Source organism: Mauremys mutica, chromosome 2, assembly GCF_020497125.1.
Source record: "Mauremys mutica isolate MM-2020 ecotype Southern chromosome 2, ASM2049712v1, whole genome shotgun sequence".
Classification (NCBI taxonomy): domain Eukaryota; kingdom Metazoa; phylum Chordata; order Testudines; family Geoemydidae; genus Mauremys; species Mauremys mutica.
The window spans coordinates 298449856-298594034 of record NC_059073.1 but is presented as its reverse complement, the minus strand read 5'-3'; the positions used below and the strand labels follow the sequence as shown (position 1 = coordinate 298594034).

Below are 144179 nucleotides of genomic sequence, written 5' to 3'. Positions count from 1 at the left end.
TCAGCCACCCTTGCGTTCACACAGAGGATAAATCCAGAGTGTGGTGCGGCTGCAGCTGGGCAGATTCCACTCACTCAGACCTCGGGGACTGGACCCCCTTGGTCAGCTACCCTCTAAGTAGAGGCAGCTCCCAAGTTTAAACACACACACACTGGACACAGACAGAGCAGTGATTCATTCACATAAACAGTTTGCAATTAACAATTTAATGACAACTAGAACAATTATACAAGCTAGCTAAACAATTGTGCAATTCTGAGCAAGTTAGGGAGGGGAAAAATAAGAGGCTAAATAAGCTAACTGTCAGATATCAAAAAGCAAATACCGCACTCCAGGCGCAGCTGACCAGCAGAACAGACACCAGAAGCATGACGAGCTGACAGGGATCGGGTCCAAACGACAACGAATCCAAACGATATGACACGAGCGCGCTTTACCGGGAGGAGACCCTGGCCGAAAGAGTGATCAGGTCCTTCAGCTAACACGCGGATGCTCCACACAAATTTTGGGGGGAAACCTAGTTTTATAGAAAGGTCTCACTCCCTCGTGTCAACATCTGATTGGCTCCCTGGTCCCTCCTCCCTTCAGGATTTGAGCTGTTGCCATCCCACGTCGGAAGGATTTGCACACGGCACACTGGAGTTGACAAGTAAACAAACTTGACCCTTAGATGACTGGGTCCAAAAAGAGCGGGAAAGTGAGTCTCTGGGCAGAATTAACCTGACCTCCAGACGACCGACCCAAACAAAAACAGGTTGCCGGGCAGAATCAGGCCTTCACACACAGAACTAGCCTGACCTTTAGATGGCCCAGCAGGAGAGAGAAAAAAAACAAAAACACAGGAGAGCATACACAGCCAGTGTTGCTGGGCAGGATTGAGTCTCTGCCCTCTCCTATACAAACAAGAACTTGGTCCAAGATGGAGGCTGCCTTGTCCTTTTAACAGGACAAGATGGCCATGGACCGACAAGTCATAACTGTGCCATAACTGTGCAACGGATTGCGACAAAGTGGAAGAGAGAAAATAAGGTAGAATATCCTCTGGGGAATTAAAGTTATATATAAATTGTCTCAGAGCTACTAAGCAAAAAGTGACAACATTCAGCTGTTAGGAGTCAGAGTATCCGTTCATACACTTGTTGGTGGCACCAGGCATGGCCCAGTGTTAACAGAGGGGTGGAAAATGACAGTGCCAATGAAGGCTCCCTGTATTAGGCCTCTGCTTGTCCTAACCGCTTCTATGTTTAGACTTTAATTAACTCCACAGGCTAGATGGAAAGAATGGAATGTGTGGCAACTAGTTATCAGTACCAGGAGGCAATTATACAGCCTGCTTGCACCTGGCTAAAGGGAGTGAAACAGAATGACCGGTCAAGAAAAGTTACTAACGAGATAATATGTCTTTTGCCAAGTATGATCTAACCTGTTTAGAGTAATTGCTACGTTATAATGTGCTTGCTGTATGGGAACTAGAAGGGAGGGAAGAAGAGGGGGGGGGAAGGGGGAGCTGGGCATTGGGGGTAATAGACATGCTTAGCTAAAATCATGTATAAAGATAGAAAGCTGCTTGTATGGTGTGTGCTTGATCTGAGACGTGTGTCTCCAAGCATCCTGCGCTTTGAGATCTCAAATAAACTTTTTTTTGCTTCTCCACCCTGGTGTGTCTAATTGGAGTGAGGCACTCCGGGCAACGAACCACTGTTGCTGTCGCCTCAGGCCTTTTGTGCCGGCAACAGTTTTGGCGTCCCTGGGTGGGCTTGAGGCTAAATTTAGCCTTGCCCGGACCCCTCCTGGAGGTCGATGGATTGCGGCGACGACCGAGGCCCAGCGCGCACCGGTGACTTCATCGGGGGCCTCGGCGGAGACGCGGTGTGGTCGACCCCGGAGGGCACTACGGTGCAACGCGCTCAGATAGTGGAGAAGCAGCTACGGGCGACGGTGGGGAACCGGTCTCGTGGATAAGGTAGGAACAGTCCAGTGCTGTTAACCTTTTGTTTGCCTGTTAAGACATGGGGACGCCCAGTGTCTTCCCATAGGTATGGGGCAGGGACAGAGTACAGGCAGGGTACGGTGTACACCCTTAGAATGCATTCTGATGAATTGGAAAGTGTTTGAAAAAGATCCATTGACTAAAAGTAAACTGAAAAGATTCTGTACAGTAAACTGGCCTCAGTACCAGCTAGAGGGCCAGGAAAGGTGGCCACCGGAGGGATCACTTAATTACAACACGATCCTTCAATTAGCTTTGTTTTGTCAGCGAATGAATAAGTGGAATGAATTTATGTATGCACAGTTGTTTATGTTGTTGAGAGATAGGTCAGATCTGTTGCAAGAGTGTAATCTGACTCCGACAGGCTCGGCAGTCACTGTTGTTAGTTCCCCGAACCCCTCCCCGGTTGTAATGGCAGAGTCGGTGTCCCCTTCGGCTCCTACACCCCCACCGTATAAAGACCAGGTGCCTCAGGTTTCAGAGATTGCTCCTTCAGTGGGACTTTATCCGTTGATTACTGAGACTGTGGTGGCTCGCCCGGGAGCGGAGGGGCGCTGGGCCACTACTATGCTAGTTTACTCACATGTGCCTTTTAACCCAGTGGACCTAGCAGCCTTTAAGGCACAGGCAGGGGAATTCTCCACGAATCCCAGCAAGTTTATTTCGGTTTTTGAGGGATGTTTTGCCAGTCACAAGCCTGACTGGGATGACTGTAATATCCTTATGAGGACCCTGTTGTCTGAAGTGGAGAGGAATCAGGTTATAGCTAAGGCAAGAGAAGAAGCACAACTAAGGCATGATCGGGATCCAGCTAATATTGCCACTCCTGCCAATATGGTCCCCCTAGCAGATCCTGGGTGGAATCCTAATGATCCTAATGGTCAGACCCGCCTCACTGTGTACAAGGAGCTGCTCTTGCTAGGACTCCGATGCTCAGCTGTTCGCCATAACAATTGGGCCAAACCTTATGAGCTCATACAGGAGCCTAAGGAAAGTCCGGTCGCTTTTCTGCAGCGCATCCGGGATACCATTCGGCAAAACACTAACGCAGACCCTGATAATGCAGCAACTGAGGCAATTATAAAAGGTATCTTTACCAGCCATGCTGCCCCTGACATTAAAAGGAAATTGCAGAAAAAGGAGGATTTGATGGTCATGTCTGTGGCACAGATTTTGGAAACTGCAAACAAGGCTTATAGCCTTAGAAAGGGAGAAAAGGAAAAAAGGCAAGTGAAGATGATGGTTGCAGCAGTACAGGCCAGTGACAAGAGGAAGTTTCAGTAAGGAGGTGGAAGGGGCCGGGGAATGAGAGGCCGTGGACGTGGGTGCCCTGGCTCACAGGAAAGGCGTTTGGGTCGCAATCAGTGTGCCATATGCCGGAAGGAGGGACACTGGAAAAATGAGTGCCCCGAGAGGGAAGATACCCCTATGATGGCAGCAGAGAATCAAGACTAGGGGTGTCAGGGGAGACGGACTATCCTGCCCCCGGAACCTCGAGTAAAAATGCGGGTGGGAAATTCTGAAATAGACTTTTTAGTAGACTCTGGAGCAGCTCGAACCGCCGTAAATCAACCCCTCCAGCTGCCCGTGGCAGATTCCCTCACTGTGGTCGGCGCTACAGGAAAAGGAATCAAATGTCCAGTGTATGCCCCAGCAGAATGTGCTTTGGGAGACAGAACTCTCTCCCACAAGCTGGTTTACCTCCCCGACTGCCCAACGCCTCTACTGGGACGGGATCTGCTTTGTCGCTTAGGTGCCACCCTGCACTTCACCCAAGATGAAATCACTCTCACCCTGCCCCCAGAGAATGCCTGGATAATGACTCTTGCAGTTGAGCCCTCAGCCATGCAAGCCCCAGAGTGGAGCCAGTGGGAGGACCAGGTTTTTCCTCTAGTATGGGCATCAGGGGTCCCAGGAAAGGCAGCACATCACACCCCCATTAAGGTTCAGCTCCTGCCAGGAAAAGGTCCGGTGCGGATCAAGCAGTATCCGATAAAGAGGGAAGCCAGAGAAGGGCTGCAGGAAACTATAAATCAGTTTCTGAAGTACGGGGTACTGCGAGAATGCCAGTCAGCCTGGAACACCCCCATCCTGCCTGTTCGAAAGCCCAATGGCACCTATCGGCTGGTCCAGGACCTGAGGGCAGTTAATGAACGGGTTAAGACTCTGCACCCCCTTGTTCCAAACCCATATACACTGTTGGCATCTATAGGAGGGCAGTACACCCACTTTTCGGTCCTAGACCTGAAAGATGCTTTCTTCACAATTCCGGTTGACACACAATCTCAGGAGATTTTCTCCTTCGAGTGGGAAGACGACCGAAGAGTTAAAAAGCAGCTTTGCTGGACTGTGTTAGCACAGGGATTTAAGAACTCCCCTACGCTTTTCGGCCAGGCTCTGGCCAAAGACCTGGAGGAGTGGAATACTCCGGACGGGATTCTCCTCCTGCAGTATGTTGACGACCTGTTAATAGGGGTGGTGGGATTAACCCCTTGCCTCCACGCCACTGTGAGCCTCCTGAACTTTGTTGGTCTCAGAGGATACCGGGTAGCTCGGAGCAAGGCTCAAATTGCCCTCTCAGAAGTACAGTACTTAGGATTTCACATAAGACAGGGGGAGAGACAGCTTTCAAATGAGAGGAAGGAAGCAATCTGTCAAATTCCTGTCCCAAGCAATCGTAAACAGCTCAGGGCTTTTCTGGGCATGGCAGGCTTTTGCAGAATATGGATCCCAGAGTTTGGACTGTGGGCTAAGCCCTTGTATGAATGTGTTAAGGGAATGGATCACGACCCCTTTCACTGGTCCTCAGAAGCTGACAAGGCATTTAAAGTGTTAAAGCAAAAGCTAATGAAAGCCCCGGCACTCGGTCTTCCAGACATCTTTAAGCCGTTTCAACTGTATGTGCATGAAAGGAAGGGAGTGGCTCTAGGGGTGCTTACTCAATTATTAGGCACTTGGAAACGTCCTGTGGCATATTTCTCTAAACAACTGGATCAAGTTGCCAAGGGGTGGCCAGCTTGCTTGCGAGCTGTCGCGGCAACTGCCCTGGTGCTTAGTGAAGCAGAGAAACTGACTTTGGGGGGGACTGTGCAGGTGTATACCCCTCATATGGTTCAAGCCCTGCTGGACACTAAGGGTGGTCTCTGGCTCACGCAGGCTCGGGTAGCTCGGTACCAGGCTAAACTCCTAGAAAATCCTGAAGTTACCCTGCAGACCTGCCCCTCCCTCAACCCAGCCACTATGTTGCCAGAAACAAAGGAGCAGGAACATGACTGTTTAGAAATCATAGATGCCCAGTACGCCAGCCGTCCAGACTTAAAAGATCAGCCACTCCCCAATGCAGAGTATGAGTGGTACACTGACGGCAGCAGCTTTGTTACAGACGGGCAAAGGAGGGCTGGCTATGCTGTTGTAACTCTCCATGAGACTGTGGAAGCGGAAAGTTTGCCTGCCGGAACGTCAGCCCAGCTGGCTGAATTGGTAGCTTTAACCCGTGCACTCGAACTGTCAAAAGGAAAAAGAGTTAACATTTTTACTGATTCCAGATATGCCTTTGGAGTGCTACATGCTCATGCAGGTCTCTGGAAGCAAAGAGGAATGCTTACAGCTCAGGGGTCCCCGGTCAAGCATGGGACACAGATTCTCCGGCTTCTGGAAGCGGTGCAGCTCCCCTCAGAGGTAGCAGTGGTGCACTGCAAGGCTCATCAACGAGAAGACCAGGACGTAGCCAAGGGCAACGCCAGGGCCGACAGGGAAGCCAAGCGGGCTGCCACCCTGGAACCATTGGAAGCTGAGGAGGCCCATGTGCATGCCCTCATCCCATCAGTGGGTGAGCTCCCAGCCCCTGAGTACTCTCGTGAAGAAAGGAATCTGGCCGACTCCCTTGGGCTCCAGGAAAAGGAGGGATGGCTCCACTCCACAGAAGGAAAAATCCTCCTACCTAAAAGCCTAATACGGCCAGTACTACAGAAACTACATCAGACCACTCACGCTGGAAGCGAGGCTCTCACCCAGCTTATGAATAAGTATTTTCTAACCTCTGGATTAAGACCCCTGGCTTCCCAGGTACAGGCTGAGTGTTTAGTCTGTCAAAAGAACAACCCTCGACCAGGAGTGTCAGTGCCACCAGCCACTCTGGAACCTACCCCAGGGCCAGGATTGGTGTGGCAAGTAGACTTCACTGAATTCCCCCAAACTCAAGGGTTCAGGTACCTCCTCGTCATGGTGGATCGATTCAGCGGATGGCCTGAAGCCTTCCCATGCCATAACAACACTGCCAGAACGGTAGCTCTCAAGTTTGTCAAGGAGATCATTCCTCGCTTTGGACTCCCCCAGTGGATGGAATCTGACAATGGAACACACTTCACATCGCAAGTCATTCAGGGGATTTCGGATGTTCTACAGATCACCTGGAAGCTCCACACTCCATGGCGACCACAGGCCAGTGGAGTAGTGGAACGTACTAATCAGACACTCAAGCGGCATCTCTCAAAGGTCTGCCAAGAGGCTTCTCTTCGGTGGCCTGATGCCTTACCCCTTGTTTTGCTCCGAGTTCGTGCTCTCCCAAAGGGCAGGTTAGGGCTTAGTCCCTTCGAGATTATGTTTGGGAGGGCATGGCCTATGAATGGTACACCGGTTCTGTTAGGGGAGTGGGAGGTAGGCTGCGGTTTCTTATCTCAGTACATGTGCTCTCTGTCTGCTGTTCTCTGTTCTCTCCACAGGTATACCAAAGATTTGCAGCCTCTCCCGCTGGATGCCCCTGTCCACTCCCTGCAGCCTGGTGACTCCGTTCTCGTTTGTACCTGGAAGGACGAGCCTCTCCAAGAGAAGTGGAAGGGACCTCACACCGTCCTGCTGATCACCCACACAGCAGCAAAGGTCGAGGGATACAAGAACTGGATCCACTACTCCCGTCTGAAAGCAGTGCCAGCTCCTAAACGGTGGACCGCCCAACCTGCGGAGAAGACTGCCAACGACAATCTGGGACTTAAGCTGTTATTCAGGCGACAGTAAGGCCTGCTGGGAATGCCCTGTGACCCCTTTGGACAGTTACAGCGCACTCCCCGTGAACACTCTGAGCGTTGGCTGTGTTTATTTTTACAGGGCCAGCCTAACCTGTGGGCTTGGACCCTTTTGTTTTTAATCTGCTTGTTATTAGTAGTAGTAATTTTGTGGGTATTTGGGGAATTGTAATTGTTAGGCCTTAGGATCACTGGCCCAGTATGGATCCAGGCCTAGGGTTTGCCACAATGTTACTCTTTGCTATGGGAACACTCCTCTCGTTAACTCCCGTTTCTCCCCAGGCACATGCGGGATGGAGGGAAATCCCTAACAAATTAGAGTCAAATACGTATGAGAACCTGAAGATTTGCTTTGCCCAAGAGTTTAATCTCTCTAACTGCTCCTCCGTAAACTTTGTACCCCCCGTGCCCCGAAGGTCCCTATGTACCCTCTCATTGACAGCCCCAGCTCCATAGAACTCAATTACGTTTTGTCCACAGTATATGAGAACACTCAGCCAAAGGTTTGTTGAGTATTCTCAAAGGAGGGAATTGTTGGTGGCACCAGGCATGGCCCAGTGTTAACAGAGGGGTGGAAAATGACAGTGCCAATGAAGGCTCCCTGTATTAGGCCTCTGCTTGTCCTAACCGCTTCTATGTTTAGACTTTAATTAACTCCACAGGCTAGATGGAAAGAATGGAATGTGTGGCAACTAGTTATCAGTACCAGGAGGCAATTATACAGCCTGCTTGCACCTGGCTAAAGGGAGTGAAACAGAATGACCGGTCAAGAAAAGTTACTAACGAGATAATATGTCTTTTGCCAAGTATGATCTAACCTGTTTAGAGTAATTGCTACGTTATAATGTGCTTGCTGTATGGGAACTAGAAGGGAGGGAAGAAGAGGGGGGGGAAGGGGGAGCTGGGCATTGGGGGTAATAGACATGCTTAGCTAAAATCATGTATAAAGATAGAAAGCTGCTTGTATGGTGTGTGCTTGATCTGAGACGTGTGTCTCCAAGCATCCTGCGCTTTGAGATCTCAAATAAACTTTTTTTTGCTTCTCCACCCTGGTGTGTCTAATTGGAGCGAGGCACTCCGGGCAACGAACCACTGTTGCTGTCGCCTCAGGCCTTTTGTGCCGGCAACACACTGATAGTCTAGAAATTTAAAAAATGTCAAAAGTTAATAACTCAAGAGGTCTGGGAATAACAGGAAGGAAAGTGGCACGAGACAATTATGCTGCTTGTAGTTTTCAAAGTTTTCACTGGTTTTGATAAATGTTGGGGTCAGAGACAGGATAATATTTGCAAATTGGGTATCAAACTGGGTATTTTATCTCAGGGCAAGACAGCAAAGTGTACATTGTATAGGAATGGGAAGATGAGACGGAGGTAGAGTAATAATTGGAATGGGCACCTGAGCTTGTTTTAGGGATCTATCCTGCCATAGGTTACACCCTTCAAAGAGGATATGGGTTCATATCCTAATGCAGGATCAGGCCTGAGCAGAAATCATGTGGCCTTAAAACCAATCTTTATTTATTGCAGTGTTAATGCTAACAATTCCATCATCTCAAGCCATTTTGTTATGTCTTTATGCATCTGGATTCCAGCACTGCCTTCAATAAGGACCTGATTGGATGGATTTGAGAGTCTTCTTTTTTTTTACTCTGAAATTTAACTGGGTTTAAGCACATTAAACTGGCTGTAGCATGATCAGAATTTACATGTCATACATGATGTGCTCTGTACATGTGATCAATAGCTATCCTGTGTTGGTATCTCTTGTCTAAAATTCTTAAACTTCTCTAGTCATGTTAATCATTGAAATCTGACACTCTTACCCATATTGTATGTGATTCAAAGCCATCCAAACTATGACATGTATTTAGAGTAAACAAATGGCACTGAACATATGTTAGCTGCTTATTGTATCAGAGTTTTCATTTACCACTCTAACAAATGAATAAAACCTACTGGATTTGCTAGGAGAATAGTTCTCTTTCCTATCATCTTCTGATGAGCCCAGTGGCAGCTTTTTTGGTATTAATAAAGACAACACAATGTTTATCTGGATAATTTGCTTGTCAAAATGAAAAGATTTTCTAATATTAATAAATATTCAAAAGTTTCTTCATTTTTAAAGATACAACAATTTGAATTGGCCTAAATATATCTATGTACCTGTCTATCTGTGCAAAGAAACTATTTTTTTTTAAATCAGGCATTTTTCTGTGGGGGGTGTGAGAGGGTTCTGTGAGGGGCAGTCTGGGTGCAGGCAGCTCAGTGAGGGATTTGGATGCACAGGGAGGTGCAAGGTGCAGGGGCAATGGGAATCTGCAGGGGGGGACCAAGTGAAAGTGATTGGAGCTCAGTGGGATGGGGGAGTCTGGGTGCAGGGGAGGTGGGGTTCATTTGAGTTTAGGCGTAGGTGGTTGGGGCTCCGTGGGAAGGGTGTCGGGGGGGTCACCGGGGTGGTACAGATGCAGGGGAGGTGGGGCTGGTCAGGGTGAGGGTTTGATGGGCCTGCTTAACTGGGGATTCCCAGCTGCTGCCAAGGGGATCCGCATGCTGGACCCCCGCTTCCCCTATCCCAGGGATCAGCAACCTTCAGCACATGGCCCACTAGGGCTGGGCCGCTTTCTTTACTTGCCAGCATGGCCAGAACATCCCTCAGCCCGCGCCACTTCCCACAGCCCCCATTGGCCTGGAGTGGAAAACAGTGGCCAGTGGGAGCTGCGATGGGCTGAACCCGTGGCAGGTAAACAAACCAGCCCAGCACTTATGTCTGGATCTCGCTGATCTTCAGGGTTTAGTTCCCATGGTTATATTCCACTTTACGTTGTTAAATACTATTATTTGACAGACTGCAGGTTAAAGACAGACTGCTAAACACATTCATGTTATTGATAATACACCTAAAAATTACTCTAGACATTTTAAGCAGAAAAAACAAGTGCAGGGTACCTTCTTGAGCTATTAGAGGTAACTGTTGTGTATGTAATGCCATCTCGCTTACACATTTCTTGCAAACACTACAGCATGGTTGGGCTCAGAAAAGTGACTATATAAAGGACCCCATTTTTACTCTACAGATCTGGCCTCTGTAGATCTAGCTACTCTTACTGTAACAGAGCTACCCAATACAACATTAGGAATGTGAGCAGGACGGTCTTCGGGCTTATGCACAACCTCCGGAATTGTTAACCGAATCCCATATTTCAGATGGTGCCAAAAATAATGCAACTTGACTTTTGATCTCAGTTTTAATTTATGAAGCTGGTAGCTAGAAAAAACACCTTAATTGTAAACTGGTGATCTGATATTACTGAAAAACAATGGCCCCCACAATGTCAATGTTAGAGTCACTTATCATAGTATGGACACACTCCAATACCTCAATTATAAATGAGCCACGGTATCCTTCACTGGGCAGATTTCTACTTGCACCCACTGAGGCCAATAGGGCTGCATGACGGTAACTGAGAGACACATTTAGCACAGAGCATTTGGCAAGGCCACCAAACAAAGCTATCAGCAATACCCTCTGTCACAGCTGTCTCAGTAATCAGAGGGAGACTCATCTGATTGTGTGGAGAAACAGCAAATCCTTCAATAGAGGGAGCTGGTATTTCTAATAAAAGATTGATCGCTACTTTAATTTCTGGCTGAATTGCTCTGACCAGCTCATTTCAAAACACACACTGTCCTCTGGCCCTGGTTACAGGGCAGGGGGCTTTCAGAAATAGAAAATGCTACTACCATTAACTTCTTGCTACTAGTCTTGTCCTCCTTGTTCTCTCATTCTTTTCTAATGAGTCATCCACTTTTTATTCCTGGAATGAAAATGCCTTAATACTTTTGTTCCAACCTTTTTCTTTTTATTTATGCCAAACATGCTCCCAGTAAGGCTGATAGGTAGAACACAAGGCAGATTTTGATCCCACCAGTGCTTCCAATATTTCCATCCGCGGATGCTGTTCATAAGATCCCAGAGATTTTTGGGGGTCCCTGAATTCCCTGCATCTCATTAGATTATTGTCCATTCCACACCTGTAACAATCTGGATCCAAGACTGTCAGAACCAAATTTACGGCACACCATTAGGGCACTCCCTTGTGTCAGGGTGGGATGTTCCAGGAATCTAAGCCTCTAGAATCACCTGCAGGTCTTCTGTCTGTACACAATCCAGCCCTCCAACTGAGAAGCATCTAAGTCCAACACCTTTCAGGGCAACACAAACTCAGACCAGCACCCAAAGTTTCTCAACAAATCTACCCTTTTTTGGACTCTGTCTTCAATTGCCTTCCTCCAATACCAGAGGAGACTTCCTGAGATTTGTGTTTTTCCTACCCACCCAACTCCTTTACAGGAGTCCCTCTTTTCTCTGTGGTTCTTCCCTTCACAGTGAACTTTCTCCCCCTTTTATGAGGACCAGGTGTCCATAAGCATCACTTACTGCCTCTTAGTTCTTTTCTTCTGGCTGAGAAGCAATTAGCTAATTATTATTTGCAGTACTGAAGAATAACCTGTGTAGCTCATAGGCTTCTGTCTTTCACCAACAGAAGCTGGTCCAATAAAAGATATTACGTCACCCATCTTGTCTCTCTATTAATTAATTATGGCACAGGTGTAATAGATATGACTAATAACTCCTTCCCATCGCATTGACTCATTAAAAAACTCCTCATCATGCCTGCCAAATCATTTCATCTTGAATCCTCCCATTCCCTACACAACCCAAATACTGGTTTGTGTGCTGGGTATTTCCATGGGGGGCTTGAGGGAGGTGGACTCTTTCTCACCGGATGATGGACTTACTCTGGAGATGCAGTAGTCTCTGTGTCCCTAGAGAGTCTCTCTCTCTCTCTGAAGACTGGAGAAGAAAATCTGTGTACAGAAGTCACTGACATGAGGAAATCACAATTTAAATAAGCCACGATAGAACAAGTGGTGATTAATTCTGTCTTGTAACTCCCCTTGCAATTTTATTATTGAGTAAAAATAATGTCAAAATATTAGTGATGTTGTTGTTTTGTTTTGTGTGGGGGGGAGGGTTGGTAACAAAGTTAATGATTTGATTCAAGTTTAAGATGTTTTTTAATCCATTTGCCAGTTACTAATTAGAACTAAACTTCTAGTAAGCTATTGCAAAGCTGGTAGCTTTAAACAAGTGAATAGTTAAATATATTTCAAAAGTCAGAATGTCTCAGGCTGGAGGAGCTGGCATTAAAGTGTCCTAAATGAATTAATACTTTTAGACTGAATTCTTAGTTGATAATTGGTTTCCTCACAATAACAAAATGTGAAGTTACAAAATTGCAGACTATCCTCCACTGTAGTTCTTCTTTCCTCAGGATTCTAGGACATTTCCCGGATTGGGGATACCTGGGGAGTTCTCAGGAAAGCACCACTCTCATTTATTTAGACTAAAAACATCTCCTTGATTAATGGCAACTTTAAAATATTTTCAACTGTCCGCTGAAGAATTAAAAGGCAGCGAGAGGTTTGTGGGTTTTCTTTAGGAGGTGGGTAAGAGTGGAGTTTTATTTAATATTAGCTGCTAATCTCCTGCTTCCTTTTTTGAAATGATGAAAATTGGATTTAGACAACTTCTGGGAGGGGATGCCATCCAGCATCACTAACTCTGGTTCTTGCTAGAACACCAGCTTTGCTTCCTGATTTATATACGTTAGTGCAGGGCTGATTCAAGCATATCCATGGCCTCCTGAGAATCACCTCAGGTTTATCCCCTCCTCCCTATGTAATATTTTTTTCCTCCTGCCTCTGGGATTATAATTAAAACTGTATGTTGGCTGAAATAAAAAGCTACTATTTTGGGTGTGGAAGTGGACTGGTGGGGAGGCTGAGAGAAGGGCAGCCGAGGGAAACGTACAAAAGCGCAGCTTTGAGCAAGCTGTGGGGTTGAAGGTGCAGAGAAACATTGTGGAGAGAAGGGAGGAAGCAGCGGGAGCACAAAGCAGCAGGCAGCTCTGAGCGGCAGGGCGGCAGTGCCAGAATTGAGAGAAGGGAACTGCCACAATAAGGCAACAGGTGCCATCAGGCGGAGAGAGCAAAAATGACAGGGGACCCAGAAGGAATCTTCTCACCTGAGCAGCAGGAGCCACTTGGGCAGAGGTTGGCTCAAATCATGAAGTTCTTGAGGTCAGCAGGTGACAGGAAGGTTGTGGGGGGCGGCGTCTGTCACAGAAAACCCCAGTGGAGGCAGGAGGTGGGCAGCGGGGGGAAGAGGGGAGGAAGTGCAAAGGAAGCCCTGGTAGTGGATCAGTCTTGTCAGAAAGGGTCTGGTAAAAGGCTCTGATTAGGCAGGAACAGTCACAGGAGGGGGTAGAAAAACTCCTCAGCCAATGGCTACCATAGTAGCATCAGGTAAGGCACCTGGGAAGCAGAAGCCACAGCCTCTTCCTAGGTAGTATTTTAATGCCTTTCTCCTTGATCCTCTTTTTTTCCTCTTAAATCTTCCTTTTCATTTATATCCCACCAGCTGTGTGCGTGTGGCTGGGCTGGTGCCCCAGTGCTGGGAAGTGGCAAAATGTAGCCAGAAGGGTTTTGAGTCTTCAAGATACAGCGAGAGGTTCAGCTCAGCTTGCTCACACTGTCCCTTTGTGTGCAGTACAGAGGGGGGAAATGAGGAGCAGGAGCAGAACACTCTTTCTCACTGCCTCCCTGTGAGGGGTCCCTCCCACCCCAGGTGCAGCCTGTCACCAGTGGGTCTGCAGCTTCTGACACATAGACTAGTACTGATCCTGCAAGAGCTAACAAAATAACCAGGTCTTCAACCTATGTTAATCTCCCTGTTGTTCCCCTACGACTCACTTGTTAATGGCATGTGTACAATTTCCTGTAGAGACCACATGAAGGTCAAGGGGAGCTTTATGAAAAAGGCTGACACGCTCTCATGCTTCTGAAAGCTGGAACTGAACTAACACATTGCTCACCTCTGCTGTCACTGAATGGAGAAACTCCCAGCCGTGTGATCCAAAGAGAACAAGGCTTCTTACTAATATGCAGCCTTCTGACATCTCTCTTCCTAGTCATTGGGTGACCAAGAATTCCCATCAGCAATTTGCTCTCTTTTTTTCAATCCTTCCCCCATAAAGCTTTTCCCAAAGATCAGTATTCACTGCATGTGGAAATGCCGGGTAGAATTTTGTCAATTGCTTTTAGCTGCAGGACTTGGTTAACCTAGATGCTTTATCATTCATAATAAAAATAATAATAATAATAATAATAATAATAGTTTGTGTTGTGCAAGTGTCTAAAGGCTCCAGTCAGGATTGAAACTGCAGTGTGCTAGGTACTGTACAAGCACATACAAAGACCGTTCCTGTCCCAAACAGCCAAGACATGGAAAGTGGGTGTGACAGACAAGAAGAGGGAAGCGGGCAGAGAGGATACATGGTTATACCATTAGTGCCCTACACAACTTCCAAATCATCTCAAGTAGCTCTGTTCCCCTGTTGAACATGTGAAAATCACTTGTACCTGACTGTCGTTCAACTAAGTCATCAATGGTTGGATACTTTTTTTTTTAAAGTTTTACAGCAGAAGTGAATTTTGAGAAAATATTTGGAAACATTTCCACTTGTATATCTTCATTTTATTATGTTTCTCATGTGTCTGTCTTTTTAGATTGGTTATTCTTTGAGCCAAAACTCTGTTTTTGGAAAGAGACTAGCATATTTTGGATGCAACCATAATCTAAATAATATAATAATAATAGTTAGGGCTGTCAATTAATCGCCGTTAACTCATGCGATTAAGTCAAAAAATTAATCATGATTAATCACACTTATAACAATAGAATATCAATTGACATTTATTAAATATTTGTGAATGTTTTTCTACATTTTCAATATTGGTTTCAATTACAACACAGACTACAAAGTGCACAGTGCTCACTTTATATTTTTATTACAAATATATGCACTGTAAACATGATAAACGAGAAATAGTATTTTTCAATTCACCTCATACAAGTACTGAAGTGCAATCTCTTTATCATGAAAGCGTAACTTAGAAATGCAGATTATTTTTTTTTTGGTTACATAACTGCACTCCAAAAGAAAACAGTGTAAAACTTTAGAGCCTACAAGTCCACTCAGTCCTAAATCTTATTCTGCCAATCGCTAAGACAAACAAGTTAGTTTACATTGATGGGAGATACTGCTGTCTGCTTCTTATTTACAATGTCACCTGAAAGTGAGAACAGGCATTCACATGGCACTTCTGTAGCTGGAACTGCAAGATATTTACATGCCAGATATGCTAAACATTCGTATGCCCCTTCATGCTTCAGCCACCATTCCAGAGGACATCCTTCCATGCTGATGATGCTCATTAAAATAATAATGTGTCAAATAAATTTGTGACTTTACTCCTTGGGGGGAGAATTGTATGTCTCCTGTTCTGTTTTATCAGCATTCTGCATATATTTCATATTATAGCCCTTTCGGATGATGACCCAGCACATGTTCATTTTAAGAACACTTTCACTGCAGATTTGACAAAACACAGAGAAGGTACAGATATGAGATTTCTAAAAATAGCTACAGCACTTGACCCAAGGTTTAAGAATCTGAAGCGCCTTCCAAAATTTGAGAGGGACGAGGTGTGGAGCACGGTTTTAGAAATCTTAAAAGAACAACACTCTGAAGCGAAAACTATAGAACCCAAACCACCAAAAAAGAAATTGCACCTTCTGCTGGTGGCAATTGATTCAGATGATGAAAATGAACATGCATCAGGTCACACTGCTTTGGATTGTTATTGAGCAGAACCCATCATCAGCATGGACGCGTGTCCTCTGGAATGGTGGTTGAACCATGAAGGGACATATGAATCTTTAGCGCATCTGACACGTAAATATATTGCAACACCAGCTACAACAGTGCCATGCGAACGCCTGTTCTCACTTTCAGGTGACATTGTAAACAAGAAGCAGGCAGCATTATTCTCTCCTGCAAATTGTAACCAACCTTGTTTGTCTGAGTGATTGGCTGACCAAGAAGTAGGACTGAGTAGACTAGTAGGCTCTAAAGTTTTACATTGATTTATTTTCGAATGCAGGTTATTTTGTACATAATTCTACATTTGTAAGTTCAACTTTCATGATAAAGAGATTGCACTACAGTAGTTGTATGAGATGAATTGAAAAAAAAATTAGTTTTTTTACATTACAAATATTTGTAATCAAAAACAAATATAAAGTGAGCACTGTACACTTTATATTCTGTGCTGTAACTGAAATTAATATATTTGAAAATGTAGTAAACATCCAAAAATATTTAAAATAAATGGTATTCTATTGTTGTTTAACAGCGCGATTAACTGTGACTAGTTTTGTTAATCATGTGATTAATGGTGATTAATTATTTAATCGCTTGACAGCCCTAATAATCATTAATTATAATAATAATAACTAGCAGTGTGTTTGACCTGCCATCAAGGCTAAGGTCCTGTACACTGTGCCTCTTCAGATGGTGAAGTTTTCAGAACTGTCCAATTTAGTCATATTATTTATATTTATCTTTTCCCATGAGGAGTTAATTTTTCGAGTCAAGGTGAACAGTACAAAATAACTTCTCTAGAAATGGGGAAAACAGGTGACAGGCCTAATTTTGAATTTATGCAGAACTGTCATTGGCTTCAAAAGGCTGAGATAACATTTCAACAAAGTGTGGAACTCCCTTTGTGACCAGAAGAAGTCCACCATACCCGGCTGTTCTCCACTAAGAAATTCCATGGAAGACCAGTTTATGTGTGTTGGGGAGGGGGTTGTGAGCAGACTGCACTCTGTTAAGAAATGTAGAACTGGGTGTACTTCCCTTGCTTTCAATGGAGCTCCAGAGGGAATTCTCCCATCTGAGAGCAGAATGCCTCATGGTGATTGTTCTGGTTTGATGGAGCTGTGCACGTCCCATAGCTGTGGACTATGGCTAACAGGCATGATCTGGCCCTAAATGAAACATAACACAACATTTTTTGTGTACCTATATTTGCTGGAAGGCATAATCAAGGCAGTTTTAGATCTCCCCAAAAATGTACAGAAATACCCAGAAGCACAAGTTGCCAACAAATGTTTTCTTTTCAGAAATGTTTTTTGGATTGTCTTGTCTTTTGCATTGCTGTGATAGTGTGTAGACTCAGACTATCCTTGCCGGACGTAGCCACATGTTATCAGAAGCAGTGTGTTTTCTTCATGTCAGACTGAGGCTATGCAAACATCCAAGAAATTGAATGATGTGGTTAATAACTACTGGCTGTTGTCAGGGGATTATACAGTGTTGTCAGGGGATTATACAGTGTTTCTTCATCTTTAGAATGTACATAATAATACAAAAAAGATGTAAAACATAAAATAAATATAACAGTACGTGCAGTTGTTTACACTACAGTGCAAATCCATGTAAATAATACTGTACATATATTACATACAGTATTTTTGAACATCCACTAGTTCATATTTGCAAAAACAAGGAGGAGTCCTTGTGGCACCTTAGAAACTAACAAAATTATTTGGGCATAAGCTTTCGTGGGCTAAAACCCACTTCATCAGATGCATGGAGTGAAAAATACAGCAGCAGGTATAAATACATGAAAGGATGGGGGTTGATTTACCAAGTGTGAGGTAAGTCTAATGAGATAAACCAATTAACAGTAAGATACCAAGGGAGGAAAAATAACTTTTGAAGTGGTGAGAGAATGGCCCATTACAGACAGTTGACAAGAAGGAGTGAGTAACAGTAGGGAGAAATTAGTTTTGGAGAAATTAAGTTTAGGTTTTGTAATGACCCAGTCACTCCCAGTCTTTATTCAGGCCTAATCTGATGGTGTCCAGTTTGCAAATTAATTCCAGTTCTGCAGCTTCACTTTGGAATTCATTTTTGAAGTGAAGCTGCAGAACTGGAATTGATTTGCAAACTGGATACCATCAGATTAGGCCTGAATCCAACGTGAACTTAATTTCCCAACCCTAACCTCAACTGAATTGTAATTATCCTCAAAACAAGCAAGAGAAACTCAAGAAAGTCATAATTAAAGTTCCATTTAAAAAAATCAAAACCTGTTAAAAGTGTGGAAATGCTCAGGTAAGGCACTCAAGCAATCTTATTTTGTCCTATAGAAGGCAACAACCACATCATTATGGTTAAGAAATTGTGGTTTGGTGTCTGTGGTCCTAAGCTGTTCCTGCAGAGGGAGAATCCTCCCATAGCCAGTTGTGGTTCCTTTTTGTTCCCTATATGCCACTAGAGTGGCATACAGGAGTTGGGATCTGAATTGGGCTTCATGTTTTCGTTGAGTACTTTATAGGTGCTATGTGTTTGTGGGATGGCTGAGTGGAGAATGAAAATATGTGACTTTCTAGGCAAAGCTGTATTTTGTTCTGGAAGAAGGAAAGTCTGTGAAATGAGACCACATGAGAGGCTCTGATTTTGTGGCAGGAAATGCTTTCTGAAGAGTTAGGGTTGAATTCTGCAGCCTTTTATTATGCAATTTCCCATTAAAGCCAAGGGGCAAATTCTGGGCTCCTTACATTTCCTCCATCCCCATCATGAAATGAACTAGCTTGGCTATGTAAGTGCAGGGAATATGACCTTTTCCCAGGAGGGCCGGTCATCAGGGCTTACATACAAGAGGCAGCACTGGTTTAACTAATTGTACAATCCCATCCAACCCCGTAGGTACATACTCAGGCAACTGCCCTGACCATGCTGTGATTTTTAGGAGCTAGCTCAAGCTCAGCTAGCATGTGTACATCTACCCGAGCTGGGAATCACAGCTCACAGCTGCTGTATAGATGTGCTCTGTATAGGTAACTAACATCATGTTAGCACATGTTCACATGACATCTCTGTGTGATGGTTTACGCAACTGACCAGACTGAATAGACAACTTGTAATAACAAAGGTTAATTACTTTCTTAAGACCCTATGCATGATTAAAAGAATCCACTGAAAAAATGTAGGAATTTCCTATGAGGTGTGTGTGGGGGGGGGGGGTGGAGGTGGGGAAATGAAAAACATAACAGTGGAAAACCTCCAAGAGGATTGGCACAAAAGCATGAAAAATGTTGCTTCAGGTCTCAAACTATGTGTGAAATAAGAAAGTGTTAAAAAAAAATAGGAACGTGAGTCTTAATAGGGAACTCTGTTTATTCCAACTAAAACCACTTTACCAAGTATTAAAAGTAAATGACATTACAGACAGATGTCTCTTCACTTCACTCTTGCATCATAAAAGAGACCCATTAAATTTTTGTTTTCATGCTCACTGATTACCGATGTGATATGCACTTCAGTTATAGTAAATAAAACACTAAGCCCATTAATGCTGCATAAAGTGATAGTGGTTTGATCCAGTTTTCTCTGAAGCAACAAAAAAACTAAATTGCCAGGTGTGTTCATATGAATAGCAGATATGAAAATGAGAATTCTACTTATCACCTGAGAGGAAGGTTCATAGGAACAGGCAAGGTGTGGGTAAGAACTGTCACAGAAGCCGTTTGTTGTAAACAAAAGTTTTACTTAAGATTGTTCAGAAATCAAAATAATGTCCCACCACCACACCCAAGAGGAAAAAAAATCTGTATCCCAGGCTCTCTGGTTATTCACTCAGTCATTCTTGTAAAATGTTCTGGGTGCTACTGCTGCTGTAATCTACAAATAACTTTCCCATTTTATATACTCAACAACAATAACCCTGCTTTTCAGAGCTTTACTCCTGCATCTACCCCTGCAGAAACCAGGAAATGGATTTCTCCTCATCCTAGAAATACTCACCAGCAACATGCCTGTAAAATGTGTGAAACCATTTATTCCCTATTGCACTTGGGGTCTGTGCCTCGTTTTTTTTGGTGCCAAGGTGTACCCCAAAGACTATTTCTAGGGGTTGGTACTCTGACCCAGAAATCCCTTCCTGGCATACCAGACGTTCAACACCTGCTCCCCTTGTAATGTACTGCTTCCTCCCATAATTACAGACAGGTACAAAACTTTGTCACCTCACTATCTACCCTCTTTTCCAGATCATTTATGAATATGATGAACTGCACTGGTTCCAGTATAGATCTTTGGGGGACCCTGCTATTTACCTCTCTCCATTGTGAAAACTGTCCATTTTTCCTAACCTTTGCTTCCTATCTTTTAACTGATCCATGAGAAGACCTTCTTTCTTATCCCAGGACCGCCTAATTGTCTTAAGACCCTTTGCTGAGGGACCTCATCAAAGGCTTTCTGAAAGTCCAAGTACACTATATCCACTGGATCAATCTTATCCACAAAGAATTCTAATAGATCGGTGAGACATGATTTCCTTTTAAAATGCTGTGTTGACTCTTCCCCAACAAATCGTGTTCATCTAGGTGTCCGATACATCTGTTCTTTACTAGAATTTCAACTAATTTGCATGGTACTGAAGTTAAGCTTACTGGTCTGTAATTCACTGGTCTACAATTTTTGAGAAGTTGTCTGCTTCAGAGATAAAATGTGCTATTTATTATGTATTTTGATGTCCTGAATTCAAATATGACAATTAAAACAACTGATTGGCTACTGTTTCTAAGATATTTAAGTTTTTACATTTTATGTCTATGTATATTGTGTAGATAGTAGAGTTTTAATCATACATTGTAAACCTAGGTCTTTTCATCTGTTTATGGTTGCTTTACATGATAATATTTCACCTGTCCTGTTTATGTAACACTTTAAAAATCAGCAAAAGGGTTATATAAATAAAATTTATTATGAAACAAAAGGCAAAAAACTATTATGTACATAGTGTTGTCCTATTCAGTGTCTACTCGGCGCTTCTTGGCTTGTCTCTTGTATTCATTAAATGGAGCATCTCTTGTCACTGTCCAGCAATAGTCTGCAAGCATTGATGGGCTCCATTTGCCCTGATAGCGTTTCTCCATTGTTGTAATGTCCTGGTGAAATCGCTCGTTGTGCTCGTCGCTCACTGCTCCGCAGTTCGGTGGAAAAAAATCTAGATGAGAGTGCAAAAAATGTATCTTTAGTGACATGTTGCAACCAAGGCTTTTGTATGCCTTGAAGAGGTTTTCCACCAACAACCTGTAGTTGTCTGCCTTGTTGTTTCCGAGAAAATGTATTGCCACTAACTGGAAGGCTTTCCATGCCGTCTTTTCCTTGCCACGCAGTGCATGGTCAAATGTATCATCTCGAAGAAGTTCACGAATCTGAGGACCAAAAAAGACACCTTCCTTTATCTTAGCTTCACTTAACCGTGGAAATTTTCCACGGAGGTACTTGAAAGCTGCTTGTGTTTTGTCAATGGCCTTGACAAAGATCTTCATCAGACCCAGCTTGATGTATAAGGGTGGTAACAAAATCTTCCTTGATTCAACAAGTGGTGGATGCTGAACACTTTTCCTCCCAGGCTCCAATGACTGTCAGAGTGGCCAATCTTTCTTGATGTAGTGGGAATCTCTTGCACGACTATCCCATTCGCAGAGAAAACAGCAGCACTTTGTGTATCCAGTCTGCAGACCAAGCAAGAGAGCAACAACCTTCAAATCGCCACAAAGCTGCCACTGATGTTGGTCATAGTTTATGCACCTCAAAAGTTGTTTCATGTTGTCATAGGTTTCCTTCATATGGACTGCATGACCAACTGGAATTGATGGCAAAACATTGCCATTATGCAGTAAAACAGCTTTAAGACTCATCTTCGATGAATCAATGAACAGTCTCCACTCATCTGGATCGTGAACGATGTTGAGGGCTGCCATCACACCATCGATGTTGTTGCAGGCTACAAGATCACCTTCCATGAAGAAGAATGGAACAAGATCCTTTTGACGGTCACGGAACATGGAAACCCTAACATCACCTGCCAGGAGATTCCACTGCTGTAGTCTGGAGCCCAACAGCTCTGCCTTACTCTTGGGTAGTTCCAACTCCCTGACAAGTTCACCTTGTGTTATGAGGTGTGGTTCAGAGGAGGAGGATGGGAGAAAATGTGGGTCCTGTGACATTGATGTTTCAGGACTAGAAGTTTCATCCTCTTCCTCTTCCTCGTCTGACTCAAGTGAGAATGATTCTGGTGCATCAGGAACCGGAAGTCCTTCTCCGTGGGGTACTGGGCATATAGCTGATGGAATGTTTGGATAATGCACAGTCCACTTTTTCTTCTTTCACACCTTTCCCAACTGGAGGCACCATGCAGAAGTAGCAATTGCTGGTATGATCTGTTGGCTCTCTCCAAATCATTGGCACTGCAAAAGGCATACATTTCCTTTTCCTGTTCAACCACTGGCGAAGATTTGTTGCACAAGTGTTGCAGCATATGTGTGGGGCCCACCTCTTGTTCCTGATCTCCAATTTTGCAGCCAAAATAAAGGTGATAGGCTTTCTTAACCATAGTGGTTATACTGCGCTTTTGTGATGCAAAAGTCACTTCACCACAAACATAGCAGAAGTTATCTGCACTCTTCACACAAGTACGAGGCATCTCTGCTCACTTTGGCTAAACAGAAAAACTAGAGCCAATCAACATGTTTAAGCATCATTTTCGTACTCAGTGACCCAGAATTGGTAAAGTTTGACTACATTTATTTCAGAAGCATTTTGGCTGTAAAGCAGTGTAATTGCCAGGATCAGCTCTGGAGCATTTAAATAAACAAATAAATAAATAAATCAGTGTTACATTAGTTGTCTGCCAGCCACCTAGTACAGAGACTGATTTAAGTGATAGGTTACATACCACAGTTAGTATGTCTGCAACGTCATATCTGAGTTCCTTCAGGACTTTTAGGTGAATACCATCTGCCCCTGTTGACTTATTAATTTATCAATTTCTTCCAAAACCTCTTCTACTGATACCGCAATGTGGGACAGTTCCTCAGATCTGTCACCTAAAAAGAACGGCTCAGGTGTGGGAATCTCCCACAAATCCTCTGCACAGAAGATCGATGCAAAGAATTCATTTAGTTTCTTTGCAATGACTTGGTCTTCCGTGAGTGCTCCTTCAACACCTCAATCATCCAGTGCCCCCACTGATTGTCTGGCAGGCCTCCTCCTTCTGGAGTACTTAAAAAAATTGATGTTAGTTTTTGTGTCTTTTGATAATTATGCTTCAAATTCCTTTTTGGCCTCCTAGTTACCCTTTCATACTTGACTTGCCAGATTGTATGTTCCGTTCTATTTTCCTCAGTAGGAGTTGACTTCCATTTTTTCAAAGATATCTTTTTGTCTCTAACTGCCTCTTTTACACTGTTGGTTAGCCCTGGTGACATGTTTTGGGTCCTCTTACTGTTTTTTTTTAATGATTATTTCAGAGTATACATGTAGTTTGAACCTCTATTATGATATTTTAAAGTTTTCATGAAGCTTGCGGGCATTTCATTCTTGTGATTGTTCCATTTAATTTCCATTTAACTAGTCTCTGTATATTTGTATAGTCCCCCTTTTTTAACTTAAATGCTACTGTGGTGGGTTTGTTTGGTATTTCTCCCTTTCCGAGGATGTTAAATTTAATTATATTATGGTGGCTATTAATTGAGCAGTTCAGCTATATCACCTTTTGGACCAGATTCTGTACTCTACTTAGGATTGAACCAAGAATTGCCTCTCCTCTTGTGGGTTCCAGGACTAGCTGCTCCAAGAAGCTGACATTAATGGTGTCTAGACATTTTATTTCTGCATCCCATCCTGAGGTGACATGTACTCAGTCAATATGGGGATAGTTGAAATCCCCCATTATTGTTATTGAGTTTTCTGCTTCTAGCCTCTCTAAACTCCCTAAGCATTTCACAACCACCATCACAGTCAGGTGCTCGATAGTATATTCCTACTGCTATACTTTTATTATTCAAGCATGACATTTCTATCCATAGAGATTCTATGGTAGTTTGATTCATTTAAGAGATTTTTAGTACCATAGAATCATAGAACTGAGAGAGACCTCAAGAGGTCTAGTCCAGTCCCCTGCACTGAAGGCAGGACTCAGTATTATCTAGACCATCTCTGACAGGTGTTTGTCTAACCATGTCAAGGTTCCCTCCCAACTCTGAACTTTAGGGTACAGATGTGGAGACCTGCATGAAAGACTCCCTAAGCTTATTTACCAGCTTAGGTTAACAGTAAGCTGCCACCACCAAGCATGTTTGGAATCTTAGGGGAGAGCAACTTGGAACTCTGCCTTTCCCCAAATATTTCCCAAGTCCCTAACTCCCCATTTCCTGGGCAGATTTGAGACTAATTCCTCCCCCTCCAAGTCCTTACACCCCTTTTTCTGGGTAGGCTTGAGAGTATACCCTCACCAATTAGTCCTGGTGAACACAGATCCAAAACCCTTGGATCTTAAAACAATGAAAAATCAATCAGGTTCTTAAAAGGAGAATTTTAATTAAAGAAAAAGGTAAAAATCATCTCTGTAAAGGATGGAAAATAACTTTACACGGTAATCAGATTCAAAGAGCCCAGAGGAACCTCTAGTCTTACGTTCAAAGTTACAGCAAAACAGGGATAAACCTCCCTCCAGCAAAGGAACATTTACAAGTTGAGAAAAAAAAGATAAAACTAACCTTGCCTGGCTGTTACTTACAAGTTTGAAATATGAGAGACTTGTGAAGAAAGGTTTGGAGAACATGGCTTGATGTCCGCTCCCTCTTAGTCCCAAGAGCGAACAATACCAAAACAAAGAGCAAAAACAAAACCTCCTCCTACCCCCCAAGATTTGAAAGTATCTTGTCCCCTTATTGGTCCTTTGGGTCAGGTGTCAGCCAGGTTACCTGAGCTTCTTAACCCTTTACAGGTAAAAGGATTTTGGTGCCTCTGGCCAGGAGGGATTTTATAGAATTGTATACAGGAGGGTTGTTATCCTTCCCTTGATAGTTATGACAAACCTGCTCTTAAAAATCCCCAATGATGGAGATTCCACCACACTCCTAGCCAATTTATTCCAGTGCTTAACCACCATGATAGTTAGGAAGTTTTTCCTAATGTCCAACCTAAACCGCTATTGCTGCAATTTAAGCCCATTGCTTCTTGTCCTAGCCTCAGAGGTTAAGCAGAACAATTTTTCTCCTTCCTCCTTGTAACAACCTTTTATGTACTTGAAAACTGTTATGTCCCCTCTCAGTCTTCTCTTTTCCAGACTAAACAAACCCAAATTTTTCAATCTTCCCTCATAGGTCATGTTTTCTAGACCTTTAGTCATTTTTGTTGCTCTTCTCTGGACTTTCTCCAATTTGTCCACATCCTTCCTGAAATGTGGTGCCCAGAACTGGACACAATACTCCAGTTGAGGCCTAATCAGTGTGGAGTAGAGCTGAATCACTTCTTGTGTCTTGCTTACAACACTCCTGCTAATACATCCCAGAATGATAGTTTTTTGGCAACAGTGTAACACTGTTGATTCATATTTAGCTTGTGGTCCACTATAACCTCCAGATCCCTTTCCATAGTACTCCTTCCTAGGACGTCATTTCCCATTTTGCATGTGTGCAACTGATTGTTCCTTCCTAAATGGAGTACTTTGCATTTGTCCTTATTGAATTTCATCCTATTTATTTCAGACCATTTCTCCACTTTGTCCAGATCATTCTGAATCCTATCCTCCAAAGCTCTTGCAACCCCTCCCAGCTTGGTATTGTCCTCAAACTTTATAAGTGTACTCTCTATGCCATTATCTAAATGATTGATGAAGATATTGATTGGAACCGGACCCAGAACTGATCCCTGCAGGACCCCACTTCTTATGCCCATCCAGCATGACTATGATAACTACTCTCTGGGAACAAAAAGAACAGGAGTAGTTGTGGCACCTTAGAGACTAACAAATTTATTTCAGCATAAGCTTTCATGGGCTACAGCTCACTTCTTCGGATGCATAGAATGGAACACATAGACAGGAGATATTTATACATACAGAGAACATGAAAAGGTGGAAGTATGCACACCAACTGAAAGAGTCCAATCAACTGAGATGAGCTATCATCAGCAGGAGAAAAAAACCTTTGAAGTGATAATTGAGATGACCCATAGAAGATGTGAGGAGAACTTAACATAGGGAAATAGATTCAATTAGTGTAATGACCCAACCATTCCCAGTCTCTGTTTAAACCTAAGTTAATTGTATCTAATTTGCATATTAATTCAAGTTCAGCAGTCTCTCTTTGGAGTCTGTTTTTGAAGGTTTTTTGTTGCAAAATTGCCACCTTCAAGTCTGTCGCTGAGTGGTTAGAGAGGTTGAAGTGTTGTTCCACTGGTTTTTGAATGTTATGATTTCTGCTGTCAGATTTGTGTCCATTTATTCTTTTGCATAGAGAACAGTTTTCCAAACAGTTGTGCATCCACCTTGTAGTAGCGCCATCTAGGTTGTATTTCCCTAGTTTGTTTATAAGGTCACGTGAGACAGTATCAAAAGCTTTACTAAAGTCAAGATATACCATGTCTACCACTTCCCCCCATCCACAAGGCTTGTTACCCTGTCAAAAAAGCTATCACAGTGGTTTGACATGATTTGTTCTTGACAAATCCATGCTGCTGGTTACTCATCACCTTATTGTCATCTAAACGTTTGCAAATTGATTGCTGCTTCATTAGCTTTTGAGGGAGTATCCCTAGGTCACTAGCTCTCTGACCCATTTATCTGTGGTCAATGAAAACCATTCCTCCAGCAAATGAGGAATCCTGCCCCTTAGCTTCAGTTCTGGGCAAATTTCTTCAAGATCTTTCTCAAAGTAAATTTTGGGGAGGGGAAAGGGCTGAGGTCCCTCCAGACTATCCCCTGGACCTCTATTCCAATGTTTTTCCTTGGGGAACCTGTCGTACCTTTGCTGGTACCTCTGTGAGGCATGAAAGAAGCATCTCAGTCTGAAGGCTGGTCTATACGCTCTCCAGTGGGCACTTAGTGGGGCACAGGGAGACTGTTTGGTTTGTGCCACATTGTCAGCCAGCAGCTTCTCCAGATTTTCTCCTAAAAGGAGGAAGCCTGCAAACTTGGCCAAGCATAGGACCTGCTTAGAGTTAGTGTCCATCTTCTAGGGTCAGAGTCATAGCTGGCAACTGGTTACATGGCTTGGGTAGAAAACCTTATTGCATCCATTGAAGCATTAGGTACAAATGCTGTTGCTAAGGAGACTTTTGTTAACGTGGAGCCAAAGTCAGGGTGATCTCTGTCCTTTAGGCCTGGAGCCCTTCCAGCCAGGAAAGGAGCTGCTCTTGCAAAGCAGGTAGCTGCCAGGGACACTCAGAGGGTGGCCTCCATCTTTCTATCCTTGGAATCCTTAGGGTAGAACTCACTTCTGAGGGAATAACCATATCTCTGGTGAGGGATGCTACAGTGTTGCCAACCTTCAGTGTCTCAGCAATAGATACCCTTTGGTTTCTGAATATTTAGAGAACCTGAAGTCACTCTTGTTAATGTGTGCCCTGACCCAGCTTGTTCCATTCATCCCTAATCACTTTCTTAAAGGAGGAGTGAAGTGGTCTTGCAGCCTCAGGGGAGGAATTTACTCTAGGGCTTACTCTCAGGAGCCTGCTCAGGCTTGATGTGAATCATGGAAACATTATTGCACACAGCTTGAAATTTCAAAGGGGGGAAAATTGCTGCATTCCCACCCTTTCTGTCTGGATTCAGAACCAGACAGCTCACCTTCCTCAGTGGAGGAGGAGAGTCAGAGGAGTCTGTCTCCTGGATTTTTTTTTGTGTGTGCCTTTTCTTTCCCTCTTTGGAACCTTTTTAGGGTGCTTTGGGAGCATAGATGCTCTGCTGCAGAAGTCTTTTGCTGCTTGCCTCCCATAGGTTCTGCAGCACTCTTGAAAGGTCTGCCTCAGAATCCTCTCCTGCTGGGACCCGTTCCTCCTGGTCAGCTTAGGAGGGAGTAGGAGCTGATTAGAAGCCCTGCTTCTTTCCCTGGGGCTCTGAGAACCCATTTTTAGACTTTGGGAAGGCTTTGTGGCCCTCCAAGTTTCCCCTCTTTGTTCTGGGACTTACCCCCTGAATAGAGTGGTCAGGGAGAATCCTCATAGGATCACAGAATATCAGGGTTGGAAGGGACCTCAGGAGATCATCTAGTCCAACCCCCTGCTCAAAGCATGCACAGCAATCCCCAGATTTTTGCCCCAGATCCCTAAATGGCCCACTCAAGGATTGAATTCACAACCCTGGGTTTAGCAGGCTCATGCTCAAACCACTGAGCAATCCCTCCCCCCCTCCTTGCTTATGGAGCCTCTCACTGGTCTATACCCAGGTTCCTGGTCCATTTTATCCCTGTTGGGGTTGTGGCTGCCTTGGTGGGTGTAATGGGGTTTGCTCACCACTCTGGCACCTCCTGCTGGAGGTCTTTTGAATTAACCCTTCATGGTAGTGCACACTCTTCGGGTGGTGCCTCGTAGCTGTCACTGCTGCTCCAGGACCCACATCTCTGAAAGGACCACAGCAACCTCTTCAGCGACACAGCCCTCCGGCCTTGCCACACATGGGGTTCCCCCCTTCTGGGGAACCTGCAGTCCTCTGTTCAGCCACTTCCCTTACTGGCAACTGCAGCAAATTGTCTGGCCACTTACTCGTGGCCCCAGCATCCTCTTTGCCCTTGTCTCAGGGCCTCAGCCTGTAAACTCCAGTAGCCAGCCAGGAGCTGTCTCTTGCTCCCCAGTCCCTGCTCGGAGCACTGCTCTGTCCAGGGTGCTGGCAATTCTCTCAGCCCTCCAGAGACAAAGTCTTTCCCCACTGGCCTCCCAGCAGAGAACTGCCCTCCTCTGCCCTGCAGCTCCCTTTTTATATGGGCCTGCTTGGCTGCTCCCTGTAGCCCTTCTCTGATTGGTTGCCTCTTTTACAGCCTTCCTTGGGCTCTATTAACCCCTTAGAGACCAGTGTGGGGCAGGCACCCCACCACAGTGGGCAGGGCCGGCTCTAGGTTTTTTGCTGCCCCAAGCAAAAAAATGTTTGGCTCCCCCCCCCCCCGAATTTTTTTTGCTTTTACATATGTTTGCATTTTGCAGTTTTGTTTTGACTGTTTAAAATTAAAAAAAAAATGAAAACAGAGACTTTATAGTTAGTGAAACAAAATCATTTCCTACTAATGTAATTTTAACATTTAATTTTAATAAAACCCTCCTGCCTGGCCCAACTCTTACCTTGCTGCAGATCTGGCCCGAGGCGGATTCAGCTCCAGTCACCACCGCTCCCAGGGCCAGCGGTTGGGGCTGCTGCTGGATCCCAGCCCCGCTCATCCTTGGTCTTCGCCTTGGCCCTGGCATGAGCTGGGCTCAGCCCGGGCTGCCGCTCTGCTCCCCTCTCCCATCCCCTGGCAGGAGGCCCGCCCGGGCATCATGTCCCTCCCGTCCTCTGCAGCCGGAGCAGGGACGCACTACCGGCTCCCGCCTGGGGGGTGGCCGCTGCCTGTGGGAGAGCGGCGGGGACAAGCCTAGGAGGAGCGGCCTCTGCAGCCGGGGAAGGGCCGCGCTACTGGCTCCTGCCCCTCTTCCGCGGTCAGCGGCCACCACTCTCAAGGCGGAGCCGGTAGCGCGGCCCTGCCCCAGCTGCAGAGGACGGGCTGCTCCTGCTCGGCTTCTTCGCGCCGCCCTCTCCTGGTCAGTGGCCACCCCCCCACACACCCTCCTAAGCGAGAGCCGGTAGCGCGGCCCTGCCCCGGCTGCAGAGGACGGGCCGCTCCTCGGCTCACAGCGGCGGGATGAGCTGGGGCCCCAGCCTTATGCCGCCCCCTATATTTTGCCGCCCTAGGCACCTGCTTGTTTAGCTGGTGCCTAGAGCTGCCCCTGTGTGGAATGCATCCCCGGGGGCTGAATTCACTGCCTCCCATGCAACATACTGGAAGGCCTGGGCCCATCCAGATGGGACACTCGAGAACCAAAGCACATGCCTCTGGAGTGAGTCACCAACAGAAGGGTTCTGCTCCTCCCAGGCACTGGGCACTCTCAGCTTTCTTGGCAGGGGCAGAGGTGCAAGACACTTGGTGTGCCATGTTGCTTTGCTGGTTTAAACGCACTGAGATTTTGCACATATTTCACACACCAAAAATTGTTCTATTTGCTGCAGCATGTTCATTACTCGGTTTCAGGGCAAGTCTGACTATAAGTCAGTGCAGCACCTGTGACGATGCGGTTCTGGTGGGACCCAACTGAGGTGCCAAATCAGGACCAATTGCTCAAACAGGGCAGTCACAGCCCTCGTCTGGGGTTTTTCCACCTCTAAGGCAAACCAAACGAGCCAGACAAAAGGGACTTCGGTCTCACCCCACTGGCTAACCACAAGTCACACAAGGAATTTCCTTAGACACTCCAGTCTCCCAGTATCACCACCAGTGCACTCGTCCTGGGGATGAATGGTTATGAAAACCAACACCCCAATAAAAGAAAAAGGTTCTCTCGATCCCAAAGGACCAAGCCCCAGACCCAGGTCAATATACACATCAGATCTTACCCACAAATCACGCTGTTGCCAATCCTTTAGAATCTAAAATCTAAAGGTTTATTTACAAAGGGAAAAAGGTAGAGATGAGAGGTAGCATTGGTTAAATGGAATCAATTACATACAGTAATGGCAAAGTTCTTAGTTCAGGCTTGCAGCAGTGATGGAATAAACTGCAGGTTCAAATCAAGTCTCTGGAACATCCCCCGCTGGGATGGGTCCTCAGTCCCTTGTGTAGAGCTTCAGTTTATAGCAAAGTCCCTCCAGAGGTAAGAAGCAGGATTGAAGACAAGATGGAGATGATGCATCAGCCTTATATAGGCTTTTCCAGGTGTAAGAACCTCTTTGTTCTTACTGTGGAAAATCACAACAAAATGGAGTCTGCAGTCACATGGACAAGTCTCTGCATACCTTGCTGAGTCACAAGGCGTGTCTGCCTTCTCTCCATGGGTCAATTGTGTAGCTGATGGTCCTTAATGGGCCATCAAGCAGGCTACCCAGAGCTAACACCAGCTTGTCTGGGATGCTTCCCCCAGAAGCACAGCACCAACTTGAAATACAGACAGCATAGAGCCAACATTTATAACTTCAACTAAAAATGATACAGACATACAGACAGCATAATTATAACCAGCAACCCATAATCTGGTCTTAGACACCTTATATGACCCCCTTTACCTAAGATTTGGTGCCACTACAGGACCTTGGTTGCAACCCATGTTCTATATGGTCCCAGTTTATATCAATAACGTCACAGCACCCCAGCTCTGACAGCACTGCTCCGCACTCCCAACACACCTGCCTTTGACCTGCAGCACCGCCTGCTGTTTCATTCTGCTCTTTACCATCCCCCCTGTACTTCACTATCCCATTTCTAAGCACCTCTTCCCCTCCACCCCCAGCATCTTCTCACCAACACATCTCATGCTGAACTGCATCACTCCCTGCCATTCCAGACTTGAGCCCCACTAACATCTCTGCCAGTCATCCTCAAGCCTCAGCTACCACACCCTCTCCTGCAGTGGTGCAAGGAGCTGTGCTCAACACCACCCAGCCTCAGGTGGCAATGCAGGCGTGGCAGCGCCAGAAATGGGCAGGGTCTGCGCTAGGGAGGGGGATGAAGAGCATGTCTGGACTGGAGCATTCTTCCTCCAATCCCAGGACCAGAGACTGAGACACAGATCAAGGACTCCACAGCCCCAAGCTTTGGTCACGGTGTATATAAGAGCAAAGATTAAAGTAACATAAAAAGACAGCCACAAACATCCCCTGGGCTCTCTGTACCCCAAGCACTCCCCAGCACCAACCAAATGTCATTGCTGACAGGACCTGCTCCCACATCCTCCCATTTCAGTGTTCGGATCAAGCTCCAAACAGCCAGGAACTTCCCCCAGAAACCAGGATTCCTAGCTCAGCCCGAGAGCAGGAGCGGCCGCTCTTGGGTCCCTCACTGCTTGGGGACTGTTATTCATGGGGCTCAGGCTGTCCTGCTCTGAGATCTGACAGGGTCCTGGGTTTCTAAACAGAGGAGCACTCAGCAAAAGAGCAAGCAAGAGCAAAAGCAAGTGAGCAAGAGGTGGGCAGGAAGGGCTTGTGCCAGCACGCCACGCTTTGGGACAACGCAAGCCATGCACAGGTCCCAGCACCACACCCCTGACAATGCCAGAGGGAAAAGCCTGAGCTAGCCCAGGATCCTCCCTGATGTGGAGGGCATCCAACGATTACACCCCAGGTCACAACAGCAAACCCCCCCTCCCTGTCCCTTGACCGCCACCCCCCAACAGAACCTCTGCCTCCTCCCTGCCCCCTGAGTGTCCCCGGGACTCCCGGCCCCTTAGCCAACCCCCCGGCCCCAGGTGCTTACCCCCAGCTCACCGCGCGCCTCGAGAAGCGGCCCTGCCCAGCGCTGCAGCCGCGTGGCTCCCGGAGGGGGCTGAGCTCTTCCCCGCTCAGAGCCCTGTGGTAAGGGGAGGAGCCGCTCGGCCCGGAGCTCGCAGCCCCGCCCCCTGACCCCGCGGCTCTGAGCGGGGCGGAGCTCAGCACACACACCCCGGAGCCACGGGGCTGCTGCGCTGTTTAGGACGCGCTGAGGCGCCGGGGGATGTCAGCGCTGGCGCGAACAAGCGGAGGAGGAGCGGCCCGTCTTCTGCAGCCAGGCGGGGCCGCTCTTCCACGGTAAGGGGCCATCCCTCTCCCCCAAGCGGAGCCGGTAGCGCGGCCCTGCCCCGGCTGCAGAGGGGGTCGCTCCTTGGCTCGCGGCGGCGGGAGGAGCTGGGGCCCCGGCATTATGCCGCCCCAGGCACCTGCTTGTTTAGCTGGTGCCTAGAGCCGCCCCTGACAGTGGGTAAGGGAACCCACCTACCTGTCCGACTCCTAGCCTCAGGACCTAACAGAGTCAAGGAGGGAGGGAAAGGCTGGAAGCAGGCAGCCTCACCCATAGAGCACTTCTTGGATTAAACCTTGTGCATTTTGACTACTCTGCCATGCATGCAAGGGGAGGTTAATCCCCCAAGCAGTTAACTGATCCAGGAAGGAGAGGAATCTTGGAGAAGGAGAAGGCTGCTCCCCACTGCCCAAAAGCTGGGCAGAAACAGCTCAAATTGCAAAGTACAGGCAGGAGCAACAGCAACTGCCCCAGTCTGGTGCAGTGGAGGCAGAGAATCTGGCAGCAAGCAGGAGCAGAGGAGGTATGGCCAGAGTGTGTGGAGCTGATCTGCCTCCACAAAGCTGCAGAGAGAGAGCAGCCTGGATGCCCAGAATTGTGGGAGACACTGGGCTGCAGAAAGTACTCCATCCAAGCCCCTTAACCACTGATTTGTACAGTGTGTGTGTTAGTAGTGAAAGGACTGTTTCTACCATTAGGGTTACTATGGCAATGAGTTCCACATCAACTGGCATTTAACTGGCAGGTGCTGGAACAGTGGCAATCATGCAACAGTTAGCTCTGCTTGAAATAAGTCTAAATGAAATGGTAGCTGTAGTGCCTGTGCCCGGTGGGAGTACTTATATGGGTGGACATGAAGTAAGTTACAGGCGTGCGAGGCTACAGGGTGAGCAGCCTGATAAATTTCTCTACTGTAAGCAAAGCCTGTCTTCAAATGGAGACTCTTCCTTTTGAAAAGCTTTTGCTCTGTCATTGTGTCCCTTTTTTCTCCAGGTGTAGGAGAATGAAGCAAGAAACTGCCAGATCTTTGTATGTGTCATTTGAACCCCCTTCTCCTTTAGGACCAGAACAATTAGTATCTGTATGATAGCAACTGGCACTAACAATGCAGCGGCATTAGTGGTTGTAACAATGTTGTAAGCACTAGTGTAGATGAATTTGGGCATTTTTATACAATGCCATGAAAACCTTCTCTGAACAGGTGGTAAAAAAAGTTCCCAATCTCAGTCTACAGTAGCAGCTTGGCACTGGTGCAGCAGCAGTTATTGTAACACGTTTACTAAAGTATGGAGTGTAGATGCACTAGGGTATTTTGTAGCTGTTTTTCAGCACCATTGCATCTATTATCCATGGCGTAAGTTCTAATGTAGATCAAGAACAGGCATTTTTGTGTCACAAGGGTAGCTATTTTCCTGGTGTAGACAAGGGCTTTGAGAGAGATAAGATGAGTGAGATAATTGCTCTTATTGAACTATTTTCTGGTGGTGAAAGGGACAAGCTTTCGAGGTTACACAGTCCTTACACAGAGATCTTCTTCCTCCTGAAGAAGAGCTCTGTCAAAGCTTGAAAGCTTGTCTCTCTCACCAAGAGAAGTTGGTCCAATAAGAGAGATTTTCTCGTCCCCCTTGTGTCTCTAACGCTATGTCTACACAGCAACTAGATACCTTTGGCTGGCCCATTCCAGCCAACTCAGGCTTGCAGGACATGGGCTTTGGGGCTGTTTCATTGCTGTGTGGATTGTGCTGAAGCCTGAGCTCTGGGACCTTCTCATCTCACAGGGTCCTAGAGCCCGAGCTCCAGCCCAAGCCCAGAAGTCTACACAGCAATGAAACATCTCCGCAACCTGAGCCCTGCAATCCTGTTTCCGCTGACATGGGCAGCTGAGGGTGTCTAGTTGCTGTGTAGACATATCCTAATATCCTGGGACCAACACGGCTACAACAACACGACATACAAGGTCATTGAGAGCATTTTCACTTCAAACCCTCCAGCAACGTCAGGTGAATAGACCTTAACGATTCTGCAGAATATTCTCATGGTTCACCGTAAGTGGTAAATTCATATCCCATTAACATTTAAACAGGCCAGCTCTTGAGTGATAGGAATTTTCCTAACTACTGGTATGACATAAGACCGAAAAGCTCTCCATTAGCCAGACATATTCACAATTATAAACACATAAGCAAAAAAGTCATTGGCACAATATATGTCAATTACAACCAAGACTAGACAGATTATTTATTGCCTGTCATGGATTGTGTCACAGAATTTCATAAACTCGCTCAGAATTTAAATTAGACTCACAAAGCTAATCCCTGGAAAAAAAAGACACACTGATTTAGCATTTAAGCTGAATTGATTTAACTCATTATTTTTTCATTTCTCTAAATTATAGCAAATCTGTTTTTAACAGGGAGAAAGTTTCTAAGGATCTGAAGGTTGCAAATGGTGAGTCCAATGAAATTCTTCCTTATCCCCATAAGGCCGTCACGAAGTAGCTTCTTTATGGAGTTATACAATCCTCTGCAGTTTTGAGATTGGTGTGAATAGGAGTTTTATAGACTGTAGAGGAGGTGAAACATTTGGGAAGGAAACGATGCTAAATGTTAAACTCAGCTACCGCTCTGGAAATTGTTTGGCTGACAACCTGGTGACAGGTAATCCAAAAGTCTGGATATCAGGGGAATGGGGAACTTCAGCACCCATTGGGATTGTCCTACACTAACACAAATAAGAATACAAGGACATTTAACTCCTTAACACCAGCGGAATTGGCATCTCCTACTGTCAGTGTGTCTAAGTATTTATACTATGCTCCTCACCATGGCTGCAGTTTGAATTCGCATGTATCCATGTAAATTTGATTCCTGACCCCAAAGAGTCAATCAAATTTGACAGCAATTTATGCTGAATTTACAGGTGAGTTGAATGGTTATTTATGTTGTGGCTGCTCTCCAAAACCTTGGCACACGTTTGCTCTCTCAGGACTTCATATATTAGCAATAACCTAGCATGCTTAGATAAGCACTAACTAGGGGGACCAGCTGTCCTAGTTTTATAGGGACAGTTCCGATTTTTGGGTCTTTTTCTTATACAGGCTCCTATTACCCCCCAACCCCTGTCCCAATTTTTCACATTTGCTGTCTGGTCATCCTAGCACTAACCTAACATACATTGTGACATACATGTTTTATGCCCCCTCCCCCTTCTTCAATGGGTTTGAGACGCCATTAGAGCCAATTCCGCTGAGTAGATGTGGGCTGGTGTTTTTTCAGGAATGCTGATGACACCCAGCATTATGGGCCAGGCAGCAAATGTGAAAAATTGGGATGGGGGTTGGGGGGTAATAGGAGCCTGTATAAGAAAAAGACCCCAAAATCGGAACTGTCCCTATAAAACTAGGACAGCCTGCAAACTGGCCAAGATACTATCTAGTGCTGCAGAGTGGCAAAGATGCTGCCTAGTGTAGCAGCTGTGGCCAGACAGAAGCGGGTGGGGCTAAAATGCCATTTTAGCCTACAGGTCCTCCGGCGTGGCTCCTCTGTCTTGTACCAGTTGTTGCCTGTTGGGTCCAGAATTTGTCAGTTGCAAAGGTGGCTTCATACCATATTTGCCTCTTCACTGCTGGCCAGTATCTCGGCCAGTTTGCAGACTGTCTGGGCCTGTCTCTCCAGCTGATCTGGACTGGAATGCAGGAGGGTATCCTTCAGTGGTGGGGTAAGACTGGGGTAAAAATGACAGCAGGCTGGTGGAGGGTGATCATGGTGGATTGGGAGAAGCTACCGAGAATATGGCTGATTATGGGACCCCCCACATGAGTGGGAGTGTTTGGCCATCATTTGTTACCAAAGCTTGCAACACAGAGATCTGGTTAGATTTATGCAGCACAGCCCACAAACCTGAACAGGCATTTGATTGTGTGGGATTTCTGTTGGAAAACTGAAGTGAAGAGTTTGTTCTGTTTTCTTGGTCACTAGCTGTTTTATGTTGTGTTTTATTGCTCTGGATTATAATTATAATGGGAGACTGATACTGGTGTGTTTTATTATGTTTACATTGAAAATAAATAAATATTGGTTGAATTGTAGAAGACGAAGTGTAGAATTGTGGACGAATTGTGGAAGATCAAGTGAACCAACCCATTTTACCTTCATCGTATTTGCCATTTTCCTGTTAAAGTTCCTCCTTCGAAATACAAGTGAAGAGGCCAGATGTGTACAGTGGGAGGTTATAGGCAGATGTATACAGGGGGGAGGGATAGCTCAGTCATTTGAGCGTTGGCCTGCTAAACCCAGGGTTGTGAGTTTAATCCTTGAGGAGGCCACTTAGGGATCTGTGGCAAAAATTGGTCCTGCTAGTGGAGGCAGGGGGCTAGACTTAATGACCTTTCAAGGTTCCTTCCAGTTCCAGGAGAGTGGTATATCTCCTATTATTATTAGGTTTTCCAGATTCATTTTTTAAGAAGTGAGGTGCAGCCACAGAGCCATGTCCTTTCTCCACATGTAAGATTAGCATCATCATTGAAAGCACACTCCAAGCATAGACCAAAATATACTAACTAGCAAGAGCTGGTTGTTCTAGCCCTAGCCACTTTTAATCCCACAATATTTTAAAGAATGACCTGATACTTGATCCCAGCTGGTCTTTTATTTCAAAATGATTTTTCCAGCAGTACAGACTTGATTGAATTTGGCTTGAATATTGCCACAGAAGAATGCACTGATGAACAACATTAAGCAACATGCCAAGAAAGGTATACGTACAATTATCTTCCTGTATAGCATATGTAATGGATGTGGCAGCTCATATGTACTCTCAGTTGACCAAAGCAAAGCCCTTTTCTAAACCTTTAACGTCCAATTGTGCATGTCTCCTCAAATGTTTTGCCCAGCTCTATTAAAACAAGATCAAAGTTATCAAATTGGAAGCAGCTTGAGTAGTGAAGCATTTTGGCCTCTACTCTACATTATCTGTGTTGATGTGATTATGAGATCCCATTAACTAACTACAGATGTTCTATAGTTCATACATTGCATGGCCTTAAAATAAACTAAGTTTGGCAATCCTCTCCGTGTAATAACTGAATGATTTTCCACATTCTTTATTATATGCTTCACCTTTACAGTAAACAGACTTAACAATTGGTTCCAGTGTAAAAACAAAACCAGACAAAGGGAGACATTTGATTCCGGTTTGGATAATGGGGAAATACTGTGAGAACAGCCAATGATTTCTCTATAACCAGAAGTGAAAAGTCACTTTCCTGCACACGTCATGGTGGTGCCAGCAGAAACTAACCAGCCCTTCCCAATGTGTCTACAGGGTTTAAATGGCCGATAGTGGGAGTAGCCTTTCCTGGTAGCTGCTGAGAAAAGCTGATTGGGGAAGAGTGACCACATGTATTTTGGCGAGGGTGAGAGCAAAGCTTAAACGTTTTATATTTTGTTTCCCGTCATAGACCCTGAAGCAGGGAAACAAAGGGGCAAAAGACATTATAATTATTTTTAATTTCTGTCTGTCACAAGTAAGCAGAGGCATCTGAAAGTGTGAAATATTCCAAGCTCCTGTAGGGTGTAAATACTAAACAAAAACCAAAAGTGGTTTTGATTTTGTCCTTGGCAAACCAAAAGGTGAGTTTGCCAGAAGCAAACCCAAAACAGGGCTGCCCGAGTCTGTCTGTCTCTCTCTTAATAAGTAGATGAGATATGTTCCTCAACTGTTGTTTAAGCATGATGGTTAACTATATTAAAGGGAAAACACTCTGATAATATAATATTATAACAGAGCTGTGTAAACCACTATGACTATACATGGATCAATCAACATTTCTAAAACTCCATTGAAAAAGCTGAAAAAAATGTTTAAATCTATCTATGGTAACTCCTACCCCCCCACACACAGTTGTTTGTTAAATAGCTGTTTACATGGTTGACATTAATCAGCTCCAAAAGGAGCCATCATGGTCATTGGGCCAATAATAATTATTTTTAAATCTTTTGGAAATAGCCTTAATGGTTTCCAAAGAACCAGTAAGTTCTGTTAGGTCAATAATACAGGTTTTAGCAATACTTTATAAACGAACAGTTTGTGATCTATTTTGTCAATATATATTTCCATGAAAGGCTTGTAATCATTAATATAAAAGCAGTTTAAAATTAACCAACACGCCCCAAAGGATTTTACCAATAGGACTAAGTAACTCTAAAGCTGTGAGACAACGAAGAAATAAATGTCTCTGCTCTGTTTTTTACTACGTGTTTTAAACCTGCAGATATCTCAGTAAGGATGCACCTCATTAATATTATTTATCTGTGGTTGTGTGTGTATTTATATAAATAGATTCGTTTGTAACATTAATGTTAATGAGAAACTTGTGCATTTACAAGTGCATAGTAATGTCCTTCCTTTGCCAGCAGCTGGCTGTGAGTCCCTTGTTCCACTACTTTTCCATTATGAATCATTGCTATGACATCAGCGTTCTGGACGGTCATCAAGCGGTGAGCAATAATAATGCAGGTTCGACCCTTCCTGGCATCGTCCAAGGCTTTCTGGACAATCTGCAGACAGATGCAGTGAAAAACTTGCTATTACTTGGAGAATCTTCCCTTTCATAGGTAACACCTTTGCCTTTATAGTTCACATAATCACCTGGGTGTTCTTCACTAGGGTTTAGGAGTCAGGACTTCCCATGCATGAAGGAGGCCTCAAACACAGGGGCCTGATATTACAACCTTTATTTGTGTGAGTAATTCCACTGAAGTCACTGAGACTACTCTCATGAACAAAGGCTAGCAGAATGAGGTCCATAAGGATCTAGTTTGGACCAACACAACTAATTTGCAGAGGTGTAATGAATTGTCTGTGATAGCGGCTACTTACCAAATGTGTGTGTTATATTTGATACTGCATGCTGTCTGTTTCCAACTACACGCCAAATTTAGAGAAACTAACCTCCTCTGTCCTCCCCGCCATATGCACTTGTCCAGGTGTTTGTCAGTTAGACATGCACAGTACTTAGATCAGTTTGGAGAAAGCAGACCAGCCAAATACATAGACATGACTAAAACTTGCATGTTCATTGATAGTACCAGCAATGCCAGACACTTCTTGTTAGCCATAAAAATCCAAAATTCAGGATCCTGACATCTGGCTCACAACTGGATGGTGGTTTGCATGGTTGCATTTTTCACTTCTACTGCAGCCCCATCCAAATGAACAGTTTATTCGTCCCTATGGAGTCTGCCCCCTCTCCTGGAGATGGTGGATGCAGTGAGAAAGCTCAGCCAGCTGAGCAGCAGAGGATAGCTTAATTACTCTCTCTTCCCTTCACAACATCTCCTGAGAGGTAGGAGGTGTTGCTGAAGCCTTTTTTCCAAGCCAGCTGCTCCTGCATGTCACCTCTTACCCTCTGAATGCAGATGGCTCAAAGGACTGGGAAGCGGACAGAGGCTTCTTCATTGTTCCATTCTGTCCTGACAGCCAGCAGTTCTACTGGCAGAGTGGATCCCTCTCGGGTTTTGTAGCAACACCTGTTCCCCCAGACAGAGCAGGAAATAGTGCAGAAAGAGACCCACTTTGCTGCTAGTGCTGCTGGCTGAACGAAAGAGGAAGGAGCTGGTGACTTGCCTTACAAGGCCTCCTCTAGTAGATTACAGTCTACTGTTTGAAGACACCTGTCTCAAACTCAACGTTGCTAATTATGAATGGGATTTTCCAAAGTGCTCAGCATTGGTCTAACTGTGAACCTATTAAAAAAGTCCCATTGACTTCATAACTGACTTTGAAGGAACTGAGGCAGGCCAATAATGAGGAGTTCTGAAAATCCCACTTTCTGTCCAGCCCCAAGTGTTGCTGACTACCATCAGCTCCCAATTTAGGAGTTGAAGGCACTCTACACCTTGCAAAAGCAGGCCGTAGACAGAGAGGGAGCTAAGGGTTGTTCTGTGGAACTTTCAAAATTGTATTGTAGATGGCGCGCCTGTGTTCTTGCAGTGAAGAATTCGAACCAGGTATTTTGTGTGTATTACAAATGGTAGAATGCATATTACTAACCTTTTCACTTTCCGTGTCAAGAGCAGATGTGGCTTCATCTAGAAGCAGAACTGCTGGCTTACGAACTAGAGCACGAGCAATTGCTATTCTTTGTTTCTGACCTCCAGAAAGTTGTGCTCCTTTGTCACCCACTTGGGTATTATACTTCTGTATAAGTAAATATTCATTGTCAAGGAAAGTTAGAAACAGTAAGTTATATTTTAATAGCAGATAATGTACTATATTAAGCATTTCCATTATGAAGCAAAAATAATAATGTAATTATTTTTAATAATATCTTATAACAATTTTAACTGTTTGAATCAAAATACATATCTACAGCTACATATATTGATAAATGCTCTGTAATGAAAATTCATTTCAGCCTTAGAAAAAGACTAATTCCCAAGTGGTGCAACCACTGATGTGTCTAGTCAAAGACACCTGTACTTAAAAATATAGATCTCAAGAGACTTTTATAATTTCAAGGCCCTAGAGACCCACACTCAGGAGATGAACCTTTAATTCTTACACATCCAAAACTTTCTTCTAAGTACATTTTCAAAAACTAGGTGGTAATGAAAAAGAAATGTTGTTTTTATTTCAATTTTCAATTGTCTTCAATTCCATGTAACTTTAAAGGAAGCCCAATTTCTTTGGGCTTTTCCAAGGTATTTCTCCATTTTGAGAACTAAGTCCATGGCAAACATGAAGGTTAAAATGTACTTGAAACATTTTACCTTTCAGATAAGACTAAAACTACAGAAAGTTTCAGCCAAAAAAAGGAAAAAGAATTGGCAAAGTTAAGAATTGAATGTCTCTTTTATAGTTGTTATATAACATCACTGTGATAGAGGAAATAAGAAAACTGGAGGTCAGATTTTGCATTTGAATTAGCTAATTACGACCGCATATGTGTTAATACCTATTGCAAGTTACATTTTTAAACACCAGCTTCCTATTTTCCTCTTTGAGAACAGTAAACACAAGAAAATAAACGAAAAAGCATATTGTTTTGCATCAATGGGAGTTGCTTAGATAGGTCATGGTGAATATTTACCCCACACTGAGAATGGAAAGACATTTTCTCTTACCTCTGGGAAATTTTCTATGAAGGTGTGAATATTTGCTGCTTTAGCTGCCTCTTCAACTTCCTCCTGACTGACAACCCTACTGTTGTCTCCATACTGGATATTTTCAGCAATGCTGCAGTCAAACAAAATAGGCTCCTGGGACACAATACCCAATTTGGACCTTAACCATTGCAAGTGCAAAGACTTAGTATCTAACCCATCTGCAAACTAGAAAGAGAAAAAGAGAAAAATCATTCCCTGCAGAATGCAATACTCCTCCTCAGGTGTACAATGTAAATGGGAAAGACGAATCTGTGAAAATCCTCTGACCTGTGTTAGAGTTGCAGTAAATGTAAAGTGGTCAATAAACCACTTCTGATCAAATAATAGATCAGATCTTTCATCCAAAATTGAACTGAACCAAAACTCTGAAAATTCAAAAGAAGCTCAGATAACCTTTTCTTCTCAGAATTTTTTTTTTGTTGCACATCTACTCTTCTAGCTTCCATAATAGATGTGGAATTGCCAATCTATAATGAGTTGTGCCCACAGAATTTCCATCTTTACTGATGATGTCAGGTACCAGAGATCTCATGAGGAAGTCTGTTCATGGTCTTCTTAGACCTAGATGGTTGAAGAGCTCCAATAAGAATCCACATCTTTGGGCATTTATTCAAACATCCTTTGACTCACCATCTCTAGGCTATTCTTCTTGGAGCTCCCATCATCATTAATAGGACTTGCATCAAAAGTCTCATCAAGTGATGAATTAGACCTCAAATTGTGTCATGTTAACATGACTAGAGGACTAGTGACAAAGGTTACATTATGGAAAGTATATTCTAATGTCCCCTCCAATATATCAAGTAAATCAATAAAGAGATGCAATCTAGTGATCTAGAGCCAGGATGTGGAATCAGAAGATCCAAAGTTCTACTCCCGGCTCTACCTTAAGCAAGTCCCAAGTCTTCTTTGCAGTACCCGGACCTGTAACAAGACTTATCCACCTCAAAGAGGTGTTGTGCGGATGATTTAATGTTTGTAAAATACTTTGAAGAACAGTTTAATAAGCTCTAAGCATTAACAGCTTCACAAATCTCTTCTTACCACTTGTCCTGCCATAGGGTCATAAAATCTCTCCAGCAGCTGAATGGATGTGCTTTTGCCACAACCACTGCTCCCCACCAAGGCTAGCGTCTGTCCTTTATTAACCTTCACACTGAGTCCTTGCAAAACATGAGCTTCTGGTCTTGTAGGGTATACAAAATGGATGTCCCTGAATTCAATGTTGCCATCAAACTGACTCTAGAAATGGTAGAAAATATAAATGTATGACAGAAGACCTGTCTATCTTGTACAGAAGCATCAAACACAACTCAGTATGGTCATTTAAATGAAGGCGTTGACAAGTCAGTTGGAAATGGTATGGCATTTTCAAACCCAGAGCATTTTTGTCAATTTATTGTTGCTTAAATATGCAGTGAAATTGGATTGGTATCTTCTGTGTACAGGACCTCCTTGCTGAGTGGTTCTTTTCTGCATCTCTCTCTCTCATTTATATCATTCCTTTTCAGCCTGGTTTGCAAGGACTATCATTACTTTAGGTAAGTAAACAACCCTAATACCTATCTTTGATGTCATCAATGCATATAATCCAGACACTATCATTGTGTGTGGAAAACATAGTTCCTGCCCCTGGGAGTTCACTCTCTAAATAGTGTAAGTTCAACACATAGTACACAGGATGAACATAGTACAAGGTGAACATCAGATCTCAGATTGGGTTAAACATTTTTACTTTGGTGGATTATTCATAGTTTTCAAGGACAACTATGTTTTCAGTGTAGGTTTGAATAGGGAACGGGTAGCTGATTGGCTCTTTTATGTAGGAAGGGAGCTCTGAGTATGAGGTAGCAAGGAAGAAGACTTGAAGACAAGAGTGAGTGAAGGAGATGTTAGGAGAGACTGTAGGAGCCTCCTCTGCTGCCTGGGGGATGAGACAGCTTCAGGACCACAATACCAGCACTGTGAGTACAATGGGCTCTTACAGCGCCTAGAGAACTGGACTTTCAAGGTCTAAATACTTTGGGCCAAATCTTAGCTTCACTGAAGTCAGAGGCAGCTGCTTCACTGGCATCAGGATTTGGCCCAGAGTGGTTTCACTTTCAATTAACGTCTTTCTCCGCAAGAAGATATTTCCCCGGAAGCATCAGCAGTCTGGGCACGTGGAGCTGATTCAGGAAAGTAGTCAAGCACATGTGTGACTTAAAGTTGTGCACATGAGTTACTGGCATGCTTACAGTATGTGCCTGAGTCCTTTTCTGAACTGAGGCCACTATCCAAAAGCTAGAATTCTAAAGCAATTTCAAGTTTCTGAATGGCTGGTTCTGCTTGTAAAAACATTTATGGAAAGCACAGAAAGACAATATGAAAGGTGTTCAGTTTACAAATACAAAGATGAGTTTCTAACTGTCAACGCTGGACTTTGAGAGACAAGCTGGGTTCTTTCCATCTCTCGTATAATCACCAGCAATAAAAGGTTCTGCAGGCCAAGTTACATCCTCATTAATACTTGCACAAACCGTTTGACTTGAATGAGGTTACTCAAATGTTGTATGCAGTGTTGTTATAGCTGTTCTGGTCCTAGGATATTAGAGAGTCAACATGGGTGAGTTAATATCTTTTATTGGACCAACTTCTGCTGGTGAGAGAGACAAGCTTTCGAGCTTATATAGAACTGAAGAAGAGCTCTGTGTAAGCTTGACAGCTTGTCTCTCTCACCAACAGAATTTGGTCCAATGAAAGATATCACCCACCTTGACTCTCTGTTACACAGATGTAACTGACTGGAACTTAGCAAACAAGTCTGCTGATGATGCACAAGAAGGAACAGAATCTAACTCACTCTCCCCCACAACTGCCTAGTTTACAGAAGTAAAAAGCAGTGAAAACATACTTGTGTTGCTAAAGAAAGCAGTTATAACTCTGGGCTTGTCTTCTCTACCAGGAAGATTGATACTGCTGCAATTAATTCAGCAGGTGTTGATAGCAGAGTGCTCTCTGATCGACTCTGGTACTCCACCGGAACGAGAAGAGTAAGGTAAGTCGATGGGAGAGCATCTCCTGTCAACACAGCACAGTGAAGACACGGCGGTAAATCAACCTAAGCTACATAGAACCCAGTTACAATATTCACGTAGCTGGAGTAGAGTAACTTAGGTCGACTTACCCTGGTAGTGTAGAAAAAGCCTCACAATACACCCAAGGGACAGAACCGGTGAATGAAATGTCATTCTTCCAGTCATTTTTCAAAACAGAACTGCACTTAAAAGTATTCTGTTAATTTCTCAAGCAAAAAGGTATTAAATGGTACTGGGCAAATATAAAATTATTTAGTTATTGCTGTTAAATTTTACCCTACTTGTCTGGTCCTGTCTTCTGTGACATTGCAAAAGGCAATTGAACAAGATTAATACAATTAAGGACAATACAGTACCACCAGGTTTGTTAGTTTCGAGGACTTTCTGAATGGCCTTACCAGTTTTGTACCCTCTTCACTATAGCTGTCAATTAATGGTTTCCGATCCAAAAGCTGAAAGATTCGTTGGGCAGAAACTTTAGCTTTGCCGAAATTTGGTGCCAAAGAAGTGGAGAGGCCAACATTTAAAACACCATAGAGAACTGAAAAAAAGGCTCTGAAAACCAAACAGAAAACATCTTTCAGTTCATCTAAAGAGAGACTTTTTATTATTGTTCAGACATTACAAATATTGTTTTCCTTATTTAAAACAAACAGACATAACACTATCTATAAATCTGATAATTGTGACATTTTTAGAACTTTGTCTTAGTAAAATTACACACACAGGATTAGAAACAGATGTTTACAGCTATCAATATTTTTATGGGTGACTAATGGTATGTAATTTCTCCACACAGAAGCATTTCACAAAGCCCGTTGTCTGCAATGAACTATCAGCAGTAAAAGTTTCTCCATAGTAAATAAACTGAGCCAGGCTCTATACATGCCAACACACCTATTTCAAGCTTCCTCTCCCAGAAATAACCCTTCTGCCTGAATTGAACTCCTCATCAGGTTCTAAACTGTTGGACCTCTTGCACTATTGCCTCAGTAACTAGACTATGCACAATAACCATGTGTTGAAATCACTGCCTTTGGACTGATGTGTACTCACATAAATACATTTTCAAAGTTTGTATAACAATTAGCAATGAGCCATCCCCCGAATCTGAAGATTGCTGCCTCAAGAAAGTAGATTGCACTTAGAGCTATTCCATAGGTAAGTCCATATAGGGGGGCTTTTGTTAGAGAGTCCCTGATAAAAGAAAAGATTTATGTTAAAGGAAAAAATTGTCATGAAATGCAAAGAGCAGAGACTGGCTGGGAGAAGGTCAGACCTTTGGATTAGGGGAGGCAAACCCTATACGTCACTCACTCAAATACATAATAATAATTAATAAAGCTGCATGCTAGGACCTCCATGAAGGTGCCGCTGGAGAGAACTTATGGCAAATGAGATCCCTTCATCCCAACTAGCTTCTTTGTTTTAACACTTGAATGCTGGTTTCCAGAATAAAATGTTTATGGATGGCCAAAGCAATCTGACACAAAGCAAATTGATAATTTTGATAAGTCTCTTATAATCTTTGAATGCTTGGATTTTTGGACAATTTGTATAAATGTAGTGGTCACCAGGGAAAAGTCAATGTCTACAACACAGCATAACTGAAGCATTGCAGATATTGCCTGCTCTGAGTACAAGAGGGGAAAAAGTAGCAACTCAGACCCCACTGTACAGTGGTGACTTTTAAATGGTGACCAATGTTGTTGTGTGGGATGGTAAAACTAAATCACTCTAATTATGTGCAGACCTTGCTGTGACAGACTCTGGTACTAGTTCTGACAAAACGATTTTTCAACAGAAAATGCAATTTCTGCTCATTTCAAATTTTCCATTGGGAAAAAAGTAACAAAATATTTTATTCTGGGTTGGTTTGATCTGAATATTTCTGCTTTGCGCCCATAGCTATGGGACTCCGATAATGCATTATGCCACTCAGTCAGAGGGGAGACCACACTGCATCATGGGAGATGTAGTCCAACCAGGGAGCCAGTCCCGTAAGAGAGGCAATGTTCCAAAACAGGGATATGCAGTTTGATGTTGAACTAGATAAAAACAAAAACTTTCAGATCAGTTAAACAAAAGAAAAATTAAATATTACAATTATTTGAGAATATAAACATATTTTGTTTGCAGAAAAATGCAAAAATGGAATGATTTGCCATTTCTACATTGAAATTTTTCAAAAACTTTTCTTTCTGTGAAAAAAAATTGATATATTTTCACATTTTATCCTACTTCAGAGCAAAACAGAGGTTGAAATATTAGAATTTCCCACAGGATAAAAGTTCAGATTTTCACTCATCTCTAGTGCTCATACATTTTTTAAATGTTTTCCAAAATAGTTTCTCTGTAATTCATAATATTGTGATACAATGACCTGCCAGGACTTGAGATAAGTGCTAAATCTAAGAATCCTATTTCTCCAATTAAATATAGATTTTTTTCCCTCATACTGATGGTTTACAGAATATTGAGCCATAAAACTGTCATTGGCAGCGGACTGTCATTTTTCAATCCCTGCTTTTACTTAAAACATATTTAAGGGAAAAGAAACAAAATGGATTGTAGATCATTTCATTTAAATAAAATGGAGACTAGGAAAATGTCGGACATTTTGGATATTAGAAATTAGCCCCTGCAGTGGTTAGCTTGTCGAGTGTGACTGAAAAGGCCAAAGGGGAAAAAGAAATGCACCTTATTTCAAGACCTGCAAGTCCTTACTTGTAGTACAAGTCATAATACACGGTGACGTTATGTAGTATAAAGTCTTTGCCACTTGACCTATGAAACTCATTCTGCTGCAATATTTGTGAAGCAAGTAAACATCCCATATTCATGTTAAAACAAACTTTATACCAGGTCATTACATTCTCTCTCTCACACAAATATTACATCACTCACAATAGCGTCTAAGAAGATATTTTAAAGAAACTGAGTACATACATTTTACTCTGCCAAAATCTTTTCAAATCATTCATGTGTTTAACATTTTAGTCTTCAAATGAATGTAATATGACTAAATCCTGAGTTGTTTTAAATTAAGAAAATATGTATTCATTGCTTTTAAAAAACAGAATTGTTTGAGAGCAAATCCTACCTGTATGGACCATTCAAACTTGCATTATATTTCTCATAGAATGCATCTTCACTAGTTAATGAAGCCACAGTTCTTATATTTTCAACTGCTTCCACTGAAGTCTAAATGGGGAGACAAGATGGATATGAAATATTCTCTTATGTTTGAGTCTACTCCTACCGCTACGTAGTTAGCACATCTCTAGCACTTTTCATCTTTCGCTCTCCAAGTGTTTTTCTTTTTAAAAAAAAATGCGATTAAGTATCATTCTCAGGGAAACCGGGGCACAACCATTAAATTATTTGCCTAAGGTCACACCGTGGTCTTTCTGCTAAGCTAACATGGCTGCTATGTGATTCCTAAGTACTCCTCCCCCATCTGTACATTTTGTTGTACAGCAGCATTAGCTGGCACTATAGAAGGCATTAAAAGGTAAGAAGTTGCTCCTTGCTCTGAGTACCCATATCCCAGGCAGCAGCTCACTGGAGGGCTGCATGCTACCTTGGTTATGCAGCCTGAGCGGCACATGGAACTGGGTGAGCCCCACACTCCTACTACCCACCCCCAATGGGGACTCCTGTTCCTGCTTCTGCCAGGCTTCCCCAGCCATGTGCCAGGCCCACCCAGTCCACCCCTTCTCCAAACCAGGCCCTTCCCCCACACGCTTTGACCAGCACTGCCACAGGGGCGACGTGTATCTTAACTTCTCATTTTCTGGATTTCAGATATTTAAATTTGCATGTGCCAGCTTCCTCCTTTCCCCAGGGGTGCTCAACCCCCCTGCTCATCTCCAGGTCCCGCTCCCATCCCACCCCTTCCCCCAAAGTCCCACCTGCGTCCTGCCTCTTCCCACCCCACTTCCTCCCGCCCAGTTCCTCCCACTCCCCCGAGTGCACCTCATCCCCCTGCTTCCCCTTTCTCCCCAGCACCTCCTGCACACTGCGGAACAGCAGATTGTGGTGGGCAGGAAGCACTGGGAGGGAGGGGGAAGGAGTTGATCTGTGGGGCCACCAGTGGGTGGGAGGCGCTGTGGGAGAAGGGAGGGAGCTGGCTGCCAGTGGGTGCTAAGCATCCACCAATTTTTTTCCACCGACAGAGTCAGCACCTATGCCCCCATCCCTTGCTCTAGACCCAAAGCAGCTCCCTTCTTCCCATATACTCTTACACTGCAATCACCCCTTGTAATTAATTTTCTTTTCAAATACAGTTTGAGAGTCTTCTTTATTATTGGCTGTGCTCTGAGTCCATTTGTCCAAATTAAAACAAAAGTTTACATTTCATTTTCAGATTTCTGCTCAGGGTGTGCGTAGAACTTCAAAGCTGCTAGAATCTGTGAACTTAATTTTTTTTCCCTGGAGGCTCTGGGGAACCTCATACTCAAATGACCCCATCTTTGGATCACTCACCCTACCCTACACTTTCATGACACATAGCAAATTTCAAGACAATCTGTGTAAACACACAGATTTTAGCATACTTAGTAGTCATCCTTTAAACAGGAAGGGCTTCCCCACCTTAGCCAGAGCAGAGCTGGTGCTCAGTTATAATGCTGTATACAATTGGAAGGCCAATGGAGCAGAGGTGCTCCACACATCCATCAGCATCAAAATAGTCTCAGAGAGCTGTGAAGTGGCCCATTCATCTCAATGGGATGTTCTCAGCTGAAAGTGAACACCCAGCCTGAATTCAGCCAGAATCTAGCTCTGAGGAGGGTGACCAGATAGCAAGTGTGAAAAATCAGGACGGGGTGGGGAGTAATAGGTACCTGTATAAGACAAAGCCCCGAATATCAGGACAGTCCCTATAAAATTGAGACACCTGGTCACCTAGCTCTGAGACATATGAACTGCTCCATTCATGCCAGTGGGTTTTCCCATTCCCCCTCCCCAGGACTGTAGAGTTTCTGACATGCCCATTCTCAGCTCCTCACCCCTCTCTCAGCAGTGCGTTCTTGGGCCATGCTCTGAGCATGCCTGTTCTAAGCTTCCCACTCAGAGGACCCGCACTTCCCTGATCCAAGCTCACATGGGGAGAGGCAGAGAGAGGGGGCCAGACTCCCTTAGAGGGACAAAGCATCCCAGATTCCAGTTCATGTGAGGAGGTAGGGAGAGGGGCTTAGATGTCCCCAGAAAGCAATGCCTACTGCAGACCCTGGCTCACATAAGAGGGGACATGGAAGGCAGATAGATCCCCGCGGCTGGGCAAGGCAGCTTCAGAGCCTGGCAAACAGAGGGGGGTCAGGTGCAGGGCTCAGACACCCCCAGAGAGGCAAGCGCTCCCCCCCCAAAAAAATTCCACCTCACATGCAGGGGTGGGGAGAGGAGCTAAGACTCCCCTAGAGAGCTAGGGGGTCCCCCAGATTCAAGCACACACACAAAAGGGACAGAAGGGGAGAACGTGGAGCTGCCCCTATTCCCCCCAGACCCTCTGCAACAAACCCCCATGTCTGCTTCCCAGTATCCATTCCCCAAACCCAACTCCTCTACCACCCGTCCGCATTTATCTCCCTCCCCATAATCCCCCCTCTCCTCCGTGCAGCCCCAAACCCCTCTCACCCCATTCCTCTAACTCCTCCATCCCATAAAATGCTCCTCTTTTGCCAGCAAGCATTTGCACGCCTATTTTTTTAAAACAAAAATACTTTGATGACATTACACCCCCCTCCAAAATAAAAGCCTGATAGTAACAGATTTTAGCAACATGCCAGCCATGCTTTCCCAGGTTTTCAGCAAAGGGGACCATGAACTGTCAGTAGCTGGGGGAGTTCAGGAACATACACTTACTGTACATCTCTTCAGTCTATCCAGCCGCTTTGACCATATTCTACCTGCAAATCCTTTGGGGTTCGCTTTACATACGTGCTCAATGTAACTTGTGGAGTGCTTGACCTTTACTCAAGAGTCTAAGTGGATGGCCAAACTCTTTTGCTAATAATGTTCTGAATTTTGCTTCCCCCAAGTGGCTAGTGGATGCCATGTATTCTCTGGGGGTAACCCTCAAGTGAGTGAGACCCTTGTGCCAGGATCAGACCCATGGTCTGATATCTAGATGTGGGCAAAAAAACATTACTAGAACGAACCTTTAGTAAAGCGGATTATTTGGTGGGAAATGGCATCTCATGAACCCGTTGGTCAAATAACCCCAAATTTGGATCACTACACATATCTTACACCCCCATAAGGTTCACCAATTTATAGTGGTGCACCTGAGGAGATGGCAGGGCAGGGTTAATGACCCAAACTTGACATCTGTTGAGCCAGACATTCTGGAGATACAAGCCCTAAAACAGCCATTTAAAAAAAAAAGTTTCTAGGTGGTGGGTGTTTTTAAAAAAATAACAAAAACAAAAACTTAGAGCTAGAACTGTAGAGCTAGAGTTCATAGGTAGATACTAAGGACTGGAAGATGAATCACAAACCACTGGATGGCTGTGAACTCACCCTTCAATTAACACTGCTAAAGATAAGTCAGGGGTCTCAAACTCAAATGACCCTGAGGGCCGCATGAGGACTAGTGCATTGGCCCGAGGGCCGCATCACTGACACGCCCCCTTGCTGCCCCTGGCCCCACCCCCAATCCACCCCTTCCATGAGGCCCCGCCCCTGCCCTGTCTCTTCTCCACCTCCTCCCCTAAGTGCGCGGCTCCCCGCTCCTCCCCCCTCCCTCCTGGAAAGTGCTAAGCGCCACCAACAGCTGTTTGGCGGCTTGGTGGCGGGAAGCGCCTGGAGGTAGGCAGAAAAAAAAATGAAGAGTAATATAGTAGTATAGTATTAAAATATAGTATGCCATTAAAAGTCAATTTATTAACTTTTTTATTAACTTCTTTAGCTGTAATGTGAAACGTCAGTGCTAATTTTGACAGTCATTTCATTTTTGGCCACTTAGCTGGCAGCGTTTTGCATCAACCAGAGCATCAATATTAGGTTTGATATCCTGAGACGAAACCAATCTCAGTGTTGCTTGCAAATGTTCATCAGTGAGCCTTGACCTTAACACAGATTTGTTAATCTTCATGGAAGAGAAAAACTGTTCACATATATATGTACTTCCAAACATTGCCATTATCCTTGCAGAAGCAGAGAATAACATGGGAAATCTTTCTTGTGAAAGAAACCTGTAGAATTCTGGAATTCCAACATCTGTATACTTCTGCTTCAAAATCGTGTCACACTGAAGCTCCACTAACTCCATCTGCATTTCCTCTGCAACATTGTCAATTTCAACAGCAAATGGTGTGGAAAAAAGTTGAAAATGTGGTTCAAGTGCCTTGAAATCTTTAAACCGCACATCAAACTGTTTGTGTAAGTTAGAAATGATCTCTGCATATTCTTTTAAGGATTTGGGTTCAACTTTTCCTAAGGAATTCAGAGTTGAGAAATGGGCCAAATTGCCAGCAGTCAGCTGTTTCCCCCATAAAGTAAGCTTGACTTTGAATGACTTAATACTGTCATACATCTGTGTTATCACCTGTTTTCTACCCTGAAGTTTCAAGTTCAGTGCATTCAGGTGATCAGTTACATCTGTTAGAAAAGCAAGGTTGCAGATAAAAGTGGAATCAGCAAGCTGTGGAACCTCCTTGTTTTTCATTTTCATGAAGGAATCAATCTCCTCTTTAAGTGCAAACAAACGCTTCAAAACATTTCCACGACTCAGCCATCTAACTTGAGTGTGATACAGAAGTTCCCCATATTCACTGTCCATACCTGCTAGAAAAGAAGTGAACTGTCTGTGATTCAGCCCTCGTGCACGTATAAAATTAACAGTTTTAACAACTACATCCATAACTTCTTTCATTTGTAGACTTTTACTACACAGGGCTTCTTGGTGCAAAATACAATGTATACTGGTGAAGCTAATTCCTGGTATATTGAGGCTGTTCAGTTTGGTCTTCAATAATCCAACCACACCAATGTTTTCAGAGCACATTGATGGCGCACCGTCTGTAGCCAAAGATACGAGTTTGTTCCATGGCAGCGCAGCTTTTTCAATGCACTCTTCCAATCCTTGAAATATGTCACGTCCCGTTGTGGTACCCTTCAGTGGCATTAAGTCTAGCAATTCTTCAGTTATATTCAAATTGCAGTCCACACCTCTAATGAACACTGCACACTGTGCGGTATCTGATACAGCTGTACTCTCTTCAAGAGCAATTGAAAATACTTCAAAGTCTTTTGCCATTTGAATCAATTGTTTTTGCACATTATCAGCTAAATCCGTTATCCTGCAGGCAACTGTATTTGCAGACAAGCTTATGCCTTCAAAAACTTTCTTCCTATCAGGACATAAAATTTCACTGGCCTTCATAAGACATTCTTTTATGAATAAGCCTTCTGTAAAAGGTCGCGATGATTTAGCTATCATTTCGCTTATCACAAAACTTGCTCTTACTGAATCTTCGCTAGACTTGTTAATCCCTAAAAATAAATTTCTTTGCTTGGCAAATGCTGCTTTAAGTTGCTGAACTTTTTCCTCTCGGATTTTTCCGGTGAATGCATCATATTTTTCACGGTGCATCGTGTCATAGTGCCGACGCACGTTATACTCCTTGGGAACAGCAATCGTTTGCTGACAAATAAGGCATTGAATTTTATCTTTTACCTCTGTGAAAAAATATAAATTCTCCCATTTGTCTTGGAAAACTCTCTTTTCTTCCATGAGTGTTCTTTTTTTTGACAAAGTCATTGCCAAGCAGTTTTAATAAATATATACACTCAGTAATGCACCTCACTCAAAGGACAAAACACGCACTTAGATTTACTGCCTAAGGCTCTGGGAGGGAGTTTGGGTGGGGGAGGGGGTCTGGAGTACAGGCCCTGGGCTGGAGTTTGGGTGGGGGAGGGGGTCTGGAGTGCAGGCTCTGTGCTCAGTGCAGGCTCCAGGCTGCGGCAGGGGGTGGAGGTGCAGGCTTTGGGATGGAGTTTGGGGATAGGAGGGGGTGCATGGGTGAGGGCTGTGGGGCTGAGGGTGAGGGGTTTGAGGCATTGGAGAGGCTCGGGGCATTGGAGAGTCTCAGGACTAGGGCAGAAGGGCAGGGGAAGGGCAGCCTGCCCTGGCCCTAGTGCAGGGGGGCGCTAGGACCCTGCGGCAGCAGGTGATGCCAGAAGCCGGCATAGCGGAGGAGTGGAGTCAGCATGAGCTCCCGGGCAGGCTCCCGGGCGGTGAGGGGGCAGCAAGTGGGGGCCGGGAGACACTGGGGGGAGGCGCGTGGGGGCGGCAGGTGGGGCCAGGGGAGAGACCCGGCCCCAAACATTGGAGAGCAGCGCGCGGGGAGCTTAGGCACAGAAAATAACTCGGGGAGGGGGGCGGGGGTGAGGGGAGTTTGGCGGCAACAGGAAGTAACTGGGGGAGCTCCGCGGGCCGCAGAGAAGAGCTCCGAGGGCCGCATGTTTGAGACCCCTGAGATAAGTTAATTACACACACACACACACTCAAGTCAAAAGGAATTTTGAACTGAGTGGCTGGAGATTGCTACAATGTGAGAGTCATAGGAGGTGATTTCATTTTGGGAGAAATGCAATCAAAGCGTTTGGGTGGAAAATTGGATGTGTAAAGTTTCTGGGAAATAGGGTTGCCAAACCTCCAGGATTGTCCTGGAGTCTCCAGGAATTGAAGTATCAGAGGAGTAGCCATGTTAGTCTGTATCCACAAACCCACCAGATTCCTCGTTGTTTCTCAGGAATTAAAGATTAATCTTTAAAGATTGTGTCATGTGATGAAACCTCCAGCAATAGGTTCAACCAAAATTGGCAACCCTGCTGGGAAGGGGGATTGGGGTAAATAGGAATAGGTGGTAGGGGAGATAAGAGGTTCAGGTGATGGAGGCACATGACCCCCCAGCTCTGCCAGTGCACCCCAGCCCTACACCGCAACCCGCTGTGCCCTCTTCTGCCAATAAACAAACCATCCTGCACCTCAACCTTCCTGCACCCCAACCCCCAGCTTGGTCTTTGCACCCTAACCCCTCATGCACCCCAACTTTTCTGCAGCCCCAGCCCTTCCAGTGTACCCCAACCTTCCTATACCCCAGTTCTACCAATACACCTGACCTAGTGCACGTCCCAGCTCTGTTAATGCACCCCAACACTACAGGAAAGCTACTGGATGCACATTCATGGGGAAATTGGAGGGTTCGTGGCTGACCAGAAACCATTACAAGCTCTGACACCTCACTGTTCTTGGAGATGGGGTACATCTATTGGAAAGGGGTCAGAGGATTTTTCTCTCAAACATAAAATTGTCAGTGTTTTGGAACACAAACCCTAACTGGGATTTCTCCCACCAGCCTGATACAAACTCCACCCTCTAGCCATTCTGAAACACGACCAGGAACACTATGCCTCTGGAACACAGCTGTCCTTCACCCCAGGCACTGCATGTGAATCAGATCAGAGGAGGGAGGAAGTGACAGCAATAGAAAAGTTGGGGGAATGCAGTGAATGGGTCAGAGGTATGGCGGGGGAGGTTTGCTGAAGCAGGGCCGTTGAGGCACAGCTGATGAATGTGTGTGTCAGGGGGTGCAGCATGCTCAGTATGCTAATTGTGGAACACTATATGTACAACTGCCTATATGGCCACAACCTTCTAATACCACCAGAGCTTTTCCTGTTTAAAAAAAAAAAAACCTTAGAAATTCCATGGCAAAGAACGCTGTTAAATGCAGAGTTAAGGTTGCTTGGGGGTATCGTACCCCTGCAAAATGCAGTGTGGAACAAAATTCAAACTACTGAAAACCAGGAGATGCACAAGTCAGGTTGTGCATCCAAGCTTACCTCTGCCCTCTTTCCGCAGTGCCCAGTTAACACACATACCTTTGCTCTGCCAACCCCGCAGCTGCTGACATGCACAAGGTCTTCACCTTGTTTTACAGCCCATTCTCTGTCACCCACGGGATTCCAGCTAACAATATTACAGGACAAGAAAGAAAGAAAAAAAAATCAAAGGCTGCCCACCCCACGTTCCATCTGTTCCATAGAGCTGGCAGTAGCGAATGGGAATTATTTACATATACTCCAGTTGCAGTCAGGATTCTACATTATACCTACATTAAATAGTGGAAACAGTAGCTGGGCCTGCTTGGTAAGTGTCTTGGTGATGTGAGGATGTGTGGATGTGAGAGAGCAAAGCAGAGCTTAGGAAACCAGGTCAGATTACAAAGGATGAATATAGGCAAACAACACAGGAATGCAGGGACAAGGTTAGAAAGGTAAAGGCACAAAATGAGCTCAAACTAGCTATGGGAATAAAGGGAAACAAGAAGACTTTTTATCAATACATTAGAAGCAAGAGGAAGCCCAAGGACAGGGTAGGCCCACTGCTCAGTGAGGAGGGAGAAACAGTAACAGGAAACTTGGAAATGGCAGAGATGTTTAATGACTTCTTTGTTTCGGTCTTCACTGAGAAGTCTGAAGGAATGCCTAACATAGTGAATGCTTATGGGAAGGGGGTAGATTTAGAAGATAAAATAAAAAAAGAACAAGTTAAAAATCACTTAGAAAAGCTAGATGCCTGCAAGTCACCAGGGCCTGATGAAATGCATCCTAGAATACTCAATGAGCTAATAGAGGAGGTATCTGAGCCTCTAGCTATTATCTTTAGAAAATCATGGGAGACGGGAGAGATTCCAGAAGACAGGAAAAGGGCAAATATAGTGCCCATCTATAAAAAGGGAAATAAAAACAACCCAGGAAACTACAGACCAGTTAGTTTAACTTCTGTGCCAGGGAAGATAATGGAGCAAGTAATTAAGGAAATCATCTGCAAACCCTTGGAAGGTGGTAAGGTGATAGGGAATAGCCAGCATGGATTTGTAAAGAACAAATCTTGTCAAACCAATCTGATTGCTTTCTTTGATAGGATAACGAGTCTTGTGGATAAGGGAGAAGTGGTGGATGTGGTATACCTAGACTTTAGTAAGGCATTTGATACGGTCTCGCATGATAGTCTTATTGATAAACTAAGCAAATACAATTTAGATGGGGCTACTATAAGGTGGGTGCATAACTGGCTATATACCGTACTCAGAGAGTAGTTATTAATGGTTCCAATCCTGCTGGAAAAGTATAATGAGTGGGGTTCCGCAGGGGTCTGTTTTGAGACGGGCTCTGTTCAATATCTTCATCAACGACTTAGATATTGGCATAGAAAGTACGCTTATTAAGTTTGCAGATGATACCAAATTGGGAGGGATTGCAACTGCTTTGGAGGACAGGGTCAGAATTCAAAATGATCTGGACAAATTGGAGAAATGGTCTGAGGTAAACAGGATGAAGTTTAATAAAGACAAATGTAAAGTGCTCCACTGAGGAAGGAACAATCAGTTTCACACACACAGAATGAGAAGAGACTGTCTAGGAAGGAGTACGGCAGAAAGGGATCTAGAGGTTATAGTGGACCACAAGCTAAATATGAGTAAACAGTGTGATGATGTTGCAAAAAAAAGCAAACGTGATTCTGGGATGCATTAACAGGTGTGTTGTGAGCAAGACACGAGAAGTCATTCTTCCGCTCTACTCTGCGCTGGTAAGGCCTCAACTAGAGTATTGTGTCCAGTTCTGGGCACCGCATTTCAAGAAAGATGTGGAGAAATTGGAGAGGGTCCAGAGAAGAGCAACAAGAATGATTAAAGGTCTTGAGAACATGACCTATGAAGGAAGGCTGAAAGAATTGGGTTTGTTTAGTTTGGAAAAGAGAAGACTGAGAGGGGACTTGATAACGGTTTTCAGGTATCTAAAAGGGTGTCATCAGGAGGAGGGAGAAAACTTGTTCACTTTACCCTCTAATGATAGAACAAGAAGCAATGGGCTTAAACTGCAGCAAGGGAGATTTAGGTTGGACATTAGGAACAAGTTCCTAACTGTCAGGGTGGTTAAACACTGGAATAAATTGCCTATGGAGGTTGTGGAATCTCCATCTCTGGAGATATTTAAGAGTAGGTTAGATAAATGTCTATCAGGGATGGTCTAGACAGTATTTTGTCCTCCCATGAGGGCACGGGACTGGACTCGATGACCTCTCGAGGTCCTTCCAGTCCTAGAGTCAATGAATCTATTAATCTATGTACCTCCAGGATCCTGTGTGCATCAGAACAGTGCAGAATTGCGTACCTTATATCATTAGCAGGGCACAGGGTATTTTCAGTAGCGAGCTGCCATATGAGCAATCTAAGCATTTATTATCTATGCACACTCCAGGCAAAGTGAGTGTGCTCAGTAGCAAATGAAACTGTACTGAAGAGCGGAGTATGTAGTTAGCTCTGCTTGGTAGGTATGTTAGCGAGATCTCTGGATGACTTGGAGATGTGTGACAGAGCTGTGACTGAGATATGAGGAGATCTATGTGTGTGTGTGTGGAAAGGCAGGAGGTGCAGGTGTGCAGGATGAAGTACGTCTGAGTTCTATGTGGAATTGTGTAGGTTATGTCAGTAACAGGGCACGGGGCTTTAATTACAAAGGATATTGCCAGCTGTGAGGTGGAATTTGAAAGGATTCTAATGCTTTCAGGATGGCTAAAGGAAAGTGTAGGTTGAGATGGTATCGTGTATGTAACAGTAGCCCTACCCTTAAGCTGGAAGGTGCGAGTCCAAGCTTGCATAGATGTACCCACTGTGCATAGCCAGGGTGGCACGAGCAGTGGCTTGAGCTAGCCCCATGAGTACAAACCCACCCAGACCCCCTGGGCACATACTACTTGAGGCTCGCCCAAGCCACCATCCTGGCTACACTGCTCTTTTTAGTGCACTAGCTCAAGCAGAGCTAGCATGGGTATGTCTATGAGACCTGGCAATCACCTCCCAGCTCAGATGTACCATCAGGGCATGGGAGCTATAAAAGGCTATAAAGTGGGTCTCACATTGTACGTCTGATATTCTTTCTGGGGAGTTGGTAAGTGTACACCACAATCTGGAACCTTCTGAATTTTTAAAGTGACAAGGGCCACTTAGAGTACGTGCACAGTGAGGCATAGCTGAAAGAGGCTAGAGGGAAGCTAGCATGGTCAACCTTCCCCTACCCCTTTTTGTCCTTTCATATTGTTAGCTGGAATCCTGTGGGTGACATTGAATGGACTGGAGAAGAAAGTGAAGAGCTTGAACATTTCAGCAACTGTGGGGTTGGCAGAGTAAAGGTATGTGTGTTAACAGGGAGCATTGGGGAATTATTGAAAGCATTGGGGAATTCCTGATGTTCAGAAGTTTGAGTTTTGCTCAACTCAAGGTTCACCAAGGGGACGACCTGCCACCAAGCAACCTTAACTTTGTGTTAACATAATTGTTTTGCCATTGAATTTCAAGGCAATATGAGTAACTGTGTGGATTTTAAAGCAATAAGAAAAGTCATCCTCAACCTTAACTAGAGTGGAGCTAGCATCCCACTATAATAGAATGTCTCTCTTTATCACTGTTTTATTTAATATATAATTTCTGTAGACACTCATCACTGACAATGACGTCCTTAAAACGATATAATATTATACCCATTTAATTTATATTGGAGATCTTACTCTTCCGGCCTCTTCAAAAGCTTTTTGATCTTTTGACGCACGACCAGCCACAGAGCTCAGTCGAATAGCACTTGCAGCAATAATGAAAGGAATGCAGGCCAGGATAAGCAAAGTTAATTGCCAATCATATACAAAAGCAATAATGATGGCGGACAGAAGGGTAGAGGCAGTCTTAGTGAACAAGCCAAGTCGGCTTCCAGTAGCCTATTAAAAGCAAAAGAGTCCAAAGTTAGAGTTAATTCTTGACACACTAAATAGAGATCAAATGTATGAAATCATTGTTCACTCAGGATCAAATATTCAGAGGGAGAACAATCATAAATGTTGTGCATTTAAAATGGACAATTATATATGCAAAAACCCCTAACTGTGGGTGAGGTTCAGGAAGCCTGATGAAAATGTGGCCACATGGGCTCAATTCAACAAAAAATATCAGGGTCCTCCTGTGCCACAACAAGGCACAGAAATCATGAGGAGCCAACAGCCTCTAATTTGGGGCATTGCAGTTATTGGGTGCCCAGCTGGGGGCCAAACTGGAAAATCGAGGGGGAAAGTTGATTTGATTAGATCTGAAATAATTTTTTGGGTGTGGGGTGGGGGGGGTCAAATAAAAAATAATAATTTCAAATTGACCAAAACATTTTGGTTGACTAAAAACTCCCCCCGTTCCTCCCCACACAATTTTTTTTGTATTGGTTTGGCCATTTTGCAGTGTTTTTCTCTTCTTTTGTATTTGGTCAAATTTGAAAATGAAATGACATTTCAAAACAAAAGTAGAAATGGCTTATTTTAAATGTTCAAAATGAAACATATTTAGACTTAAAACAAATCTCCCTTCTTCTCTCTTTTGACTATTAGTCAAATTCATGAATAGATTTGGGGTTCCTAAAAATACCATTCACTGAAAACATGTTGGCCAGCTCTACTCATGCCTGCAGATGAAATGGAAAGTTTTGTGGAAACAATCCATCTTTCAAATATCATATTGTGGACAAACCAAAATAAACCTCGGGTGGGAAGTATGGTTCCTTCTTTGCTAGCCAGAGGCTTTCCTGTCCTCAAGAGACTTTTGTGTTCAATAAAATTATAAAACCAAAGCAATGCCAAGATGAATTATTGCCATATACTTTGGCAATAGTCATAAAGATCACTTTGAGACGTCAGTTAGCACAACATACAGCTGCCCATTTACTTAGCAGTAGCCGTTTTGGTTCCAGGCTATAGGAGAGAGAAGGTAGGTGAGGTAATATCTTTTATTGGACCAACTTCTCTTGGTGAAGAAGACCTAAAGAAGAGCTCTGTGTGAACTCGAAAGCTTTTCTCTCTCACCAACAGAAGTTGGTCCAATACAAGATATTACCTCACCCACCTTGTTTCTCGCTCACTGATATTTCTTTGTTTTCCAGAGCAGGGGTTCTCACCCTTTTTCTTTCTGAGGCCCCCCACACATGCTGTAAAAACTTCATGGCCCATCTGTGCCACAATAACTGGTTTTCTGCATATAAAAGCCAGGGCCAGCATTACGGGGTAGCAAGCAGGGCAATTGCCTGGGGCCCCATGTCACAGGGCCCCCCACGAAGCTACATTGTTCAGGTTTTGGCTTCAGTCCCATGTGGTGGGGCTCAGGGCCCTGGGCGTCAGCCCCATGAGGTGGGGCTTTGGCTTTCTGCCCTTGGCCCCAGCGAGTCTAATGCTGGCCCTGCTTGGCGGACCCCCTGAAACCTGCTCGCAGCCGGTTGAGAACCACTGCTCCGGGGAATGCAGTGTTCTCATGTTCATTTTGATCTAATAAGCTTTTTCATAGTTTGGATCCCATGCACCTGTTTTACCTTGACAGCTGGGATGATGGACCTTATCCTCAAGAATTAAGTTGCAGTTTTTAAAGATTCAATTGTACGTTTAGTCAAATCTTTGATTGATTCCCACTCTGTGCTGGGCAGTAAAGAGGAGATGGGAGGGAGTATGAAATCTACTGAGTCTGAGGATCTAGTGTACTTGTGGCACCTTAGAGACTAACAAATTTATTTGAGCATAAGCTTTCGTGGGCTAAAGCCCACTTCATCGGATGCACAGACTGGAACATACAGTAAGAAGATATTTATATATACAGAGAACATGAAAAGGTGGAAGTAGCCATACCAACTGTAAGAGGCCAATCAATTGAGATGAGCTATCACAGTGGTTCTGAAACTTTTGTCCTGGTGACCCCTTTCACATAGCAAGTCTCTGATTGCAACCCCCATTATAAATTAAAACACCTTTTTATATATTTAACACTATTGTAAATGCTGGAGGCAAAATGGGGTTTGGTAGAGGTTACAGGTCACAACTCCCCATGTAATACCCTTGTGACCCCCTGAGGGGTCCTGACCCCCAGTTTGAGAAACCCTGAGCTATCATCAGCAGGAGAAAAAAAGACTTACAGTTGGTATGGGTAGTTCCACCTTTTCATGTTCTCTGTATGTATAAATATCTTCTTGCTGTATGTTCTAGTCTATGCATCCAATGAAGTGGGCTGTAGCTCACGAAAGCTTATGCTCAAATAAATCTGTTAGTCTCTAAGGTGCCACAAGGACTCCTGATCTTTTTGTGGATACAGACTAACAAAGCTGCTACTCTGAAACAAGAGGATCTAATGAGTCTAGTGAATCCGAGAGCTAGGGATTTTATTTTTTTTAAGACAAGTGAAGTAGAAATTAAATTTTATTTTAAACTATTGAATAAATCAGGAAACTTATTACTCTTTGCTCATGAGCGAATTTATTTTAAAAAGTAGGACTGATTTTTTTCTTCAGAATTTTTTTGATGGGGTCGTGTGGTGGGGAGGAAAGGGGAGATTCTGCAGAATTAGCCACTTACATGCAGGATTTTCAATGGCTCCTATCCTACCCCACTCCCAAAAGTCACACAGTCCCTTGTGCTTCTGCCATCACTGATACTCTGTATTAATGACAATTCACTTCACCCCAGAAAGCCCACATAAACAGGCTTCCTGTGTATGAAGCGTAGTGGACAGAGCTGGGAAGAACAAATCTACCCACATCAACATGAGCTCAGGGCATTGACTGCAATGCAATTCTCCTACAACTACAGCCTCTCCAAGCAACCGAAGTGGGACTTTAGGGCCACTTGATACACGGAAGACTTTGATCCATCAGGCAGTTTAAGTGGTGCAGAAGTGCTTACACTGGCCCTTGGACATGGCTTACTTTTAAAGTTACTAAGTTGTTTACTTAGTCGCTTACAACAAGGAAATGGAAGGTGTAAGAACATCTGCCGAAGCTTTAGTAATCGTCATTAATTGGGACCAGTGAAACTGTTTCCAAGACTATTTAAATGTGTCAGAGAGCCTCTAGAGTAGATTTACCAACTCGTTTTCCAAAATAACTTCATCGCCCCTTGCCAACACTGCAATTCATAGTTGCAAGCAAAACATAAAAACAAAAACAAACATACCCCTTTGACTTGTGAAGCGTCTGTAGCTAGTCTGGTTAACAAAACCCCTATGGCATTTTTAGGATCGTCGTACCAGCCAATCTCCTGCAAGGGAATAGACAGTTCCGTTATTTTTGCTTTTGCAAATGAAATCTTCTTACCGTAACTCAGACTGGTCAGGGTCATTAGTACAATGTATGGACATTTAAAGCTTGACTAGCACGTGTGCGTGGGGGAGAGAGAGAGCCAACATAAGCACTAAGATACTCACGTCTTCTGTGATGAGCAACATTTGTCAGATAAACTGAAAACGATCTTAAAATAAACTATTCTTACCCGCAGAACATTTGGGTTTATGGTAATTTTCCCTCTCCTCCCCTATCCCCTTAGAATGCTCCTGTGCATATGCAGAACCCTGTGATACCAAGCTCTACCAATGGGTGTGCAGGGTGCCTAAGTGTTCACCCACAGAGAATCCTCAGCAAGCAACAAATAGAGGTGTGTCCCTTCCCAGGGATCCATCAGGAGGGAGTATCCAAGGACAGTCATGTTGCAATAGTATTATTGTAAATCATTCCTGATCCAGCTGGTCATCTTGACTAGAGAAACCACTCTAGTGAGCAAAGATAATGCTTTGAGAACCTACACCTGTTATGATATGGTCTGTTTGCTATGGAGTTGGATGCAAACAGACCTAAACCTATTTATCTAAACATTTATATCATGACCATCAGGGTCAGATACAGATTTATCTTCTGTTTTGTTAATCTTTGCAAATATACCAATGCACTCAGATACATGCATGTTTTATACACTCTTCAGTATGGTCGATAGTGAAAGAGATGGCATCAAAATTAGACAGCTCTCCTACCAGCACTGAGTTAATTTGTACACGCTTTTGCTTTATTTTGTTTCGCACGTGTGCTCAGAGACTTGCCGCTTGTGCAGTGTTGAAGTGTCACTAAAAGGATGGGTTCTCTCGAAGCCATGTTGGAGGGAGGCTCTACACAGGCCGCAGGGAACCAGGAATTTTCATGGTGTTATACAAACATCAGCCCACAAAAGCCACCTGGCTAACGTGGCAGGAGTGCTGCATATTTGCTGTCTATTGCTCTGACCCAGAAACGAGGCCCGTACCTGCTGAAGCAATGCTTTGAATGACAAATATCGCAATCTCTTGGTCAGAACTTCCCCAGACTTTCCAAACATGAATCCCTGAAAAGGGAGAATGGGAAATAGAACAGTTGAATTGTATGTGCTGGGCTGTACAGTCATATTTAGAACAACCTGCTGTAAATGTGATGATATTTCAACCGTTCAGCTACACAATTTACAGAACCTACACAGTGTTTTGGGAGATGGTTTCAGACGTTAGTTGAAAGCTGGTGAAAGGTACCACACACATTCCTGGAAACTGAAGTTTCATCGTACTGCCCCACCCACATGCTTCCGCAGCCAGCTGCAGAGGTCAGCAGTGTAGTGACCTTCCCTGCTTACTCATTCCTTAGCCTCACTACTCACTCTGCTATCTAACACTGCCAACTGGGATGGTGTTTTTTGTAACATACACACCAATGTAGTGGAACTGAGCTGTGCCCAAATGCATTCCCCTAGGACACAGAACGGTCAGCAGCATCTTTCAGGCATTGCTGTCCTGGGCTGCTTTGTAACTAGCAATCGGGAAGGGAAGGCTCTGTATTCCATACCAGCCACTTCAGCTATTCAGTGGCTTGGCTCTGGAACAGTTTCTAAGAAACACAGTGAATACAAAGTTGCATTATGTCCCCAACATACCTCTCAACGACAGGGCCGCCCAGAGAGGGGGGCAAGTGGGGCAATTTGCCTCAGGCCCCAGGCTCCGCAGGGGCCCCCACGAGAATGGCTGAGGCTCCCTCCCCGGCCTCAGCCTGACCCGACCCCGTCTCTGCCCCTCTCCCAGAGCCTCAGCGGTTCAGGGTGGCTGCGGCAGGGCCCCTGAGCTCCACCCCGCTCAGAGCCGTGTGGTTAGGGGGCGGGGCTACGAGCTTCAGGCTTAGCTCAGCTCCCTCCGCTCAGCCTGGGGCTCACAGCCTCGCCCCCTGACCACGTGGCTTTGAGCGGGGTGGAGCTCAGGGGCCCTGTCGGAGCCACGCTACCACTGTCGAGTGAAGCTCCTGGATACGCTGAGGCTCCAGGTGAGGGGGAAGCCAGGGGGGGGGCGGGGTTGGCTAAGGGGCAGGGAGTCCTGGGGATAGGGAGGGGGCAGAGGTTGGGGGATAGTCAGGGGACAGAGAATGGGGGGGTTGGATCATGGGCATTCTGGGGGTCTGTCAGGACTCAGCGCGGGGGGGTGGATAGGGGTTGGGGCAGTCAGGGGACAGGGAGCGGGGGGGGGTCCCAGGGTGGTGGTTGGGGAGGGTCTCTGGAGGACAGTGAGGGGACAAGGAGCAGGATGGGTCGAGGATTCTGAGGGGGGTGGGCAGTCGAGGGGCAAGAAGCGGGTGGGGGTCAGATAGGGGTCAGGGCCAGGCTGTTTGGGAGGCACAGCCTTCCCTACCCTAAAGCGCATTCAGCAGTTTGAAGCTTGCAGAAGAGCCAAGCTGTTAGCTTTTCCATTAGAGCTAACATCCCTTTCACTTCTCAAATGCCAAATTATAGTCTATATTTAATTTCAGTGCCATAGGGAGATTCATGTCAGGGGAGGGTAGCTTCATTTAAAATTAGCCACTGGGGGAGGGATCACATAAGAGCAATATCCTTCCCAACCCTATTAAGGGAGACCCCCCCATCCCCTGCATTCCCTGAGGCTTCAGAGGGGTTAATTCAGTGGTTCTCAAACTTTTATAATGGTGACCCCTTTCACATAGCAAACCTCTGAGTGTAACACCCCCCTTTATAAATTAAAAATACTTTTTTATATATTTAACACTATTATAAATGCTGGAGGCAAAGCGTGGTTTGAGGTGGAGGCTGACAGCTCGCGACCCCCAGTAATAACCTCATGACCCCCTGAGGGGTCCTGACCCCCAGTTTGAGAAACCCTGGGTTAATTTAATTTTAGCACCTGTGTCCATTCACAGGCATGTGCTATTTTGAGCATTTCAGTTTTCACAACATAGGCTCATCCCAGATTCTGGAACAAGCTCAAATGCTCAGTTCGTGGAGTATGTACATAAGCTATACTAAAGACAAACCCACAGCAACCGTCTCCAGTTTGTGAGGGACCCCATGGAGCCAGTCTCTAGGAAACAGCTAAATGCATGGAGGTTAAGTCCATTAATGGCTATTAGCCAGGATGGGTAAGGAATGGTGTCCCTAGCCTCTATTTGTCAGAGGGTGGAGATGGATGGCAGAAGAGAGATCACTTGATCATTACCTGTTAGGTTTACTCCCTCTGGAGCACTTGGCATTGGCCATTGTCGATAGACAGGATACTGGGCTGGATGGACCTTTGGTTTGACCCAGTATGGCTGTTCTTATGTTCTAACCTAAATTAACCCAAAGTCATGGAGACAGATATGAGTCAAGGAAGCCAGCAGAGTATCAGAAACCTGGAAAAATCTCTGACTGGATGGGCTCAGGCGTTGGTCAAAAGCTGAGGTGGTTCAAAAGTTTTGGATTTTTTTTAAGCAGAATTGTTTTATTGTTTCTTTAAACAATCAAACACAGCAAGCAGCAAATATTTGGCCACACACTTCTGAAACCCCAAACCATATTCAGGTTTTGGCAGACTAATTTTAGCTTTTCAATTAAAAAAACCACAACAAATTTTGAAGGAGAGCAGACATTGTCCATGATTTTTTCGGCTTTTTAAAAAACCCTAGTTTTCGATCCAGAAAAAGTTTTGATGGAAAATATTTGTCCAACCCTTTTAATGAGCTTTAGTGCCTTTTAGCACTAGCTGATGCTGAGAACCAGTGATATCTTGTAAAGAAGTTTTCTCAAAACTGGGTTTGTGCTGAGATGCAGAAGGTTTATTTTTCCCAGGACCGCCTGTGAGGCAATTCGCAAGGGACACCACGAGAATATAGTATTGTATAGTATTGCAAATTTTTTTATGGAAGGGGCCCCTAAAATTGCTTTGCCCCAGGCCCCCTGAATCCTCTAGGCGGCCCTGCTCAACGAGATCTGAAAATCTGGACCATAATGTATATGACCAGATATTCAGCTTTCATTTTTCAATGTAGTGAACTTTACCTGGATGATGTGTGTTACTAAGCTGATCACTGCCAGGACAAGAAACATTAGAGAAAGCAATGTGGTGTTTTTGCTCCTTTTTTCAGGATCTGTTTCTTCAAAAGCCTATGTAAGAAGAGCACAAAGTGACCACCAGTTACAATAGCTCAGGAAACACTGTAGAAACGATTGAACTTCACCTTCTCTCAGCTCTTCCCCAGCACCTGAACTCTGCCACCTCTCAGCTTTCTGCTGCTGGCCAGGAGGTCACTCCACCTCTCCCAGCTGACCTGCCTCTCATCAGCTGCTCCTTCTCCAAACCTCCACCAGACCCTCCCCTCATTTGCCTGTGAGCTGCAGTTCCACTAAACCCTGCCTCCAGGCTGCCACTTCACCAGCTCTTATCTGCCTTCCACTGAATGCTGTCACTCCGTCAGACCATCAACCTCCCCTCCAGCTGACTACAACACCCCTCTTCTCTTGCCTGAAGACAAAAGATTCCCTCAACATCTCGCTCCAACCATTCTCCCTGGCTGCTGCTCCAACTCCCAGCAGCTTCCAACAATCATATACTGGAATCCAAAGGAAGACTCCATTTCTTTCCTGCAATGATTCATGAATGAAGGGGTTAATTATTCAGACAGTCCCATGGATGTCCCTGGTACTTACAAACACAAGGCTGGATAATAGGCAAGAAATCCCAAGTGGGGAGAGGAGATTAAGAGCTTGATCAAGTTCCTACTGAAGTCAATGGAAAGACTCCAGTAGAGTTTAGTGACAGTGGGAGTAGAAGGAGGCTCTAAGGCATCACCAGAGAGGACTAGCTGGAGGGTCGGGCAGGATTTAAAGTTCTGCATTTGTGCCTGGTTCAAGTTAGTTTACCATACAGTTTTGATACTTACCCCAATGATTTTTCCATATACAACAGAAAGTGCAGGGTAGATGCCACCAGAGAAGGCAGCAGCAATCACGCCAAAGAATATATGCAGCCACTCAGGTTTGTTCAGAGCCAGAATTCTAGAATAAGGCACAGCAGGAAGATTTTCCCCCTACATAAGAGATAAAATTCAGCTGTTCACTGAAAGTTGTGGAACATGACAATTTCTTCAGGTTGGTGGTAAATCAGTAAACTGTCCTAGCAACTGTTCACAGATAACTCACCCCAGCCTGGAATGTACACACTGAATGAGCAAACATATTGAAGATTTGCGACTCTGTAATTTAAGGTCTTAAAACTGAAATTGTAAGTCAAAAAAAAAATCTGCAGGCATAAATTTAACAAAAGGCTCACTGGCAGGTGGGTGGGATGGGGTCTATAATTCAATGAAATGTCAAATCGGGTCAGTGACTATGGGCTGCAACTTTAACACATGAATCATTAGAACGACCTAAAAGTCTCACTGTTCTGAGCACAAAAAGATCAGTCTAGTTCAGCCTCTGCTAAATGCTAGTGTGTTGGCAGTAATAGAATTGGGTCAACTTACGTCAGTTAGTCTGTTTTGTCTTTTACAAAATAGAGACCATGAATCATTACCAGATGCATGGAAAAGGCATATGAAACAGTGATGTAGGCTTCATCTCCCTTCAAAAACACATGGCAGCTCAATTCAGCTTCACTGAACTATTCAAAATGTCCATACATTTGTTGAGGAAGTTGTGGAAAATGAAATGAAAACATAGGAACAGGTACAAATTATTAGATGAGGTTTTGAGCCAGTTGCGATGGTCTCACCTGGTTATCTTTGCCTGTGTTTCAGATACTGGAAAAGCCTGCCCACGCGTCAACCATACAAGCCTGCTGAACTTTGTGACATCAATAATTTCATGTCTTCCCATCTGATTCCTTCACTTTACTGCAAACAGTATGAATTCTGAAGCCATGTATCTTGCCATCTATTTCCTCTGACAAGGCCCAAACGCAACAGTTATGAATAGATAAAAAGTGTGTTCTGGACTTCTGGGCAATACATTGTAAGAATGAATTCAGTTGCTGCTTATTGTTTGCATCATGTTCTACCAGTAGACTGTACTATAATAAAAAAAGAGCTCCTAGAACAGGGTTTCTTCACTCTTGGGTTGCGACCCAAAATTGGGTCATCTGAATGTGTTGAAGGATCACAGGGCTGGCTGGGTTCAGCTTCCCACTCTGGGCTTTCTGACCAGATGCACATGGTCACAACACCACTCTCACAAATTTGGCCCATCAGGGGAGCCAGGCCAAACCTGAGCAGTGCTGCAACCTCTGAGGTTCCAACACCCAGAGTAGGGAGCCAAGCCCAGCTAGCCCTGCGGGACAGGAGCTACAGTCTGTCTCAAGACTCATTTGTTTACACCTGTGTTTTTCCTGAAGATTCCCAATTCAAGTATTTGCCCAGGTCAATGCAGCATATGACAGGATCATAGCAAAGGTGACATGGATTAAGACTTTTTTATAAAAGAAAATAGAATGACCTTTGTTCCTATTCTCACAAGCTATTACTAAACTTCAGGATTAAACTGAATTGTAACACTAACCTCTTTCTCCTTTGTTTTCTTCTTTGCAGGTGACTTTTTCTTAGAAGAGGTCTTTCTGCTTGTATGTCTTCTGGATCTCTTAGGAATGCTTCCCATCTCAGTGATTCCTGGCTCTTCAAAACCACCAAGATCAGTCAGATTCTCCATCCTGAAATCATCTAGATCCTCTTCCTCATAGTCTTCATCTTCTGTCTCTTCATTGCTTTCTGACAGCTCATTTTGAGTGTTTCCACCATGACCCTAGTGACAAGCAAGGAACAGTGATACACAGTCACAAGACAGTTTGCAGCAAGGGAAAGGAACATGTACTTGGTATGGAAACAAACAAAAACACCACCACTTTGGTTACATTGTCACTTTCATATGGTAGTTTGTATAGGCCAAGTATTCTGCCAGTATAATTTGGTGCAGTTGCAACTTACACCAGCAGAGAATTTGGCTCGGTATGTCCCCCCGCACTATCTATATAGCTCTGTGATGATGTCATCCACCTCTTTTGCTCAGTTATGTTTTTGACTCATTACATTGGGTAAATGTGAAGCACTGCTACAGGTGAAAAACAACCACTTCCGACTCAGAAACAAGATTGACTGATCAACTTTCACTAAACTAGAAAACATACCGAAACTGCAAAGTGAAAATGGCCCAGCTGTTTCAGTGCAGAACCTGCATGTGTCTGCAATAGTATCAGTGAGATCATAGGCGCCAATACTGTGGGTGCTCTGTGGCTAAGGCAGCCACCAAAACAAATAGGGGGTGTTCAGCACTTGCAGGGCTGGATAATCTTTTGACGGCCCCAACACCTGGACTGTGGCCCTTCACCAATGGCCCACTCACCACTCCGCCCCAAAGCCCCTCCCCCGATTGGCCTCTTCCTCCCCAAGGCCCCATCGCACTCGAACAAGAGGCCCCACTGTTGCTCAGCCTCTTCCCCGAGGCCCACCTGTGCTCTGCCCAGAGGTGCCACCCCTGCTCAGCCTCCATCCCTCCCACCCCCGAAGCTCTGCCCACAGGTCACAAGAGAGGGGGAGGGGGACGGAGAGGAGCACCCTCCAGCAAATACAAAAATCAGCACCTGTGAATGAGATATGCAGATAATTTTCTGGAGCAGAGAGATGGCCAGTAAATCTGAAGCATTTAGTCAGGAGTGCTCTATCACATCTCATTACCTGCTGCATCACAAGAGAATAGTAGACACCCTTCTGTGTCATGAGTTGACTGTGTGTTCCCTGTTCAACAACAACACCGTTGTGAAATCCAGCGATAATGTCAGCTGTTCGGATTGTGGAGAGCCGGTGAGCTATCACAATGGTGGTACGTCCAGACCTAGCCTTAATGGGTGAAAAAACAGAGAGATGTACTGTAAAATGTGGTGAAAACCCCCCCCAGAAAATCCCTACCTAACAGTGTGGAAAATACAAACGTAAAAGCCCTGCTGACCCTTTATAGCTGATCATTATTTCCATGCCTGCTGTCTGATTTAACAATCAAAGGACACTTCTGATTACAAAATCCACATTTATAATAATGACAGGGGAAAGTGGATTAATGTTATAGGCTGTGCAGGTACTCACTGCCTATAGCTAAGGTTGCCTGACATTTCCAGTTGTAAGACCTGTTGTCAGATGTTTATAACTTTGCCAGGATTTAATTATTTGGGCTGAAACTTTCCATGCTGGTAGCTGCCACACCTTCTCCGCCCCTCCGCAAATTTCAGCAAAAATGGTTCAATGATTTCTCAGAATGAGGTTAGAGAAAAAGAATGTTGTTTTCCCATATTAAAAAATTCTTATAACTGTTTAATTGAGAAGCTTTATCACCTAAATGCTTGAGAGCAGGGACTTGAAATTTGGAGGAGATGAGCATGGCTCACTGGTATCAGGGATGTGCCTTTTACCATTCCCATGAAAATCTGCCCAGATTTGGGGGGCCGAGTTATGAGGCTCTGAACGTCCCAATTTGCATGTGCTCAGTAGAGACTTATTAGAGGTCAGCAGCTAAATTCCCCAAAGAAACAGTCTGAGCTCGCTGCATTGTATGGCAGGAGTGCACATGCACCATCCCCACACAGTGACTAAGAATGTTCCTGCCCAGGATTGTAGGGGCTGAGCAGGATTTTGCCTACAATTTCTCCTCCCTATAGTCAGGGGGAGTTGTGGTCCCCAGTGTGACAATCTACCTGGAGCGTCAGGTGATCGGGCTGACGCAGCAGGATTGTTTGGGGAGGAGGAGATGACGTAACACATGAAGTGTTTAAATTTTAAAGCTTTATTAATAAAATAAAATACAGCAGAGAGTGCTGGGAACGCTCCCACGTCGCTCAGGGGAAGAGAGAAAGCATTAGAGCCCCAAGCCCTAACCCACCTTCATACTCACAAAGCTGGCCAGGCCTGGGTGTAACGTAAGAAGAAGAGGGGAAGGGGTGGATGGGAATTCTTGCCCTGGGCCCAGGTCGTCCCGGGGATCCGCTGTAATCTCCAAGTTGCCCCAGCTCTCAGGGGGGTCCTGGGCTTCTTTGGGGGTGGTTTCACTCAGGGCCCTCTGTTCCTGGTGCTCTTTGTACCAGTTCAAAGAGCCTTGATATGTTTTTTTTCTCTTTCCCAAAGCATCCCAGCTTCAGGGATGCCTGGGCGGCTCCCACTCTTGTTGTCTTGTCTGTGTTTTCAGCTTCTGCAGCCCTGGGCTTTGTTTTCCTCTTTGCTGGTTTTGCTGTCCTGCAGGCAGGGCCGGCTCCAGGGGTTTTGCCGCCCCAAGGGGGGAAAAAAAAAAAAAAAAAAAAAAAAAAGCCGCTATCGCAATCTGCGGCAATTCAGCGGGAGGTCCTTCGCTCCGAGTGGGAGTGAAGGACCCTCCGCCGAATTGCTGCCGAAAACCTGAAAGTGCCACCCCGCTCCAGAGTTGCCGCCCCAAGCACCTGCTTGATAAGCTGGTGCCTGGAGCCGGCCCTGCCTATAGGTGCAGGTCTGTGTAATTGGTTTTTCACGGCTGCTTGGGCAACTTTTAGGCCCCCGTCTTTCTCGGCTGTCAGCCAAGTCTCGGCTGCAAGCAGTGTCGCTGGGCAGAGGACAGTGTTTTATCTTTGAACTGAGCTTGTTAATTGCAGTGTTGAATTAACCTGTTCTCTGCTCTTTTCTTTTTCTTCTCCCCCTTTTCGGCCTCTTCTGACCTAAAAAAAAAAACCTTCCACTCTCCACTCACACACCTTTAATCCTCCCCAAAATGTTTTGTGATGCTTGCAACAGTATTAGCAATATACAGTGCTGATCAGCCTTCCCAGGGACCTCCCTAAGGGGAGGGGGCCATTGGGTTGTGACACCAGAACAGGAAACAAGAGTCGGGAGAGGAGAATGAACAGTGATTATGGAAGGAATCAAAGTTATGCAGTAAAGGATGCTCTTGTCTGCAGGAAACCCGCCTTATTTGTTGCAGAAGTTGTAACGTGTGTAGTGAATGAAGCAGGGGATTGCAGGAAAAGAAAGGATGGTCTCATTATTGTTATAGCAGCTGAATACTGCCCTAGAGAATTGGATTCTAGCCCTGTCTCTGTGCTGAGCATTCTCGGCTGCAACTGAAGTCAATGGGAGATGTGCTTTTAACATATCTAGGACTGTATAATGCAAAATTCTCTGAAATATTGAGTCTTGGGCATCACAGATCATGCACCCAAAAGTAGTATGCACTTTCAACATTAACATCTCTGTGTCTCAGTTCCCCGTCTGTAAAATGGGAGTAATACGACCACCTTACCTGTCAGGGGTGTTGTGAAGATAAATTCATTAGTGTTTATGAAGCACTCAGATACTAGAGTGATGAGAGATATAGAAAAGCCCATGAGGAAGTTAATAATTTTGTTTTCAGAGCAGGGTTTGAATGGCCTGGGGGCATACATTGAATGCTGAGGATAAAAAGAAATATTGACTAGCACTGAATGTTAAATAGCACTATCCTGTGCACTGAATGAAGCAGGGGCCCCGTGGAAAAAAATAGTATGTGAACATGTAACTGAAGACTGTCCCCTAATGCAGACACACAAGGGGACCAAATTAATGTTGACCAGGAAACTTTAATTCTGTCATTCCCTAAATTCTGAGGGCTTGACTTTGGAACCTTAATATTCTTTTCATGTCTTGTGTGTGTATGCGTAATTCAGTATAAATAATGATAGTATCTACGCAGAACATAAGGGCTCAGCACCCAAATACTACCCTCAATTACGCCGTGCACTATCGCTGATATTAGGGTTGCCAACTCTGACTGAAGCGATTCCAAGAGATTCTTTTCCCCAACAGGACAATGTCATTTTCTTAAAATATCCTATTAAAATCTCCTGGATTGCTTTCCATGGTCACCGGGAGATTGATGCCGATTATGGGAGCCTCCAAGCCAATCCTGGAGGGTTGGCATCCCTAACTTATATCAGTGTGGTCAGATGGGTTTAAGTGAAGGCAGAATTTAGGCCCACAGACTTAACATTTATTGCAGATAAATGCTGTGAGCCATATAGTGCCCTTGAGCCACACATAGAATTTACGCTATTCTGGGTTTATTATTACTGAGTACTAATGGGAGGTCGGCTTTTTCATAGAGCTTATTTTTATGATACACCACTGGTTATATACAAATACACGTCAGAAACTTAAAGCAGTGCTGCAGCCCAGTCCTGTAGGCCTCACTCAGGCGAAGCTCCAGATTCTGTCGCCAACTCACCGTGTCCACTTAACCTGTCCATGCCTCAGTTTCCTCATTTGCAAAATGGAGAAAATAATCCCTAAATCCCAGCAGTGTTATGAAGATTATTAAAACATCTGTTTAATAATTGGAGAAGATACAGTGCTGGATAAGCACAATGTATTTTTATTATTGCCCTGTAGAAATCCATACAATTCTGGCACCTTGCTTTGATAATGTAGGAGTTAAATTCCTGATGCCACATTCACAATTTACCACCAGGCAAGCAATTGTGATGTGAGGCAGAATGTGGTGGAGGCCAGCATTAAAGCAGATGACTTCTGTCTACATGCAAATTTCTTGGCAATCAGGAATGATGCTAACAGAAATAGAGCCTGTGATTGCTTTAGGGTTGCCACCTGCCAGGGTTTTATCCGGACAGTCTGGCTTTTGGCTTCTGTGTCCAGGTGGCATTTAGGGTTTCCAGGTGCCCAGTTTTTGGTGACCTGGCAACCCTATGGCACCTGAACCAAAAGCTTAGTTACCGCAGGGTGGGGAGAAGTGCCGGGTCATTAACACGCACCAGCCTCTGCTCAGCCGGGCTGCCTCCTACATACAGCCAATCTCCTTGAGACAGTCCAGCAAGCAATGGGGGGCATGGGGAGAGGAGCGAGTGATGGAGGCAGGGCCTCAGGGGAAGAGGTGGAAGAGGGGGAAGGGCCTCAGGGGTGGCAACCTTAGATTGCTTAACGGAGTTTTGATTAAATATTACAGAGTCATATCATGACACCAAAATTTGAAGATGCATCCCTATTGATTTCAGTGCCCTCCTTGAAACCAGTGGAAAGCTGTGCTTAAAAATGGATGGCATGCTATAGCCTTTAATGTCAAGCTTGCCATATGGTTGTTGTGCTTTGTAATATTGATTGATAATTCTCTAGCAATAGGATTCCTACCTTATTAAGAGCTGCTTGCACAACAGATTCACTCTGAGTGTCCAGAGCAGACGTGGCTTCATCCAGCAGCAGAATCCTGGGATTCCTTGCCAGGGCACGGGCAATAGCAATTCGCTGTTTCTGCCCTCCGCTCAGCTGAGCTCCCCTTTCCCCCACCAGGGTGTTAAATTTCTGAGAGAGGAGTATCGAGATTGCAGAAGCGGTCAGTTGAAATCCTTTTACAACCCCAACCTCATCTTATTGTTACTATCACAAACAGAAATTCTCTCTTTTAAAAGTTTTATGATGGATGCTTCAATAAACACTTTAAGAATAATTACTTCTAAAAGAACTGTCTTAGCCAATTACATTCAGTGTTTTTCCCCCTTGAGACAGAGGACAGTTTAAAATTCCTAATGATCAGTTTACAGTTTTGTCTCTGTCTCACCTTCCAGTTGGCCAGGAATTAGTATGTGGTGTGATGGTTTTCTATTAGCTTAAAGAAGGTACTCTAAAATTAGATTTTTCAATTATTATAAAAAGCAGCAATTGAAGTGAAAAAAACAGAGAAACTAGAACTGGCTGAAGGAATCCAGCCATTTGATTGGCTAACAATACTAACCACTGACTACTCAGGACACACAGCAATTTTGTTTGCCAAGTAAAACCCAGTTTAAAAAACAAAAACAAAAAGGATGGGAATATTGGAAGTGGGAAAAGATAGATAATACCCAGCTGAAGAAAACAGAATAAAAACAATCTGGTAAATTGAAAAAATCTCTCATTGTCCATAGAAATTCCTTATCCACCCTATTAAAAAATGTTGCCACATGACATACAGTTAGTATTGTAAATTAAGAACATTGTGGGCCAAATTGTCAATTGGAATAAATGACAAAACAACAGTGAAAAGCTAGTAAAGCACCATCTATTTGCACCAGCAGAGAATTTGGGCCACAAAAATTCAGAAGAACTGAGAGAGAGAGAGAGAGAGAGAAAGAGAGAGAGAAAAACCAAAGAATTTGTCATAGTTATGTTCTCAAAAGTACATCAACTCACATCAGGCAGTCTGGATATAAAATCAAAAGCATTGGCTTCTTTAGCTGCTTTCTCTATTTCAGAATCAGTAATACCCTCTCTGCCACAGCGAATGTTCTCAGCTATTGTTGTAGCAAACAAAATAGGCTCCTGGCTTACAAGGCCAATACGTTCTCTTAGCCACTTTATATTAAGTGTCCGAATATCTCGTCCATCTAAGGTAATCTGAGTGGAAAGGCATAAATGAAGAGTTTGAGGAAATGTATTATGTTTCAAATAATTAGTTGTTATAATGGTATAATAATAATAATAATGATACACCTCTACCCCGATATAACGCGACCCGATATAATACAAATTTGGATATAACGCGGTAAAGCAGTGCTGCGGGGGAGTGGGGCTGCACACTCTGGTGGATCAAAGCAAGTTCGATATAACGCGATTTCACCTATAACGCGGTAAGATTTTTTGGCTCCCGAGGACAGTGTTATATCGAGGTAGAGATGTATAATAATTGACTTCAATATTTGTTTAGCAGCTTCTCACATGGAATAAAGCAATAACATTTAAACAAAATGACCAGGAAAAATTAAAACTATATCTTCACAATCACCTCAGACTAGAAGAACGAAAGGAGAAGAATAACAAAAAGGATATTGTAGGAGCAGTGTTTTATAATTGTACTATGAGAATTAATGCATGACTTGATTTCATCCTGCCAGCCATCCTTTTTGAATAGCAGAAAGGAATGACAGACCAGAACAATCCTTATGACTCATTATGGTCACTCTTTTGTTTTAGGATAAGTTACAATGTCTACTATGGTTTCCTATATGTATTACAAATTAGGCACTCTAGTTAAATATACATTTCTTTGTTTTAAGGTTTTAGTAAGTAAGAGACAGGATCTTGTATGGTATCTATGTTAAGGAGATTAGAGGAATGTTGAGGGCCTGAAGCCCCAATGTGAATTGTTTTAGTTATAAGATTTAGCTAGGCTTGATTTACAGTGTATTCTGCTGAATATAAAATACTGCTGTCTCTATACCTTTGAAGGTTTCTGTAAGAGAGTGTTTGCATGCATTTGTCATTCACACATCAGGAAAAGATAAGGTGTGAAAGCCATCACAAATGTCCAGATGGTCAAGAAAAAGTGAGAGACTTGGAAAGACCAGGAGACAATCAGAAAACATCCATTGTATCCAATGCTAAACATGTTAGCAGCATTGACGACCTCAAAGGTGGGGCAGGCACCCCTGAAGGCAAGACAACAAATAGGAGATAACAATGGGAAGCCTGACAATAACCATCAAATGATAATAGCAGAAAACCCCAAGATTAACACCACTTAAGGACAGGATGACATTGCAGAATGCATGGACTCAAATAGGAATTTATAACTACAAAGCTGGGGTGTTGTGCCACAGAACTCTGGGTTCATTCCTGCAAAGCCTCGGAGCATCGGATCGCGACCGACTGAGCCCAGCTCCACACTCATGCTCAATCCAACTGGCCATTAGATTAACTCGAGCTACAACAAACTGGTAACTATAAACAACTGGGAGGGGTGTGTGAGTGTGTGTGTGTGTGTGTGTGTGTGTGTGTGTGTGTGTGCGCGCGCACAGAGAGAGAGACTAAAAAGCATATGCTAACTGTTGTATTTTCAATAAATGCGGCGTATTTGCCTTTTCTCCCTGAAAAGATCCCGTGTGCTTGTATGGCATAACAATATCATCAAATATTTAAATCCAAATTATGACTTAATATCAGTAAAGTCCTATCTAGGTTTTTACAATATACTCATCATCATGGCATACAAGTAATGAAAAATCAATTTCAGAATTTCTTTGGATGCTACGTATCTTTCTGTTCCTTTAAGAATCCAATTTTGTATAAAATCCTTTTAAAGTATAGGTGTAATCTAGTCAGGAAATTATTCATCCTAGTAGCCAGGAATATCGACAGTTCATCCAAACTAACCTCTCCTTGGACTGGATCATAGAATCTGTGTAGCAGCTGAATAGCAGTACTTTTGCCACAGCCACTGGAGCCAACCAGAGCGATGGTCTTCCCCGATTGAACTTCCAGGTTCAGGCCCTTGAGAATCTGGAAATATAATCTTTATATGTTAGTCCAATAAATATAGAGCTACTTAAATTAATGGTTTGTTTTGAAAAAGGTCTATTAAGATGCTTGGCATCATGATCAAGCCAATAATGAGAGGTCTGGTCTAACAGTGTATTGAACTCCCAGGCCTGCTTTCAGTCCTTTGTTCCAATCCGGGTTGGAAAGCACTTTGAAGATGACAAGAAAAAGTTTTTATTACTAATAACAATCTTGCTTTGTTCTATTCTTATTCTATAAAGACTGCCCTAAGAACAGGGCCGCCCAGAGGGGGGGGCAAAGGGGGCAATTTGCCCCGGGCCCCGGGCTCCGCAGGGGCCCCCAAGAGAACAGCGGAGGCTCCCGCCTCCGCCCCGCTCCTGGAGCCCTAGCGCATCAAGCGCCGAGTCTCCGCCGGGGCCCCTGAGCCCCGCCCCGATCCGAGCCGCGTGGGGAGGGGGCGGGGCTGGGAGCCCCGGGCTGAGCCCCGCCCCCTCACCACGCGGCTCTGAGCGGGACGGAGCTCAGGCCCCGCCGGCCACATGCTGCGGCTGTTCCAGCGAGGCGCTGAGACTCCGGGTAAGGAGGGAGCCGGGGGTAAGAGGCTGGGGCCGGGGCGGGGGGGAAGCGGGACTCGCCGCCGAAGCGCAGCCCGGTCTTCGGCGGCGGGGGCCCCCTTCTGTTCCGGGACCCGCCGCCGAAGTGCCCCGAACACCGGGCTGCACTTCAGCGGCGGGTCCCGCTTCGGCGGTAATTCGGCGGCGGGGGGCTCCCGCCGTGGGTCTTCGGGGCACTTCGGCAGCGGGTCCCGGAACGGAAGGGGCCCCCCGCCGCCGAAGACCCCGGGCCCCCGGAATCCTCTGGGCGGCCCTGCCTAAGAAAAACCCTTTGGCTCTGAAAACAAAGTGGGTGTTTTAATATCCCCGGTGGAATGAAGAGTCAGAGTTTGACAATCTCTAGAATTTACTAGGGAGGGATTAGTTATGGAGTAATGACACCTTTTGTTGCTATGTTCATTTTTAGGAACATTTTACCTCAGTCCGTTTATCCCATCTTATAAATGTCTAATATTACTAGTGGCCAAAATATTTGTCTCCTATGGGAACTCTTGTGTAGTGTGAAAGTAGAATGAATTATATTGTAAAAATAAGAATGGATTAAAGAAATGTTGTATGTACCTTTAAGCAGAAATAAGAAATGTTTTAATACAGGTGCCAGGAAAAGAAACATTAGGCATAAACAATGGTGCTAATGGCGAAACATTAACAGAAGATCGGTAATAGTTAGTAAGGAAATATGATATACATGCCTAGCCCTGGTAAACTTATCTGATTCTGCTTCCTTTGTTATCTTGTTAAGTTCTCACCCTTTCATCTGTATAAATAAGATAGTTTGTGTCTTGCATGGTGCTCACATTATCTGGGTGTTATTAGCAGAGCGCTGTGCTAATAAAACAGAGTGGTCTGACAAACTGTGAGTCCTGAGTCTAACTTTGACAGTAGTCATAAATCAACCTAAATATACATATTTTTTGTAATAGAAGATAAAAACAGTAATATTGTTCTCATCTCCTTATACTATACCAGAAGAGCTCCAGTTTTCCAGTAAGCTAATAGCAGATAAGCTTTGGTGTTTGCTTGTCCAAGCAAGAGCATCATTCTCCACCCCTTTAACATCATTTCTCATCACGACCATCCCAGCTCTAATCTCCCTTTTTAGGTAAGGCAGGAAAGGGCATGTCAAGCTAACGCTGACGATAACTAGAGTCTTCAGCTCTCTGTGACCCAATTCATTCCAAATTTAGGTACTAAATGGACATTGCCTTGATCTGGTCTGTTGATCATCTTTGGCTGGTGATTGATGAGAACCAGGTATCCAGGATGATTCTTTAACTTTGCCAGCTACCTCTGATACCATTGATAATGAGCCACTGCTGACACAGGGTGAACTCTGGAAGGGATGGATGGAATCATTCTTGAATGGCTCCATCCCATTCCAGCCACAGGCCCAAACTGTGGCTCATCCAGCCCAGGATTTCACTTGAATGGAGTGATGTGGGATTCTGTATTGTCACCCTCCTGGTCAGTTTGTATGCAAGACCATTAGGGGAAGACAGTGAGACACTACAGACTACACTGACTTCAGTATTCAGATAACATAGCTCTAGGTCTCTGTCTCATCAGACCCAGCTGGGAAAAGTTGACTGGCTTAGCCAGCAAGTTACAGGGTGGGTTTGATGCAGGCAAGTCAGCTGTGACTCACCTCAGAGATGATTGAGTTTATGCTTGTAGGTTGGAGGAACCCTCAGAAGAAATGGCAGAGCTAACAGCAGCACACTCAAGTGAGTTTGTAACCTGTTGGATCCACAGCTGCTTTTGCACGCAGAAAGCAGTAGTGGCTAATAGCATTTTGTTTCTCTTTTGCACTTGGCCAGAAGGTTCTGAACTTTCAGTTCTGGTAGAGATGTCAATCCAGAGAGAAATATTAGATTACTGCAAAGTACCATACATGGGACTGTACAACAAGATGACTCCCCTCACAAACTTCAACGGGTGGAGAGTATGGCAGTCTGTTCCTTAGAGGGCATTTTCTGTAGGGAGAATCTTACCTCCATGCTCTGTGATCTGCACTGGCTTCCATTTCATTGTCAGGAGTGATTTAGAATAATGGCTTTAATCAACAGGCCTTAAAATAGGTTGAGTCCTGGCTATCTGCAAGATCACCTCTCCCCACATGGGATATCACAGCAGCTGAGATCTTCTGAAGCACTGACACAAACAGCTTTCTGGGTTTAACCACATGAGGGCTGGAGGTGAGGCATTCTTGGTGAAAGAGCTTGAACAAAGAATTTGCTTCTGATTCAATTCACCAGAGGCCAAATTTACTCACCTTCAGGTTATGCTGTAAGCCCCATTTGTTCTCCCTTGCTTTTTGCAGCAGGTGAAAAAGGTGGATGATGATGATGATGATGATGATTGATGATGAAGACAAAGATTTAGTTTTGGGAGGATGTTCATCCTTCTTTATTGTTGTATTTTTATAACTAGTATAATAACATTTAGCTCTTACATATCTCAAAGCACTTTAAAGAGGAGGTCAGTATTACCATCTCCATTTTACAGATGGAGAAACTGAGGAAGAGAGGTGAAGTGACTTGCCAGGTGTTATTTTGCAGGCCAGTGGCAGAGCTGGGAATAGAATCCTGGTCTCCTCAGTCCTCACCCAATGTTCTTTCAACAAGACCACACTGTGGTGTATAAATACCCAGGGTACAGGATGGGCACTTTTAAAAAAAAAAACTGTTTTAAAATAAACACATTAAATTGATAAAATATCACTTTTCTTTTTGGTCACACAGATAATAGTAGCAGCTCTTCACTGCAAAGATTAATTTAAAAAGATCACTTACTTTAACATCAGGTCTGGATGGGTAACTGAAATGGATGTTTTTGAATTCAATCTCTCCTTTGAGCTTATCTGGTCTGTATCCTTCCTTGGAACTGCTATCTAGAAGACGGTGCTGGAGAGAGATTTTGAAAGGGTATCACACATTTGTGTGATTTCACAGTTGTTACTTTTGATGGATAAGTTGTTTAAGAAAGTAAAAGAAACACTGCAACACTACATAGCAGTTTAACTGATCACTGGTTGCTGTATTTCACCCCAGAGAATTCTGCCTATCAGTGAAATGCAATCCTTGTGTATACCCTGCAAAGCATTTTGGGATAGGGGACAAAGAAAGAACAGCAGTAACTAGACTAATAAAACATCAACTATACCTTAAATCATCCATCTCCCAACATTTACAATGGGCCCAAATCCCTTAGTTCCCTCCCAGCATCTGCCTAGGGAGAATGTGGGTTGAGAATCAGTTCTTGGAGGAGTGATGCAGCCTGTAATTGTTGGTTGGCTTAAAATGCACAAGTAAAATAAACAAACTGGGGATTTATTACAAAGTCTTCATCTCTAAAAAAGATACCATCATCCTGAGGCTCCCTGGTCTGAAGTCCAATGGAAAATTAGCCTGGCGCTAAATAGCCTGACCTGGAATTGCTCCTCCACTTCCCACGTTGCTGATCTCTGTTGGACTGACACTTTTCAATGACCCAGTAACCACCAGCAGAGTTCAAATCTCTTTGAGTAGAAATGGGAAGTTTAAAGGAGACCTCCTAGGCTCTCTCTGCTCCATTCCAAGACCAGCAAAACCAAAAATAAAACCAAACCCTTTGTCTTGGAGCTCTGGTTTCCGATTGGTTCTGGTAGTAGCTTCCAGATTGTTCTATCTCCATCCAGGACTCTAGGCAATCTGGGAAGCAGAGTCGTGAGCCTCTGTAGCCATCATTGCTGTAGTTCGGGGCGAGTCCCCTAAAGATTTGCTTAGTGTAATAGGTCAGGAACAACCAACTCCAGAGGTGGTTACACAGAGTTTAATCACCCTTAATTTAGTTTCTTTGGGAAAAATTCCACCCTTTGTTATATCCACACAACCTCACTGACACCCATCAGCATTTATGGCCATAACAGAGGACAAAACTCAACCCTTTGTTCTAACCTAATATGAACCTGGGACTGCAGATATATAACAAACTGCTGTACAAAATTCTAAGAGTTAGTTACTGAAAGTGTGGCATCCCTCTTCCCCAGCAACAGTATTACCAGAGCTTTCAACAGCACTGTTAATCTCCAAATCAAAAGCAGTTGAACTGAAATCATGTCCACTCCACATACTTGTGTTTTAAAGAGCAATGTCATTTCACTTAGCTCTTCACCACTTACTCTAAAAAATAAATGAATGAGGGAGTGACAAACCTAACAGGAACGAGGGCCCCAATCTGTAAAGTTGAGCTATAGATCTCAATTTTGTTGTGTATTTGGTTGTCATGGTTTTGTTGCTATGGCAACTGAGTTAGATTATTATGGGTTAGCTCAACCGGTTTCAACCGGCTGAGGAGCTCTCTGTACATATGTAAATAAAATGGAGGTTTTGGTTAGCTGCCTGCTCTCTGGCCTCAAGTGATTGCTTCCTACACCGGCTGCCCCAAGGATATAACACTGGCGACGAGGGTGGGATTCCGGTGCTGCTCCAGTAACAGAAGGAAGTAGAAGTTAAGGTAAAGAACAAACAAACAAAAAAGCTGCTTGTTTGCACTGACTGTGAAAGTGAAACTAAAAATCATGGCTACTCTGACCAGGCCCCTGGAGCCTTTTGATGAGAATACAGAGCAGTGGCATGTGTATACTGAGCGTTTTGAGCTTTTTGGTATTGCAAATGACATTACAGAAGCGAAGAAGGTGCCAATATTCTTAACTGTTGTAGGGGCTAAAACCTACTCTCTGCTACGCAGCTTACTACACCCTGTTAAGCCTGAGACTAAATCTTACAGTGACATTGTGGAAATCCTGGGGTCTCATTTCTCCCCAAAACCACTGGTAATTGCTGAAAGATATAGGTTCCACAAAAGAGACCAAAAGGAAGATGAAACAGTTGTACAATTTGTAGCCATTTTAAAAAAGCTAGCAGAACACTGTGAATTTAAAGAAATGTTACATGATGCCCTGCGTGACAGGTTAGTGTGTGGCCTGTACAGTGAAGCTATACGGAAGCGCCTACTGACAGAGGCTCAGCTTACCTTACAGAAGGCTGTTGATATTGCTGTCTCCATGGAACTGGCTACAAGGGAGGCACAATACATCGGTGCACCCCCTAGGGTGCAAAAAGTGTCACAAGAACCGACCCACAAAACTGTGCAGAGTCAAGAATGTTACCGCTGTGCTAAGCCGGGTCACCAGGCATCAGAATGCTGGTGTAAGGACCTGGTGTGTCGACACTGTGGCAAAAAGGGACACATTGAGTGTGCCTGTAAACAAAAGAAAAAGAGGCCTGTGGTCTGGCCGACAAAAAGAGGAACCCTGCATACCCTAGAGCAGACCCAGGATGATCAAGGTGACACCTCCTCACAAGAGGAAGTGCCACTGCATGTTTTGTCTTTGGCAATGGGCTCACATGAATACTGGGTAACCCCGTTATTGGATGGCAAACGTATACGCATGGAACTGGACACCGGTGCAGCCGTCTCACTGATCTCCGAGACTGTGTATAAAGAAAAGCTACAGCATCTTCCGCTTAAGGCAACAAAAACTGTTCTGAAGACGTATACGGGAGAAGCTGTGCCTATGCTGGGCACTATTGATGTTAAGGTGGAGCTCAATGGACAGGTGGCTAAATTGCCACTGTTTGTGGTGAGAGGTAACTACCCAGCCTTAATGGGTAGATCTTGGCTTGGGAAGATTCAACTGAACTGGGCAGAAGTGCACCGGATGACTAAAGAAGAAACCAGTCTAACCCCTATACTAAGGAAACATGCTGCTGTTTTTGGAGATGATTTGGGAAGTATGAAGGGAATCACTGTGACATTGAACATTAAACCTGGCAGTCCACCAAAATATCTGAAAGCCCGAACTGTGCCATATGCCATCAGGCCAAAAGTTGAAGCAGACCTGGAGCGCCTGGTCACCAATGGAGTCCTAATACCAGTTACCCATAGCTCATGGGCCACTCCTATCGTTCCAATCGTGAAGAAAGATGGCTCTCTCCGGATTTGCGGTGATTTTAAAGTCACTGTCAACCCAGTGTTGTGTGCAGAGCAATATCCGCTTCCCCGCATCGATGACCTCTTCGCAGGCCTGGCTGGGGGACAAAAGTTCAGTAAGATTGATCTGAGTCAAGCATATTTACAGATGCACGTCGATGAAAAGTCCCAAGAGCTGTTGACTATTGTGACTCATAAGGGGCTTTATCGATACTGTCGTCTACCCTTCGGAATAACATCTGCTCCCGCCCTGTTCCAGAGGGCTATGGACCAGATCTTGTGTGGCTTGTCAGGAGTTCAGTGCTATCTGGATGATATCCTGGTCACTGGAAGAAATGAAGAGGATCACTTAAAGAATTTAGAGGCTACCCTACAAAGACTGGAAGAGTATGGCCTACGAGTTCGCAAAGACAAGTGTGAATTCTTCAAGCCCTCTGTTGAATATTTGGGACACATCATTGATTCTGCAGGTCTTCATAAGGCCCCTGCAAAAGTTAAAGCTATTGTGGAGGCTCCCCCACCTCGAAATGTAAGCCAGCTGCGCTCGTTTCTAGGACTCCTGAACTATTATGGAAAGTTCATCTCACAGTTAGCCACACTGCTAAAACCACTTCATGAGCTCCTTGGGCAGAACAAGGCCTGGAAGTGGACTGAAGTCTGTGATGTTGCGTTTAACAAAGCTAAGGATGCATTGCTAAATTCTGAAGTTCTAACGCACTTTGATCCATCCTTACCACTGCAATTGGCCTGCGATGCCTCCCCTTATGGAGTGGGAGCAGTCGTGTCACATATTATGCCTTCAGGAGAAGAGAGACCTATTGCTTTTGCTTCACGCACTCTAAGCAAAGCAGAAACTAACTACGCCCAAATCGAACGTGAGGCATTAGGAATTGTTTTTGGAATTCGGAAGTTTCATCAGTACCTGTTTGGGCGAAAATTTACTCTTCTCACAGACCATCGACCTCTGACATCAATTTTTGGACCTTACACAGGCATTCCCCCATTAGCTGCTAGTCGTATGCAACGTTGGGCATTGTAACTTTCAGCACACACATATGAAATCAAATATCGGAAATCCACTCTACACGGCAATGCAGATGGCCTCTCAAGGTTGCCTTTGCCGGTCAAACACCAAGATAGTGCCCACAAGGAAATCTTCTACTTTGAACAGGTAGAGAATACACCCATCACTGCTACTCAGATAAAGAAGGCAACTCGCGTTGACCCAGTATTGTCCCACGTTATGGACCTGGTGATGCATGGAACATCTCGACAAACCTCTCCGGTCTCATCCGACCTTGTTCCCTACATGTCCAAGCGGACGGAGTTATCGGTCCAATCTGGTTGTTTGTTGTGGGGGAGACGTGTCATTATTCCACCACCACTGAGATCACAGATGTTAGAACAGCTACATTCCGGTCACTGTGGAATAGTGCGCATGAAGGAAATTGCACGAAGCTATTTTTGGTGGCCTGGACTGGACAGCGCTATTGAAGAGAAGGCAAAAGCTTGTATGTCATGTCAGGGTGTGAGGAATGCACCCCAGTGGGCACCCCTACACCCATGGGACTGGCCTGAAAACCCGTGGCAACGTATTCACGTTGACTTTGCTGGCCCCCTTGAAGGAAGCATGTTCTTGGTGGCAATAGATGCCCATTCTAAATGGCCAGAAGTCTCTATAATGCAGTCCACTTCTGCAGAGAGTACTATCCAAAAACTACGAGGACTCTTTAGTCGTTTTGGTCTGCCAGAACAACTTGTGAGTGATAACGGACCGCAGTTCGTTTCTCAGGAGTTTCAAAATTTTATGAAAGCAAATGGGATACACCACATCACGTCAGCACCATATCATCCGTCCACCAACGGATTAGCTGAAAGATTTGTGCAGACAATGAAAAACGCTTTGAAATCAGCAAGGGGACAACACTCCATTCAAAAGCGTCTGGATACCTTTTTACTTTCCTACAGAAACACACCTCATGCTACGACCCACGCATCTCCGGCCTTTCTAATGATGGGACGACAGCTGCACACTTGCTTTGATCTGCTGAAACCTTCTGAACCCCGACAAATTGTGCAACATCAGCAGCAATATCAAGTCATCAGACGGGCACCCAGAGCAAAAGACCGAACCTTTAGCCCGGGACAGCCAGTTTTGGCTCGGAATTATACTTCCAGAGCTAAATGGGTTCCGGCCACAGTCATCACTCAAACAGGACCTGTTTCCTACACAGTCCGGACTGCAGAGAATCTTACCTGGCGGCGACATGTAGATCAGCTGTTGCCAGGTCATGGCAGTCCTCAGGACCCATCTGCAGTTGAGGGGTCTGACTTCACCTCTTCTGGTGAGGGATCGAATCACGAGTCACCTGTTTCTGACTGTTCTCCTCCATTACTGCCGGCGGCTGAGATACCCCTTTGCCCAGCACGAGCTGATACCACCTCCTCACCTGTTCGTGCTACGGACCCTGAGCCCCTAGTGCTTTCGGGTGCAATAACACCAGAAGTTCGCCGTAATCCACCTAGAGACAGAAGGCCTCCTCATCGGCTGGATCTTTAGCTAGGGTGAACCCACGGTTATGGGGCAAAATAATCCCCAGGGTTCAGCCGGGAATGGAGGCAGTCTACCCTCCTTCTCTAGTCTAGTGTGTGTTTTATTTAGGGGATGTTCTTATTAGGGGGGGAGGAATATGTTGTGTATTTGGTTGTCATGGTTTTGTTGCTATGGCAACTGAGTTAGATTATTATGGGTTAGCTCAACCGGTTTCAACCGGCTGAGGAGCTCTCTGTACATATGTAAATAAAATGGAGGTTTTGGTTAGCTGCCTGCTCTCTGGCCTCAAGTGATTGCTTCCTACACCGGCTGCCCCAAGGATATAACAAATTTCCCCCAAGTTTGCAATAAGCTCATTTAGGGCTTTGGTTAAGGCTTGTGTCTCCTTAATATGAAGAGAAATTTCATCTTACTTTTGTTTTCAGTGGTCTGAGTCTACGCAGTTCATCCGCTTTTTGAATGTTTTGAGAAATAAATCAGAAATTTCAGACTGCTAGAAAAGTGATATTAAGTACCTGTGACAAAGTCCCTCGTCTGCCTTGGTGGGTTCTGCACTTACAGGTGGATTTGCTTGCCTCAGAGATTCATGGCAGCCCTAAGTTTGGCTACTTTTGCTAGTGCTCAAACCTGCCGTCCGCTCACCCAACTTCACCACTGGCCAGCATGGGGGAAACCTAGTGGCTTGGGGACAAGCCCGATCCCTTTTCAATTCAGACCTTCCCTTCTGGTGTTTCTCACAGACCAAGTCAACTCCTCCTGTGTCTGATCAGGAGTTGGGGGAATGGGGGAAACCCAGGCCCAACCTCTACACCAGGTTCCAGCCCAGGGCCCTGTGGATAGCAGCTGTCTACAATGTTCCCTATATCAGCTGCGTGATGGCACAACTCCCTAGGCTACTTCCTCATGGTCTTCCCCAGCACCTTCTTTATCCTCCTGAAGCCTGATCATGCTTGAACTCTTCACTCCTTCAGCAGGGCCGGGGCAAGGATGTTTCGCGCCCTAGGCAAAACTTCCACCTTGCACCCTCCCCTGTCCCCGAGCCCCTGCCCTGAGGCGCCCCCCCCGTGTCAGCTCCCCACCCCCCACTCTCCGCCCTGAGGCACCCCGCCACCCCAGCTCACCCCTGCTCCGCCTCCTCCCCGAGCACGCCATCGCTGCTTCACTTCTCCCGCCTCCCAGGCTTGCGGCGCCAATCAGCTTAGGCGCTGCAAGCCTGGGAGGCAGGAGAAGCAGGGCCGGGTCTACAGTTTTCGCCACTCCAAGCAGCGCGCCAAATTGCTGCCGCGGGCGGCGGGGGGGGCAGTCCGTGTGCCCATAGGGCAGCAGGCGCGTTTCTGCGGCGGTGGCAATTCGGTGGCAGCTTCTATGTTTAGCTGAAGCCGCAGCAGACAGGTAAACATAGAAGCTGCTGCCGAATTGCCGCCATCGCGGAAACACACGTCCCGCCCTAACGGCACATGGACTGCCCCCGCCATCCGCGGCGGCAATTCGGTGCGCTGCTTGGGGGCAAAACAACAGGGACTGCCGCCCCTTGCAGAATGCCGCCCCAAACACCAGCTTGGAATGCTGGTGCCTGGAGCTGGCCCTGGGGAGAAGTGAAGCAGCCACAGCGTGCTCGGGGAGGAGGCGGGGCAGGGGTGAGCTGGGGCGGGGAGTTCCCCTGCATGCCCTCCCCCCCTTACTTGCCACAGCCTCCCCGCGCTCCTCTGCCCCAGCTCCCTCCGCCTAAATGCTGGCGGCGACCAGGGCGTCCGAAGATCCAGCCGCCGCGGTCGCAGCCGAAGAACATGCCTCCCCCCCAAATCCTAGCGCCCTAGGCAACTGCCTAGGTCACCTAAATGGTTGCACCGGCCCTGTCCTCCAGCAGCACAGCTTCTCACTCCCTGCTCCGTGCACACACCCCTACCAACTGATGGGAGGTCCCTTTTAAAGCAGGTGTCCTGATTAGCCTGCCTGCCATAATTGATTCCAGAAAGTTCTTAATTGGCTCCAGGTGTCTTGATTAGCTTGCTGGTCTTATTTAGTTCTAGCAGGTTCCTGATTGCTGTAGGGCAGCCCCTGCTCTGGTCACTCAGGGAAATGAAAATTGTTCATCCAGTGACCAGTATATTTGCCCTCTACCAGACTCCTTTACCCCACTGGTCTGAGTCTGTCACAGTACCTTACTGATGACCTTGTACACTTCATAGGCAGCACCTCGAGCACTGGCAACACATTCCAAGTGTGGGAAGCCCTGGATGAGGTAGAATGCGCCACGGAACAGACAGAATAATACCTACAGGGAACAAAACAGGAGCTAGTGTACAGTACACTCCAGACCTGCAGTTTCCTTAGTGCTAAATATTATGGTAATCCTGGTGGTTCCTGTGACGATGCGGTTCTGGCGGGACCCAACTGAGAGTGACAATTTAGGACCAATTGCTAAAACAGGGCAGTCACAGCCCTCGGCTGGGGTTTTTCCACCTCTAAGGCAAACCAAACCAGCCAGACAAAAAGGACTTTGGTTTCACCCCACTGGCTAACCACAAGTCACACAAGCAATTTCCTTAGACACTCCAGTCTCCCAGTATCACCACCAGTCCCACTCGTCCTGGGAATGAATGGTTATGAAAACCAACACCCCAATAAAAGAAAAAGGTTCTCTTGATTCCAAAGAATCAAGCCCCAGACCCAGGTCAATATACACATCAGATCTTACCCACAAATCACGCTGTGGCCAATCCTTTAGAATCTAAAATCTAAAGGTTTAATCAGAAGGGAAAAAGGTAGAGATGAGAGGTAGAATTGGTTAAATGGAATCAATTACATACAGTAATGGCAAAGTTCTTAGTTCAGGCTTGTAGCAGTGATGGCATAAACTGCAGGTTCAAATCAAGTCTCTGGAGTACATCCCCCGCTGGGATGGGTCATTCAGTCCTTTGTACAGAGCTTCAGTTTGTAGCAAAGTCCCTCCAGAGCTCAGAAGCAGGATTGAAGACAAGATGGAGATGAGGCATCAGCCTTTTATAGGCTTTTCCAGGTGTAAGAACCTCTTTGTCCTTACTGTGGAAAATTACAGCAAAATGGAGTCTGGAGTCACATGGACAAGTCCCTGCATACTTTGCTGAGTCACAAGGCGTGTCTGCCTTCTCTCCATGGGTCAATTGTGTAGCTGAAGGTCCTTACTGGGCCATCAAGCAGGCTAGGCAGAGCTAACACCAACTTGTCTGGGACATCACCCAGAAGCACAGCATAAGTTTGAAGTACAGACAGTATAGAGCCAATACCTATAACTTCAATACAAAATGATACATACACACAGACAGCATAATCACAACCAGCAACCCATAACCTGGTCTTAGACACCTTATATGATCCCCTTTACCTAAGATTTGGTGCCACTACAGGACCTTGGTTGCAACCCATGTTCTATATGGTCCCAATTTATATCAATAACGTCACACCCCCAACACAAAATTGATGCAGGAAGGGATGACAAAACATCACTGACTGCATCCAAAGAGCCCCCCATCCTTGGGTCTGTCTCACTACAGCTAGTGTTGGGCTAGAGGCCGTACCAGTGTATAACAGAAATGGTTTATCAAAGTCATTTTCAATAACATGAATGAATCTCTTTACAAACTCAAGGTATAACTTGGTTAGCTTTTGCAGCATGGTTCCTGTATGTTTCATGTGATCTTGCCAAGAGCTAAAGAAAACAGCTACTTTATCCATACCAGCTCTGGCCAATGTTTGGAACCCAATTAACATTAAACCAATGTAGATATTGATGTTGTTCATAGTACAGGAATCTTGGCATTTAGCCATGAAAGCAATATGGTAGTGTGCCTCAGTTTCCCCTTTCATACAGCACATCAGGTCTGGAATGTATTTTCCCCTGTGAAAAGTTCCAATACCGTTTACAGGCATTAACTGTGAAACATCAGTATAGCAAGGCCTTTTAACATAAAGTACGTCTTCATGCATTACTCTCAACATGTTTAAGGGATTTTCCACAAAATTAGGCACATTGCACATTTTTACATTTCTTGGTAATAGCAACACATTAGTAACAAACATTACCATTAGCAATAACAACAAATTTATTGCAAGTGTCCATCTACAATCATGTTTGTCACACCACACATTTGGCTCAATACCATTGGGGTTTGGGCATTTTAGGGTTAACCTGTGGCTTTCCTTTGTAAAATTCGTTTTTTTCTTTCCTCCGTGTCCTGCAGGATTAAACCCTGATTTCTCTTGCTTTAATAGAATTCACTGGCTGATGGGGTGGGCTCTCTTTGCTAACAGCTATTAGCAAGTCTTTCTTCTCCCTGCTAGCCAAGTAATTCACATCAACACAGACACTAGCTTTTAACTTCTTAGCTGCTATGGATTCCAAGGCTGGACTTTGTCTTACAGAGATACCACACAAATCCAAAGAGTCTGAGGGTGAGAGCTGGCTTGCTCTCCCCTGCCTCCTCCAGCATTCAGCCATAAAACTGTTCTGCTCTGAAACACCAGTAACTGAATCTGTCCTCAGATCCTGAAGCACCAACTGCTCACTTACAGAATCAGCATGGAGACATTTCTGTTCCAACACCATTGTCTTCCCAACAAGCTGGCCACACACAGCCACGTGGTTATAAGGCTGCTCAACTTCCTTAACAGCTTCTACTCCATCTGAGACCTTTTCAAAGCTGCCCACACTGGATCTTTCAAAGGGAAAGTCAGTGGATCCATTTACAACAGAAAATGTCTGGCTGTTAGGAACTGAAACTTCCTTGATTAAATCACTTTCACGCCCTTCAATTGCAGTAAACTGCTTGCACAAATTACCATAAGGATTCCTTTCCCTATGAGCTTTTCTAAGCAGCAATTCACCCCTCTCAGAAATTCTGCTCTCACCCACTTCACCTAGGGCTTGCTCTAAAGGAACACTTCCCTGAGCAACCACAGACTCTTGCTGGGTCTCATCCAGAATCACCTCTGGACCATCAGGCAAATCTCTACACAATCCCCTTTCAGGCAAACTTATAGACTTTCTAGATAACGGGTTAGAAGCACTCTCCTTTCCCTGGCCTGGAACAAGTTCAGGAATCTTTTCCTTCTTGCTACAAGTTGTCAAACTGTCAGTAGGTAACACAATTAAATCACCTTCATGCTCTCCTTGTGCCCTGGCTGGGGTATCACCCTGATCAGACAGAGTTGCTTCACCCTTTTCCAACCACACATTAGCAACTGGCAAACTACAAGCACCAGAATTGTCTGGTCTCTGGGATTTTGCTAAGACACTAACTGGATGCAACCTAGTTACAGTGCCATTCTCCCCAGCAGACCCAAACTTAGGACCATTTCCTTTCTGGGCTTTAGCTGTATCCACAACCAACTCCGAGACAACTGAATCACCCTCAACCATCACAGGCTGAAAGGCCCCTTCTGTCTGCTCCACAGACACAGAAGAGCCGGAGACACATTCTCCTTCACCAGACACACTGCTTGGGATTTCACTTCCCTTGTCCCAGCACACAGGGCTGTTCACAGACAACTGCTTGGAGACCAAGGTAGCTCCCTCCATAGGCAAGTCAATACCCCTGACAGACATAGGCACATTCCCTTCACTGTCACATTTCTCTACACAGGACACAGGTAAGGGATAGGGACACTCATCTTCCACGATCCCTGTCTTCCCAAACTGCTGACTAGACAAAGCCATCAGCTCACAAGGCTGCCTAGGCTCCTCCAAACTTTCCCTACCAGGCACATTGCCACTCCCAATGGATAAGCTGCTGCTTTTTTCACTACACTGAGCTACTTCCAGCAAATCACAGTTACCCATTTCAGGTTCACTTCTACAAGCTGCACTAGCCACCAATCCATCGCCCATTACAAATTTACCCTCTCCTTCCTCAGTTAGGGCTTCCACCTGACTATTTACTTTACTTTGCTCCTGAGAAACATTTTCCTCACCCATGAGATCTTTTTGCTCTTGATCTAACTTCAGATTCCCTTCTGAGACATCAGACAGACATTCAGAAACTCCACTCACAGACACACTGCTTTCTGGCACAGACAAACAGCTATTTCCCACCAGGTTAGAATACCCGTGTCCATAGCCATAGCAAAACTGGTTAAACACAGAAAACTGCCCAGAGTAACACCACATATCAACCCAGCTATAAACTGGATTTTCAAGAGGATACAGTTTCTGCTGTTCTTCCATTTTTGACTTGGAGCTGGAGTCTAGCCGTCTCCTGTCACATCTGTCGAGTTTTCTCCTCAGCAGCCAGCAGCTCCAGACGCCTCTTACGAGCTTCTTCTTCTCTCTCAGCAGCCTCTTTCTCTCTCTCAGCAGCCTCTTTCTCTCTCTCAGCAGCCTCTTTCTCTAGCTGGGCCAAGGCTTGCTCCTCTTCCATTCGAATTCCTGCCAGTTTTTGCTCATGTTCAGACTGCAGGCTGTCTCTCAAGGCTTGCAGTTTCATTGCTTTTGCTGATGCTTTCTGTCTCATGGTCACTGATCTTTAACCAACCAAACTCTCAATCCCAAATTTCAAATTTGGATAGCGTGGGGTTCTGACCCAAAGCTTAATTGACCTGGTTCTGTGGATCCAAGCACGACTACGCCACTGTGATGATGCTGTTCTGGTGGGACCCAACTGAGAGTGACAATTTAGGACCAATTGCTAAAACAAGGGCAGTCACAGCCCTCGGCTGGGGTTTTTCCACCTCTAAGGCAAACCAAACCAGCCAGACAAAAAGGACTTTGGTTTCACCCCACTGGCTAACCACAAGTCACACAAGCAATTTCCTTAGACACTCCAGTCTCCCAGTATCACCACCAGTCCCACTCGTCCTGGGAATGAATGGTTATGAAAACCAACACCCCAATAAAAGAAAAAGGTTCTCTTGATTCCAAAGAATCAAGCCCCAGACCCAGGTCAATATACACATCAGATCTTACCCACAAATCACGCTGTGGCCAATCCTTTAGAATCTAAAATCTAAAGGTTTAATCAGAAGGGAAAAAGGTAGAGATGAGAGGTAGAATTGGTTAAATGGAATCAATTACATACAGTAATGGCAAAGTTCTTAGTTCAGGCTTGCAGCAGTGATGGCATAAACTGCAGGTTCAAATCAAGTCTCTGGAGTACATCCCCCGCTGGGATGGGTCATTCAGTCCTTTGTACAGAGCTTCAGTTTGTAGCAAAGTCCCTCCAGAGCTCAGAAGCAGGATTGAAGACAAGATGGAGATGAGGCATCAGCCTTTTATAGGCTTTTCCAGGTGTAAGAACCTCTTTGTCCTTACTGTGGAAAATTACAGCAAAATGGAGTCTGGAGTCACATGGACAAGTCCCTGCATACTTTGCTGAGTCACAAGGCGTGTCTGCCTTCTCTCCATGGGTCAATTGTGTAGCTGAAGGTCCTTACTGGGCCATCAAGCAGGCTAGGCAGAGCTAACACCAACTTGTCTGGGACATCACCCAGAAGCACAGCATAAGTTTGAAGTACAGACAGTATAGAGCCGATACCTATAACTTCAATACAAAATGATACATACACACAGACAGCATAATCACAACCAGCAACCCATAACCTGGTCTTAGACACCTTATATGATCCCCTTTACCTAAGATTTGGTGCCACTACAGGACCTTGGTTGCAACCCATGTTCTATATGGTCCCAATTTATATCAATAACATCACAGTTCCGTAAGAGCTTTTCCAGAAAAAAAAATATAAACAAGAAAATCAAAACTACGATTTCAGGTTGCATTTTTCCAGCTCACACAGTTTTTATTCTTTCACTGGATTTGACACAAGACATGATGAATGTAGCTATTGTGTGCACCCACATGCCCTTTAACAGTTGGATTAGCTTTTTTTATTGCTCCTGCTTTCATTAACTCCCATTAAGAGAATAAATAGTGAAATTAGACATCTCTCCATCTCTTTGCAATATTAAAAACCTCAGCGTCCTCAAAGAGAGTTAATCCACAGTTTCCTGAGGCCCCAATCCTTCAAAGCACATGCTTTACATTATGCACTGTGACTAGTTCCACTGAAGTCAAGTTCTCATCAGAAGTCAGTGGGGCTACTCACAGTGCATAACGCACATACCTATGTCTTTGCAGGATCAGGGCCTTATTCCTTTTCAAAGGAAAAATAATCTAAAATTTTTGGTCAAGTAAAATAATCCCTTGCAGGGATTTAAAAAAATGAAAGATGATCACATGGCTGTGACACTGGCAGACAAAGTGCCAGCTCATGCCAAAGCCCCAGACCTCACTGAATGATTACAGATGCATAGCTGGAAGCCAGGCCAATTCACATGTGTATTAGTATAGATCTAAGTAATTGTTAAATGTATAAGAATGTATTTGGTGTTTAAACTTCATGAAAACTAATGGGATGTTAATGCACTGAAAACAATGCATTAGTTAAAACACTTATCTGGATCCAGTTATAATGTTGTAGCAAACATTCACATAGGGTATGCCCCTGTCAGCAAATAACCCATCAAATGAGAAAGAAGTCTTGTGGAATGCAAATGAAGAATTTAACAGAAAAGTGTTAATTTCAAAGCAAGTGGTCATTGTGTGTGATGATCAAAGGTCAAAGACTCCAAATGTATTCCTCACTCTCTGCCATCAAAGGAAAAGCCCACATGGGTATTGACCCTGTCAGCTTGTTTTCTGTGAGAAGAAAACTATGAGTATGGATTCAGGGAAAAAGCCTTCATCTCTGCACTGTTTGGATTCTAACAGGGCAAAATAAATGAACATAGAGATGGAGATTCCCTGAGCCCTGAGAGACTTTTGCGAAACTGGCAGATCACTACATTTCCGCTATCATTTGAAATTATAGACTGACTCATCTGTACTTATATTTTATCTGCTTTAATCTCTCAATAACTCTTATTACCTTTTCTTAGCTAATAAACCTTTAGTTAGTTTACTACAGAATTGTCTACCAGCATTGTCTTTGGTATAAAATCTAGGCTATCAATTGATCTGGGGTAAGTGATTAGTCCTGGGACTGGAAGCAACCTGAATGTGGTGTGATTTTTGGTGTAAATGACCTTTTATCATGAAGTCAAGTTTGTCTGGGCGGCAAGATAGACTGGAGAGTCTGTCTGTGATTCCATTGTAAGATTAGTATAGTGATCCAGGAATTCACATTTGTTACTGTATTGGTGAAATCTAACTATAGAACAGACCACCAATTTAGGGTGTCTACCCTGTTTTCTGACAGCCTGCCTTAAGGTAGGCACTCATGGTCGTGAACCACTCCAGACAGCATGACAGTGACCAAATGAGATATTTGTTTAGGAACTTTGAGGTCTTAAATATGTAGATTCAACATCTCTGTTGATTTATATTAAACACAATTAGTCTGATGGGTTCTTTGTGCCCGAGTAGAAATTATGGCTCCTTTGATGCAGTACTTACACAACAAAGCATTTTTTCTAATTTATAGACCATTTTTAAAAAGTTTGCCTCAGCGAATCGACTATACTATGCTGTACTTACAATTAACACATGTCCGATGTCATAATTCTCTTTCTCCTCCACTGTGAGTTTGGTTCCGTACCAAAATGCAAGAGCAAAGGCTCCAAATGAAATAAACTCTGTGAAACCCAAAGATGTGTAGGTGGTAATGGATTTTTTTACTCCAACTTTCCTAGCATTCTCCAGGTTAACATCATATCTGAAAACAGATGATAAATGTTAAATTTGGTATGTACCCAGATGACATTCAGTTCCCTAGCTTCCTCTCATGCTTCCAGGGTTTTCTGCCATAAAAATCAATTATCTAGATTCTTAGATGGTGTGAATCAACACAGCTTCATTGATTTTACATTAACAGAGGAACTGACCCATGGCTGCTCTGAGTGAATTATCAGGTACACAGATAAACATGATATGTTGGGAAACAGTCAACACAACTTTGTAAATGGAAATTGTGCCTCACCAATCTATTAAAATTCTTTGAGAGTTTCAGCAAGCATGTGGACATGGGTGATCCAGTTAATATAGTGTACTTGGACTTTCAGAAAGCCTCTGACAAGGTCCCACACAAAAGGCTGTTAAGCAAAGACTTGGGATAAGAGTGATAGGAAACAAAGGGTAGGAATAAATGGTCAGTTTTCACAGCAGAGAGAGAAAAATTATAGATCCTTTGGGGACCCTGTACAGAGACCTCTGCTGTTCACATAGTCATAAATTATATGAAAAAAAGAGGGTGAACAATGAGGTGGCAAATATTGCAGATGATACAAAATTATTCAACATAGTTAAGTCCAGAGATGACTGTAAAGAGCTACAAAGGCATCTCACAAAACTGAGTGACTGGGCAACAAAATGGCAGATGAAATTCAATGTTGATAAATGCAAAGTAAGGCATATTGGAAAACAATCCCAACTATAAAAAAAAATGATGGGGTCTAATTTAACTGCTACCACTTAAGAAAGAGATCTTGTAGACATCATGGACAATTCTCTGAAAACATTTGCTCAATGTGCAGCAGCTGTCAAAAAAAGCTAACAGAATGTTAGGAACCATTAGGAAAGGGATCGCTAATAAGACAGAAAATATCATAATGCCACTGTGTAAATCCATGATATGCCCACACCTCAGATAATGTGTGCAGTTCTGGTTGCCCCATCTCAAATAAGATATATTAGAATTAGAAAAGGTACAGAGAAGGGCAACAAAATTACTAGGGGTTTGGAATAACTTCCACCTGAGGAGAGATTAAAAAGACTGGACTGTTCATCTTAGAAAAGAGATGACTAAGAGAGGATATGATAGAGGTCTAGAAAATGAAAGAAGAGAAAGTGAATAGGAAATTCTTATTTACCCCTTCATGTAACATAAGAACCAGGGGTCACCCAATGAAATTAATAAGTAGTAGGTTTAAAACTTACAAAATGAAGTACTTCTTCACATAATGCAGTCAACAACTCATTGCCAGGCCAAAAGTATAAGTGAGTTCAAAAAAGAATTAGATAAGCTAATGGAGGCTAGGTTCATCAATAGCTATTCGCCAAGATGGTCAGGGGTGGAACCCTATGCTGTGGATGCCCCTAAACGTCTGAGTGACAGAATCTGGGACTGGATGACGGGATTGATCACTCAAAAATTGCCCTGTTCTCTTCATTTATTCTGAAGTATCTGGCACTGGACAGTCAGAATACAGGATTCTGGACTAGAGGGACCATTGGTCTGACCTCTTCTTATGTAATATTGGAAAAATTAGCCTGAAATAAACAACATGAAATTAAATAAAGACGAGTGCAAAGTACTACACTTGGGAAGGAAAAATCAAATGTGCAAATACAAAATGGGGAATAACTGGCTAGGCAGCAGTACTGCAGACAAGGATCTGGGAATTCAAGTGCATCACAAATTGAATATGAACCAACAAGTGGATGTAGTTGTGAAAAAAAGATAATATGCTGGGGTGCACTCAGGGGAGTACCATATTTAAGACATGGGAGGCAATTGTTCCACTCTACTTGTCTTTGGTGAGGCCTCTGCCAGAGTAGTGTATCGGTTTAGGAAAGGTGTGGACAAACTAGAGAAAGTCTAGAAGAGACCAACAAAAATTATAAAAAGTTTAGAAAACCTGAAGAAAGGTTAAAAGAACTGGGCATGTTGGTCTTGAAAATTGAAGACTAAGCAGGACCTGGCTAACAGTCTTCAAATATGCTAAGGAGTGTTAAAAAGAGGATGGTGATCGGTTGTTCTCCATATTCACAGAAGACAGGGCAAGAAATAATCAGGGTAATCTGCACCAAGGGAGATTTAGGTTAGATATTAGGAAAATCTGTCTAAATATTAGGATAGTTAAGTACTGGAATGTGTTACCGAGGAAGGTTGTGGAATTCCCATTATTGGAGGTTTTTCAGAACTGGTTAGGCAAACACCTATCAGAGATGGCCTAGCTATACTTGACCCTGCCTCAGTGCAGGGGGCTTGAATTGATGATCTCTCAAGGTCCCTTCCAGCCCTACATTTCTAGGATTCTATGAATATCTGCTCGCAATGGGAAGAGTTAGTGCTCACTCAATTTTTGAAGAAAAAGTGCTTTAGATAAAACCAAACAAGTAAACAGAAGCCAGAATCCCCTTTGACTCCACAACCTGGCAGTAGTTCTCTCCTGCTGAATGCTGTTGGAAGCCAAGAACTATTCTCATAAGCTAAATTACCAAGACATATGCCCATAGCAAGCAATCAAATACAAATTAAGCACCATATTATGCTAGTTAACCCCTGTGAGACAAGGAAAAAGATTAACAATTAGTTAATGAAAAAAATTATTCTCTTTTTTCTTGCAATTCCTTTACAAGCTTATGGTTTTCCATCAATCAATAACAGCTTCTGTTCACTCATTAGCTATCCAATCCCCTTTAGCTTCTGAAGGGCATTAGAGAAAGCACCGTTTAGCCCAGCAATGTTCTCAGAACGTTTCAGGAGGACATGCATATCATTTTATTGTTCAATAACAGGCTAAGCAACTTTGTAGGAACCTCTCAACACATACATTATGTACAAAAGTGCCCTGACCAAAAGTGGGAAGGCCCAAAACGAATGGCACAGTTTACGCAGTAGTGACGGGATCCTAAAATGATGTGCAATTAATTTTTTCCACATAAACTGCTCAGATATCATTGGTGCTGTTCAGATTAGATCAAGAGGAGGATTATTTGCAAAGCACTAAGCACGTACTTAATTTTAAGCATGTGGGTAGCCCCCTTGAAGTCAATGACATAGGAAAGTGAGAGGGAATCTTACCTAAGCTCATGATCCAGTAAAGCATGAACTTAACTGTAAACACTTTAATCAATGATTTCAGTGTGTGTGTGCATGTGCTTAAAGTATTTGCAGAAATGCTTTGTTGGACTGGAGCCTTAGAGAAGATTGCATTTTCTGTAGCCTCAGCTTCCAAATTCAACCTCAGGTTAGTGTCAGAGGGAAATTGGACCTTACAATGCTCCTCCATAATGCAGGTCAATTGAGTGATTGCAAATATTTATGAGTGTCAGAAAACATCTCCTTCCATATGCTCATATTTATCTTCATCTGAACTTCTCAGCTGTCTGGGGGATAAACTGACCGATCATCTTCGATTTTTTTTTTAAATAAGCATATCACTTTCCCAAATATTATGTACAATCAATTATTAGTTAAAAAAACTCACTTTGCTAATGCCTTCATCTGTCCATTGAAAGCAACGACTGTTCTGATAGAAGTCAAAATTTCTTCTGCCACAGCTCCTGCTCTAGCATAAGCAGACAGCTCTTTTGTAATGAATAATGCCAGGAACTGGAAAATTGGGAGGGTGGGGGGAAGGGGAAAGTATTTTATGGAAATCTATTTAAGTGGTGTAAATTATGTACTGATACAAACGGTGATCAAGCACTTAACGAAAGAGCCTAGAATTAAGGAGACCTGGGTTCAAGTCCCCACTCCAACACAGTTTTCCTGGGCAACTTTGGATAAGTAATTTTTCTCTGTTTTTCACTTCTCCATGTGTAACATGAGAATTCCCTATCTTGCATGGTGTTGTGAGGCTAAACACAATGAAGCTTGTGTGGCACTCAGAAACTACAGTAATGGAGGCCATGTAAATAACTTAGCTATCTTAATTACAGGTCACAATCCTGTTTCTTCCTCCACCATTTTCAGTGCTTCGGTGGGGGAAAGGGAGAGCGAAAACAAAATACAATCTAAAAATGGAAACACTTTGTAAATTTTTCTGAGCATTACAAGCAATATCTAGTAATGTGGTCACAGTTGATAGATGCAGATCATCCTCTTCCCATGTGGTGAGTGGTGGTGACAGCACTCAGTCCAGGCCTCCATGGCATGCTAATGCCTGCCCGCTGATGATCAGTGTAGACAGAGCTCTGCAAATTTTGGGGCAGGAGCCAGTGGAGTAGGAGAAGGGCTGCTCTGCATGCTCTCCAAACTTTGATGTTGCTTTGGGGCTCACTCCCTCTTAATCTATTTTTAGAGGTAGAATTCTTATTTGTTTTTCCTCAGCACTTACAAATGATCCAGCTGCTGCTGCTGCAGCAAGGAGAGGGCTAACTGACAATATCACCAAAGTCAGTTTCCACCCGTAGACGAATCCTATAACAATCCCTGTCAGAAACGTGGAAAAGAATTGTACAAATATACAGATCTTGTCTCCGATGCCTTCGTGGATGGTGTTAATGTCACTGTTAATTAAAAAGAGATTTGTTAACTTCGATGAATGCCTCCTCCTCACACATTTTTCTCTTTTGCTGGAGAGAAGCTTCTCAGAAGTTTAACTGTTCAAATCATTGGGTAGTAGGAATTTTGGACGTGGATACTGAACAGCAGCAATGGCTCTTTGTGGGGCTATGAACTAGCAGATCACAACTCATTTTCTGTGATGTAACCTCTAGATAGACTTCTGTCATTGCTACCCCTGCTCATTCACACGTGACCCAATTCATTCATGGAATAGCCAAAAGGAATAATCCATACAAAACCAAAAATTCATCCCCAAAACCTTTACATTACATTTTCCTCTAAGTTCCCCTATGTATCCGATCTTCTTCAATTTTGTTATTAGATTTTAAGATCTTTGAGGCAAGAAATATCTCCTTTTTACATCCTATACAGTGACAAGCACAGTGTTAGTAAATTATTATTTGGAAAACCATTGTGTGTCATGCTAATTTTCCCTTGCTATTTATATATGTGGGAGCTAGGATTGGTGAAATTCAAGCCTCTCTCATTCCCTTCAGGATTCACATCTTCCAAAAACTGGGCATATCGCTCCCGCTAATATTAAATCTGGAGAAACTCTGATCATACCTTCCTCTGAATCCCTGCACAAGGGACCTGATCCAAAGATTTCTAAGGATTTTAATTGGTTTTGGATCAGGTTCAAAATGATAACACAGTGCACATAACTATCAGTGCAGTTTCATTTCATACAATGTCAGGGTTTTCAGTGTTTATAAACTAGCTGGAGACAGCAGAGCTGTTTATCTACAGTAGTTTGCAAAATAGCTCATAGACACTACAAAGCCAATGTTAGAGGAGTAAGATATTGCATTTCACAGAATAAGCCCTCGCAGTGGAAATGTCACTGAAACCCTGAAAGTGAAGTGAAAAATGGTAACGAATTCCTCCCTCAGATAGCAGAAATATTTTGGGTCTTTGTTAAAAAGGTTTCCTGGAAATTCCCTGTAGCTAATTCTATAAAGGTAAACATCAGACTCAGGTTTCTGGTGCATAGATAAATAGAGCTTTCTCACTCCGTCAGTCGGGTGTTCAACGTTCCAATCTGGCTGGTATCAAACCAAGCCATCTCCTGGTGAAGTATGGCGAAAAAAAACTTTTGTCGGATTCTTGCTGTCTGTCTTGCAGCTGAGGTCAGAAATGTCCAGACTTGGATGGTGCTCAGTATCACTACAGCAAAGCCAATACCCGCATAGTAGTAGGCAAACCTGTCGTAAAATAGTAAAAGTCCATAAAGTCAATTGCATCTTGCAAGATAAGTTTAGACACATCAGGTCACGTTCAACCCTGTTGAAGCCAATGGGATGTAATTGAGGGACAAATTTGGCTTACAGTCTAATGGACAAAAAAAATATAGAAACTACACTGTGCTATTTTTATGAAAATAATTGCAGAGGTTCCTACCTGGTCATTTCAGCTTCTATATCCAAACCTGGAATAGCTGGACAAGTAGAGCTACTATTCATCATAGCTGAAAGATTAACTGTAACAAAAAAAATTATTCAGTTTTATTAGAACAGGCATAAAACAAATCATGGCGGTTTTAGGCCATAATCGTGTACAACAGCGCTGTAGATTTATAACTTTCATGGTGGCCATCATCCTTCTAGTGGAGGATCAAACAGGGCAAGCTTCTGAGTCAGCTCAGAGGGTTACTGTATAGTGATGTCATGGATTTAGGTCACTACGTCAAAGGGCACTGGCCAGATCATAGCTTCATCTGATCTGGCCTTCAGATTCCATCAGTGGTCAATATCTGATTTTTCAGAAGTTGATAACTCCCCCTTCTACCTCACACAAGGCAAAATTCATCCAAGCAGACACCATAAGGCCGACTTTTATGCACCACTTAGGTTCCACCCAAGCCTCAAAACTGGGCCCAAGTGAGGTCCAAGTGGTAGCTCCGCATTTTGCTGGCTGTCTGCAAAAAGGGTAAATTTCACTACTAATGCGCCTAACCAAATGTGCAAAACTGTTCAGACCTGGGAGAAATAGCAGACCCCTTCCAGGTGTCAGCACATATATTTTAGGGTAAGTTATGATTGCCCTTCTCATAAGCTTAGCTCATATAGAGGAAAATTAGAATTAATGGTCCTATTTTGTTGTTTTAAAAGTCCAATCACAGATCTTGATTTGGTGACCTCCTGGAACAGTGAATTCCATGGATTAACTACAAGCTGTAGAAAGTAGTAAATCGTTTTACAGTTACCAAATGTACTGCTCTGTAATTTATCAAGTGTTGAGTTTGCTACTGTACTATACAGCAGGGTAAAAGGGAAGGACTTCTCAGAATTCACTATGCTTTTCGTAGCTTTTAACACCACAGCAGCACTCCATCCTGAACCTCTGCCAATCCAGTAAATAAGAGACCCTAACAAATATTTTCAGAAGTTGAACAAACTTTATTTACCTGAAGATACATTTACTGCTTGGCCAATCGTCACAAAGCTGTTTGTCATCTCTCCAGTGACAACGATAATAAGTGGCAGCCCTGTTCCATTTGCAACAGCTGCAATCAAGCCTATTATCATCAAAATGATATCCAGCCAATCGGCATACGCAAACTACATTAATATAAAGAAAAAGGAATTAATTGAAGGTTGACAAATTCACATAATTGTGACAATATCCTACTAGGACACACAGAATAGGATTTGTTTTTACATAGCACCAGTCACAATTTGGGTATCCCAAAGCACTTTATGAAGCAATGAATTAGATAGTCTGAAGGCAAACACAACACATGGGATACACTTAGAAAAAGCTTACACACCATTTTAGGCCATTTTTATTGAGAGAGTTAGGACACGATGGCAGGATGAATCCCCTAATCTGCAGAAAAAAGAATGTATCTAACATCACCTGTGCAACTCACTGCCTCCCTGGGTGCATTCTACTACAGCCCATATTTACTCAGTGCATTGAAAATGTAAACAAGAACAGGTAGTTGACAAACATTTGGCTGCTGCCTACCAATAGAAATGGGTACGTAGCAGTTATCACATTTAAGAAAAACACAGCCCTTGTTTCCCTGGATAATTCATGAGACATTGTGCATGAATGATAAAATTATCTCCAGTTGAGAGACCCAGGGCAAGGCCCTACTTACCGCACATGCTTCACTTCAGTCCTTAACATGGGTGAATTTCACTCCTTCGTCAAGCACTGGCAGTTAGCTGTGGGGGGAACTTTGCACAACAGGCTGTATTTTTAATGAGGGAAGCCTGAGATCAACACACAAAAATGGCTGTACGGCAATACTAAGTTTTGCACAGACCTCTTTCTTCTCTTCTGAAATGCAGCATTGTGGTTGCATATCAGTCTGTTACCATAACGTACAACAGGCAAAGAAAAGGAACAATGAGAAATATAAATCAAACCAAAAAACTATGCACTAACCAATTTCAAAATGCCAACCATCTTTTCCTTTGACTCCTCATTTTTCTTTCTAAAGAGATTAATGCAAAATTAATCCAGACCCTTTCTTGAAAGGCAGGGCAAGAAATTTAACAGCGTATTAAGATCAAGGAACCCCTACTTTTTCTTGTTCTTCTGTAACTGGTCATTTTGCTCAGGTTTTTCATCATGTTGGAAAGCAGGATTGTCATAGCCATTACTTGCAGATTCTATGGAGGGAAAGTAGGTTTTGCTTTCACAAACAGTAAGGTCTTTTAAGTCTGCTTCTTATGAAGCACATTACATCCCTTTCTGGATTATTGGAGCACCAGAACTGGTGATTTTTTTAAAGCAGGAAACCTACATTTTTCTCACGCTCTTGAAACAGCTCATAACTTTCAATTTTTTCCTCCCCAAAAATCATATCCAAGCTGAGAACAAACATCATTTTCAGCCTCAAAACTAATTTTAAGGGAAGTCATTAAAGATTAACTTGGGCCTCAGTCTTGCAAAAACTGAGGGAATGCCTAAGTGTGTGTCTACACTAGAAGTGCTGCAGTGGCACAGCTGCAGCTATGCTCTCTGTAGCATATACACTTACTACAATGGCGGAAGGGATTAGTGAATCCACCTGCTACGTTGCTGGAAGAGTTCTTCTGTCAACCTAATGGTGCCTACATTGGGGCTTAGGTCGGCTTACCTATGTCTCGCAAGAGCATGAATTTTTCACACCTCTGAGAAATGTAGCTAGGTGGACCTAACTTTTAGGTGTAGACCAGGCCTTTGTCTTTGCAGGATTGGGGCCTTAGAGTGGAACAGGCATCTTATTATTTGTTGGTGTTTCAGTGTTACCTACTGGCCTCAACCCTACTGTGCTATGGCTGCACAAACACAAGCAAAAAAAGAGGATCTCCACCCAAAAGAGTTTATAATTAAGGAATAAGATGAGAAATAACAAGTGGATGAAAGAAACAGACAGAGGAATCACAATAGAATAGTGAGGTGACTGTGAACTAAAGGATAAAAGATGGTCACAACACACCAGCTGTCTATCCTGTCTCAACCTGAACTGTAACTACTGTGTTTTCCATCACTAGTTTTTAGAACGTGTTTGTAGAGACTTACAGGACACTGTTTGTTTTGATTATATAACAACTCAAATGCAGTTAACTGGTTCCTGACTCACATACTGGAGCATATATCAAGGGGTAGCCATGTTAGTCTGTATCCACAAACACAACAGGGAGTTTGGTGGCACCTTAAAGACTAACAGATTTATTTGGGCATAAGCTTTCGTGGGTAAAAAACCTCACTTCTTCAGATGCATAGTGGAGCACTTGCACACTTAGACCCCATTGCTGATGCATGTAAATAACTTTAGGCATATGAGCGGCCACATTGAAACTCAATGGGACTACTCATGTGCATAAATGCTCGCAGGATGGGAGCCGTAGCTATTTTCAAACTAGAGTGACTCACTAGGCTCCCCAGGGTCACTTAAGTTGGTAGAAAGGCCACACAGAGCTATGCCCAGGTAGTGCTGTGATTAAGTTAAAAGAGAATACGTGTATTCAGTGCTAGCTATGAATATTTTCTGAATGCTGTTTCCTCCAGACAGATCCCCAACAAGGGTTCTTACTCGCTGGGTAAAGACACCACAGAAGAAAGCTTAATAGCCAGAGCAGCATGATTTGTGGAGGACGATGGGAGGGCTGATCTGTTTTTCCATAGAAATCCCTCATGGCTCCCAGACAAGATTCAAAATGTGGCTTAGTTTCGTGGCAATGGAGTACATCCTTCCAACAACTAGCCTAACATTCAAAAGAAGAAACAACTAACCGAAAAAACTTACTAGGATTAGGTTGTTCTTTTTCTGTGTAATTTATGAAATCATCCTTCATTGTGTTATTCTGTTGTATGGTTATTAGACTTGCAGAAGTAAATCACTTTGGATAAAATCTGCATACACAAGAAAACAGCACAACCTTTCAGAGACAATAGCCATTCAAAGAGTTCACATTAAGATATGTTTGTTTATTAATTGTTTGTTTCCTTTCAACACCTTCTCCTAGGGAAGAAAAAATATTTATCATTACATACTACTTTTACATCAGCGTAAATTACTTTTCTAAAGAACTATGTTCATTTTTAAAAATTAGGACAACAATGTGGCCTGCTTCCTGGGGGGTACCCAGGGCTGTGGCCACCTACCCTTACCACAAGAAAGCCTTGTCTGTGCCTGATGAGGGTCAGCTCCCCAACTCCAGTGGCCATAGGCAACACAAGCACTCCCCTCTAGGCCTACACAGGCCCTGCTGTCTCTTTACAGGTTAGCGATAGGCACATTTCAACCCCCGAGCTCTCCGAGCATCTCCCTGGAGTGTGAAGCCCCTGCTCCACTGCAAACTCACAGTATTTACAGATTTGCTGTTTGGAAAGGAACAGTACACCCCAGCTTACCAGTTCCAGCTCAGATCACCTCTTTGCTTAACACACAACACTTAGATGCAAAAGTTTATTTAACAAAGTATAGATGTAACTCTCCCTTTCAGTGCTGGCTTAGTACCTGAATGCAGTGCAAACAGGAGAGGGTACCTCACAGTTTTTGGACAGTTCCAAAGTTTCGGTCACCCTGGCCTCAGTTCTCTGTGCTGCTGGTAGGTGTCTGCCTCCCCATCCTGGCATGCTAAAGGATCAAGCTACTTGGTGGTGCTTCCAGTGAGACAAGGGATAACCACACTCAGGCTGAGGCTACAGCACTTGAACTCACAAATAATTCAAACTCACACAAGCAAACACATTATAAACAATAACTATAAACTTTATTTAAGGACTTGACCCAAGAGAAATAGACAATCGGTGAAAATATTAAATGATTAAAATGATTAGAGATCAATAATGCTTTGTAATTACTAAAGGCTCTGCCAAGAGGCACACCAGGTCACGTGACCACACACTCTCTCAATGTTTCTAAACAAAAGTGTCTTTTCCCACCCCTAGTCCCAGTTCTGTCTGTCCCCCATGTCTTGGGTGGTGCATGTGGAGACATGTTGCAGGCCAGTAAGGAGTTGCTGTTAGAAACACACTTTATTATACTGGGAATTGGCAGTGTAGATCTTGATGATCCAGACACATGAAAATCCTTCCGCAGATGCAATGTGCCTTTATGGTGCAAAATTACAACCCAACTGCCCATATAACTCTAAGTCTTGGCTACACTTGCGAGTTGGAGCGCATTAAAACTGCCATGGGCGCCCTAGCTCACTACCTGTCCACACTGGCAAGGAACGTAGAGCGCTCTGACTCCGCAGCTAGAGCACTCCTTGTACTTCACCTCGGTGAGTGGAATAAGGTTTGATGTGCCCCCGCTGGAGCACTGCAGCGCCAGTGTGAACAGGGTGTTGCATTACTATGCTCTGATCAGCCTCAGGAAACGTCCCATAATCCCCTTAAGTCAAGTGGCTACTCTTGTCATTGTTTTGGAATCACAGCAGAAATGCGGATATGCCCTTTCAAAGCTCTGTTTCTGACAGCCGGCATGCTTATCTGCTCTGAGACAAAGCAACCATTACTGTGAAATGCTGCTTGGCGGGGGAAGAGGGGGAAAGGAGGTCTGCTGCTGACTGAACTTACAAGACAGCATGCCCCAAAGACCAACTCTCTCTCCCCCCACATACATACAACACACTCCCTGTCACACTCCACGCCACCTCCATTTGGAAAGCACATTGCAGTCACTTGCATGCTGGGACAGCTGCCCATAATGCACTGCTCCCAATGCTGCTGCAAGTGCCGCAAATGTGGCAATGCCAGTGCGCTTGAAGATGTCAGTGTGGACAGACTGCAGCACTTTCCCTACTGCGCTCTCCGAAGGCTGGTTTAATTCAAAGCGCTCTACATCTGCAAGTGTAGCCAGGTCCTAATACCGGATACTCCCTCAGGTTCCATTTCTGGCTGAGTGGTCAGGAGACTGATTCAGGCAAGCAGGTCCTGCCTAGCGATCACTGGAAATGGACTAACCGCCCACTCCCTTCTGAAACAGTGCTGACAGCCTTTAAAGCTTGGAACCCATGGGTTCTAAAATCCTGAATCTGGTGTGGGCTGGCTGCAGGACAGGCAGGCTGGAAGCAGCAAATGGCAGGAGAGACAGGTTGTCTCCTCCGGTTGCTGGCAGGTGGTGAAAGGAGGATTGTCTGTGCCTGGGACTTTTCTGCAGGCTGGGGTTACAAGTTAGGCCAGTTGCTGGGCCTGGAAGTGCTGTGCTGGCAGACTGCAGGCAGACCTGCTCCTCCCTCTGCTTCCCAACTGGTCTCTCCCACATGGCGGGAAAGCCAAGCTATTCATAGCCTTCCTCAGGGCCGGTGCAACCATTTAGGCAAACTAGGCTGCTGCCTAGGGCGCCTAGAGGTTGGGGTCGCCTAAAAGCCTGCTCAGGCGAGGAGGTGGAGTGGAGGTGAGCTGGGGCGGGGGGGGGGGCTGGAAGGCCACCCACAGTAACTGGGGAGGGGTACACAGGGGAACCGCTCCCCACCCCAGATCACCTCCACTCTGCCTCCTCCGTTGAGCACACAGCCCCCGCTCTAATTCTCCTCCAATCGGCGGTGCAAGCCTGGGAGGGGAGGAGAATTAGAGCAGAGCCAGCGTGCTCAGCGGAAGAGGCGGAGCCGAGGTGAGCTGGGGCGGGCTCCCCAGGCAGAGTTAGCTGCCGCAGCAGAGGGGGGCTCCCCGGGCAAGGTTAGCTGCCGTGCCGAGGGCAGGGGAGTCTCCCCGGGCAGGGTTAGCTGCTGTGTAGGGGGGGTAGCTGCTGCAGGGGGGGTGCTCCCCGGGCAGGGGGGTTGGCGGGCTCCCCGGGTGGGGGGCTGGGTTAGCTGCTGTGGGGGGGTGGGGTTAGCTGGGGGGGTGGCACAAGGTGGAAGTTTCGCCTCAGGCATGAAACTTCCTTGCACCGGCCCTGGCCTTCCTCCTGCTTTCCAAGGCCTCCAGGGCTCCGGGGGTGATTTAAAGGGCCAGGGGCTCCTGGCCACCTACCACTACTGCCCTGGGCCCTTTAAATCACCAACCAAGTCCCACTGCCAGAGCACCTGGGGTAATGGCAGCAGCCCAGGGATCTGGCAATGATTTAAAGGGCCAGAGGCTCGAGGGCGCAGTGGAACCCCGGGCCCTTTAAATCACCGATGGACCGTGGGGGATCCCGGCTGCTGCCACTACCCCAGGGCTCAGGCGGAGATTTAAAGGGCCCAAGGCTCCACTGCGGTAGCGGCGGCAGATGTAGTGTATTAAATTGATCTCCGCAGCAAGGTGCTACTTACAGTGCACTGAGCATACTCAGTACATCTGCTGAGACCACTGCCCTTCACCCTGCCCTTATTAGCTATAAGATTCTGCAGTCTGCTTTTCACAGGGGTTAAAAACTGGCAAAGGGGGCGAATCGGAGGAGGAGGGTGGCCAGGGTCAGAGAAGAGGGTGGAAATTGACTGGTCGGGGGGGGTGGTCAAGCAGCTGGTGGCAGGATTAGGAGAGGGGCTACAGGGCAAAATCAGGGCTAGGGGGGAGAAACAGGAGTTAAGCTTGGAGTGAGACGCTGGCAGAAGGTGTCAGAGGGCAAAATACAGCACAGGCAGGGGCACAGGGTGTAACAGTTACCCCAATGGCATTGAGACACCCATGTTTGCAAAAATGGTGTGGGGCAAAGGGGCTTTTTTTATTTCCCCTCTCACAGACAGCACCTCTCAGCATCGGCTTCCCGGGGCTGGGTTCTTAAAGGCACAGGCATCCCAGTGCCTAGTCAATGCAACTCCTCTTTGACTGATCTAACCTACTGTCTACACTACAAAGTTCAAAGCGCTGCCCTGGGTGCCAGTGCTCCTGGTAATCCACCTTGATGAGGGGATTAGCTCCGGGCAGTGTCCACACTAGCGCTTTAAAGCGCTCAAACTTGCTGTGCTTGGAGGGGGGTGATTTTTCACACCCCTGAGCCATCAAGTCAGAGCGTTTTAACTTGCCAGTGTAGTATCTGATTGCATAGCATCTCCTAGCAGTTGTCTTATCTGTTGCTGGAATTCCCTGAATTTTTTAATTTATTTTTTTCTTCTCATTTTAGAGCTGACTGAATTTCTGGCCTAGTGTCAAAACTTTGTTTTGAGTCAATCCACCAATGGGGATTGCATTTTTTGCAACTGTTTTTTTGCCTCTTAGTCTAGCCCTTAGTGTTTTTCCGCATGCCATTGTGTACAACTTGATTCTCAAATATTCAGTAAAGGCAGTATATTATCTCCTATGACGTCTTTCTCCCTGTAATTACTGCCATCGTGGGTCAGACCAATAGTCCGCCTAATCTAGCATCCTGTCTTGTAACAGTGGCCAATGCTAGGTGCAAATTTGGGAATGATCAGACCAGGCAATGACTCAGTGAATCATCCCATTGTCCACTCCCAGCATGAGTTATACACCCTTGAGTCAAGAAATGTTAATAAATAAATGATTTTTTTATGTGCCTCTTTGTTCTTGAGCCTGTAGGGTGCAGTAAGACCAGTTCCAGTGCCTTGAGCCTAAACACCTGAATGAATCTTAGGGCTGGTCTACACTGCGAGGGGTGGGGGGCATACATCTAAGATACACAACTTCAGCTACGCTATTCGTGTAGCCGAAGTCGAAGTATCTTTAGTTCAACTTAGCTGGCCGTCCTCACGGAGGCAAGTCGACTGCCGCGGCTTCCCGTCGACTCTGCTTACTCCTCCTGCCTAGGTGGAATACGGGCGTCTATTTGGGGATTGATTTGTGTCTAGATCGATTACTACCCGCCGATCCGGCGGGTAGTGTAGACTTGGCCTTAGACTACCCTCATACAGTTCCTGTTACCTCTCCCAAACATTGCATATACTGTGGCAGAGCTCTGACCTTGCTCCTGTGGGTCCTGCGCTTCTAGGCGGTTTATGCTTAGCCTCAGTGGCTCACTGTGACCCTCCACGTAGCCCTTCTCTCTCTAGTGCCAGGGTTACAGTCTACTGAGCCCTTTTCATCATAGGTTGCAAGGAGGTTGGTGAGAGAACTCCCACAGTCTCTGTTCAACCTCCTGTCCTGACAGGGACCTGACTTCCCCTTCCAGGAGCTGTTCCTGTAGTGGTGGGTTGGGGGGAACCCGGGCCCGCCCTCTACTCCGGGTTCCAGCCCAGGGACCCTAATAGTAGCAGTTGTTGGCAGCCAACCTTTCACTGCCAGAGTTGCTACATTTCCCTGGGCCACTTCCCCACAGCTCTCCTGCTTCTCCCTTCTTCACCCTTACCTTAGGGCTCCTTTAATGATGTTTTAGGGTGTCTTCAGTAACCAGCCCTTCAGCCGCACTTCCTCTCCTCTGGCTCCCCTGCCTGACTGGAGTGAGCCCTTTTTATAGTAACAGCAGGGCCTTAATTAGAGTCAGGTGGTCACATTAACTGAATGGCCTCACCTGACTCTTTACAGGTTAATTAGAGTCAGGTGTTCTCATTAGCCTGGAGCAGCCCCTGCTCTGGTCAGTCAGGGAACAGAAAACTGTTAATCCAGTGGCCAGTATATCTGCCTTCTGCTATTCTGCTGTACCAAACTGGCCTGAGTCTATCACAATACCTAGGGCCATATGTACACTTTAGGTGTGGGTTAACTCAACTTATGTCAGTGTAGAGTCACTATGGTTACTATGCCACTTGTGTACATCATATTGTATGTATGCCTCCTGGACTCCTTGTCTCAGCAGTTAAGGTACTCACCAGAAGCACTTGTATAGAGTCAGAGTGAGGTGCACCATGAATAGATATCCTACTGTATTTTGGGAAGCTTTTTTTGTCAGTGTATGCTGGGTACCAAAGAGGTTAGAGAGAGTGGTTGTGGCCATGAGATCCAACTTCTTATAATGCATTGTTGACCACCCACTAATTTTATATGTATCCCATATAGAAATGTATACATAATGTTTACACCTTTTTTTCTAAACCCGCTAACCTGCCTGGCCCTCCTCACTGTCTGCCATCTCACACAGAATCATGGAACTTGCATGGCTCTGCACTATTGTCATGAGCATTTGCACCCAAATGTGCATGCTCCTTTACTGTTTGCAGATCAGTAAACATACACGTGGGGTGTGACATTATACTCTATATTCTTTATGAAAATATGCTTATGATATGGATATGACATAGCTAATATATACTTTATGCAAGATGTCTAATGTGGGGTATCATTGCAAAATTGTAGACCTATTGACTGTGTTTATCCAACCTGTATGCATGTAACATTTGTATCTGAGGCTAGAAATATTGACCATGTCTCTGTATTTCAAATGTGCCTCTGTATTTCAAATGAAGTAAAAATCTTAAGTGAATCCGCATGTTCCATAGAATCTCTATGAATAGTAATTTCATGCTGTAATAAGAATATAACATTAGGGATCTATTATCAACCACCTGACCAGGACAGTGATAGTGATGATTAAATGCTAAGGGAGATTAGAGAGGCGATCAAAATTAAGAACTCAATAATAGTGGGGGATTTCAATTATTCCCATATTGACTGGGAACATGTCATCTCAGGACAAAATGCAGAAACAACATTTCTCGATAATTTAAATGACTGCTTCTTGGAGCAGGTGGTACAGGAACCCACAAGGGGAGAGGCAATTCTTGATTTAGTCCTGAGTGGAGCGCAGGATCTGGTCCAAGACGCAACTATAACAGGACCGCTTGGAAATAGTGACCATAATATAATAACTTTTAACATTTCTGTGATGGGAAGAACACCTCAGCAGCCCAACACTGTGGCATTTAATTTCAGAAAGGGGAACTATGCAAAAATGAGGGGGTTAGTTAAACAGAAATTAAAAGGGACAGTGACTAGCGTGAAATCCCTGCGAGCTGCATGGACACTTTTCAAAGACACCATAATAGAGGCCCAACTGAAATGTACACCCCAAATTAAAAAACACGGTAAAAGAACTAAAAAAGAGCCACTATGGCTTAACAACCATGTAAAAGAAGAAGTGAGAGATAAAAGGCATCTTTTAAAAAGTGGAAGTCCAATCCTAGTGAGGTAAATAGAAAGGAGCATAAACACTGCCAAATTAAGTGTAAAAATGTAATAGGAAAAGCCAAAGAGGAGTTTGAAGAACAGCTAGCCAAAAACTCAAAAGCAGGAAGCCTGCTAAACAACCAGTGGGGCCCCTGGATGATCGAGACACAAAAGGAGCACTTAAAGATGATAAAGTCAATGTGGAGAAACTAAACATATTCTTTGTTTCAGTCTTCACGGCTGAGGATGTTAGGGAGATTCCCAAACCTGAGCCGGCTTTTGTAGGTGACAAATCTGAGGAATGCTCACAGACGGAGATGTCACTAAGAAGGTTTTAGAATTAATTGATAAACTTCACAGTAACAAGTCACCAGGACCAGATGGCATTCACCCAAGAGTTCTGAAAGAACTCAAATGTGAAATTGCAGAACTACTAACTATGGCTTGTAACCTGTCCTTTAAATCAGCTTCTGTACCCATTGACTGGAAGATAGCTAATGTAACACCAATATTTAAAAAGGGCTCTAGAGGTGATCCTGGCAATTACAGACCGGTAAGTGTAACATCAGTACCGGGCAAATTAGTTGAAACAATCGCAAAGAATAAAATTGTCAGACACATAGAACATAAATTGTGGGGTAAAATTCAACATGGTTTCTGTAAGGGGAAATCGTGTCTTATTAATCTGTTAAAGAGTTCTTTGAAGTGGTCAACAAACATGGACAAGGGGGATCCAGTGGACATAGTGTACTTAGATTTCCAGAAAGCCTTTGACAAGGTCCCTCACCAAAGGCTGTTATGTAAATTAAGTTGTCATGGGATAAGAGGGAAGATCCTTTCATGGATTGAGAACTGGTTAAAAGACAGGGAACAAAGGGTAGGAATAAATGGTAAATGTTCAGACTGGAGAGGGGTAACTAGTGGTGTTCCCCAAGGGTCAGTCCTCATAAATGATCTGGAGAAAAGGGGTAAAAAGTGAGGTGGCAAAGTTTGCAGATGATACTAAACTGCTCAAGATAGTTAAGACCAAAGCAGACTGTGAAGAACTTCAAAAAGATTTCACAAAACTAAGTGATTGGGCAACAAAATGGCAAATGAAATTTAATGTGGATAAATGTAAAGTAATGCATATTGGGGAAAATGACCCCAACTATACATACAATATGATGGGGGCTAATTTAGCTACAACTAATCAGGAAAAAAATCTTGGAGTCATCGTGGATAGTTCTCTGAAGACGTCCACACAGTGTTCAGCGGCAGTCAAACAAGCAAACAGAATGTTAGGAATCATTAAAAAGGGGATAGAGAATAAGACGGAGAATATCTTATTGTCCTTATATAAATCCATGGTACGGCCACATCTTGAATACTGCTTAGAGATGTGGTCTCCTCATATCAAAAAAGATATACTGGCATTAGAAAAGGTTCAGATAAGGGCAACTAAAATGATTAGGGGTTTGGAACTGGTCTCATATGAGGAGAGATTAAAGAGACTAGGACATTTCAGCTTGGAAAAGAGGAGACTAAGTGGGGATATGATAGAGGTATATAAAATCATGAGTGATGTGGAGAAAGTGAATAAGGAAAAGTTATCTACTTGTTCCCATAATATAAGAACTAGGGGCTGCCAAGTGAAATTAATGGGCAGCAGGTTTAAAACAAATAAAAAGACGTCCTTCTTCCATCACATAGCGCACAGTCAACTTGTGGAACTCCTTGCCCGAGGAGGTTATGAAGGCTAGGACTATAAAGAGAACTGGATAAATTCATGGAAGTTAAGTCTATTAATGGCTATTAGCCAGGATGGGTAAGGAATGGTGTCCCTAGCCTGTTTGTCAGAGGGTGGTGATGGATGGCAGGAGAGATATCACTTGATCATTACCTGTTAGGGCCACTCCCTCTGGGGCACCTGGCATTGGCCATTGTCAGTAGACAGGATACTGGGCTGGATGGACCTTTGGTCTGACCCAGTACGACCATTCTTATGTTCTTATGCTCTTTTGGATGAGGTCAGACAATGTTAGAGGCTTATTGAACACATAAACAAACACATAAAGATTACCCCAGGAACTGTGTGCAATAGGAACCTCTGAAGGATAGTGCTATGCAAAGGCCATCTGATGTAGCTCATTGCTACAGATAGCAGTCTCACATATCTAGGGTGTGAGAAACTGCTATCTGTAGGAATTAGCTTCATCAGATTGCAGTGTTACTGGTAGCACATCCGTACAGATTGCAGTTTCTTACGTGTCAAATGCTATCTGTAGTGTTACAGGTCTCCCATGACCTTCTCATAAACAAACTATGGAAATGCAACCTAGATGGAGCTAAAATAAGATGGGTGCAAAACTAGTTGGAAAACAGTTCCAACAGTAGTTATCAGTGATTCACAGGCTGAAAGGGCTGAGTCAGGCTGAAAGGGCATAATGAGTGGGGTTCTATAGGGATCAGTTCTGGATAAGTTTCTATTCAAAATCTGAATCGATGAGTGAAATAATGGCATAGAGAATACAATTATAAAATTTATGAATGATAACAAGCTGCATGCATACAAAATGGAAAATGACTTCCTAGGAAGGAGTACTGCTGAAAGGGATCTAGGGGGTCATAGTGGACCACAAGCTGAATAGGAGTACAGTGGAAAGGGATCTATGAAAAAAAACAGAATATCACGCTGGGCTAGGGTGACCAGATGTCCAGATTTTATAGGGACAGTCCCAATTTGGGGGTCTTTTTCTTATATAGGCTCCTATTACCCCCCACCCTCTGTCCCTATTTTTCACACTTGTTATCTGGTCACCCTATTCTGGGCTATCCACTCTACTGGAGTAAAAATTGGAGAGAGTCCAGAGAAGAGGGGGAAAAAAGTTCTAGAAAACATAACCTATGAGAGAAGCAGCATCTTTTTACAAAAGCTGTTTCTTACAATCTACACTATAAACCACTGCTACAGGTAGCACATTTCTACACGTAGCAATTTCACATGGACCATAGTGCAAGAAACTGCTACCTGTAGGCATCTGCTACAGCCGGGAGCAGTTTACTCCAATAGCAGTTTCTCACATTAGGTACCGGTAACTGCTGCCAGTAGCACATTCCTGCCCAGAGCACTTTAACACACTACACCCGCCTGGTGCCGCCAGGCTCGGACCCGCTGACTGTCCCCTCCGCCCCCCGCAGTGCCCGCGAGCCCTTTGCTGTCAGTCCCGGCGGCAGGCAGGGCTCCCCTGGCGCGGGTCACGCCGAGCTGCCATTGGCCACGGAGCGAGCAGCCCCCAGAGACGCGGCCCCGCTCCTGCCGGGGAAGGGGCCCCGCTGCCCGCGTGCGCCGCTGAGCCCCCGCGGGAGGGGAGCGGGGAGGGGCTGGGCCAGGGGGTCGCTCGGACACGCCGCTGGCGCCAGGGGGGGCTGGAGCGTCCCCATCGCTCAGCCCTGGGCCGAGCCCCGGCGGCCTCCTGCCCGGGGCGGGGGGTGGCGGTGCGGGCAGGTAGGGGAAGCCGGGCTCGGGGCTGGGAGAGATTCCTCAGCAGGAGACTGGCCCCGGCCCAGCGGTTCTGAGCCTCACCTGCCCGCTGCTCCCTGCGCTGCTCCCAGCCCGGCTGTGACTGCGGAGCGCCCGCACCTGCCTCCGCTCCCTGCCCCAGGCAGCCTCCCCGCTGTGGTGTGTCCCAGACGCTGCTCTGCCTAAACCTCCGTGCCCGCTTCCCCCTGCCCCTTATAAACAGCAGGCTGCTGCCGGCCGCCCACTTTTCAGCTACCTTGTTTCCCTCCCGCCCCATCCCGGGGGATCAGGTTTCAAGGTAACGCTCTGTGGCCCCCTTTCCACATCTCCTGGCAGTGACTCCTTCCCCACAGGTACCCCCGGCCAAAGCAAGAAAACCATTTCTGGTGAAGACGTGCTGCAGTGGGGACCAGAAATGGGTAAAAGGACTAAAGCCTCCATTGTGGTTCTTTCCTGCTTAAATGAGTTTCAATGTCTCCTAAGAAGTTCAGAGGGTTGATTCCGAAAAACACCCCAAAGCTCAGATTCTTCACCACACTTGTAGGGACGTATCTCAGGCCTGGTCTACACTACACGTTTAAACCGGTTTAAGGAGCGTAAAACCGATTTAACGCCACACCTGTCCACACTAAGAGGCCCTTTATATCGATATAAAGGGCTCTTTAAACCAGTTTCTGTACTCCTCCCTAACGAGAGGAGTAGCGCTAGGATCAGAATTACCATATCGGATTAGGATTAGTGTGGCCGCAGATCGACGGTATTGGCCTCCGGGTGGTATCCCACAGTGCACCACTGACCGCTCTGGACAGCAATCTGAACTCGGATGCAGTGGCCAGGTAGACAGGAAAAGCCCCGCGAACTATTGAATATTTCCTGTTTGCAAAGCGTGGAGCTCCGATCAGCACGGGTGGCAATGCAGTCCGAAATCAAAATAAAAAAGAGCTCCAGCATGGATCATGCGGATAAGGGCAGGCAAATCTGTTCTATCAGCACTCCGTTACAGAAGACGAAATTCAAAATCATTTTTAAAAAATCTCCACACAGACGCCATAGCAGGGACTCAGCGCACTGCTGCGTGACAAGCGTAACGGACAGCCAAAGAATCAAATGGACGCTCATGGAGGGGGGACTGGAGCGGGGAGTGGAGGACTCAAGCTATCCCACAGTGCCTGCAGTCTCCGAAAAGCATTTGCATTCTTGGCTGAGCTCCAAATGCTTCTAGGGTCAAACACAGTGTCCGCGGTGGTTCAGGGCATAGCTCGGCAATTTATGCACCCCCCCACCCACCGCCAGAAGAGAAATGGAAAACAATCCTCTCTTGACTCTTTTACATGTCACCCTATCTTTATTGAATGCTGCAGATAGACGCGATGCTGCAGCAGTCAACACCAACATCCTTGCTCCCCCCTCCCCCGCCATGGGTGGTTGATCGTACAATATGGCTGATATCCATTGTCATCATCAGCCTATTGGCACATGGGGCAGTGCAAAAGGACTGGTAACCATGCCGACTAGCATTCAGTGAGGTCAATCATGGGCGCCTGTGTAAAAAGCTCCTGATTTTTCCTGGTAGATGGTGCAGTATGGCTGGTAACCGTCTTCATCATAGCAACAGGGGGCTGAGCTCCATCAGCCTCCACCCTTCATGTGTAAATAAAAGATTCAATTGTCCCTGGATTAGCAGCGGGATGCTGGGCTCCTCTCCTCCACACTGCTTAATGTCCTGTCTGGACTATCATAGCAGCTGGAGGCTGCCTTCCACTCATTTCTCACTAACAAGTCACTGTGTCTTATTACTTATTTCATTCTTTATTACTTCATCACACAAGTGGGGGGACACTGCTACGGTAGCCCAGGAAGGCTGGGGGAAGAACGGAATCAACAGGTGCGGTTGTTGCAGGAGCACCCACTGTGAATAGCATACAGCTCATAATTTCTGCTGGATCTGACACAGAGCAGCTGTGCTCTCTGGTTCTATGATACAGTGGTTCTCTAGTACACTTGCCCATATTCTAGGCAGGACTGATTCTATTTTTAGATACCAAAAAGGAGGGATTGACTCAGGCAGTCATTCCCAATTTTGGCTTTTGTGCCCCTGGCTGAGATCAGGACAGCAGGGCACTTAGGACAGCAGCAAATGGTGCAGTGCAAAAGGACTGGTAACCATGATCATCTTATTACCAATTTATGGTATGGTAGATGGTACAGTATGGCTGGTAACCAACTCTGCTGTCATGCAAAAGCAAAAGCATGCTGCTGTGTAGCGCTGCTGAATCGCCTCTGTCAGCGGCATCTAGTACACATACGGTGACAGTCACAAAAGGCAAAACAGGCTCCATGATTGCCATGCTATGGCATCTGCCAGGGCAATCCAGGGAAAAAAGCCGCAAAATGCTTGTCTGCCGTTGCTTTCCCAGAGGAAGGAGTGACTGACGACATTTACCCAGAACCACCCGCGACAATGATTTTTGCCCCATCAGGCACTGGGATCTCAACCCGGAAATTCCAAGGGGCGGGGGAGGCTGCGGGAACTATGGGATAGCTACGGAATAGCTACCCACAGTGCAACGCTCCAGAAGTCGACGCTAGCCTCGGACCGTGGATGCACACCACCGATTTAATGTGTTTAGTGTGGCCGCGCGTACTCGATTTTATACAATCTGTTTTGCTAAACCGGTTTATGTAAAATCGGAATAATCCCGTAGTGTAGACGTACCCTCAGTTACTCTGGGAAAACTTATGCAGACTTTACAGTACCTGTGGCTCCCCACCCCTTTCCACTGTGCAAAAAGAAAATCCCATAATTATCTTCCCCTCCATCTGGGTGCTGATATCATCCTCATCATGCTGGACTCTTAGTGCCCAAGGGTTTTGGAAAGTCAGAGAAAGCAGTGGTAGTTTTGCCTGATTAAGGAGTTCAGGCCTGGGCCCTGTGTGATGATTCTTCTTTTCATCCCCCCACCCCCCACCCTCCAAGGTTCAGGGTAAAATTATATAATTCCCTTTGAAAGAAAAGGCAACATTTCCCATCACTTTCTTCACACCGCCAACCACTACCTTTTACTTTACAGCTGGACTTCGATATTGCTCAAAACTCTACACCGCAAGTCTGTTTATTTCTAGGGCCCCACGCTCTCATTACCATTACATTATTTTTTGTTGTCAAATTTATTACAGGACTCAACTTCAGTCCCCATTATGCTAGGCATTGTACAAAACACATTGGGACAGGGACTAACTCTTCCTAAGAGTTTATAAACTCCTTGGCTTCCATAGCTCAGAAGTCTGTGTCTGTAGATTAGCAGGGGAGAAAGGTGAGAAGCACAAATACATGATTGTCCCAAGCCCCAAGCTGTGTTAATCCCAATGGAGTCAATGGGATTTTTGCCATTTCAGTGGGAACAGGAACAACTCCTGCATCCGCACTTGGAGCGTTTTGCTGGTGTAGTAGACTGGTATAGATTTACTGGCAAAGACTTTTCAAGAGTTGACCTGGCCATAGGTTTAGTGGTAGTCGTGGTTGATCTCAGATACCATAGCAATGAATGCCATCTAAGAATATAAGCAGAATTGAATAGGAAAGGCTTGACCAGAAGTTTGAAGATGCTAAGCACCCACAACTCTTATTTGAAATCTCGAGGAGTTGCTGGGTGCTTGGCATATCAGAAAATCAGGCCATTTTACTATTACAGTAGAATCTTGATTTTATGACCACCAATCTGACGAACAACCAGTTACAGGAATCATCCCCCTCCGCAACTGCAGGGAGGAAGTAGAAAATCACAGCATGAATGTGATCTGATGAAGATCAAGTTGACATCCCTTCACATTTTGAGGCCTTCAGTGTGTTGGAAAATGTTTTGCTATGGTTTGAAGGTAGGGTGACCAGACAGCAAATGTGAAAAATTGGGATTAGGTGGGGGGCAATAGGAGCCTATATAAGAAAAAGACCCAAAAATCGGGACTGTCCCTATAAAATCGGGACATCTGGTCACCCTATCTGAAGGACAAGAAGAAAGTGATTCAGTGCACCATGTGCAACTTGCACTGTACCTATTGTCATTTCGAGATATTCAATTTTATGAACTTTTCAGTGTTATGAACTCCTCAGTCCCCAATTAGTTTGTAAAACAGAGGTTCTGCTCTTTTTGTAGAAGCCCCAACCGAGACTGGAGCCACATTGTGCTAAGCATTGTAAATACACATTGTTCAGCATTATCAAAATGCTTTTCCTCTCCAAAATAAAATGTTGTCATGGTTGACACTGTCCCACAGAAAGTTTAACTTTTGATGAAATGGCATTTTATGAGGAGAAAATGTTCTCTCTGAAAAATTTTGACCAGCTGTAATGTTAATAAGCAACTTTAAAAAGTAAAAACCAGGGAAGCAAAGGGAAAGTGAGAGGAGGAGAAAGGCAAGAGTTGGCAAATATTTCCTTCAGTAACCTGGTGAAATATAAGGGCCCCACTTGGTAGAAGACCAGGGGAAGTCAAAACAAATTGCATTATTTTTTAAAACCTCCTTTATAAGTAAAAGATGCCCACAATTATTTAAAAGTTGAACAGAACGGATAGTAGTGGACTGAAATAAATGCAATGGTAACTAGAACGGACATAAGCTTATAAATAAAGCTTCAGTATTTAACTGTTGTGGAAGAAACAAACTTTATTTTTGGGTTGGAAGCAATAAAATTAAAGACAGCTTTATTGAGGACATGCACTTGTAAGGGAAGAACATAGCTGACAGAGAGCATTTTTGTTTTAGTTTTTTTTAAAGTACAAGCAATATTACACAAGCATTTATATATTTTAGTGGCATGTATTAATTAAAAACATTTGTAGTTTGTTTATGTTATGTTTTGCATATTTTTCTAATTTTCATTTTTGTTTTTAAATATTGCTATTTTAAGGCTGGGTCACATTGACTATTTTGCTGTTTTTATTTGCTTGTGATGTGAGCTTTGCTTTTATAGGTTCCGCAGTATTAGGCTAAGACTTAGCTTAACAGGTGCTTTGGTTTTGATACTTAAATGGCAAATTAAACCGTTGTTTTTTTTGCTTTTACACTCCCCTTCTGTGCTTTTTTTAGCATAACTAACATTTTTAAATTTTTAATTGCATTAAGCTTTGTATTTTTGTTTTTATTTTAGGAGGATTACAATTAGCCTTATAAGTTTTAACTGGCTATAGCAATAATGCATGATGAGTATGAACATGAAAGGCATTTTTGTTATTACATTTATTACAAGAACAACAAAAACAACATATTTTAGACTAATTAAAAGCAATAAAAGCATTAATGTTTTTATTGTAATAATATGATGGGATTGTTTTACTACCTTAGTTATATAGCACATTACATTATAATTAGTACATAGACACTTTATAGGCTGTATGAAAAGCATGCTTTTTAATTTAATATACCGGTATATTCTGAAGCACATGGATTTGACCCTGTAAGTTAGAAATGTTTTGAACCTTTGGTAGGAGTAAGCGCAAATTTTGAAATTGGTTAGGTATTAAAGTGGTTCAGTTAAAAGAATTTGATACCTAAGGTTTGATTGTAGGACTTGTTTGCAAGCCAATAAATAATGTGATTTTTTGCGGTTATGGTGAAATTAAAATGCATATTTAGCAAAGAGTATATGCAGCAATTATTAGCTTGGAACAGTAATTATTTTGTTAGGGAAGTTTTTTTTTTTTTTTAATACCTTTTTTTTTGCTTTAATTTTTTTTTACATATTAAAGCTGAAGGGGTTTTAAGGGCCAAAATGTTTACTGATTTTTTATTGCAATTTAAATATTAGCTGTTATTTGAGGAGCACTAATAACAAATTGGCTAGGCATTACTAGGTGGTTTAATTTTTTAGATACTACAGTGAATTACTGTAGTAATGACTAGTTGAATGACTAGTTGGTCATTTAGGAAATTTTGAATTTTTGAACATGCTAGATTTATTGCAATTTTTTTTTTGCCTTAGTGATTTTTAATATTATTTTTGTTAACAGCTTTTGGGTTATTAAACTAAGGGCAGAAATAACATGTAATTTACCAACTTTAGCTTGCACTTGGGTTAGCTCTCCTTTAGTAATAAGACCAGTGGCTTTTTTTAGTTGCTTTAATTTTGTATGATGTTGTTGGCCCTTAAGAATATTTCAAATTGCTGCTGCACTATTTGCACCATTTTATAAGTGTTTTGCTAAGCCTTTTTTTTTTTTTTTTTTTTTTTTTAGAGGAGGCCTGTGCTTTTTGCTATGCTAGCCAAATAGCAACCCTTTTGAGCAATTTGGATACATGAGAGTGATTTGAAAGCTGGATAGGGGCAGGGTAAATTTTACAGTTTTAATGTAAATTTTACAGTAATTATTGTTTGATATTTTAGCATATTTTTCGGGGGATAGCATTATATTATATATATATTATATATACTGTTTAAATATTTGTAGGTACTTTTGAGAGGCATTAACATTAATAGCATAGGAAGGGGTATATTGTAATATGGTACAGGTTAAATTATTAGTTAATGGGATTATTTTAGTACAAGTAAAATTTTTAGTAGCAGAACATAGTCTTTGAGTATGGGTTTGATTATTTATTAATTGGGTAACCAAAACAATAAGGACTTTTTAAAAAATATATATACTATAGATGTTTGGTTTGGCCATTATATTAACCCCATTATACAACTTAAATTTTAAATTTTTGAAGCTTATTTGTAGTGATGTTATATATTTTTATTTGTTTTTATTAGTTTTTTTTGTTTAATTGTTTGCTTGTATGGGATATTTTGAACTTTAAAAATATTTTTTTAAAACAATATTTAAATAAATTACTAAAGTGTGAAGGCTTTGGCCATTGGGTTTTATTAGATATATGGCATTGTTTGCATTTGGATGTATTACAGGGGTAATAGAGTATTGGAGGAGATGGCGGGGGCAGTGGCTACCAGGTGCCTTTGGTATTTGTTATTTAAAATTTAATTAAGGAGGGCAATACATGCTGAAGGTACTTATTTAAAAACACAGGGCGCAGCCTGTAGAATAAACCCCAAAATTTAATTAATACCACATTCTCAAGCATGAGTTTTACAAGTATTTTTTTTCCCCAGTGTATAATTTTTTTTGTTTTTTTTCATTAGGGTTAGTTAATATTTTTTGTAGTTAGGAATTTTTGGACTTCGGCAATTTTAGCGGAGCGAGGGTTTTTTTTGTTCTTCTTTTTTGGGTTTTTTTGGAATGAATTGTGGCTTAGCATTATACCGAGGAGAGGTTACCAGCACATTAACCTGTAGTGCTTTGGTTTTTGTAGCAAATACTGAATTCAGGTTAGCTTTGTCAGTGGACAAGGGAGAGGTTACTAGCACATTACCTTGGTTTTTTTTTCTTTTGCTTTTAGAAGGAGGAAAAGAAATACTAGAAGGAGAGACAGGCGGATTAATAGTAGGAGTGGAATTATTTTGAGGCGGAGGGGTTTTTTTTGCAGTGAGAAGCATGGGACCAGGCAGTTAGTTTTGGGCACTTTACCGCGGTGTTGGTAGTTAGCAAGACTTGATAAGGGCCTTTTTAGCATGGAGCCAAAGCAGTTTTTTGTTGGTGGACCTTTACATAGATCCAATGTTTTGGTTTTAAGGAATGGCAGGGCTGCTAGGGTTTTTGGGTAGTGCTATTTTATTTGTGAGAAAAGAAACCTAACACATTTTATTAATGCTTGGCAGTGTTTTGCAGATTTTACAGCTGCTTGGGCATATTTAAATCCTTTTTTTTTTTTTTTTTTTTGGTTCTCAGCCAAGTTTTATCTATGAGCAGCATCTTTGAACAGGGCCAGCGTTTTATTTTTGGACTGAGCTTGCTAGCTATCGTTTTTTTGTTTTGGTTTGGGGTTTTTTGGGGGGGGAGCTTGTTTTGGTTTTTTTGGGGTGGAGGGCTTTTTTAATTTATAGGAAATTTTTACCACAATGCATTGGGTTTTTTCCTCTCCTTTTTTTTTTTTTTTTTTCAAAACCTGAGGCATCACCACAACCCCTTTGTCCGGACTGAACACACCTGTGTTATTATTTCAGGGTGTTATCACAACCCCTCAATTCAATAGGTCTGACCTAAGCCACACATTGGCTTACCCTGGGACAACAACACATTTCTCATCCTCGTGTATGCATATTACTGGCCTTACATTATGAGTTCAATCCTTGAGGGGGCCATATAGGGAACTGGGGTAAAAATCTGTCTGGCGGTTGGTTGGTCCTGCATTGAGCAGGGGGTTGGACTAGATGACCTCCTGGGGTCCCTTCCAACCCTCATATTTTATGATTTCAAACAGCTGTTTTACAAGATGGCATGCACTGTGAAAAAACTGGGCGCTCCCTCTATACTGGATTTGTCAGGTGTCAGTGCCCCCAGGGCCATCCTTAGGCATAGTCAACATAGGCAGCTGCATAGGCACCTGAAAATTTGAGGCACCACTGGGTCTTAGCATCCACCCTCCTGGTTTCCTATCCCTGTTCTGACCCTTCCTGCAGGCTCCCACAGCTGGCTGCTTCAGCCTGGTGAGTTTTCCTTAGGAGGGAATCTAGTAGTTAAAAGTGAAAAAGCCTCCAGCCTGCCAGATCTATTAGCACAACACTGAAACTATTAAAGAGCCATTCCAGGGGTAATGAAGCCATTTAACAGGCATTTGCCAACCCCCAGGTATATACTGACAGGTTTTAGAGTGGTAGCCCTGTTAGTCTGTTTCAGCAAAAACAAGGACGAGTCCTTGTGGCACCTTAGAGACTAACAAATTTATTTGGGCATAAGCTTTCATGGGCTAGAACCCACTTTGTCAGATGCCCATGAAAGCTTATGTCCAAATAAATGTATGTACTGTCAGTTTCTGAGTTTACTGACAAAAACAGTTGTGCATTAATGTAACATTTACTCACAACATGTCAGTCTACAAGACTTTAGTTTAAAATTTGCTTTACAAATATTTCGTAGTGAGTTGGTGAAGATTATAAAATCACATGTCTAAAAAAATCCTCGCATAGACTTTTAGATGCACATTCATCTTTAGCCTTAAATGCTTGGATCTTCAGACATATAGTTTTTTAAATAAATCCTTCAAAAGACCACCCTTATCTAAAATACATATTTTAATTACTATAGTTAAAAAAAAAAAAATTGCTTCCAAAGTCTTCCTGTCCTTTCTGTGCATCCCTTCACCCCCTCTCTCCCCACCCCGCACTGAAGAGAGCCCTTAAAGGGACAACAGCCCTTCCCTTCCATATATCTGGACAAAGGGTTTCCCTTTTTTTACTTCTGATTATCCGATGAACTAGTTTTAAGAGAACCCTCCAGCAAAATCAGTACCTTAGTAAGACATAAAATCCTTTGTTATGCCTAAAATCTCTGGAAATATATTTTTTTTAAGTAGGTGAAATTTCATAAACATGTCTATTGTTATGGAGATCACACAAAGTAAATTAGTTTTCCCTTTTTCTAAAAGCAATGAACATTGTTATGAACACACTAAACCTCTCTGACTGATTAATTTAAAATAATGTCTTGGTTTCAGTGAGTTAAATATGTAGTAATCTGCGATGATGGTTTAAGGTTTAAGAGTACATTTAAAATATAAATTCAGCTTGGAAATACTGATTAAGAAAATGTAAAACAGAGAAGCGCTGCATCATGTATTCCAGGCCTGCACAACATACGTCCCGCGGGCCGCATGTGGCCCGCATGGGCTCACTGTGCAGCCCGCGTGGGATGAGTAGGCAAGCGGCGGGGTGGGGCAAGCCCATAGCTGGCTGGCTGGCCAGCCGGCTGGGCAGGGTGGTGAAGAGGCCAGTGGCAGGCTGGGGAGTGAGGGTGAGCCAGCGGCAGAGGGCAGGGGCAGCGACAGAAGGTAAGAGGCCGGCGGCGGACAGGCAGGTGAGCTGGCAGCGGCGGGGGGGGGACTGAGGAGGCGAGCAGGCGGTGGGGGGTGAGTAGGCAAGCTGCGGGGGTGGGGGGATCATGAGCCGAGCAGATGGGCAGTGGCGGGGGGGGGCAGGTGAGCCAGCAGTGGGGGAGGGGCACTGAGGAGGCGAGTTGGTGGCGGGGGTGAGTAGGCGAGCCGGGGGTGTGAGGGGATGAGGAGGTGAGCAGGCGGGCAGTGGCAGGGGGGCAGGTGAGCCGACAGCTGAGGAGGCGAGCAGGCGGGCAGTGGCGGGGGGGCAGGTGAGCTGGTGGCAGGAGAGTGGGGCTGAGGAGGTGAGCGGGCTGCGGCGGGTGAGTAGGCGAGCTGGGGGGGATGATGAGCTAAGTGGGCAGGCAGTGGGGGGGGCAGGTGAGCCGGCAGCGGGGCAAGGGGGCTGAGGAGGTGAGCTGGGGGTGGGTGGGGGGATGACGAGCCAAGCGGGCGGGCAGTGGTAGGGGGGCAGGTGAGCTGGCGGCGAGGAAGGGAGGCTGAGGAGGCGAGTGGGCAGCGGGGGGTGAGGAGGCGAGCCGGGGTGATGGTGGGGGGAGGATGAGCTGGGCAGGCAGTGGCTTTATACTTTGGTGGGGGGATGAGGAGGTGAGTGGCGAGTCGGTGGCTGACCTGTTCTACTGATCTTGTCTCTCATAAAAATTGGTCCTTTTTGCTGCTTTTCTCTGGGCTGGGAGTTGTCCCAATGCTGAAAAGAGGGTGTTCCCAAAAGAAGGTGCTTGCTTCTAACCCCTGAGGCCATCACTATGTCTGCTCTTCTCTAGTCAGCCCACTTGGCAAGTTTGATTGACCAAGGTCTGGCTCCCATCCTCTCTCCAAGGTTTGCAGCTGTCTGGAGGTGCCTGCCTTCCACACCTTCCTCATTCACACCTCATTCATTCAACAGGGCAATTGATTACAAAGTGGGGGGAAGATCTTATTCTACTTCTAGCAAAAAGTCATTTTTCTTTTACCTTAATTATACCACCTTAGGGGCCTGCTATAACATATTACCAAGATTCAATACCGCTGTTTCGGTGGGGCGGCGCTGGGGAAGGAAGGTTTGTTTCCGGGGGGCAGGCAGCGCTGGAGGGGGTTGTTTTCATGGGGCTGGGAGGTGCTGGTGTGGGGGGGGGCATTTTGGGGGAATTGGGCAGTGCTGGAGAGGTGTTTCGAGGGGTGGGGGGATTTGGCCCTCAGCTGTTTTCTTTGGAGTAATATGGCCCTCGCTGCTTTACGAGTTGTGCAGGCCTGATATTCCATTATATGTAATGTTGTATTCAGCAGGACAGTTGACTCACCCTTACTACAAAGTTTTTGCAAATAAATCTGACAAACTTCAGCGCATATCAAAAACCTGTGACTGACATTTTTTATTCCCAAGTTTTAGTGCTTTTAATTAGGTATCTTCTTCATGTCCATTCTGCATGAGGGAGAGGGTATGGGGGTCTCTGTGGGGAACTGTAACTCTCCGCCACCATGAGCAGGCCAGGCGTCCCGTTATCCTTTGCTGTCTCGTCCCTTCTGCCCCTCCCACACCAGCTGTGAGCTCAGACTGCCGTCGGGCATAGATGTACCAGTTTAATAATACTACATAGGGCCCCATAAATCCTAAGGACGGCCCTGAGTGGACCTGACAATTTTGAGCAATTGCACTCTATCCCAGAATCCATGTGGACAAGAAGATACAGGTGTAAACTCACCTGTAACTTTATGCCCCAGCCTCCCCCCAACAATGTTCTGTTTGCACTGTTGTGTTCATTAAAAGTTTGTATATAATAAGGGATGTTACCACGGTGTGGCAAGAGGACTTATGAGGTGTGGCATACAGGGGCTTCACAGGGTTGTACCAGGGACTCCTAGGGTCCCTGCTTGCAGTGTGACACCAAGGCAGTTGTGCCACGGGCAGAGGAACCCAGATGGGAGCAGCTGCAGCCCTGGGCAGTTTCCCTCCACTCGAGGCTCTCGAGGGTGGGGCCATAGGAAACCAGGAGGGGATTTGGCACGCTGCAGCATACTGGTGGTGAGGTCATACTTGCGCAATGTGGCGTTTTGCATGCAGAATCTTCCCCGAGGATGGTGCTCAAAATGAACTGCTCATCATTGAGGCTGGACTGGGAGCGCTGGGCAGAGCGCAGCAAGCCCCCAATCCCCCTCCCTTGGAGCCCCAGGCGAAGATCAGCAAACTCCCTGGTCCCGCTCCCCCAGCTGGAGCGCTAGATGGAGCACGACAAGCCCCCGGTCCCACTCCCCCGGGCAGAGCTTGTGGGCTGGATAAAAACGGCCCATGGTCCGCTGTAGTTTGCCCACCTCTGTCTTAGATTTACTCAGCCAGCATAAAACAGCTTCTTTATTACCTTACTGGTTACCCAGAAGTCCAAACATACCAGTTCCCTTAAAGTGATTCAGCCTCAGGCCTCCATCCAGGTACCCACATCAAATATGATGAAAATTTCCGTAAATCTTATTTCATCAAATAAAAGAAAAAATTCTACCAATCCCAAAGGATCGGACACATTAGCACCCAGGTTAATGACTGTTTCATATCTTACCCAATTACACGCTACAGACAATTCTTATTAACTAAACTAAAATTTATTAAAAAACAAAAGAGACAATATGGTTAAAAAATCACTATACATACAGACATGAGTTCAATTCACTGAGGTGCAGATTCATATTTTGTTGGTAAAAAGAAAATTGACAAGTTTTCTGACTTGAATTCAAGAACTCCACTTCATCCACTGCAGTTACAATCCAATCCAATATTTTATCAATAAATTTTATCCTTAACATAGTGCCACTACACACACCTCAATTCTCCCATTACATAATAAGCATAGAATCATAGGACTGGAAGGGACCTCCAGAGGTCATTTAGTCCAGTCCCCTGCATTCATGACAGGACTAAGTATTATCTAGACCAGTGGTCCCTAACCTTTTTCGTCTGGCGGGCGCCACACAATGAGCCACGGAGGACCATGGCAGCAGACGAACATCTGCCAAAATTCCGACGACAAGCAGCAACGTCAATAGGTGTCACCGCCAAAATGCCGTCGGCAAGCAGTGTCATCACCGAAAATTGGTGGCATTTTGGTGGCGATGCCTCTGGATGACGCAGCTTGTTGGCAGCATTGTGGTGGATGCTCGTCTGCCAGCCAGTACATGGGTGCACTTAGACACCCCGGCGGGTGCCATGGCGCCAACGGGCATCATGTTGGAGACCCCTGATCTAGACCATCCCTGACAGGTGTTTGTCTAACCCGCTCTTAAAAATCTCCAATGAGGGAGATTCCACAACCTCCCCAGGCAATTTATTCTAGTGCTAACTACCCAACAGGAAGTTTTTCCTAATGGCCAACCTAAATTGCCCTTATACAATTTCAGCCCATTCCTTCTTGTCCTATCCTGAGGTTAATGAGAACAATTTTCCTCCCTTCTTGTAACAATCTTTTTATGTACTTTAAAACTGTTATGTCCCTGTGGCAAATTGCCGGCACTATTATGATGAGTCTCGCGCTTTCTTTTCTTTGGGGGGGGGGGTTCAGGGCACCATTTCTTGCCCCTGAATTGGAATATTAATTGCCCCACTAGTGTCTTTGAGGAGGGGAGTGGAGAGGGAGGGACCTGGGCCCGCCCTCTACTCCAGATCCCAGCCCAGAGGCCCTGAGGATAGTGGTGAACCACTTGAACTGGTGGTTCCTTCCCCTGGGCTACTTCCCTCTCCTGCCCTTCAGCTTGTGGGGGGGCTTCCTGCCCTCCCTCTGCACAAGCCAGCTGCCCCTTACCTAGGGTCTTGGACTTCTTAGCCCACCGCAGCACTCCTCCAAACTTTCCTCTGCTTTCTCTTCAAACTGTTCTTTGCTCCGACTCCTTCAAACTGTTCTTTGCTCCAATACCAATCCTTTCTGCTCCAACTCCCACACTTTCTGATTGAAGCAGGGGGGTTTTATCATGTGACTGACTGCAGGTACTCTAATTGGTTTCAGGTGCTCTAGTTAATCTATAGCAAACTTTCTTCCCCTTACAGGGAATGAGGCTCCCTTGTAACACTCTCCTGCTGCCTTCTGGCCATGCTGTATCACAGTCCCCCACTCTTCCCATTCTTCTCTTCTCCAGATTAAACAAACCCAGGTTTTTCAATCTTCCCTCCTAGGTCATGTTTTCTAGACCTTTAATCATTTTTGTTGCGCTTCTCTGGACTTTCTCCAAATTGTCCACATCTTTCCTGAAAAGAATACTTTCCTGGATACAATACTCCAGTTCCTAATCAGCATGGAGTAGAGCGGAAGAGTTACTTCTCATGTCTTGCTTACAACACTCCTACTAGTACAATCCAGAATTATGTTTGCTTTTTTTGCACCAGTGTTACCCTGTTGACTCCTATTTAGCTTGCAATTCACTATGACCCCCATATCTTTTCCTTGGCAGTCATTTCCCATTTTGTATGTGTGCAACTAATTGTTTCTCCTAAATGGAGTACTTTGCATTTGTCCTTATTGAATTTCATCCTATTAATTTCAGATCATTTCTCCAGTTTGTCCAGATAATTTAGAATTACAATCCTCTCCTCCAAAGCACTTGCAACCCCTCTCACTTTGGTATCATCCGCAAACTTTATAAGTGTACTCTCTATGCCATTATCTAAATCATTGATGAAGCTATTGAACAGAACCGGACTCAGAACTGATCCCTGCACAACCCACCTCATTATGCCCTTCCAGCTTGACTGTGAACCACTGATAACTACTCTCTGGGAATGATTTTGCAACGAGTTATGCACCCACATTCTAGTAGCTCCATCTAAGTTGTATTTCCCAAGCTTTTTTATGCGAGACGGTATCAAAACCCTTATAAAGTCAAGATATACCACATCTACCACTTACCCCCTATCCACAAGGCTTGTTACTCTGTCAAATAAATCTATTAGGTTGGTTTGATGCAATTTGTCCTTGACAAATCCATGCTGACTGGTACATATCACCCTTTATATTCTGGCTGTTTGCAAATTGATTGCTTAATTATTTGCTCTATTATCTTTCTGGGTACTGAAGTTAAGTGGACTGGTCTATAATTCCCTGGGCTGTCTTTCTTTTTTTTTTTTTTTTATAGATTGGCACTCTATTTGCCCTTTTCCAGTCCTCTCGAATCTCTCCCGTCTTCCATGACTTTTCAAAGATAATCACGAATGTCTCTGATATCTCCTCAGTCAGCTCCTTGAGTATTCTAGGGTGTAGTTCATCAGGGTCTTGTGACTTGAAGACATCTAAATTGTTTCAGTAATTTTTAACTTGTTCTTTCCCCATTTTAGCCTCTGATCTTACCTCATTTTCACTGGCATTCACTATGTTAGATGTCCCATCATTACTAACCTTTTCGGTGAAAACTGAAACAAAAAGAGTCATTTAGCACTTCTGCCATTTCCACATTTACTATTACTGTTTTCCCCTCCTTACTGAGTAATGGGCCTATCCTGTCCTTGGTCTTCCTCTTGCTTTTAATATGTAATAATGTATAATAATATTTCCTTTTCAATTTTAGGTGACTCAGGAATGTGAAAATAATTAACTATTGGCCTTCTACCCCATGCAATCAATTTTCGATTCCTACAGCATGGATTAATTAAGGGCCAATTTTCAACAAGGTATTGCCCATGTTAGGTCCATTATTATTGGTAGGGAACATTCTTGGAGCGAAGGGAGCTATACAGCTGATATACTCATTGCTTAAATGCTGTCATCTGAATTTAGCAGTCAGCATTTTGTGACTATGCTTCAACTTTCCCCTCCCCCATAGGTGCCAACTTTTCCCAGTGCCGGTGGGTGCTCAACCCCCCCACCTTGCCTTGGCCCTGCCCCGACTCCACCCCTGCCTTGCCTCCTCCTGGCCCTGCCCCGCCCCCACTCCAACCCCTGCCCAAAGTCCCCCCCAACTCCGCCCCCTCCCTGCCTCTATTGGACCCCTTCCCCAAATCCCCGCCCGACCCCGCCTCTTCCCCTAGCGCACCGCATTCCTCCTTTTCCCCCCTTCCTGCCAGCTCTTGCCGCCACAAAACAGCAAGCGCTGAGAGCTAGGGGGAGAAGCAGGGAAGGCGCGCTCGGGGAGAAAGTGGAGGTGAAGGTGAGCTGGGGTGGAGGGGTAGGGTGAGTAGCTGCCGGTGGATGCAAAGCACCCACCAATTTTTCCCTGTCCGTGCTCCAGACCCGGAGCGCTCAAAGAGTTGGTGCCTAAGGAGGGAGTGTGTGATGAGATGAGACATTATGATTAACTTAGGAATGTGAGAGAGTTTTCTCAGTTATCCTCTTACCATAAAAGCAAACCAAACTAAACTCCATCTTTAAAATGTATGCAGATTCTGCAAAACCTCTGTGTTCAACTCCTATTGTACTCAATGGTACTTCCTTATGCAGAAGATTTGCAGGATAGGGTCTATAAAAGTGTATTTCTTATTTGTTTTATCATGTAGAGAATCTTTAAGTACTGACAGCATGTACCATTTGGGGCTTTTCAAGACACAGAGGTGCACAATGAGTCTGCTTGATGTTAAAAGAACACACACAATGAACACTAGCCCTGTTTATGAACGCAACTAGAAAAAGTAGAAAAATGAAGGTAGAAAGAGAATCATGTTCCCAACAGGTTTTAGATACAGAACAGGCCCCACTTCAGACCTAACATCAAAGCATCCACACAGGGCCATCCTTAGGCATACTCAAAATACGCAGCTGCGTAGGGCACCTGAAAATTTGGGGCACCACTGGGTTTTAGTGTCCAACCCCCAAGCTCAGGGCTGTCCTTAGCAATAGGCAGAACAGGCAGCCGCCTAGGGCACTACTAGGTCTGGGGGCACCGCTCTGCTGGGAGCCCGGACAGATGGGAAGCAGTGGAGCATGTAAGAGCAGGGCTGCTGGGTCCTAGAGAGAGGTGAATGCAGCACGGTCTGAGGAAGGGGATTGGCGGCTGGGGTCTCTGGGAAGGGGTGGGGGAAGGAACTCACCTGTAGGGTGACCAGATGTCCCGATTTTATAGGGACAGTCCCGATTTTTGGGTCTTTTTCTTATATAGGCTCCTATTCCCCCCCCACCCCCATCCCGATTTTTCACATGGTCACCCTAGGTGGGGGTAATTGGTGCCTATATAAGACAAAGCCCCAAATATCGGGACTGACCCTATAGAATCAGGACATCTGGATCTGGTCATCCTAGCTGGGGAGCGCATCTCTCCCACACGTGGAGCTGCACAGGGCAGGATGAGCTGCTGTGGCTCCATGGGTGCCCCGTCCCTGAGATCAGATGCTGTGCTAACTTCACCATGGTCTGTTGGGCTGGCAATGGTGCCCATTGGTGTGTGATCAGATCTGAGGGTTTGCTGCTGCTGTTGCCACTCTGCACCCCAAGAGGTGGATTTTGGGGTCCTGCAGTTTTCCACCTATCTCCTCCTTTACTGCAGCTGTTGGACCAGCAGGCTGAGGGGTGAGCCAAGCATGAAAGCAGTACTGCGTTGCCATTTAGATTGTCATTTAACAAATTTGTTCGCCAAAAGACTTGTTAACAATCCTGAATTTAATTTCAATATTTTTTTTAAAAAAACCAATATCTGAACCAAAAACAGAAAATTAATTTGTTGACAATTATTTGTGACAAGTTTGGTATGGGGAAGGGAGTGGGCCAGTTTTCATCAGAGAAACAAAAAATGTTGACTGACTTTCCTATAGCCCTGTTACTGCTAAACAAAGCCTTCCAACAACTGTAATGGGCTCATCTCCTTACTAATGTACAGAGCAGGGGTTGGCAACCTATGGCACATGTGCCAAAGGTGGCACGTGAGCTGATTTTTGATGGCATGCGGCGGTGGGCTGAGCGGCTCTGCCCGCCGCTGCTCTGGGGTTCCGGCTGCTGCCCCATTGCCACACAGAGTCCTGGCCGCCGGCCCCATTCAGCACCCACTGCTGGCTTGGGGACCCCCAAGAAACCCCAGGCTGGCAGCGAGCTGAGCAGGCTGGTGGCTGAAACCCTGGCTGAGCCACTCAACCCGCTGTCGGCCTGGGGTTCCATTCACTCAGCTGGTAGGTGGGCTGAGCAGGACTAAATTAAACGAAATAGGAAAACAAGAACAACTAATGATAAACTGCAAGAACCTAAAGCAGTGGTCCCCAACTTTTTTTGTCTGGCGGGCGCCAGACGAAGGACCGTGGCGGTGGACGAGCATCCGCCGAAATGCCGCTGAAATTCGGCGGCACTTCAGTGGCGATGCCTCTGGATGACGCTGCTTATCGGCGGCAAGCAGTGTCATCAGAGGCATCGGCGCCGAAATGCCGCCGAATTTTGGTGGCATTTCGGCGGATGCTTGTCTGCCAGCCAGTATGCAGGTGCACTGAGCCACCCATGGGCACCGCGTTGGGGACCCCTGATCTAGAGAGCCTCCTGAAGCACGGCGATTGTTTTGATTTAAATGGACTTGAACTGTACAAAGAATTGAGTACACTGTCATCAATGTTGCCACATGCAAAATCGATGATGGACATTGTACAGTTTACTCATACCAGCAAACTTGTTGACATATATCCTAATGTGTACGTTGCCACTCGTATTCTACTGACAATTCCTGTAACAGTAGCATCAGGAGAACGGAGTTTCACAAAACTAAAGCTCATTAAAAACTATCTCCACCCTACAAGGAGTCAGGAACACTTGATTGGTCTTGCTATTCTTGCAATCAAACAAGACATCACTTTGTCTTTGTCATACGATGACATTCTTACTGATTTTGCAGCCAAAAAAGCCAGAAAGATTACTTTTAATTAAAAACAAATCCTTGTTTCAATACCTCTTCATAGAAATTTCCAATAAAATGTTGACAAATTAAAAAAATTATATTATTTGCATCATTCTGTCAAATCAGAATTTTTTCTATAGTGCTAGTCCATCAGCATTACAGTGTCCTTAATTAAGTTAAACTGGTTTTAATAACATGCATGTGGCAAGTTTTCCAGTAGTGTAAGCTTATGTTTCTGTTGCTAAGAGCAAGACAGGCACAGGGGCACCAGTTTAATAATCCCGCCTAGGGCACCATAAATCCTAAGGACGGCCCTGCCTGAGCTTTCCTATCCCTATTCTGAACCTGCAGGCTCCCACAGCTGGCTGCTGCAGCCTGGTCACTCTCACTCTGGAGGGGATCTAGTAAGTTAAAAGTGAAAAAGCCTCCAGCCTGCCAGACCTATTAGCACAACATTGAAACTGTTAAAGAACCATTCAAGGGGTAATGAAGCCTTTAACAGGCATTTTCCAACCCCCAGGTATATACTGTCAGTTTCTGAATTTACTGACAAAAACAGGTGTGTATTACTGTAATATTTACTCAGAACATGTTAGTCTACAGAACCTTAGTTTAAAATTTGATTTAAAAAAAATGTCATTAGTGAGTTGGTATTAAATTACATCTTTAAAAAATCCTTGCCTAGATTTTTAGATGCACAATCATCTTTAGCCTTAAATGTTTGGATCTTCAGACAGATAGTTTTTTAAACAAATCTTTCAAAACACCACCTTTATCAAAAATACACATTTTAATTTTAATTACTATATTAAAAAATACTTGCTTCCAAAGTCCTCTCTGTTCATCCCTTTTTCCCTTCACCTCCCCTGCCCCCAAGTTGAAGAGAGCCCTAAAAGGGACAACACCCCTTTCCTTCCAGATAGCTGTACAAAGAGTTTTCCTTTCTTTACTTCTGAGTATCTGATGAACTAGTTTTAAGAGAACCCTCCAGAAAAATCAGTACTTTAGTAAGATATAAAATCCTTTGTTATACCTAAAATCTTTGGAAATATACTTTTTAAAGTTGGTGAAATTTCATAAACGTGTCTATTGTTAGGGAGATCACACAAAGTAAATTAGTGTTCCCTTTTTCTAAAAGCAATAAGCATTGTTATGAACACACAACCTCTGTGCCTGATTAATTTAAAATAATGTCTTTGTTTCAGTAAATTGAATATATAATAATCTGGAATGATTACTTTATGAAGGCGTAAGAGTACATTTAAAATATAAAATCAGCTTAGAAATACTGATTAAGAAAATGTAAAGCAGAGAAGTTTACAGACCGGTAAGTCTAACGTCGGTACCGGGCAAATTAGTTGAAACAATAGTAAAGAATAAAATTGTCAGACACATAGAAAAACATAAACTCTTGAGCAATAGTCAACATGGTTTCTGTAAAGGGAAATCGTGTCTTACTAATCTATTAGAGTTCTTTGAAGGGGTCAACAAACATGTGGACAAGGGGGATCCGGTGGACATAGTGTACTTAGATTTCCAGAAAGCCTTTGACAAGGTCCCTCACCAAAGGCTCTTACGTAAATTAAGCTGTCATGGGATAAAAGGAAAGGTCCTTTCATGGATTGAGAACTGGTTAAAGGACAGGGAACAAAGGGTAGGAATTAATGGTAAATTCTCAGAATGGAGAGGGGTAACTAGTGGTGTTCCCCAAGGGTCAGTCCTAGGACCAATCCTATTCAATTTATTCATAAATGATCTGGAGAAAGGGGTAAACAGTGAGGTGGCAAAGTTTGCAGATGATACTAAACTACTCAAGATAGTTAAGACCAAAGCAGATTGTGAAGAACTTCAAAAAGATCTCACAAAACTAAGTGATTGGGCAACAAAATGGCAAATGAAATTTAATGTGGATAAATGTAAAGTAATGCACATTGGAAAAAATAACCCCAACTATACATACAACATGATGGGGGCTAATTTAGCTACAACGAGTCAGGAAAAAGATCTTGGAGTTATCGTGGATAGTTCTCTGAAGATGTCCACGCAGTGTGCAGAGGCGGTCAAAAAAGCAAACAGGATGTTAGGAATCATTAAAAAGAGGATAGAGAATAAGACTGAGAATATATTATTGCCCTTATATAAATCCATGGTACGCCCACATCTCGAATACTGTGTACAGATGTGGTCTCCTCACCTCAAAAAAGATATTCTAGCACTAGAAAAGGTTCAGAAAAGAGCAACTAAAATGATTAGGAGTTTAGAGAGGGTCCCATATGAGGAAAGATTAAAGAGGCTAGGACTCTTCAGTTTGGAAAAGAGAAGACTAAGGGGGGACATGATAGAGGTATATAAAATCATGAGTGATGTTGAGAAAGTGGATAAGGAAAAGTTATTTACTTATTCCCATAATACAAGAACTAGGGGTCACCAAATGAAATTAATAGGCAGCAGGTTTAAAACAAATAAAAGGAAGTTCTTCTTCACGCAGCGCACAGTCAACTTGTGGAACTCCTTACCTGAGGAGGTTGTGAAGGCTAGGACTATAACAATGTTTAAAAGGGGACTGGATAAATTCATGGTGGCTAAGTCCATAAATGGCTATTAGCCAGGATGGGTAAGAATGGTGTCCCTAGCCTCTGTTCGTCAGAGGATGGAGATGGATGGCAGGAGAGAGATCACTTGATCATTGCCTGTTAGGTTCACTCCCTCAGGGGCACCTGGCATTGGCCACTGTCGGTAGACAGATACTGGGCTAGATGGACCTTTGATCTGACCCGGTACGACCTTTCTTATGTTCTTATGTTCTTATGTTAAGTGCTGTGTCATCTATTCCATAATATTTAATGGTGTATTCAGGAAGACAGTTGAGTCGACCTTACTACAAAGTTTTTGCAAAGAAATTTTAAAGCTTTATTAATTAAATAACAGTGGTGAGTTCTGGGTTTTTCCCACATCACTCAAAGGAAGGAAGAAAGTGTTAATGCCCAAACCCTCACCTGCTTTCATACTCACACACGCACAACCCAAGTCTGGCCATGCCTGGGTGTAACATAAGAAGAAGAGGGGGGAGAGTGGACAAGAGTTCTGTCCTGTGCACAGGCCGTCCAGCGTCCGCTGTTGATCTCTGACTTGCTTCAGCTCTCGGGAGGGTTTTTAAGCTCTGGGTTTTTCCAGGGGTGTTTTCGTCCAGGGATCCTGCTTTCTGTACCAGTCCAAACTGGCCTTCTGTGGCTCCCTTAGCTTCTCCAAAACACACTGGCTTCAGGGTCGCAAGACTGTCGTTTTTTTAACTCACTGGCCTTCACAATCTTTCCTGTTTTACAGGTCTGTTTGGTTCAGTTCTCCTTTCCCACAGGTTTTTGGCTGTTTGGCAGCAGGGAGCTTGTTTGTGTGTGTTGGGATTCAGCGACAGTTTTGCTCCTTAGCTTCGAGCCTAGCTGAATCGTTGAGTTAACCCATTCCTTTCTCCCTTCCTCCCCCTTTGGCCTCTCGCAATCTGTGAAGGAAACTTTCACTCCACACTCACACCTCCAACCATTCCCAAAATCCTTTCCAATGCGTGTAAAAGCATTAGCAATATACAAAGCTGGTGCTTACCCAGGGGACCCCTTGGGGTGGCAATTTTATTGTGACATTTCCCCCCTTGACCCTGAATCAACATTATGTTTTGAGGGGGTCATCACTTAGTTTTCCACCCTCCCTTCAACACCAGGGCCAGTGTTATCATTGGCCTCCTACACAAGCAGCAATATAACCCAAACAAAATTATTAGGGCAGCAACAATTGAACACACAAGTCAGTAATGGCTTCTGGCTTTAGTAACACAGCATAACACATTCCCTTGTTGACATAGATGCCCCATCCAAATGGCGGTGGCAAAGGCAGCTTTCTCCACATTGAAGGTATGCTGCAACACTGTAGAGAAGGAGGCATTTGTCTGGAATACGCCGAGTTGCTCCCGGACGTGTGTCAACGGGAGAAAAACTTTGGGCGTAATCCATGAAAAATTAAACACAATATAGTTAGAAATATTAACCATACTTGGCATAATTGCAGGCGAGTGCACTGAAAAATTTTGCACTTAAGAGTATAACAGCAAATCAAGGGGCACCCTGAGGTAGGTGGTCCTTAAAAAACACGCGGTGGTATTGGTAAACATATGTGCCTTAGTGGGGGCATATCCCGATTCCTTCTGTTTTCAGCAGATGTGTTGACCCACCTCATAAAAGCGACCTGGTATTGCTTTTTATTTACACATTATTTGAGGGGGGTTTATGGGCCATAGCTGCCAGGTGTTGCCCTTTGCAATTCATATGTGCTGATAGTCAGAAGATGTTGTCAGCACATACCGCTTAGCCATATCATTGGGGGGGGGTGGTGCCACCTTCCACACGTCGCGATGGACCACCCAGTCCCAGAGGCAGCCTTCCCAAAGGCCCGGTTGGATTTTTATAGCGGGGGCCCACACTCATTTTATAGGACCAAAGGCCGTGCAGGAGCAGGCTATGTCTGTGCACTCCCAGTTAGTGAGCCTCCAGGAATAGCGAAAAGGCCATTGCTTCGGGGAATCCCTGAGTGGGAATGGATTTTCCCAGGCCAGGCTCCATGGAGCACATCCTTATGGCTGCTATGGCCTTGTTGGGTTAACTATTGTTGGAGCTGGGACACACCAAATCCCACGCTAGTTGGTCCTTGGCCTCCATTATGGTTTTAATCAGTTCCCACAAGGTGTCCCGTGTGTGGAAGGCCAATTTCACAGTATGTTTGAGTGCGGAGGTGGCCACTGTAAGGTGGATAAGAGCCCCACTTGTGACCAGCCCCATGGCCTTTTTTAACTGTTTTAACTGTTTGTTTTTATGTCCCCTTGCTGAATATTTTAAATACTAGCCACTGAATCGGCCCCATCCCACAAGGAGCTTACTAAGGTTTACCTTTTGGGGGGGGGCAAGGACAACGTCTGTGTAAGGAGGGCAAGTTTGGGGGGAAGGCTGGGCCCTGGAAGCGTGTCTGGAGCAGGTGAATGTTTAAAGCTTTTAAGGTGGCATTGAGGAGGATTTAGCTTTGAGTGGCTGCTTTGTGTTTAGTGGCTGGTAACATTTACCATCAATTATGTCAAGTATGCCGAGCTGGTGGGGGGAGATGTGGAGGTGCTTTCTTAGAGTTATTTTTGCAGAGCTAAGCGGAGGAGGCTACAATTTAAAAGGGATGCTGGAAATTGTTTGGGGCATGTAATATTTACCTTTTTACACTGGTGGGCTGTGTGTGTGGATGAGTGGGTGATATATGTGATATACTAACATTTGGAACTCCAGGGGTTAGATTGAACCCTACACCATCCGGGGACCAACACTGCATCTACATCCCGATGCCAGCTTTTAATACTGAACTTTTTTGTGACATTGAAAACCTCCCCATGTACCCTCCCATCAGTGGTTTACTTGAGCCATTGCTTTTAGATTTTTCATTTTTTTTGGTGGAACCACAAGTGCTGGCAGTATGGATAGAGATTTTTTTTTTAAAGGTAGGGGCCATTGTTCCCAGGTCGAAACACACTTTTTGGGAGGGAGGCTTGAAGGGAGATGGGACGCAATATTGGTTTGGGTGGTTCTATTTTGTGGGGTTTGGCATTTTTGGGGTTAACCCCATCTGGGACCCAACTGGGGAGGGAGACACAGGGCCAGGGGACCTGGGGCTCTCGGCAGGGGGCCGTCCCTGGAAAAACGCCCAGGTAATACATGGTGCCACACTTCCAGGATGACGCGCTGCAACTGCCCCCTTGCCAATGGACAATAGACCTTTTATTTTTACCATGGAAAATTTTGGATAATGGTAAAATTAACAAAGGAGGACAAAAACATCAGAAACCCAAGGAATTTTATAAAAATATGCTACCATAGATACATTGTATTACAGTGAAGGATTTTGAAGTCTTGAAGCAGCAAGAGCAGTTTTACCATTTTTGTTTGGGGTGTTCCTGGGCTTTCACTATTACTGCCTGTTCTGTTAACAAAGCAAAGGAAAGAAAAAGGACAATGTAAATGCACCTATTGGGAAAACTGAGACACATACAAAAACTTTTTAAGTCATTAGTTGTCCTGTTACAGCCCACCCTGGCTTCCGTTATGGATGTTGTTTGCCTGGTTTAGGAGGTCACTACAATGATATTGCATTTAGGGATTAATACTTGCTATTACCCGCCAAAAGGCCTTTTATTTTGCTTCAGGCCACCACATGAGGAACAGGGTCTGCCCCTTGGGGGTCCATGGGAGGTCCGGGGCCACCCACCAGGTATTTTGCTGTGGCCCTGCTGTGTTTGTTTGGACTATGCATTGCCTTTATGGCTCCTCCCTCCAGCCTTATGCCAGACTGTGGCTTGGGCCCCATCAGTTGCTTGAACCAGGGAGAGCCTTTGGAGGTACTTTCCCTCCTCATAAATATAATTATCCAGATAATCCCATGAGCAGATGAAGACCAGGATTTAAAGTGGCCGTTACGGCTTTGAGGGTTTTACATAGATTTTTTTTTTAACTTTGCAAAGCTGAGACTTTTTTGGTTGTGGCAAACAGTAAATGTGATGATTGGTAAACACAGTATTTACATTACATTTACATTTGTTTGCTAGTGGGTTGCTATTTTTTAAAAACACTTTTTTTTAAGAATTAACACATACACATTGCCCATTATACAGTACTTTGGTTTTATTATTTAATTTATTTTATATATACGATTTTACTAAAATGTTTTTAATATAGGGCTTTGGAGCAACAAGCAAGGACAAGCACACCCACTTTTGAGAAGTTTACTTGGTACAATCTCTGATGTTCATCAGCTTCCCGCCCTCCCCAGCCCACTGGCTCAAGGTTTGGGGTAGCCAGAAGGATTTTATGTGCCATATACGGAGTGGGCTAACTTTTTATATTTTTGCTTTTAGAGCTTGGTGTGCATTTTTAATAACAATTTTTTTAATTAAAAGGTTTGGCCTTACTATGCTAGAAACATACTGCATTTATTTGTATTGATAAGTATTAAACAGTGATTTTTTAAAATTTTTTTTTTTGCTTTAGCAAGTGTATTAAAACCTTAGTATTTTTTGATATTACCCAAAACATTTTTTTTTTGGTAAAAGGGCCTATTTTTCTTCAGAATGGCTGCAAAGAAACCAAGAATTTTTTTAATAACTCTTTAAAAAAAACATTTTTACAAAGTTTAACCACTTACTTTTTTTAGCCTTTGCAGAGTTCACGTTTTACTTTTTTTTTAATAATTACTTGCTTATTTTTTAAAATGATACCTTACCTAACTTAGATGTTACCATTTTAAGTACTATTTTAGGGATTTGAATTTTCCATGTCTGCACTTACTCTTTTCCTTACTCCTGCCACTATGCCCTCAGGGCGTCCAACCTGTTATTTATTTATTTATTTATTTTTATTTGTTGCCTGCCTGCTTGTTTGGGGCCAATTTGTTGTTGGTGGTGGTGGTGAACTGTCCCTTTTCATGGGCACATTGCCTTGCCACCTTGGGTTGCCGCCTGGGTAGTAATTTGCGCTTTTAGTGGCTTAATTTTTACCAGCTTCTGGGTACACATTTCTTCACTTTTCTCCAACTTTTTTTTTTATTTTGACAACATTTGGTACCACATGGCCACTGCAGTTTATATCAATCCCATAACTGCCTCTAAATTTTCACCCTTCTGCCTTTCATACTTGGCATACAGGTTTAACAAATTGTGCCATGTATAGACGCTTTTTTGAAACTTTGCCATGGAACCCCAGGGATTGTATCCCACCTTGCTGAGGTTCTTACCCCCCCTTTGAAAGAGGTAACAGAGTCCCGTCCCTTCTTGTCGCCCTTTCCATGGCTCGGGCTTCAAGTCCACCAGCCTCCCATGACACC

At 44.3% G+C, this 144179-nt stretch overlaps 1 protein-coding gene and 1 long non-coding RNA gene across 3 annotated transcripts; one reads left to right on the top strand and one right to left on the bottom strand.

Moving 5' to 3' along the window:
- The first annotated feature begins 33338 nt into the window (after positions 1 to 33338).
- LOC123363419 lies at positions 33339 to 43670 on the top strand. 2 transcript variants are annotated; one of them, XR_006576747.1, is made up of 5 exons: positions 33339 to 33460; positions 34988 to 35022; positions 38991 to 39188; positions 43253 to 43282; positions 43568 to 43670. It is a non-coding gene; the product is annotated as an uncharacterized LOC123363419 (long non-coding RNA). The 2 variants fall into 2 exon arrangements; XR_006576748.1 differs by lacking the exons at positions 33339 to 33460; positions 34988 to 35022 and adding an exon at positions 37920 to 37987.
- On the bottom strand, positions 38467 to 106988 carry LOC123363418 (ATP-dependent translocase ABCB1-like). Its single transcript, XM_045004363.1, has 28 exons — positions 106899 to 106988; positions 105189 to 105276; positions 105050 to 105098; positions 104061 to 104214; positions 103055 to 103133; positions 102667 to 102858; positions 101424 to 101595; positions 100572 to 100696; positions 96898 to 97075; positions 89550 to 89663; positions 81654 to 81764; positions 78122 to 78247; positions 76163 to 76366; positions 75125 to 75295; positions 70670 to 70831; positions 69501 to 69740; positions 67889 to 68035; positions 67008 to 67112; positions 63969 to 64046; positions 62853 to 62936; positions 59397 to 59600; positions 47922 to 48022; positions 45875 to 46015; positions 45217 to 45373; positions 42786 to 42983; positions 41700 to 41906; positions 40627 to 40773; positions 38467 to 39131 (listed from the first exon to the last, which is right to left on the bottom strand). Exons 1-28 carry the CDS (start codon positions 106945 to 106947, stop codon positions 38934 to 38936), a joined length of 3981 nt encoding a protein of 1326 aa, XP_044860298.1. The 5' UTR covers positions 106948 to 106988; the 3' UTR covers positions 38467 to 38933.
- Positions 106989 to 144179: the final 37191 nt, after the last annotated feature.

Excerpts from the sequence above, each read along its gene's own strand:
- LOC123363418 (XM_045004363.1), bottom strand. The coding sequence starts at position 106,947 with ATGAAGGATGATTTCATAAATTACACAGAAAAAGAACAACCTAATCCT. Across the intron at positions 62,937-63,968 it reads TCAAAGCATTGCTTCAGCAG|GAGATTGGCTGGTACGACGA; the intron begins GTACGGGCCTCG and ends ATTCCCTTGCAG. Across the intron at positions 40,774-41,699 it reads TCATAGAAAATTTCCCAGAG|AAGTATAATACCCAAGTGGG; the intron begins GTAAGAGAAAAT and ends TTACTTATACAG.